We start from the raw sequence: 144,179 nt of genomic DNA, 5'->3' as shown, positions 1-144,179 counted from the left end.
GATATCTGTTGTAATCTCTTCCTTTTCATCTAGAATCTTATCAATTTGATCTTTTCTCTGTATTTTCTGGTGCATTTGATTAACAGTTTGTCGATTTTGTTTATATTTCCAAAGAGCCATTTTCTTCATTTCATCAATTCTTGTTATTTATTTTGCCATTGTTTGTTTCTATTTCACTGGATTCTGCCATAATTTTAATTATTTTGATCTACTAGTTTAGGTATTGGTTTGGCTTTGTTTGTTCAATTTTTAAAGATGTATAATTAAGTATTCTGTAGCATATGCATTTAGAGCTATAAAATTCCCTCTTGTGTCTGCCTTCAATGGAATCCAATTGATTTAGGTGTTCTCTTCTAGGAATTTATTTCCTTCTTGATTTGTTCAGTGGTTCCATCCATTATTTTCATTGCATCATGACAGTATCACTGTTATTATTATGCCACACTCTGTATGTACACACACACACACACACACACACACACACACTGCGATAAATATGTGGAAGTCAGAAACTTTTAGAAGTTCGTTCTCTCCTTCCATTATGAGCTCAGAAGATCAAACTCATGTTTTCTGGCTTCCTGAGGAAGTGGTTTTATCTGCTTAGTTATCTTGCCAGAGAAGGAATTGCTCCCACACATTATCCAAGTGAGTTGCTTAATCTTCATGGGTTTGGGTATTCCTGTTGTTTCACTTCCTGTTAACTTCTATCTTTAATCCAGTGAGGTCAGACAGAACACAAGCAATTATTTCTGTTTTCCTGTATTTTTGAAACTTGCTTTGCTTCCTACTATTTGATCTATTTTAGCATATATAACCTATGGATGCTCAGATGAATGTATATTCTCGAGTGTTTGGATGGAATGTTCTGTAGATATCTGTTATGTGCATTGCTTTATGATGTCATTTAACTCAGGTGTTTCTCTATTTTTATGTCTGGATGGTGAGGGTGGCATATTGGAGTCACCTACAATCTGCTGAGATTAATCAGTGGTTTAGTATCTAGTAATGTTTGTTTTAGAAAATTGAGTCTTCAGTGTATATACACTTAAAATTGTAAGAACCCACTGATTCCAATTAGTGCTTCCCATGCAGAGCACCATTTACTGGAGCATGAGTAACCTACCATGATCCACACTGTGGAAGAAAACTGACTCTCCTTCCCCCCAGCACCCACCACCTGCCAAAAGCACCCCACATTTTCTTAAAATTATCACCGACTTTGTCTGAATGATTCAGCTCCTTTACCTTGTCTTCAAGCCCTGATATTCTGTCCTTCACACGTTCCAGCAAGGCTTTCCCCTGGGTTTTTAAAATTTTGATTTGATACCTTTTTCCATCTATAGATTTGTTTCAGTCTAGGTTTTCTTCAGTATTTCTCATTATTGAATACTATTTTTGTATCCTGAATTTACTTTCAAATTTTATGCAGCTATTTGTGTTCTCCTAGAATTCATTCAAGAGATTATTGGTGTGCTCTTTGAATTCATTCTTGAGTTTATGTCTGACTTCTTTGAGTTCTCTGAACATATTTGTAATCATTTTACTTTGAATTATTTTTCTGAAAATTTCTCTGAGTCCCTCTCATTGGTGGCCATTACTATGGTTCTGTTTTTTGTTGTTTTGGTGATTTTTGTTTAGGTTTCTATTTTCTACTTTTTATTTTTTTGACACGAGCACTGGTTGGGGGATGTTCAAGACAGGGTTTCTCTGTGTAGCTCTGGCTCTCCTAGAACTTGCTCTGTAAACCAGGCTGGTCTTGAACTTAGAGATCCACCTGTCTCTGCCTCCTGAGTGCTGGGATTAAATGTGTGCACCACCACAGCCCAGCTGGTACTGGTAATTTTGAAGGAGACAAGTTATTTTGGATTTTCATGGAACTTGTGGGTTTGCACTGGGACATGCATATCTGGAATACATTTGTTGGTTAACTGTTTCTGTTGCTCCTATGTTGATCAGGCATTTTGATTGGTGTTTCCCCAGTTTGGTTCTTGTTGGCTCAGCTTGGTGATACTTGAACTTAAATTGTGGGGTCACTTGTTGCTGATATCTGGATGGGATAGCTAAGATTATCCCCACATGGCTAGGGGTGGCGTGACCGCTGACTATATACAGTGCAGTGAGGAAGTGTGCAGGAGGTGGAGTTGAGGCATTGCTCATCCTCTGGTCTCATGAGCCAGGGTGCTTGTAAAGTGACAGAGGCTCCACTGATAGCTGAAAGTCATATATATTCTGACCGCCTAGACCGCTATGCACACAGGGCTGGAGTGTAGGCCATGGACAGCAATTGAGAGCTGTGCATTCTCATGAACTAGGGCTCATAGCAAATCAGAGTATATGCTGGGATGGGGAGCATGATCTTGGTTCTCATAAGCCAGAGTGCATGCTGGAGGCAGGAGGGGGTTGTGTATCCATACAGCAGGAGTATGTTGGTATATGTGAAATTAAGTGGTGGAAACTGGAGATTACTGATGTTAATTTATAGTTAGGGTGGCTGAGGTACTCCAGCCTTGGTTAGGTAACAGCAGAATGGTGGGTGGGGTTAAAGCCTCTTGTCTTACTGACATCTGGGGAAATAGCCTGGGATGTACTGACCTCTGGGGCAACAGGAAGGGGCCAAACTCTGTGTTAAAGGCTTATTGAGCTCTCCAGCAATGGGTAGGGGGTGGGTAGGTGATGGTGCAGACATGCTAGCTTCTGGGATGACAGGAGAGTCCAAAAAGCTCTGCTGCTCAGCACACTAGCCTCTGAGACAATGGGTGAAGACCATTTGTTGTTTTTAAAATATTACTCCTCTCAAGTAACAACTATTATCTTGTTTGTTGTTGTTGTTGTTGTTGTTTTTGCATTCTGTTACAGTACTTTCTATTTACATCTTCAATTTTAATCTTAAACTCATTTTATTCTCTCTCCTTTCTGGTACTCTCTTCCCTTAGATCTTCTTATGGCTGCCAGCTTCACAGCTTAACTCAAATACTGCTTTCTCAGAGTCATGTTCTGGTCACCACAATTAGCACCCTCACACTGCTCTACGATGTACTATAGTTCATTACTCAGATTTATTTCCATCAAAGATAATCTCTCTGAGTTTACTTTAGGGAATTTAGTATTAGTATGGTTTGAGTGTGAAATGTTCCCTAAAGCCTTGTTTGCCAAGTGGTGGGCTTCCAGTTCATGAGGATATTAACAAAATCCGTGGATCACTCCACTGATTTATTATGTAGAACTGGAGGCTTTGTTGGATGGTCATGGATATTAGGAGATAGGAAAGGGATAGGAGATAGGAAGTAAGTCATTGAATGTGTACCTCATTCATCAAGTATCATATTCCTGGCTCCTGGCTCTCTTGCTTCCCGGCTATTATGACACAAGCAGCTTTATTTTACTAAATGCTCTCCAACATGATTTTCAATCAAAGACCTAAAAGTGACCAACTGACCATGCAGTGAAACCTATGAATCATGAGCCAAGATGAATCTTTCTTTTAAGTTTTTTATGTCAAATATTTTGTTATAGCAATGAAAGTCTAATACAAATATGGTACAGGGATGTAACTATTTTTGTCTGAAAGAATAGCTAGTTGTCTTAGCATCAGCATTTCCTTCTCCAAAGAATTGTTTCAGTTAATATGGTTTTCTACAGTTTTTAAGAAAGGATTGAAGGGATCTGGAGAGATGGCTCAGTGGTTAATAGCACTGACTGCACTTCCAGAGGTCTTGAGTTCAATTTCCAGTAACCACATGGTGGCTCACAACCATCTGTAGTGGGATCTGATGCCCCCTTCTGGGGTGCAGGTGTACATGCAGATAGAATGCTCACACACTAAATAAATACATCTCAAAAAAAGAAAGAAAGAAATAAAGAAAGAAAAGAAAAGATGATGTACTGCTAGTTTTATGTCAACTTGGCACAAGCCAAAGTTATTTTGGAAGAGGATACCTCAACTGAGAAAAGGCACCTACTAAATTGGCTTGTGGGTAAGTCTGTGGTGCATTTCCGTGATTACTGATGTAGGAGAGCCCAGCCCACTACAGGTGATGCCATCCCAGGGGTAGTGGTCCTTGGTGGCCCTAAGAAAGCTAGCCGAGCAGGTCATGGAGAACAAGTGAGTTAGCAGCACTCCTCCATGGCCTCTGCATCAGCTCCTGCCCTGACTTCCCTAGATGATGGACTCCAAGCTATAATATGAAAATAAACCATTTCTTCCTCAGGTTGTTTATTGTCACGACAGAGTGTTAAAATTATTATTTGTATACCAAAATCACATTTAGAATTTTTAAAGATTTTTTTTCCAGATAGGGTTTCTCTGTGTAGCCCTGGCTGTCCTGGAACTCACTCGGTAGGTTGGCCTCGAACTCAGAAATCCTCCTGCCTCTGCCTCCCAAGTGCTGGGATTAAAAGTGTGCACCACCACTGCCTGGATAAAGATTTACTTTTAATTTTGTGTATGTGCCCAATAACTGTAAGTGCCAACAGAGGTCAGAGGGGTTGGAGCCCTCTGGAGTTGCAGTTACTGTGATGGTTAACTACCTGACATGCATGTTGAGAATCAAACTCTGGTCCTCTAGAAGAAGTCTCTCTCTCTCTCTCTCTCTCTCTCTCTCTCTCTCTCTCTCTCTCTCTCTCTCTCTCTCTCTCTCTCTCTTTCTCTCTCTCTCTCTCTTTCCTGAGCCATCACTTCAGTGTCTCAAGCATGCTAAGCACACATTGTAACACGGGCATAACCTTCACACACCACACAGAGGTTAAAAAAATCAGATATAGAGTATGTAGAGGATGTATTAACTTCCTCTGAGTACTTTAACAAAATATTATAAACTAGGGGTTGGAGAGATAGGTTAGCAGTGAAGAGCATTGATCATTCTTCCTGAGGACCCAGCAACCACAGGGAGACTCACATCTCTCTGCAACTCTATTTCCAGGGGCTCAACACTCACACAGACATACATTCAGGCAAAATGCTAGTGTACATAAAAAGGTAATAAATAAATAAATTATTAAAAATATTATAAACTAGGGGGTTTAATGTAACTGAAATGTATTGTCTCACAATTCTTCAGCCAAGAAGCCTAGAATCAAATTGTTGACAGGTCTGCTTTCTTGTCTCTTATTTTGGTGGTTGCCATTCTTGACTTGTTGTGTTAAGGCAGAGTCTCATGTAGCTGATTCTGGCCTCAAACTCCCTGTGTAGGCAAGGATGACCTACAACTTCTAATTCTCCTAATTCCACTTCCTGAGTGTTGGGAGTATAGGCGTGCACCACCACACCCAGTATATGTGTGCTAAGGATGAAACCCAGGGCTTCATGTATGCTAAGAAATAACTCTAGTAAATGAGCTCTACCGGAGCAAGACATTTCTTGCCTTTGTAGACTTAAGACTTCTTCTGTAGTGTACTCTCTTCATGTGTCTGAATTGCTTTCTGTTCCGTTTTGCCATCGTTTGTTTTTGAGATGTGGTCTAAGCTCGCCTTGCCTCACCCTCATGAGTCATGGGAATTCAGGCATGTGCAACAGTGCCTAGCTTTAATTTATTCTTGTCCAGTCATTGGATTGGACCTATCCTGACATACTATGACCTTATTTTGATGTGGTAATATCTGCAAAGACACTTTCCAATAATGACACAAGTCTCATGAAATTTGAAGGAATGTTATTTAAAACAGTGGAGAGCATTATGTTTTTCTGAGATAGGGTTTTACACTGTATCTCAGTATGCCCTGGGCTAACTAGACCATCTTGTGGAACCCCAGGTTAGAAACCCAGGCTGACCTTTAGCTCATATTGATTTATCTGACTCTCCTGAATGTTAATATTGCAAGCATGAGAGCATAATATATTAAATTTTGTATTTAAATCATGTCTAGAAGAGAGTCCCAAGTTTTTAATTTTCAGAAGCTTCACTGGGTCTGGAAGTATGTCTCAGTGGTAGGATGTTTGCTTAGCTCACACAAGGCCTGGGGGGGTGTCTATCCTTAGCTACAAAAATTATTAAAAAAATACTGACTTGATAAATCATACTAATACACACCTGGAAAAGTACACATGGGAGTAAACTAGAACATTTCTGGAAAATGAGTGTTAGAAAACTCATTCTGTCATGGGCAGGTAAGATGGTGCAGTAAATAAAGGCCCTTTTTACCAAATCTGATGACCTGAGTCAGTCTGGCAAGTTGTTCTCCACACATACACACACACACACACACACACACACACCTGAAAAAAAAAGAAAAAAGAAAACTAGTTCTGTCATATATTAAAAATACTACAGTTAGTGGGGGGCTGGAGAGGTGGTTCAGTGGTTAAGAGCACTGACTGCTCTTCCAGAGGTCCTGATTTCAATTCCCAGGAACCACCTGGTGGCTCACAACCATCTGTAATGGGATCTGATGCCTTCTTCTGGTGTGTTTGAAGACAGCTACAGTGTACTCACATTAAATAAATAAATAAATAAATAAATAAATATTAAAAATACTACAGTTAAAATTAGTAAAGTAATTTAGTATAAGAAAATAATTAGATCAATGGAATAAAGAGGTTCCATAAGAAAACCAAAATACATGGGCAATTTAATTTATGATAAAGATAACAACCAAAGTGGGTGAGGAGAAGGGGGGGTCTATACTGCCAATAGCACTTAGATAACTGTTTGGTAGTAAGGAGAAAGTATCTTTAGCTCACTCCGTACTCCAAAGTATGATTCTAGGTGGTTCAGAATTGCTAACAGGGAAAAACCCAAAATTCAATAATTCTTGAAAAAAATAAGATAGTTCTTTGTACTCTAGGAAATAGAAAGGTTCTTTATATTTTATAGCAGAACCCCATATTCAGATTCCATAAAGAAAATTATTGATGAATTTGACTTCACAAAAATTAAATGCTCTATGAGGCAAAAATATCATAAAGCAAATTCAAAACGGGCAACAAAACTGGGAACATGCATTGACTACATATATGACAAGGGCTTTCAATTTATAAATTGGTATGGAAAAATGTGCTTGGGGGTTGAGAGATGGCTCACTAGTTAAAACACTGGCTGCTCTTCCAGAGGATCTGGATTCAATTTCAAGTACCCACATGGCAGCTCACAGTTAACTCTAGTTTCAGAGGCTCCGATGCCCTCTCCTGGCCTCTGTGGGTACCAGTCATTTGGTGCACCAGTATATATGCAGACAAAACACCCATACACATAAAATAAATGTATTAGAGAAGAAAAGTTCAAAACCCAATAGTAAATCAAAGAATTACTTTAGAGAAAAATAAATGCATATCACCAGAGACTTGATATTCAAATCTATTCATGGTTAATGGAATATAACTCCAAACAATAAAATGTTTGTGTATCAGATTGGGAAACATTTTAAAATCTGATTATATGTATGGCTAGTGATAGTATAGGGAAATACACTTTCACGAACTGCTGGTGAGGCACTGTGAGATACTCCTTTGAGGTTTAAGTTTAAATATTTAAATACAGTATTATAGTAGCATGCATTTGTGCCCTCAGTGCATAGTATCAGTTTTGGTAGTCCTTCTTCAGCAACCATTCCCCATGTTTTTCTTCCTAATTATTTGTAGTGCTAAAAATGAAGAAATAGTTTACATTTGCACTGCTGTGTGTGGTTTGTGCGTGGCCCTGAAAACTTTGTGCTTGAGAACTTTCATTTCTCTATGGGGCAGTGTTGAGAGATAGGACCTTGTAAGAGATACTTGGGTAATGAGGATGTGTCTTAGGTTTTTACTGCTGTGAACAGACACCATGACCAAGGCAACTCTTTTTCTTTGTCTTGTTTTGTTTTCCTGTATAAAAAAGATCCCAATATAAATCAGGGAAGGAAGAAGATAGATATGCCTACCCTTTAGTGTAGAGGAATGGGAGGGTAAGGGGGGTAAACCTTGTAAGGAGAGGTTGTCATTTAAGGCTTAAAATATTCTCTGTAAGAAATCTGGAGGAGTGTCCACAGCCTCAGGGGAAGGCAGAAGCTGCCACTTCAGTGAGGTTCTCTCCACCAAAACTGGGAAATGTGGCCCCTCTCCTCAGTCTGGGTCACTTTCCTCCTTGGGCAGGTTAGAGTGCTGCAGGGCTTTGAAGGCAGAGATTCCCTGGGTTAAAGGTCAGCATTTCCAGCAGCAGCTGTGTTCCTGATTTGTCCATCTCTGGCACCACTGACTGCACTGGCGGAGGCCCTCTGGGGGGCAAAGGCTCCTGGAGGTAGAGATATCTCTTGAGGCCAGTCGTCTTCTGGAGGCAATCTAATGAAATCAAAGCTTTTTCCCAACTGGTCAGCTTCAGAGTTTCCACAGAAGCAAGGTATCCAATGAAGCATCTCCGTGAAGATATGGCCAAATGCTCCACGTGTCCACAGGTGTTGTTTAGGTAGACTTCTGCACCGGTACCAGAGTGTAACAACCACAGGCGTGAGGGCCATCTGGGAGCTGTAGATTCTGGCTAGGCCAAAGTCAGGCATCTTGATCATCCCAATACTTGTCACTAGAATGTTCTCTGGCTTCAGGTCCTGGTGAACAATGCAGTTTGCATGAAGAAAATCTAGGCTGCTTAGAAACTGATGCATCAGATCCTTAATGGTCTCAACTGGCAAGCCTGGCAGTGGTATTTTGTCCAGGTATATCCTTAGGTCCTGGTCTATATGCTCAAACACTACGGTGATCTTGATGTCCTGATCAGTTCGGGAAGTAGCACAGACATCCATCAATGTACAAGATTAGGATGTTCAAAGGCTCCCAGCCTCCTTAACAAGGCCACCTCATGAACTGTGCTGACTAAAAGGCTCCCTCCAGATGCTCCTCCTTTAGGAACTCTCATACTCTTGAGGGCCACAAAGTGACCACTGTGGGGATCTCAGGTTTTTTACACTGTCCCATAGGCACCAACACCAATTTCAGCCACAGATTCATATCAAGTGGTAGCCATTCTCGCAGCAGGGGATCTTATGCCTGGCCAAGAGCTGAGGAGGTGGCTATTTACCTGTGTTTGGGAGTAGGTTCCTGTGGTGCCATACACCAGGGATTGATCTTGGGCAGCTGGATGTTTTGGGACAGACCATAGACAGAGGCCACGAGCTAGAAAGGCTCCTTCACCCCCATCCTCACCATGTCCCAAGGCAAGTCTTATAAAGGACAACATTTAATTGGGGCTGGCTTACAGGTTCAGAGGTTCAGTCCATTATCATCAAGTGGGAACATGGCAGCATCCAGGCAGGCATGGTGCAGGAGGAGCTGAGAGATCTCCATCTTCATCTGAAGGCTGCTAGCAGAAAACTGACTTCCAGGCAGCTAGGATGAGGGTCTTAAAGCCCACACCCACAGTGACATGCCTACTCCAACAGGGCCACACTTCTAATAGTGCCAGTCCCTGGACTGATCATACAGAAACCATCACAGAAGGGGATACCTGCCTAGCCAGCTAGATGAGCTAAATCAACCCTGGTGATCATTGGGGTGACAGATGTCACAGGCAGATCATCCTTATATTCTATGTGAACTTTCTTGAAGAACCTGATTACTGAAAAAATAGATTGCTTTAAAGTGAGAACATCCCTTATGGTGTTTTGTTTTTGTTTTGTTTGATTGCCTATTTGGTTTTTTTTTTTTTTTGAGACAGGGTATCTTTGTGTAACAGCCTTGGCCATCCTGGAACTCACTATGTAGACCAGGCTAGCCTTGAACTCACAGACATCTACCTGTTTGTGCTGGGATTAAAAGCATGTACCACCACACCAGCAATCTCTCAAGTTTTGCCATTTTTCTTTCTGCCATGACTTGAACCAGTGTAAAGCCATTGCTGGTGCCATGCCTTAGACTACTACTTAATTTCCAGACTATAAGCCAAAATAAACTACTCTTTTTAGAATTAAAGATAGAAATCAGGGTTCCATCATGCAGCTAAATCTTGACCCCTAAGCCTCTTATTATTTATAAATCATCAATTCTCAGATAATTTGTTATCACATTAGAAAATAGGCTAAAACATTTTGCTAGAGAAGTGCATCTAAGACATATTAAGTATTAAGATATAATGATGAAGATGGGCATGGAGTGGATTACTATAATCCTATCATTTAGAAGGCTGAGGCACAGGACAGTGAGTTGAAGACCCGCTTGGGATACATACCAAATTCCAGGCCACCTGGAGATATATTGTGAGATCCTGACTCACAATTAAAAAAAAAGTCAAAGGTAGTAGTGTAGCATTTCTTAATATGTACAAAACCTTGGTTCTATCCCCAGCACTGAAAATAAAACATGATGATTAAAGTTTATTTTTAAACAGATAAATGTATGCAGACACATGCCTAAGTATTTTCTAGAGTGGAACGATGATTAAGAATGCATCTGCCAGAGGGTCAAAGAGGTTTTGTTGTGAAATTGTGTCTCCTAATCAAGGCAGAAGCTATACTCGGAAAATATCACTAACATGGCGTCTTAAATATGAGCTGAACAAGGACAACATAGACAATCAGAAGTGGACAGAGGAAAGCCACAAGGCCTCACAATCTTACACAAACAACTACAGGCAACTAAGGAATGCTGAAAGTGGAGGAAATCATCTTTCTTGGAGACAAATAGTTATGATTTTTCAGTACCAAACCATCAGTCCTGAATATATTATACATATATTATATATGTATACTATATAACTGAACTCTGTTCAGTCTATATAACATTATATAGACTGAACAGAGTATATTTATATATTTAAGTATATATATATATATATATATATAAAACAATAGTTAATGTAAAAAGAGGTTATGAATTAGAAAGAGCAATGAGGGGGTACATGGGAAAGTTTAGAGGAAATGTTAAAGAAATGGCATAATTATATTTAAAAATCTCAAAAAATGACTGGGTGGTGGAGCCACATGCCTTTGTTGCTAGTTCTAAGGAGGCAGAGGCAGGTGGATCTCTGAGTTTCAGTTCAAGACTAGCCTGGTCTACACAGAGAAATCCTATCTTGAAAAGCCAACCCTCTCTCAAATAAAAAAAAAAAAAGAAAATATCATGTGGAGTAAGGAAAGTGAAAAGAAAACCTGTGGGTAGAAGGCGCTCTAGAGAGGAGACTAGCAGGATGCAGGTTGTATGAAGGTGTGTATATGGGGAGAACAAGGGGCTGTAATTGAGATTTGGGAGGGAGGAGAATGCAGAAGAGGGCAGGAGGAAGGATGCACAACACTAAAACTGTTTGAAATAGGGGAGTCATACTATTTTACATTCAACTAAATATAAAAAATAAAATCACTTGGGATAATAATGCGTATTTTAAGAGGTACAGAATAACCAAAACTCCAGTACCAGGCATGAACACCTTCTGTAGTTGTTGGTCAAGTTTGTCCAAGAAACTCACCAAACAATATAAGCTATTGCTGTTGCATTTAGTTGCCTCCCAGAAGTTGAAGGTAAATGCCTACTGCTGGAGACATGCACTTTGGATCCAGGACTTGGACAGCACTTTGGACACTATTCATCTGGAGGGAGGCATGCCTGGGACTGTGAACTCAGCTAACTAGCCCTGGCTAGTTAGGCCATGGATCTTGGTATGAACCTTTCTTCCCCCCTAAGATTTATTATGTTTTTAAAAGATTGTATTTATTTATATATATGAGTACACTGTAGCTGTCTTCAGACACGCCAGATCCTATTATAGATGGTTGTGAGCCACTATGTGGTTGCTAAGACTGAACTCAGGACCTCTGGAAGAGCAATGCTCTTACCTGCTGAGCCATTTCTCCAGCCCCCTACAGTTTTTTTTGGATTTTTTTTTTTTGAGACAGGGTTTCTCTGTATAGCCCTGGCTGTTCTGGAACTCACTCTGTAGATCAGGCTGGCCTCGAATTCAGAAATCCACCTGCCTCTGCCTCCCAAGTGCTGGGATTACAGGCGTGCGCCACCACCGCCCGGCTCAGTTTGTGTTTTAAAGCAATACATTTTACCACTCACCAAAGAGACTTATTTTTGTTTTGTTTTGTTTGAGATAGGATCTCATTATGTGGATCAGGCTTGCCTCAAATTCACAGGGTCCTACCTACCTCTACCTCAAGAATATTGATGTTAAAGTTGTAGGCTACCATACTGGCATAGAAGCTTCTCTTTACAGCAGAAAGAGACTGTTACAGAAAGCCATAACTATTTTTTTTTCTTTTCTGGTTTTTTTTTTTTTTTTTTTTTTTTTTTTTGGATTTTGGTTTTCTTGAGACAGGGTTTCTCTGTGTAGCCCTGGCTGTCCTGGAGCTCACTCTGTAGACTAGGCTGGCCTCGAACTCAGAAATCCACCTGCCTCTGCTTCCCAGAGTGCTGGGATTACAGGCGTGTGACACCACCGCCCGGCCACAACTGTAGAAAATACTGCGAACCACTGACTGGGAGCCAATCCCCAACTGATACATCCACAACAAAAGCCTTACCCTTAAGACTCAGAGAACACTGTAGAGATGGGACAGAAAGATTGCAAGCACAAGACCAGGAAGTCTGCTCTGAGATATGATTTTAAAGATATGATAGTGAAACTACTCCCATGAAATCTCATCAGTATGACTACCTTAATGAGATTTGATCAATTATAACGTGAGTTGATATGCCAAGGTGCATAGGGGAATTTCAGGGGACCCCAGCCCTGAATGAAGAGCTATGGACAACCAATAGGTGATAAGAAAGAGAGAATTAATCTTTTCCAGGGGTGGTTTCCCTAGCTTGTTATCCAATACCAGGTGGTAAAACCTAGAAACATATATACAAGCAACACTAAACAGAGTCATATTATAATTAAAGTAAAAAGAGGCCATGGGTTTGAGAGGGAGCAGGGCAGTGGGACATGAGAAGGGTCTGAGGGAAAATTAAGTATTTATATTTTGATTATAAATAAATAGATAGATGGATGGATGGATGGATAATAGATAGATAATAGATAGATTGATAATAGGTAGATAGATAATAGATTGATAATAGGTAGATAGATAATAGATTGATAATAGATAGATAGATAGATAGATAGATAGATAGATAGATAGATAGAATGGCCCTATATATGGAGAGGGGTCAGTATATATATGGTGCTATAAGTTTTTCAGTCTTTGTACACTTCTATTCTGTTTGAATTGTTTCACCTTGGGCAATTTCTTTTACTCATTTGTGTTTAAAGAAAGTATAGTTCAGGGGTACTTAAGCAAGGCATAAGCCTATTTAAATTTCTTTCTGTTCTAAAACATTTTCTATATTGAAAAACATGATTAATAAATGCTATAAACATGAGAAGATGGTACAGTAAAGGCTTATGAGGTTTTCTAATGTACAGAGTTAAGTGCCACTGTCATGGAGTGTATGCTGTAAATTGGTAAGGATTTACAACTTTGCAGATTAATATTCAACTACTGTACTGCTTATTTAATGTGCTTATTAATCACTCAGGTGTGCTGCTAAAACACAGATTCTGATGGAGTACATCTGAGCAATGGTCCAATAGTCTGCAGATTCTGAGGTGTTGCTAATAATCCTGAGTCACTGACTACAGAATTACAGTGGGCCATGGTCCTGTACTCTCAGCTTCATAGGCAGCTGAGAGGGGAGGATCACTCAAGTTCATTAGTTTGAGACTCTCTGGGAAACATGGTGAGACTCTGCTTCATATAAAAAAGAAAAAAATGAAAGGGGAAAGAAGAGGAGGACAGGAGGAGGTCACTGGAGTAAAGAAAGGCAGAAAGATGGGAGACATACAGAAGTAGTATGGTTGGACATGCAGGATGGGGGGAGTCTAGAATAACTGGCTTTTACCCTCAGTGACTATGAAGGTGCTAATAACACCAGTCACAGAGAAGAATTGAGCTACAAGGGGAGAAGGTATGGGAACTGATGGAGGAGTCAGAGTAAAACTTCCCATTCTAAATTTGATTGTTCCTTTTTTTCCCCTAGGAGACTAGTAGGTAAATTTGTCCACCAGAATCTGAACACTATCTAAAGCTCAGTGAAGTTCAGTTAGAGGGGGATCTGGAGTCCTCCACATAAAGGTAACAACAGGTAAGGCAAGGAAATTGGATGAGTTTTAAATGACCCAAGAGAATTTATATGCTTGCTAAGAACAGAAACCTTGTATTGACAAATGCTAAATGTAAAGGTTTGTATGTTAAGTAAGGAGATGAAAAAGTCATGGAGACAGTACAAAAGACTAGACATTCTGAAGGTCTTCCAACTAAAGAACAGATTCTATAGAAATATATAATTTTCATTGTACTGCTTGGTAGGTGAGTTATCAATTGCTGTGTAACAAACCACCCCTAGTGGCTTAAAGCACAACCACTTACCATTGCTTATGAGCTGTTCCATATCTCTACTGATCTGGGCTAGCTGGTGGTGACTATGCTTATTTGTGTAAGGGTGGCCTTTTGGTGGGTCAACTAGAGGATAAGTTGGGCTTTTCATAGTCTAGAAAAAAATATGTGATGGTTTCAGGGTCTAAGAGAGTGATTAAAATATATAAGGAATGTTGAGGCCCAGAATTGGACTTCTGCTATAGTCTATTGATAAGAGCAAAACAGATGATAGAATTAGACATTACTTATCTACCTACCAATCTAACCATCTATTGATTTGAGCTACAGTCTTTCTTTGTTGCTCAAGCTAGCCTAGAATTTCCTATATAGTCCAGGCTGTCCTTAAACTCATGAGCCCCTTGCCCCTGCCACCTGAAAGCTTGGATTACAAAGTGTGCATCAGCATCCCTGGCTGAAATGTTTAAATAATTTTTATAAGTAAGTAAACGTCAAAGAACTCAAGAAGTTAGACCTCAGAAAACCAAACAACCCTATTAAAAATGGGGTACAGAGTTAAACAAAGAATTCTCACCCGAAGAACTTTGTATGGCGGAGAAGCATCTTAAAAAATGCTCAACTTCATTAGTCATTAGGGAAATGCAAATCAAAACAACCCTAAGATTTCATCTTACACCAGTCAGAATGGCTAAGATTAAAAATTCAGGAGACAGCAGATGTTGGCGAGGATGTGGAGAAAGAGGAACACTCCTCCACTGCTGGTGAGGTTGCAAACTGGTATAACCACTCTGGAAACCAGTCTGGCAGTTCCTCAGAAAACTGGGCACCTCACTTCCAGAAGATCCTGCTATACCACTCCTGGGCATATACCCAGAGGATTCCCCACCATGTAATAAGGATACATGTTCTACTATGTTCATAGCAGCCCTATTTATAATTGCCAGAAGCTGGAAAGAACCCAGGTATCCCTCAACAGAAGAGTGGATGCAAAAAATGTGGTATATCTACACAATGGAGTACTAATCAGACATTAGAAACAATGAATTCATGAAATTCTTAGGCAAATGGATGGAGCTAGAGAACATCATACTCAGTGAGGTAACCCAGACTCAAAAGATCAATCATGGTATGCACTCACTAATAAGTGGATATTAACCTAGAAAACTGGAATACCCAAAACATAATCCACACATCAAATGAGATACAAGAAGAAAGGAGTGGTCCCTGGTTCTGGAAAGACTCAATGTAGCAGTATAGGGCAAAACCAGAACAGGGAAGTGGGAAGGGTGGATGGGAGACCAGGGGGAGGGAAGGGGGCTTATGTGACTTTCGGGGAGTGGAGGGCCTGAAAAGGGGAAATCATTTGAAATGTAAATAAAAAAATAAAAAAAATACTCAAAAGGAAAAAAAAGTAAGTAAACGTGTTTTACCTCAAGTATATGTGTGTACAACATGTATGCCTGGTATCTGCAGAAGCCAGAAGAGGGTGTCAGATCCCTTGGAGCAGGAGTTAAAGATGGTTGTGAGTCATCATGTTAGTGACTGGGAATTGAACTCAGATCCTCTGGATAAAACAGAAAGTGCTCTTAACCACTGAGCCATTTCTCTGGCCCATCAGATGTTAACTTTTTTGGAGGGGTGTCTTTCAAGACGGGGTGTCTCTGTGTAGCCTTGTTTGTCCTGGAACTCACTCTGTAGATCAGGCTGGCCTTGAACTTAGAGATCTGCCTGCCTCTGCCTCCTGAGCGCTGGGACTAAAGGCATGTGCCACCTGATGGTGGTGCCCTAGATGGTACCTCTTAATGGGAGGAACTTCAAAAGATGTACATAACAGAGATATGATCATTATGTGTATCTATATAACTAATATACTATACAATATTTACATATATCAAAGGGAGTCTCTAAGGTATAAATAACAAAACAAACAAATGAAATCCATGGAAACAACACTAAAATACTCAAGTTAGTTGCCTGAGGAGAACAGGACACGTAAGGACATTTGTGAAATGAGATTAGGGGTATCTTTTTGGGAAATGAAGGTTGTGTTATTAGAAGGAATGAGAATAGGTTGGGGGTGAAAACAGAAACACATAGAACGTAAGCATCTGCCTCAAAATGAAAAAGTCTAGGCATCTTCTTAGAAAAGTTTATAAACACTTTTTAATTAAGGCTGAAATGTTTTAGTCTGTTTGTTCCTAAAACCAAAATGAGTTTTACTTTGGGCCTAAATACCAGTTTGTCACCTGCATCTTAATATATTGAGAGTGTTTTCAAATCCACTCATTTATACTATTCTGAAAACTATCTGTAAAAAACCCTTTTGAAACAAAATTATTATTACTTTATAAAGGTTTATATTTACATGCTATTTTTTTGTGGGAGACATGTTTAAAAAGATTTATAATGTTCATGAAAATACCACATATTTTACTGGACAAAACAATGGGTAAATTATGACATAGTCACATACTATAGAGAAATGAAAACTAGCTATAGCTACATGGAAGAACACATCTGAGTGTTAGAGAAAGGAGGTTGAGTTTTAAAAGAACATTTCAAAAGGTGACATAAAAATCACACTTAAACTTGAGAATAAAGTGAAATAAAACCTTATTACGATATAATTACATGTGTCTCAATACTATTTTAAAAGCAAACAAGAAGTAAGCCTAAGTCTGTAGTCTCAGCACTAAGGAGAAGAAGGTAGTAAGACCACGCATGTGCCTCTAGCCAGCCTGCATAGATATAAGACTCAGTCTCAAAACAATTATTCAGCCAAACAAACCAACAACCAACACTAAAAAGAAAATGAAGGAATAAAAATAAAGTTCAAAGCCAGCCATGCTGGTACATATCTGTAATCCCAGCACTTGGAGGCCAAGGCACACTGATGAGTACAAATTTGAGGCTAGCTTTATCTATCATAAATTCCAGGCTACATTGTCCTATAGAATAAGACCCTGCCTCAAAAACAAAACAGAACACACACACACACACACACTCACACACAAAAAAAAATAAAACAAAAAAATTAACAACCAACTGAACCAACTAGAAAGAGAAGGTGAGCCATCAAGGAAGCTAGCGTTTGAGGAAATGGATTGTGATTAAATTAAATGAGGCCTGTCTGGAAACCTTGGGCTTGATGACTAAAATACACTGGTCACTTCCGGGCACTGTTTAAGTACATTCAAACAGAGAGGACTGATGCTTGACTATTGGAACAGAAGGATTCTGGGAATACAGAGTCTTTCATCAAAACCATACCACCAGCTACATTTATTGAGGCACTACATTTATTATATGTCAGGCACTATTAGAATGTATTGGTTAAAATAGGATTGGAAACCCTGAGCACATGAAGATCTTTTACCACTCAGCTGGGGAAGAAGGGGTCATTAGTGTATTCTTTTTTAGCCTTATTTTATCTTTTTCTACTACTACTACTATTATTAAATCTTTTTTACAGTCCAGTTGTTGTTGTTGTTGTTGTTATTATTATTATTAAATCTTTTTTTACAGTCCAGTTGTTATTCCCACTCCCGATTCATCCTATGACAATTTTTCATCCCATTCCTCCTCCCCCTCTGTTTCCAAGATGATGTCCCCACCCCACCCCACCAGTCTTTCCCACTCCCTGGGGCCTCAAGTCTCTTGAGGGTTAGATGAATCTTCTCTTACTGAGGCCAGACCAGGCAGTCCTCTGCTGTATATGTGTCAGGGGCCTCAGACCAGCTGGTGTATACTGTCTGGTTGGTGGCTCAGACTGATGATTAAGTCACTTCTTTTATTATTTTTACCACATTGCTTATTTTTATTAGGTTTCTTACAAGCATGTGTTCTTTTATGCATTAGGAGGTACCTTTGACATGTAATGAAGCAGGTGCCCAATGGAACAATCTGGACTTAATTCCAAGGAGAGGAAAGAATACCAAATAAGCAGACATATATTAGTCAAATACACTAGGTACCTTTGGCCAGATAATTCATATTACCTTATTTTTTTGTTTTTTTTTTTTCAAGACAGGGTTTCTCTGTGTAGCTCTAGCTGTCCTGGAACTCACTCTGTAGACCAGGCTGGCCTCAAACTCAGAAATCCATCTGCCTCTGCCTCCCAAGTGCTGGGATTAAAGGTGTGCGCCACCACTGCCTGGCTCATATTACCTTATAATGGTAATGATTAGACTATAACTTCATTCAGAAATATTAAGTCAAAACAGAGTTAAATTTACAAGCCTGCTTTTATTACATATTAGCTGGGTCTGAAGTAGGGTATAATTGAACATTTTTGCTCATGTATAAAGTAGCAATGGACTTACTCTGTAGGGTTGTGTGAAGATTAGAGATAATTTTCAAGGGGCCAGCCCTATGCTTAGTATATAACAGGTACTAAATAAATAGTAACTTTTAAAAGCCAAATGCCAAAGATTTCTTACTGTGAAATTCTGAGTCTTAACATCCGAAAATGAAGGACTAGGAAAAGATAGCTATATAGCTATTATAAAGAACCTACACAAAACAAAGTATGTTAGAAACAATAATTTTCATTTAAAGATAGTGTTCACAAGCCTTAGCAGGCCTCTGAAGGCCCTTAGGTTCAGCTATATCCTTTTTATAATTTGTACATGCAGGGTATAGAGTGGCTGGGGAGAACAACCCTGTTATCATTCAGCAGTAGTCATAAGGATGCCTTAGAGTCTTGGCTTCAGGCTCTAAGACCTCTCTATTGTTCAAAGAGATGACATAGAGCTCCCCTCTCCACCAATCCCAATTTTAAAAATGATTTTTTTTTTATGTATTAAGTAGTTTGCCTGCACACATGTCTGGTGCCCACAGAGGTCAGAAGGTGGCACTAAATCTCTGAAACTTTAGTTAATGATTATGAGCAGTGCCATGTAGGTGCTGGGAACCAAGCCTGTGTCCTTTGCAAAGCAGTAAGTACTCTTGATTGCTGACCCATCCATCGAATGCCCTAAAGCTTAATTGGTGTTTTAAGAATTCATTTTAAATTATGTGTGTATGTGTATCTGGGTATGTGCAAGTGGATGCGTGCTGGCAACCAAATCCTGGGTCCTCTGAAAGAGCAGCAAGTGCTGTGACCTGCTGAGTCATCTCTCTCCATCCTCAAAAAATAATTAATTTTTTTTATATGTATGGGTCTTTTGAGTACAATAAAGACAGCAAGTGTCACTCTCAGATAAGACAAGCTACAAAGAAAACTGAGACCACACCGGCTGCCTGGAAGAGGTTTAGACAAGAGCTACCTTGAAAGGTCACTCTCCAACCTGCTGAGCTGCCTGCAGGCTGTGCAGTGAGTTCCAGGTTCCAGCTTTTGTGAGCTGTCCCCCGATGCTGAAGTCAGCTTTGGTGATACAGTTGTCGTTGAGTCATTCCTGTTCCTGTAAGTAACCAGTCACTTATATTTCTGTAAGTAACCCAAAGAAAACTCTTGATTCACTGAGTTGGATTTTGGTGATATCCATACTATGGTCTGTTGTGGACTCCCTATCTGGGGTATGTATGTGTTGTATCTTCCCAGGAAAATTCTTGTGATTCAACAGGTAGGTATTTCAACTTAATTGATGGGGAATAAACTTTATTATCACCAGTGTGGAATAGGGAAGAAAGGAAAGTGGGCTAGAAAAGTAGTCAAGGGTCAGCCAGATAATGAAAGAGCCATGGAAGTTTTTGTGCCACGTGTTAGAACGATTTTTTGTTTTTATTGTTTTTTTTTTTTTTTGGTTTATTTTATTCGGTGTTTTGCCTGCTTGTATATCTGTGCACCACATGGATGCTTTGTGGTGCCTTAGGAGGTCAGAAGTTTTCTGATCCCCTAGTACTGGAGTCACAGATGGTTATGAACCAACATGTGGTTGCTGAGAACAGAACCCAGGTCCTCTGCAAGAGCAAAGCGTGCTCTTATCCATTGAGCCACCTCTCCAGTCCCAGGATATATTAATCTGGAATATTCCTAGCATGGTAGAGTAAAGCAATGGTCCTCAACTTTCTATTGCCATACAACCCTTTACAAATTTAAAAAATATATAGACCCTTTAAAGCAGAGAGGGTACATTTGCTTAGATACAAAATATTGCTTACAATGATCTGGTTAGGAGGAAGGAGGACCAGCTGCAACTGTGCAGATGATGTGTGATGGACATTGGACTAAGTCACAGGACTGAGGACAGGAATGATGAGTGATCTAGCTGAGTGTGACCAATAGATTTTGTCACAAATTAAAATTGAAAACTAAGGGAGTCAGGAGTCTAGGTTAACATCCCACAGTCTAGTTTGGGATGTTAGTAAATAGACTTCAGAAGTAAGGATGGGTTTAGTTTGAAAAAATGCTGAGTCAAAGGTACTTTGGGGACATCAAATAAAGAAGTCAGTTAGGAAGCCAAATATGCTCTTCACACACAGGGGCTCTTGCCCTGACACTCTACAGACTCCCAAATCTCTGTGTAATGCTTCTATATTGAGAAAATAAAATTCTCCATTTGCAGAAAGGGACCAGAGATGGGAGAAGAAATCAAACTTCACACACTCAAAATCATTTTGCATTTTTTAAACTAAAAGAATAGACTTTTATTAAGCGCTGTAAGTTTCTTTCCATCAGCATTAACAGAACAACAGATCAAATTCCATCACAGAACTCCTGAGACGTTCTCATTCCTTTCTGAGACATTTCCATTAAGTCCTGCAGTTTCCCCCAAGAAGCATCCACTCAAACTTACATTAATAAACTATGGAGCTTTTGTGGTGAGGTGGGCCAAAAGGCAGGGAACTTGGAATCTGGGAGTGGCAAAGAGAAAATACGTATTATCCATCCACTAAACACACTGTCAAGAGCACAGAAAAAAAAAAAAAACAACAACAAAAGAATTTCTTACTTTTGTCAATAACATCATTTATCAGGGAGCACTAAAAACCACTGACTTTTTGCAGTTAAAGTTTTTTTTGTTGTTTTTTTTTTTGTTTTTTGTTTTTTTTTTTTAATCTAGTACGTTAGTCTAAAAATAGAATAAAATAAAAGGCAGGAGGAAAATCCCTTCTGGGAAGTAATTAAAATGAATTCATCAGATCCGGCAGGGTTATGAGAGATTAACAAAATCGGAAATATTTAACTTGCTTCATTTACATGAAAATTCACTAGCCATTATTTACTACCAACACGGACAAAAAGTCATCTATAAAAGTACAGGGACGATGTCAAAAGCTGAAATGGGCACCCCAGCATAGGGGATGTTTTTGTTTGCTTTCAACTTAGAAAAGATGATTTTTGTAAAAAGTGACATTTTCTTTGAACATCAAAATATCCTCAGACAATATTGAAGATAATAAGCAATAAAAGGGCAATAGGCGCACTGAGCTATCTGTACCAGCAGACTACAGCGATACGAAAGAGAACGTTAAAAAAGAAGCCAGAGAGATGGGAAGGAGAAAACTGAGGGGATACACAATGGAAGAGTGAAAACTTATCTCCCCAAACCCTAAGAGTATTTAGGAAATATGCATCTGAAAGTGAACAGGAAGAATGGTTAAACCTTTAGTAGAATTAGACTAACTACTTTAAACTGTGGTCTACTTGTACTGTCATTTCAATGGGTGGGGGTGGTTAGAGGCTCAAAGGGTGACACTGTATACCCATAGGGGCCTTCTAAGGTTTCAAACGACTGAATTATCATATCGAAAGGGCTACTCTTATTCTTTCTATCCTACATAAGCATTTTTTTTGCATCTCCTCCCCCCCAATACTTGTCTGTTTTCTCTCTCAGTAATGAAAGTATTAGGGTAATTTGGCCAACAATGTCAGAAAATCCAGATGGAGACAAAAATCAAATGTTCCTAGCCAAAGAATGTGCCATTTTGGGGGCTTCAATATGCCTAAAGTCCTACCTATGTACAGTGAAAATAATTAAAATGAATAGAAGTCTGTCAGGATCAGTCACTTAAAAAGGTAGGAGTTACAGGCTGACCCAAAGACACAAAGGCAGAAGAACTGCAAGACCTTAGCAATCAGTGGCTGCACAAAACCGGTTTAGGGTTCTGTTTTTGTTTTTGCAGTGTCCTATAAGGTAAAGCAGTCATTTCTGGGTATTCCAAGATGACTTTGTCCAAGAGCAGCCAGTGAGAATCAGAAGTAGACCCTCAAGTAGGTACAGCAACGGCCCCCAATTTGTCTACCAATTAGAATAAGTTCATTTCTCAGTAACAAACCTGGCTTGTAAATTGTGTGTTTTGGTAGGTACACTGAAATATAGGTACATAATCCTTTATAGTTCTTTCTTGTAACTTCCCAAACCCCAAACGCTCAATGAAAACAAAATTCAAAGTTGGAAGGACGCCTCCTATTTCATCCTGGGCTGGGCTAGGGAGAAGCAGAGGTTTGTGGAAGGGAGAAACACACATCTTTTGGCAAACTGGAATCATTTCTGTCAAAGCAGCAATTTTACCTCTCACAGTAAATGGCTACAAAATAAATCTTCCTGTTGTGAGAAGGATGTTAAGAGTTAACAATACTGTCATCTGAGTGTGTCAGATAGACTCACAATGCACAGAAACAGCAACTGAAGATACTCTAACATTTAACTTGAAGTACTTCCTATTCAATATTTGTCCATATATCTAACCATTCACTCACTCAGTGATTCTGGTTACTTTTAGAGCTCCAAAGGATTAATCCTTCTGTGGTTCAGAAGGTGATTCTAAGCCATCTATATTTTCTATGAATTCCTTCCTTTACTGGATTTAAAGGTATTGCAAAAGGATTGGGTAGGTCCAAGATCAGAAAGGGAACCAAATTAGGGGATCTCGTTTCAAAGAGGAACTGTTGTATACCTTTCTCTTCTTCTTATATATGGCATGGACCATATGACACATTTATTAGGCTTATTTAAGAAATGTCTGGGCATGGGGCAAGGTATACCAGGGCTCCTGTCCCCTGAAAATTGTGAGTTCTCTTAAACTGGGTCTGACTTGGGTTAAACAGCCCAACACATTTTAGTTTCTTGAGACGAATGGGCAAACAGCAAACATAGCTTTCTGGTTGTTAGGAAAAAAATCACCAAGGATCTACTGTAAGTTAAGATGCATGGTTTTTTTTCCCCCAAAGATAGAGGTCCCTGCTAGGAGTCTAGTCAGTTATATTCTTGTAGAAATGATATTTCTTGGGCAAGAATATCAAAGTCCAAAAGGAGATGTGTGTGGCTAGAAGCCTCAGTTCCTGAATGAAGATACACTACTAGTTTGTTATAAGCCTTGTTTCCATTTCTTTTATTTTGGTTGCCCAAAATGAGGGAAACTGGAAATCAAGGTTTTCGTAAGATTATCTCCAGCAAGGAGGAAGAGCCTTTTTATCCTGGGCAGATCTTGGCCCTACAGGGACTGAGATTCTTTTATAGAATGCCTCTCAAATCCCTGGCCAAGTTTTCTGACATCTTCCTTGCAAAGCAAATGAAAAGATCCTGTAGTCAAAATGTCAATGAATAAATGAAACAATCTAAGCATGTAAAATCAAATTGTCAAATTTCCTCACATCTCCCCACCCCGTCATTCCAATGCTAGTTTTCCCTCTTTGGATTCATGTCGGTTAGTTCTTGCCGGAAGCCAATTTGATCCTGGAGTTCCAAAAGACATTTCTTCCAAATTGGCTGAAAGCCTTTTCAAATGGAAATTACCTCCTATCCCTTTTCTATCTCCAGACCTTCATAAAAAATGTGCAACTCTTCCCAATCCCATCTCAACCTCCTGTTTTCACCATATGGGATGTGAGGGCTCTGTTCAAAGTGAAGTATTTGTTGATCTGAACAGGCAATCTCTGGAAAGTACTTTGTGTCTGATTTAAAGTAGCCCATCTTCTCATAATTGTGATAGGCTGTGACTTAGTAAGGATTTCAGATTTAAAGTATGGTCTTTTGAAACCCACCATTCCATAGCAGTGGAAGCATTTCTGGGAAATTCAGTAAGTCATCTGGAACTTTACCATGTATGTATGTGTATATATATCTGTATACACACATTTATATATATAAAATATGTATAGATAAATAGATCTGTCTCTTATATAAAGGGTATGTGTATGCATATAGATACACATGTTCATATATACACCCACACACACACCTATACACATGTACACACACATAAAGACTTTGAGTCCCTTTTGTACTCAGTTTCATAACATTAATTCCCACCCTTTTAGAGTGTGGGCAGCAGAGAGTGAACTGCACCATAGCTTCTATTTTATAAACAATGCACTGGTTGGGAGGCAGGAAAAATCTGCCCAGTACTTTTCGGACTCACTTGAATCTCCCAGTACAAAGGCCATTGTAGTTTTTTTAAAGTGTATAAAATAAAAAATAAAATAAAATAACCCAAACCAACACTGTCTACTTCCCTGAAAACAGCTACCTATCTGATTGTCAGGCCAGAGCTAGAGGTGGTACACAAAATCCTGGGGAAGGTGAGTTAGGGGAGAGAGTAATGAGGATATTGATTAGGCATCAAGGTTCCATTATCTTAAAGACAAAACCATAGGCAGCTTATCTTTCAACCCCATATTTTTCATATACGTTTATAAATAAGCTATTACATTAAATACTCAGAAAACCAAAGCCAGAACTTTCCCACAGGACTTCCATAATAATATCTCCTTTCTGACAGTTACTGCCTCACTAGACTTCCAGTAGGTACAAAGAAAATATTGGTGCCGTGTATTTGAAAATTGGACCTTAGTCATCATTAACTAGAAACCTTCCAGGTTCTAAGTCTGGAGTCAAAGAAGATGGGGATGACAAGGTGGATACAATACATAAACATCTCCTGAAAATCCAGGATAGATCTGGGGTAAAGATTTCTCTCCTCCTCTAACTTGGGCCTAGAATCAGAAAAGTATTGTTTTCTCCTCCCCCTGACAAGTGCAACCATCGTCAGCTTATCATTCCTCTTTCTGTTGGGCCACGGCTTCTAGCTCTTGCTCTTGCTCTTGCTCTTGCTCTTGCTCTTGCACATGGTTCTTCTCTCCATTCTTCACAGGGAGGCAGTGGTCATCGCTATTATTACACACATTGCTGTCTCTGGATAAGGCGCATGGGGATGGAGCTGGAAGGGGATCGCTCTTCTCCTCCACAATCACTGCGCCATTGTTTCCATTCACCTGTGGGCGGGCCCGAGCCTGATGAAGCTCCACAGATTTGGAAGTTCCATCTGAAGAGCCCTGTCAAAAACAGGAGATCCTTGATGGAAATGGTTAAACCCAAGCTGGCCGGGCTTCTCCAAGCATGCTCACAAGGTAGCTTGAGAAAGCCTTCAGAAATAGCAGAAAGCAAGTCAGGCCTTCTGATACTGTCCTAAGACCTGCAATCCAGCAGCAATGAAGATATAATGATGACATAACTCACATAGCTTTAAAACGTATTTTTGTTTTGTTTTGAGACAAGGTATCCCTGGCTGTCCTGGAACTCATTCTGTAGACCAGGCTGGCCTCAAACTCACAAAGATGTGCCTGTCTCTGTCTGTCTCCCAAGTGCTGGGATTAAAGGTGTAGGCCACCAAAGCCAGGCAACTTGCTGAAATTTTTATTACATTTAACTAAAAATTAAACTCCTTTCATGAAACAACAAAAGTAAGAAATAGCAAATGTTCAAATGTCTCTTCTGGCCTTTTTATTCAAGTGACTCGTTGAAGAAAGAACTTGAATCTAAGCATTATGAGACAATTATAACATTAGATAAGAACATGTATTTGGAGTTGAAATTCTATTTTAAAAGTTATTCACTTAACTTTGCAAACAAATCCAAATGGCCTTGTGAGTAGCAGTTATTTCAATATGTCAAGCTTTCAGCTCCTTAGTTATAACAGTGAAATTTTCTCCTCACTCTCACATTAATAAAAATGATTAAAAATAACACAAAAAGAACATTAAATAGTTGGATTTATTTATTTATTGTTTCTGTTTCAAGAGAGGGTCTTGATATCTCTGGCTATCCTAGCACTCACAGAGATCTACCTGCCTCTGCCAACTGAGTGCTGGAATTAAAGGTATGCATAACTATTCCTGGCTAATAGTTGGACTTCCTGTTGATTGAGTGAAGCATGGCTGTAAATAGGAGAGTGGATTTTGGATTGGTATCTGATAACAGCTTGGCATACACCTTTAATACCAGCAGGTGGGAGGCAGAGGCTGGTGGATCTCTGTGAGGCCAGCCTTGTCTACATAGATAGTTCTAAGCCAGCTAGGGTTTTATAGTGAGATCCTGTTTCAAAGGAATAAAGAGAAAGGGAGAGAGGAGAGGAGAAAAGGTGGAAAGCAAAAAAGAAAGACAATATCTACCTCTGAACACCACATACATATGCATTCACACCCGCACATATGTGCACATACACACAAATAGGTGAAACCTGGCAATGTAACTCAGTGATAAAGCATTTGCCTAGCATGTGCAAGGCCCTGGGTTCAAGGTCTAGGAACATACACACGGAGGGAGGGAGGGAAGGAGGGAGGGAGGGAGGGAAGGAGGGAGGGAGGGAGGGAGGGAGGGAGGGAGGGAGGGAGGGAGGGAGAGAAGAATAGCAATACTTCCATCTCCCATAAGGCAAGGCAAGTTTTTTAAGTATCTCTGCTGGGCTCTCAAAGCTCAGACAAGCTTTAGACAATGTAGCTGTCGGTGTCACTGTGCTTCCTTCTGGCTGCATGCAGCACAACTATACTAGGTACAGGTCTTCAGGACACTATACTTGGTTTCTATTGTGTGACCTTTCATTCAGATAAAAAGAGCTTCTGCAGCCCTGTGGGAACAATCCAGGGTGACAAATGTTCGCTGAGCACCACAGCAGAGAAGTGGGCACTGAATCGAAAGGCATGAGAACTGCCCCAGGCAGCCAGCTTTCCTGTTTGCCACAATCTCTTATAACTTAGCTAGAAGGGGCAAAAGATGTCAAAGCAGCAGGGTAATGTCAAGAAAGATACTTACTTGTTTATTTCCTTTTTTGTGACCTTTGGATCCTCTACCAGCCTGTTCTTTTCCGTGTCTTTAGCAAGAGGGAGAAAAGGGACCATGAGAACACACGAAGCCCGATTTCCATTTTCACTTGGTTAACTGCTCATCCTGTCTTGTTAATTTAGATGACTTTCTTCAGTATCACCACTGCAAACATCTACTTCTACCATTTCTATGTTGTACTGAATTATTCTGCATTCCTTGTCCTCACCACAAAACCTCTTTTTATCAAGCAGAGCATTTGCTACACATTTGATGAGCTAAAGTTAAAGCTTATTTCAAGTATGAGAGTTGATTAATACATCTTACCTTAACAGAAGGATTCAATAGCTGGGTATTTTCCTAAAGGTACACTAGCTCATAGCAACCCATTCAAGTACATACCCCTTTCCTGGCCCACCGACAGAAACCACTTGCATGCCAAAGGATCCTCGACTTCTGGAAGATCTGCTGCCAGCCCACTGGCCCACCACCATGCCAGCAATTTCCAGTTTTCCTCCTTGGGGTGGGATTGGATGGAGACCTGGTAATTGAAGAATAGCAGGGTGGACAGCAAGTGCAAGATAGAGCAAGAGGTGAAGCGAAAGATCTACACAATCTACCTATTCTTCTTGTCCCCACTTCTCTGTGATCAGACTGTGATAATAACAAAGGAAGTTAATGCAAGGAAGAGGATTGAAGATCTCTCTTTAAATATACTTTAATAACTGGAGTAAAAGTGAATGATTTCTTTCAACTATATATATAGTTGAAAGGCCACATAATAGGAATTTGTATAGAATTTTTTTTCTAGTGCCAAATATATTTTTCCTTTTTTAAAGAATTCAAAATTTTCATCCATGCATATGTGTTTTGATCAAATCCATGTGTTCCTCTCCATTCTAAATCTTCACTCATTCTTCTCATCATTTCACCCTCCCAGGCCCACCTTCTTTAACACACAGATAATCAGACATCAGATAACTCAGGTTAAAGGGATGGAATGGCTGGCTCCTTGGTCTATCAGATTTGACTATACAGAGGGCTGACTCTTATACTGCTCATGTAAGCCCACCCTTGAGCTAAATATAAATGCTGCATTTTGCGACCCTAAAAGACTAAGTTTAACTGCCAGCTTTACTATTTTTAAATAGAGGAGAAACATATATAGAGGAGATGGCACAAGTTCAACAGCAAAGATACACTCACCTGATGACAGGATCTTGCTAGTTCATGTTAAAATATCCCCATTGTTTATCATGTTTCAGAGCTGGGGATGCATAGAGCTAGAGTGCCAGTCTAAAATTTTTAAATTTCTAGGATTGACACCAACCCCAACCACCATATACACACAAACTGTTTCACCAGGAGCAGATTGATTAATATATCAAGATTTGAGTGGCCTAAATCATGCTTTTCTATTCCTTATTAAGCAGAAGCTTGGATATCACCATAATTTATACATGTATCCATGTTCTTGTTTTCTTTACTAAGATGTAATCCTGGGGCTGGAAAGATGGCTCAGCAGTTAAGAGCACTGACTGCTCTTCCGAAGGTACTGAGTTCAATTCCCAGCAACTGCATGGTGGCTCACAACCATATGTAATGGGATCTGATGCCCTCTTCTGGGGTGTCTGAAGACAGCTACAGTGCACTCATAAAAAACGATGTAATCCTTTGATCAAATTTCTTTCCCTGATTTTAGAGCTGAAGGTAGGCAATATATCAGGTCTACCCCCAGAGTGAATGTAGCTACAACAAGCTACTGTCATCTTCTAATACTGATATATACTTCCAATTCTTTTCCTAAAAAGGTTTCCTGCAACTGCTTAAAAGGAATGAATGAACTAGCAGTAAGCATGTTCCAGTTCATATGAATTATAACTATCAAAATAAACAACTGACAAGTGGGAGAATAGGGGGAGGGAAGGGGGCTTGTGTGACTTTCGGGGAGTGGGGGGTCAGAAAAGGGGAAATCATTTGAAATGTAAATAAAAAATATATCTAATGAAATAAAAAAGAAAAAACAAAACAAAACAAACAAACAAACAAACAAAAAACAAGTGACAAGTGATTCTTGGTTTTCCATCAGTCTAGACTGCATGAGTTTAAATGATGAGGATCAAGTCACCGAGAAACAACCCCCTCTATTGAGAATGGACATAGATTTCACTGGGCTTTCTTCTGTAGGATACAACACTTATAGTTACATGTCAAACTATTATACTGTAGTGTGGAATTCAAAGTGATATATACATGAAACTCTTGACTCTGCAACTGGCCGTAAGCTGGAGTGCTGATTATGAGATACGTTCGATGACACCTCATTCTTAGATACTGACCTGCAAACCCTCGACTCCTTGCTTGATGGGGAGGTGGAAATGAGCCCATGGCTCTGGAGTAAAGAGAAACAGGGTAGAGAGAGGGCACCATGGGAGGCATGAACGTAGGTGAGGGAAGCAGAGCAGAAGGTGGCGGATGATTCATGTTGACGCCTTCAAGGATGCTCTGCCTCATCTTTTCCACTTTGCTTGCCAGGTCAGCCTTCAAATGAGGACAGGAATTAGTAATGATTTGAACTTTCCCCATGTTCCACGTACAGTGCTGAGCACTCTAGGCACACTCTCACAATTCTCTTCCCATTGTGGGCATTGAGCCCAGGGGGAAATGCTTCTATATTATAGCCTCAGAAAGCCTGTTTGGCATTGAAGTTCCCACTCTTCACAAGAAACCTACAATACCATAAGATTATAAGCTGACCAGCAGCTTATAAGGAAAACAAATATAACAATAGGGACATCATAAAAGGGTTGACTGCATGACAACAATAGGTTAGATCACTCTTTTAAGAGAAAGGTAACAAAATTAGGTAATAGAGAAAAGAAAAAGAATCCTAGACACTTACACCTTTTAACCTTTTAACCTCTCTCACGCTCAGAACTGGAGACCCTTAGCTCTGATGAGGCTATGTGCATATACCTAGTTCTAGAGGTTGGTAACTTTCTGGAACTTTGTGGGCCACACTGTGTCTGCCACAACTCCTCTTCTCTGCCATCCTAGCATGAATGAAGTCATAGATATGTAAATGAATGAATGTGGCCATGTTGCAATACAATGCTATTTATAAAGAAGAGGGGGCAGGATGGGAGTGATTTTCTGACCCTTCAGTCCCTCAGCTCACTCCCCACTAGATACACTACCAGTAAGGCTCCCTTTCTCCTGCTGTTTTTTTCCTTTCCCAAGGTTATACTGTTAAACCTACCCTATCATCTCCTTATCATTTGCTTCTATTTCTAATCCACCTTAAACCTCCCCCAGAAATATCACTTAGAAAAGTGACTTACAGTGTTTGTCAATAAGGAGAAATGATATTCCAAGAATTCCAGGAAGGGCATATAATACAATGTATGTGGGAATTCCATGGAGAAGAAATACTCTCAGTAAGGAAAAAGTTATAAAAACTTTAAGTGGGGAAAAAAAAACATGACTCTCTAACATATGCTTTTGTAATAGACATATATTAGATTATAGGTATTGGGGGCCATGTTGATTACATTTAGCTTAAGTCAGACACTCTGTCTCACTCCTGTTCCCTACTGAACAAGTGTTTTAGCTCTAGCCCCACTTCCATGCCTACAAATTTGTTCCCATACCAGATCAGGGTGTGTACTGGTACCTGGCCATCACAGAGTTCAACCAGTGATACTCGCTCTCGGCCTGCTTTAATGAGTTTGCTCTGGAACAGCTTGCCATCAAAGTAAATCCAGGGGCAGCAGTGCTCCCAAGGGACTGGCTGGCCACATGCATCATTAGCAAACAGAGCTGTGTCGACCCCACTCATGAACAGGGCAGCAAGCTGGATCCCTCGAGCATCCAGTTTCTCAATCTAAAACCATTACAGAGAAAAATATTAAGAAACTACAAGGAAAAAAAGAAAGAAATGAAAAACTTTATGTCTAAAACAACCTAAAATCTGTGGCCTCATATGTTTGGTTGTAGTTAAGATGCAGATGCCCTAAAATATTGTATAAAGTGAGCTTTAGGAAATGTTTGTAAGGTATCTATGGAACATAAATGCAGTCATAATTAGATTTGGCTCCTATCCCAAGATACCTCATTGTGTATATGTAAATATTAAAAAGCCTGAAAAAAATCTAAAATCTGAAATATGTCTGGTCAATTCTGTACATTTCAGATAAGGGGTACCTAACCTAGATTGTCATTGGTTAACACTTATTATTTCTGTCATGTTGACTATTCCAGTTAAATTAGAACATGCTGGGATGGCAGGATGGTTCTGTGGGTTCGATCCCCAGGTCATCCACATGGTAGAAGGAAAGAACCATCTCATACAAGTTGTCCTCTGACCTCCACATGGACTTCGTGGCACAATACACCCCCTGCACTGCACCCACAAATAAATAAATAATAAATGTACAATAGTTTTTTTTTTAATGGTCTTACTCTATAACTTCGGCTTGTCTCACAGTCGTCGTAATACTCATGCCTCAGTTCCCTGAGTATTGGGATTACAGTCATGAGCTGCCATACATATAGCTTTTCAACACTTGAGTGCATAAGTAGCTTTTATGTACACCTTTCCCTGAGATGATTTAGAGGATACTCATTTTGTCCACCAAATTTGAAAATTTCAAAAAATGAAAACCAAAAGAATACTCAATACTGATGATAGTATAATGAGATAAATGGGAAATCTTAGTCTATTGCAACTAAGTAATATATATCAAGAACTCCGAAAATATTTACATTTGTCAACTCAGAAAGTTTACTTTTAAGAATCAGTTCTAGAAAGTGATGGTGCATGGACTGAGGAGGCTAAGGCGGGAGTTCAAGGCCAGCCTGATCCAAGATAATATATCTTATCTCAAATCATCCAAGTCAGCAAACAAGCTTTCTTCTTCCAAGTATGATAGAGTACAGCTACAGTCCCACTCAAAAGTCCTACTCTGAGGTGACAGGATCACCTGAGGCCTAGGAGTTTAAGCTTAGCCTGGGTAATGTAGCACACTACATTTGTCTTAGGGTGTTGGATTTTTCTTTGTTGCTTTAACTTAAATTATGATGCTGCAAATCTTTTTCTCCTTTTTGTCTGGTGTTTCTGATTGAAGCCCCCATCAAAATTTGGTCATTAACATGCTCAACCATCAAAGAAAGATAGCATAAAAAAACTTATTATTGTATGGTGCTGGACAGATGTCTCTGCAGTTAAGAGCACTTGCTGTTTTGTAGATGACAAATGTAATGGTTCTTTTGATAGGAAATATATTTCTGAATCCTAGACCAGCTCTTCATGCCAAATTACACCCAGAAGAGGACTTGAAACTGTATCAGCGTTTCTGTTGAGCCATCTGATATGACAGCCTTAAATAACACTACCACCAGTTTTAACTTGTTTTTATGTGTGTTAATATTTTACCCCTGTGAATATTTATACACTGTGTGACTGTCTAGTGCCTCCAGAAGTCAGAAGAGATAACTGGATCCCCTAGAACCAGAGTTATAGATAATAAGCTACCCCGTGGGTGCTGAAAATTATGATGTTGTAAATCTTTCTCTCTTTTTTTCTGGTGTTTCTGATTGAACCAAAGTCTCTTGCATAATAGCCAGGTACTCTACCACTGGGCTGCGGCCCAACTTCAAGTCTATTCTATTATTTTGTTTGACATCACCAGATACTACAGGCTGGTCTCAAATTATTTTCCTTGCTGCCTCAGGTTTTAAACACATGTCACCCCGCTTAGCTTGTCCTCTCCATCTCAGAATTGTCCCTCTGACAATTCTAGTATCAAAGTACTAAACTATCTGTGCTGATTAGTTTTTTTTTCCCCCATCAACTTGACACATACTAGAATCATATGAGATGAAGGAATGTCAATTAAGAAATTGCCTTCATCAGACTGGTCTGTGGATGAGCCTTAGGGCATTCTCTTGATTAATGATTGTTGTGTGAGCAAGCTATGAGGGAGAAGCCAGTAAGCAGCACTCTTCCAGTGCCTGTGCTTTGGTTCCTGCCCCCAGGTTCCTGCCTTGAGTTCCAGCTCTGGCTCCCCTCAGTGATGAACTATAAAGTATGAGCTGAAATAAAACTTTTCCTGCCCCAAGTTGGCATTTATCAGTGTTTTGTCACAGCACATTAAATTCTGCAAACTATTATACTACTTTCCATCTTCAGCTTCAGGTGCCTGCTATCACATCTGGCTTGATTTTATAAGCCTTACTGGATTTTTTCAACCCTAGGGCTGGGATACTAGAGAGATTAAACAAGAGAAAGCAAGCTCACTGTGGAGGCAAGGTGACCAACTCTTCAGGCTCCTGCTACTATGACTTTATGGCCATGACAGATTGCATCTTCAAACTGAGCTAGAATAAATAATTTTGTCATAGCAATGAAAAAATTAATAAAAACAGGCCTCAAACTTGCATATCTACTAAAACCAGGGAAGGGATGTCTTGCATTAATGGCTAGTATTTAGAGAGTAGGATATATTTAAAATATACAAGAGACTGTTCTGTTTTATGCACATTACTTTATTATCTTTACAGTGCCATTAGTAATGACATGGAAGGTAAAAAAGCCAAGTAACCTGGACAGTATCATTTGGATAGGAGGCAATGACACCAAGACTGAGACACAAGGCAATCTATGTTTACAGTCCACTACTATCTTCTATTGTTTTCAGTTCAGGGTGTATCTATTTTCTTTATGCTTTTCTATTTTTCTCCCAGTTTTTACTATTGTAGAGGGATTTTAATCCATCAATTTGACTAGTCTTGCTGGAATAGAGACATGCCCTCTGGTGGTCTGAATATGTTTGGCCCAGGGAGTGGCACTATGAGGAGGTGTGGCCTTGTTGGAGGAAGTGTGTCACTGTGGAGGTGGGCTCTAAGACCCTCGTCCTAACTACCTGGAAGCCAGTCTGCTCTTGTTAGTTTTCATAATAAGAGGAAGAATTCTCAGCTCCTCCTGTACCATGCCTACCTGGAAGCTGCCAGGCTTCTGCCTTCATAATAATGGTCAAAAACTCTGAACCTGTAAGCCAGCCCCAATTAAATGCTGTCCTTTATAAAGAGTAGCCTTAGTCATGATGTCTGTTCACAGCAGTAAAATCCAAACTAAGATATACCCTTACCATATGCCTTTAATCCCAAACAATGAAGGTAAAATTAGTTTGTAGAAGGAAGTACCCATGTTTGAAACTGATGTATACGGTTCCTCCGAAAACTGGGCACCTCGCTTCCAGAAGATCCTACTATACCACTCCTGGGCATATACCCAGAAGATTCCCCACCATGTAATAAGGATACATGCTCTACTATGGTCATAGCAGCCCTATTTATAATTGCCAGATGCTGGAAAGAACCCAGGTATCCCTCAACAGAAGAGTGGATGCAAAAAATGTGGTATATCTACACAATGGAGTACTATTCAGCCATTAGAAACAATGAATTCATGAAATTCTTAGGCAAATGGATAGAGCTGGAGAACATCATACTAAGTGAGGTAACCCAGTCTCAAAAGATCAATCATGGTATGCACTCACTGATAAGTGGATATTAACCTAGAAACTTTGAATACCCAGGACATAATCCACACATCAAATGAGGTACAAGAAGAAAGGAGGAGTGGCCCCTTGTTCTGGAAAGACTCAGTGAAGAAGTAGAGGGCAAAACCAGAACGGGGAAGTGGGAAGGGTTGGGTAGGAAAACAGGGGGAGGGAAGGGGGCTGATGGGACTTTCGGGGAGTGGGGGTCTAGAAAAAGGGGAAATCATTTGAAATGTAAATAAAAATATATCGAATAAAAAATAAATAAAAAATAAAACAAAACAAAAAAAGAAAGAAAGTGATGTATAATTGATTGGCAGACAAAGTGATGAATCAGAGAAAGATTTGACAGAACAGAATATGCTCCACTCTCACAAAAATAGAGGAAAAAGCAATGCAGTGAGAGGGAGGGAGAGAGAGGGAGAGAGAAGGCAGTTCTCCTGGGACAGTTGTACAAAGACAGGTTGCAGAGTGAGAACAAGCTAGACACAGGTATAGACAGAATGAGCCAGAGAATGAGAAGGAGCTAGAAGATTAGAACGGATTGCTAGCATTAGTTTGTGGCTAAAGAGAGCCATTCAGGAGAAGCTCAGAAAAGGCAGATTGAATCAGGACTTTTGCATCTGAACAGCTGAGTTGAACCAGCCAGAAATCTGAAAGTGCTGGTAATGGTAAGCTTATTCAGTAGCAAGTCTCAGAAGCTGAAAACATTTTAGGTCTGGATTAGATTGTACAGAGGCTGGAAGCTTCCAGGACTAGGTCTAGGTTGGCAGATAGGAGGCAGTGAACCTCAGAGTGTACCAGAGATTACATCAGGAGAATAAAGATACTATTACACACTACCATTTATTAAGTGTATGTGTTGGGAGCACAAGCAGTGATGAAATGGCTTGGCAGATAAAGGCCCTTGTACACAAGACTCATCACCCGAATTTGATCACTGTCTCTTCCAAGGTAGCAGGAGAGAAGTGACTGCTGAGAGGTGTCATCTGACCTCCACATGTATACTGTAATTCACACACACCTACAATCACACACTAACTAACTAACTAAATAATAGGAAATAGATATTTACACAGATAAGTAGGGACACTAAGGTCCCTGCAACCTATCTTATAAGTGCCAATCTTACCATGGTTTACAAGCCTTGTAAAATATCTATCTTTTCTGAGTATTATGATTCATCATTATGGGGGTGGGAGGATATAGTAGGCATCCCTTGATTTTATTAACAGAATGATCTATTTGGCTAAGGTAAATAAAACACTTACCTATAGCATTATTCTTTCCCTAGCTCCAAAAGGAAAAGGACTTAAATTAGCTCTATGAGCTTGGAAGAATGTGAGCATGATCGGATACACCTATAATCTCAGCACTTGGGAAGTAGAAGCTAAAGGATCAGGAGTTCAAGGTCACTAGACAGTGGTGGCGCACACCTGTAATCCCTGAACTCTATAAAGCAGAGGCAGGCAGATTTCTAAGTTCGAGGCCAGCCTGGTCTACAGAGTGAGTTCCAGGACAGCCAGGGCTATACAGAGAAACCCTGTCTCCAAAAAACCAAATTCAAAAAAAAAAAAAAAAAGAAAGAAAGAAAGAAAGAAAGAAAGAAAGAAAGAAAGAAAAGAAAGAAAGAAAAGAAAAGAAAAGAAAAAGAGTTCGAGGTCCTCTTTCCTTATACAGAGAGTTTAGGCCCAGCCTGAGACTCTGTCTCAAAACAAAACAAAACAAAACAACAAAACACATAAATCAAATCAAAAATAAAAACGGAGGGAAAATAATTTAAATGAAGGTAGAACCAATCACCTTGAGTTCTTGGAGCTGATCTGGTTCATAAAGCTGGGTAGACACTGCCTGTGCAAGGAAGGTGTCAAGTTCGTGGCGATGCAGGATTCGGCCACCAGGCCACTGAACCATGTATCTAGAAACAAAAACATCATTATTTGATCACAGTTCCCATGATTCATGTCCCACACACTAAGAACCTAAAGTGGTGCCAAGCATTATAGCACACACCTGTAATTCTATTATTTAGGAGAAAAAGAGGAGGATAGAGAGTTCCAGGCTAGCCTGGGCATTATAGCAAGACACTATCAGAAATAATAACAAGAATGAGGGCTGGAGATGTACCTCGGAAAAGAGAACTTTCCTAGAATGCACACACACACACACACACACACACACACACACACACACACACACACAAACCTCCATAAACTTGCCAGGAATCAAACTCTGGGTTAATTTATAGTGATTCCAAATCTGAGTGGCAGAGGAGATAGACATGAACAACATTGACAATGTAGTGTGGTATGCAAAGAAAAAATGCACAGAGTTCTATGAGAACACAGAAGAGTCCAATGGACAAGGAAGTCACCTGAAAAAACTCATCAGGAGCAGAGTTTCAAGGGGATTGTATAATTTAATGAGACACAAGGCAGGAATAAAGCATCCTATTTTATTCTAGGGAAGAATAATATGGAGGCATGATTTGGCAAAGATGCACCTGACTTGATATTGCTGAATGATAGTGGGTAAAATTATAAAGTCAGCCACTATATCATAGTCTCCAAATAAGATTATGTAAATCTTTGTCCCTGAATTGTAGGACGACATTTAAGGACTATCAGCAGGAGAGTGATACTGGTATACATATCAGTTGAGGTGACTGAATCTGTGGCCAAAAATGGACTAAATGAAGGTATAACAGTGAGGATGAAGACGTTTGGGGATAAGATTAAGAGCTGTCAGCATATAAACCCACAAGTCTTGGTCATAGGAATTTCTTTTCCCACAGTGCTAGGGACAGAATCCAGGACTACATGCATGCTAGGCAAATGCCTTGCCACTCCCAACCCTTAGCCACAGGTTTTATAGGACAGTGAAGAGAAGGGGAGAACCCAAGACCCCAAGAATTTTGGCTTGTGAAGATGGCTGGAAGACATGGCGCCATTTTTAAAGATAAGACATCTAATTAAGTACCTATTCATGAGTATTTGAACTGACTGTCCATGAACTGAATATGTCTTACTATTATAGATACTGTGAATGAAGAGACAAATGGAAAAAAACCCTACAAATATATTAGTATAAAATACGTACTTAGCTCCTTTAAGGTACATAAGACAATGGACATGGACAACTTCTAGTCTAGAGTTGTTCTAGACATTGGGAATTTGGCATTTAAAGCAAGGGATGGCTGGAGCAACATATGGGATCAATTCCTGGAGACTCTAGCTTAATTACTGCAGCCACTTGGAATCCAGAAAGCTCTCTGAACTTCTGTCCTCCATTGTGGAAAGAAACAGTATAATCATCCCTACCACCAATACTTTTTCTTCAAACTCAAATTCCTTTGAATTTTACAATGATTCTGGAATGGCAGGAATGAACAAGTCCCGTGACTTGTTTAGCAATTATATTCTAAATAACTAGGATATGTAGGTAGGAACTCTGTAACCAACAAACTTCTCTTTGCCTAGAACATTCTGTACAGTTTTTTTCTGCTCATTGTTCACTTGGGAAATTTATTCATACTTTATAACCTATTTTATACTTTCTGGTACTATGTTATTTAGCACATAATTCATAGTTCATATCTTTGCCAAAGTGTTTTTTAACCAATACTTTTTTGTCTTGAAGACTATTTTTTATAATTTCTTAATTTAGCTTTACTTGAGCGTTTATTTCAAGCCTTTTATCTTAGTTTCTTAGCAAAGGTGAAGAAAATACATCAAAAATGTTGCCATCAAGCTATGACATAGAAAGTATAAATAAAAGATATTTAAAATTATAGACTGTGTGAGTAACAGAATAAAGTTTAAATGTTTTACTAATTATCCACAATGAAAATTTATTCAAGTGTCTATGTGAATTACCAGGAAGTCTAGGACCTTGTGTGTTCTTGATGATCTTTGTTTATTATTTCTCCTTTATCATGAACCTTGGTATAGAGTACGTATTGGTAAATATTTATTGGAAGAGTATCAATCAGGTCATGCTAAAACAAATGAAGAAAACAACAACACTTAACCAAAACAGAGCTTCCAAAGCAAAATTATTTGAATTATATACATCTTGAATATTATAAAAGAAAAAATGACCTAAAGGAGTCAACTGTGAGAGAGAGGCAAGCTCACAGAAAGTCTAATACAATTCGCAGGGCATGATCATGCAAGTTGTTCTGAATGCTCACTAAATGTATCTAGAGAATCAAAGACAGTTCTATAGAGGAGGAATTAACTTACTTTATTAGGGATTAGACATTTTTGCTTGGTTTGATTTATACTCCAAAGTTAATCTGAATTCTTAGCATAAAGTATAGCACAGTAGATGCTCAATAAATATTTGCTGAATAAGTCACTGTCAGCATACAGTATACAGCATATGCTAAGCTCCATTCCTGAATCAGTCTGCTATTCAACGAGTGTTGAATAAATTATGAGATGCAGTGTAGGGCCTAATAAGTCAATGGGGTGCAAGGATAGAAGAAATAATAATTATTATTAAATCCATCAATATTTAGGGTTGTTAATCATGCACTATTTTCTAAACTATATTATTCTACTGAGGATGATTATCTCTGCCAAAACTGAATCATGGAGGCTGGTGAGTTGGTTCAGTGGTAAAGATGGCTTGCTGTTCTTGTGGAGGACTTGGGCTTGGTTCCTAGCACTCACAACGTGTCTAACGACTGTCTGCAAAATCAGTTCCAGAGGATTCAATGCCCTCTTTTGGCCTCCATGGGTACCTCATGCACATGATGCATAGACATATATGCTGGCAAAACACCCATACACATAAACTAAAAATATATAAATATAAAAATAATAAAAAAACTATACCATGAAAACTTATCATTTTCAGCAATAAGATAGCAAGCATTTTTACTATTACATAATTATATATAATACATGCAACTATTGTATATTCTATTACAATTTTAGTAAGCTATAGTTTACATATATATAGTAAATGCCTGTGATATCGTAGGCACATTGATAGAGCTGTTATTTTTATAGAATATAATGGCAAAGATTACATACTTTGGAGGCTGACTTCCTTGGTATTGAGATTCTAATACTTGGTGACTCTAGGCAACTGCCTTAACCTCTGGAAGATTTAGTTTTCTCATCTCTAGAATTGGGCTAGTACTGTCTACCTGTGAAAAGGTTCTTTTTATTTGGTGAAACTCTTATTTAGATACTAAATTTTTATACACACAATCACTTGTTACTAGCCTATTAATTTTGTGTTTATTTGTGTCAAGCTAATACCACACTGACTTAAATTTAACAAATGATTTAATAATTGGAAAGTTTTTCCTTTTATACCACTTCTACTTTTAATTTTATGTAATATTAACAATTTTGTTCTGATTCTAAACTTTAATGTTCTTTCTGAGTCAGAAAAATGTAAAAGTCTGGGACCAAATGGTAGAATACTTGGGAAGGAGGAGGTTTGATCCCTAACACTGCAAAACAGAAAAATGTAAAGAGGTATAGCCTTAGTTGTACAGACCAATACAGCACAAAAAAACTTAAGTGGCCTTTCAAGGGATAATACTTTTAATGCTGATAAAGTCCATATTTTCTCTTCTGAATCATTTTTAATGCAAGTCTAAGAACTCTTTACCTAGCACCAGATCCCAGATGCGCCCTGCTCCCCTTTCCTTCTGTAGTTAGATAATGTTGAGTTTATGAGGCTTTAAGTCACAGTCCATTTTTTCTGACTACAGAGTTATCTAATTGCTCTAGCACGAATTGTTGAAAAAACTTCAGTCTAGTGAACTGCTTCTTTTTTTGTCCATATCAATTGAGTATATTAGTGTGAACACATATTCTTGAGTTCTTTGTTCCACAAAGTAATCCTTAGCAAATAGCTCTGTGTCTTAGACACTTATAAAAAACCTCCAGTTTGTATTTCCCTCCTTTTTTCAAAATTGTTTTAGTAATTAAACGTCAGTGTCTTTTTTTCCAAGATAGGGTTGGACTATGTGCTCAAGCTAGCCTTGAACAGGCATAGGTTCCTTCTACTTTTGTTGAGTAGCTAGGAATAAGGATCTGTGCCAACATATCCATTCAACTTTAACTTTTAATATAAATCTTAGAATAAGTTCATTGAATCTAATAAACAATTCATGAAAGCTATGGATTGAGGAGATGACATCTTTATAATAGTAAGACTTCCATTACATGAAGTTTCCATCTACTTAATATCTCTGACTTTTTTCATGAACATATAGCATAATAATTATTTGAAGTGCTGGGGGTTGAACTCAGGTCCTCATATGCATGCACCCACTCTACAATTGACCATCCCTAAGCATAAAGATTTTAAGGCTGATTCATGATCTGGCCTGTTAGCAGTAGTTTGACTTAATTGCTACATATTTTTTCATTGATGGACATACCTCAGTACGTTTATCCACTTACCAGTTGATAGATAATTAGGTTCTTTGAGCATTTTGGCTATTATGATTAATACTTCCATTAATATTCAAGTCTTTCTGTGGGCATATCTTTTCAGTGCTCTTGGAGCGATAGCTAGGAGTGAAATGAATGAGTCATCTGATACATACATATTTAATTTTTTAAGAAAATAATAAATTTGGGGCTGAAGAGATGCTTCTGAGGGTAAGGTGTTTGTGGTTCTTCCAGAGGACCCAAGTTCAGTTCCTAGCCCCCACATTAGGTAGGTTAGAACTACCTGTAACTCCAGCTCCAGGAAATGATGCCCTCTTCTGGCCTCCACAGGCATCTGTACATACATGGCACATACTCATAAATATATAGACAGACAGACAGACACACACACACATATACACACACAACAAAACTCTGAAAAAAATCTTAAGGAAAAAGAAAATGGCAAACCAAATGGAGATGTACCTCACTGTTAAAGCTTAACTGTAGGTCAATCTGTGTTTTTGTTTGTTTGTTTTTAAAAAATAACATTTAATTTAAAATAAGAAAATGATAAACTGTCTCAAAAGTAGCTATACTTCCTATACTTTTTCAACGTTTAAAATTTTTGCTATGATCTCTTTAATTATAATTATTCTGACTGAGTGAAGTAGTATCTGCTATTATCAATTTTCCCCCACAAACTTCTGGAAATCTTAGAGTAATATGCAAAAACAAAAGAACGATAAATAGGGAAAGAAGAATCAAGCTGTCTATGTTTTCAGGGGTATTATCTCATATTTAAAAGATCCTAGAGAATCCATCAGATCTGATAAGCAATTTAAGGAATACAAAAATAAAAAACAAAAAAACAATAGCCTACACACCGGTGAAAAACAAACTTGCTGAGAAAAAAAATCACAAAAATAAACTAATATCAAAAACAAAACAGAAGAAAACCACATCACATGGAAAATGTAACTGATCAGTGATTTTCAATCTTCCTAACACTGCGACCCTTTAATATGGTTCCTCATGTTGTGGTAAGCTCCAATTATAAAATTATTTCATTGGTACTTTGAAACTGTAATTTTGCTACTATTATGAATTGCAATGCAAGTATATGAAATGCAGGATTCCTAATATGTGACTTCTGTGAAAGGGTCATTTGATCCCCAAAGAGGTCATGACCCACAAGTTGAGAACCAGCGGAATAGATGAAAGGATTCTACAATAATAATTATAACACTCTGAAGAAAGATGACAGACTATGAAAGGGTCCTCCTATGTCCATACATAAGATGAGTTAATATTGTTAAACCTAAATACTAATGAAATTCACCTGTAGATTCAACACAATCCCCCCCCCATTAAAATACCAACACCTTTCTTTCTCACAGAACTAGAAAAATAATCCTCAAAATCATATGGAAGCAGAAAAGACCCAGAATACGAAGAAAAAAAGCACATCCAAAATTATCATAACACCCAATTTCAAATTATACTACAGATCCATAGAAACAACGAAAATCATGGCATTGACACAAAATAGGCATGTGTAGTAATGGAACAGAAATAGAGGGCCATGCATATACCCAAACTGTCAGGAATAAGAATCTTGGCAAAAGTGACAAAAGCATATACCAGAAGCCAGAATCAACAAATGGTAGTTAGAAAACTAGATGATCCCATGTAGAAGACTAAAACTGTGTCACTCTCTTGTTCTATGTAAACCTCTAACCAAACCCTAACACATAACATAAAACTGCAACTTCCAAACTACAAGTGGAAAACAGAAGAAATACTTTAAGATGTTGGCACAGGTGACAATTTTCTGAATAGGATGCCCATAGCTCAGTGAAAGAGCAAATATAGACAATAGGATTGCATCAAATTCAAAATGTCTGCATAACAAAGGAGAGGATATAATGTACATGTTCATATTCACAGCAACAATGTTTACAAATCAAGTTGTAGGGTGGGTTTAGGTACCCATCAGTGCATGAGTAAATAAAATGTGCTGTTTATACGGCAAAGTATGATTCAGCCTCAAAGAATGAAATTATATCATTTGTAGGGAAATTAATGAAACTGGGAGTTATAATATTATTTGTAGAGTTTAGTTATTTGAGTACTTGTTATATATTTGCTCAGATCTATTTGTTCTAGAGTTAATTTTAGTAATTTGTGACTTTCTACTAATTGCCAATTTTATCTATCACAATTTGTTTGCATATTATTCCTCATACTTAATTTTTTCAAAGCTGTAAGTAGTGTCCCTTTATCATTCTTAATTTCAGGTTTTTTCTAAGTCAGGGCAGGGGGATTACAAGAGACAGTATTAGGGGTATGATCCAAATACATTATATTTGAAAATGACAATGAGGCCCCTTATGTATAATTAATATATCCAGTAAAACAAACTTAGCAAAATTGTGTTTCATTTAACTTTAATCTTTTGGTATTCTTATTTCATTTATAGATGATCCAGGTTTAGTAGTTTCCTGCTTTCTGATTCTTTGGGTTTACTTAGTTTGTGGTGCTGGGGAGATTCAGGACCTCACACTACATGTCAGGCATTACCGTTGCTTCTGATGCCCTTTAACTACCCCCTTAACTACTGGGCTCATGCAGCAATGCTCCCTCAGCTTCCTAAACAGCTGGGACCAGCAATGTGTAAAGCTCCAATTTTAGGTATTTTTCTACTTTAATATACAAAATTAGGTCATTGGTTTGAGGATTCTCTTCTTTTATATGAAAAGAGTACAGGTATATATTTATCAGCATTATTTTAGATGTGCCTCATAAATTATCATGTTGCCATTTTGTTCTTATTCATCTCTATTCTCTAATTTCCTTTGTGGTTTCTCCTATGACTCATTATGTACGACCCTCAAGTTCAATTTTCATATATTTGTGCCATTTTTTCAGATTTACTTTCATGAATTACCCCTAATTTGCAGTTGCCATAGACCATATTTTGAATAACTCTAGCCTTTCTACATTCATCATGTCTTGTTCTGCAAGCTAACATATTGTCTGTTAAACACAATGTTCCAGGTACACATAAAAATGTATACTATGATAGTGCTGGGTAGGGTATTCTATACATAACTGGTAGCCTGGTTCATTGTATAGTTCAGGACTTTTACGTTTGTTAGTTTTTCTTCAACCACTTTTTGAAAATAACACACTGCACCCTGTATTTAATTATCTTGTGTGTGAACTTGGGGACTGAACTGAGTGAGCCATCTCAATTGTTATTCTTAAAATTGTCCGTTTATATTTTTTTCTTTCTTCCTTTTGTTTTTGTTTGTTTGTTTGTTATGAGATAGAAGTTTTCTATGTACAGCCCTGGCTGTCCTGGAACTCACTCTGTAGACCAGGCTGGCCTTGAACTCACAGAGATCCACCTGCCTCTCTGCCTCCAGAGTGCTGGGACGAAAGACACACACTACCATTGAACGGATCCAACAGTGTACTAAACCATTCTCTAGGTCAGAGCCTTCATGATCTATTTGTCTCTGGCCATGTCCTCAGTTAGACTTAGAGGTATGCCTTACTAATCTCCTGGGTGTTTCTCAATTTTATCAAGTTGATGATCAGGATTAAATATCACAATAAGATAGGTTATCATGTCTTCATTTAATTTTGCATGCTTGGCTTTATTCAGCTGAGCTTTTTTTCTTTTAGTGCTGGAGTTTAAATTTAGGTCTTTGTGTATCTGGAGCAAGTATTCCACTAAAGAACTATATCCCCAATTCTTTGTTTAGTTCTTTGAAAATATTTATACTGTTTTTTAAGTGTTTAGTCTTCTTTGAAAGTCTGAATTATTTACCATTTGTCACATTTGGAGATCTGTAGATTGATAAGGAATGGTCAATATTATTAGTCAATTTTTCTCTTGTTTAGTTAGTGAAGTCTTTTTCCTATACATAATGCAGCAAATGATGTCTTTGTTGAAATTTTTCTCCGTTGTATTTACACTAATTCAATTATCTGTCACTCACAATAACTAAAAGCCACTAGTTTGTTAAAGAATATGTTATGTCTCCTCAGCCAGCTAGATGTTTACCTTTTACCACTGAATAATCTAAGAGTATTAGGAGATTACAAATGTCAGCCCCACACTCAGCAAAGGACAAGTAGCTTGCAGGTCATGTCTAAGAAGGCATGACCTTGAAAAGTCACACAGAATAAAAAGATACATTTGATTTTAGTTTAAAATTTAGCTTCTTGATAGTTATTCTCAGGCCCTGTTTAATCAGGGGTGCTATTTCACGCTTTTGTGCCATACAGGCATATACCCTTCACTGATGGGGCTGAATGAATGGGCCTTTAGTGAATGGCTTGATGTTTGTTCTATGTCTAGCGCATATTCAGGAACACAAGAAAGAGGCTGATTCTATGATTCTTGCTATAAAATGTCTGGATCTTATGCCATGTTACTATGTCAGTTAGCCACCAGCCTAACTGGCATGCTTATTATTAAGCTCTTCTCTGCTTTCCATATACTAGTAGACACAGAGTTTTATATATCAGCCTCCTTTCTTAGTCAGGGTTACTATTCCTGTGATAAAACACCATAACCAAAAACCATGCTGGAAAGGGAAGGAACTCAGGCCAGGAACTCACACAGGGCAGGAACCTGGTACTGATGCAGAGGCCATGGAGGGGTGCGGCTTACTGGCTTGCTACCCATGGCTTGCTCAGCCTGCTTTCTTATAGAATCCAGGAGAACCTGGATGTCCCTCAACTGAACAATGGATAAAGATAATGTGGTTCATTTACACGATGGAATACCACTCAGCTATTAAAAAGGACACCATGAATTTTGTAGGCAAATGGATGGAACTAGAAAATATCATCCCGAGGAAGGTAACCCAGACCCAAAAGGACTTGCATGGTACACACTCACTTTTATGTTGATATTAGTTATAAAGTATACCAAGTTATAATCCATGTACCCAAAGAAGCCAAATATCAAGGAGTGCCCAAATGAGGCTGGTTAAATTTTTCTCAGAAGGGAAAATAAAATAAATATTATAGATGGATGGGGGAAGGAAACTGGGTTGGAAAGAGAAGGAGAGTAAGGCAGGGGGAGGATCAAGTATAGGGGGAGTAGGGGAAAGAACAAAATCAGCAGTGGGGAGGGGTCATTTGTAGGACATGACAAAGACCTGGGATGGGGGAAGCCTCAGGGTGGCTATGTGGGTCACTTTAACTGAAACACCTATCAGCAGGGGATATGAAGCTAAAAGTGGTCACTTTCTGTATCCAGGCAGGACTCCCATTAGAGGGATAAGGACAGACACTCACCCACAAAACCTTCAACCTAAAATGTGCCCTATGAGATGTGCAGGGACAAAGATAGAGCACAGACGGAGTGAATAGTCAACCAATAACTGGCCCAACTTGAGACCCATCCCATGAGCAAGAACCAATCCCTGATACTATTAATGATACTCTGTTATGCCTGCAGACAGTAACCTAGCATAACTCCTCTGAGAGGCTCCATCCAACAGCTAACATAAACAGAGGCAGAGACCCACAACCAAACATTAGATGGAGCTCTGAGAGTCTTGTAGAAGAGTTGGGGTAAGAATTGGGGGACCTGAAGAGGATAGGGATTCCATAGGAAGACTGACAGTCAACTAACCTGAACCTTGGAGGCTTTCAATGACTGAATCAGCAACCAAAGAGTGAGCATGGGCTAGACCTAGCCCTCCCCCAACACACATATGTAGTAGGTGTGCAGCTTGGTCTTCATGCAAGTTCCCCAACAACTGGAGTGGAGGCTGATCCTAAATTTGTTGCCTGGCTGTGGATCCCATTTCCCTAACTAAGCTGCCTCATCTACTCTCAGTGAGGGAAGATGTGCCTAGTTCTGCAGTGACTAATGTGTTGGTGTGTGTGTGTGTGTGTGTGTGTGTGTGTGTGTGTGAGAGAGAGAGAGAGAGAGAGAGAGAGAGACAGAGACAGAGACAGAGACAGAGACAGAGACAGACACACAGAGAGAGACAGAGAGAGAAAGTAGTTATGGGGTAGCTCCCTTTCTCAGAGAAGAGAAGGGAAGGGTAAAATGGGAGAGGAGCTGTGTGGGGGACTAGGCAGCAGCAGGGTGTTCTGATATTGGGATGTGAAGTGAATAAGTAAATTAATTTCAAAAAAGCCAAAATACCTTACAGCCAAAACTTATGAGTTTTCTCAGTTGAGGGTCCCTCCTTTCAGGTAACTCTAGCTTGTGTCCAGTTGACATAAAACTAGCCAGCAAGCACCCACTTTATGGCTTGCTTGCCCCAGCAAAGATCTTCTGACTGTTTACTAGATGTAGGGATCTTTTTCCCAGTATGGTATGTAATACTTCTGCTCTACATATGGGAACTGAAGATGGGATACAATCCTGTTGGTAGCCCTGATCTTTGTAGCTTACCCCTCCTGCTGTGAAATCTCCTTCCAATGCTTGTGCTGCAAGGAGGCAATTAGAGCCTGGATTAGAGCAGTGGTTTTTCAAGCTGTAGGTCATAAGTGCTGTGAGGGTCAGATGACCATTCACAGGGCTCACACATCAGATGTCCTGCATAGCAGGTATCTACATTACCATTCAAAACAATATCAAAACAACAGTTACAGAGGAGCAACAAAAATAATTTTATGGTTGGTGGTCACCACAACACAAGGAACTGTATTAAAGGGTCGCAGCATTAAGAACATTGAGAACCACTGGATTAGAGTCTCTGCCCTTTATGAGTGGAGTTGGGGTCAATAATCCTCTTGGCCACACTTACCTGGACTCGGGGATGGGATTGATGAGAAATGGCAGCCTTCCCTTTCCAGGGTAAAATAACAGCCCAAGAATAGGAGCTGGGAGAAGGAATCCCTGTCTTCTTGGCTATTCCTGCTTGAAATAGACCCACTTTAATATAGGTGAGGGTAAGGGAGTGATCTTGACTGAAAATTATAGACGTATTTATACCTCAAGCAGATTTAGACTGTCTTTCTTTTTGAAAACTACATGTCTACTTCCATTAGAAAACTATTGTCTATATAGAATTCTGTTCTACTTCCATTGTCTTTAATAACACTATTCAAATTTACATATTTTAATTTTTACTTAAGCAAAACAAGAATCTTTTATCTTGTTTGACAACTAAGTATTTACATTATTAACAGCATTTAAGTGGGTTTAGCTATGCTTTTCACTGTGTCTCAAAACAATAGCTTAACTTTCCTGCTTGTTATTTCCCTCTACTTTTATGCATTTGAGTAACTATGTAATAAGTCTCTTTCCCCACATTTAGCAACATAAATGTCTATGAATGTAATTTATAATATATCAGTAACTAGATTTACTGTCTCTATTTCATCCTCAACTATCCCTGTTATATAGCATTTCAATAACAACTTCAGATATTTTAGTCCCATGGACACTTACCAGCCTCCATTTTACAATTCGGATGTTTTAAAAACAAAATGAAAATGCTAGCTGAAACAGTAAGCAACACTGGGCCCAGTTACAGAGAGTTCCTTGCACTGGTCTCTGCTTCAGTCAACACAGCTTCCACTGGGCAAAGCCACAACCTGAAAGGCAGCAGTAGCAGGCAAAGCATTTCTAAAGTACGTTTGTAGGTTTCACCAATAGGACCAAGGCCATTCATGCCAGCCCGTTGGTCATTGTGTCAAACTGGTGAAGCCGCAGTCTAAAGCTTTCACAGTATTCCACATGTCTATAAATTTGCTTGGTTTCTTCTACTGTCCTTCTTTTATCCCGCTTCCACCCCCTGGCAGAAACTATTCACCTCAAGAGTGCACGTCTAGCTATTCCCAAGCGTACTAACACAGCTTGACTGTTGGAATAAATGGCTTCTGGGGCCTTCTATGGTGTTAATCAGTTTTCTAATCAGGTGAAAAGCAACTAAACCTTTGCCTTTACAAGCCCCTCTAAGAGAGGAAATCCCCACACTAGCCACTAAAATCTTCCTTTAGTAGATTTTATTTTTAAAAAAAGTTTAAAATGTTCTGAATTTATAGTGTATGCATGCACATGTGTGGGGGCATATATGTGTTCCGCAGTGCGTGTGCAGAAGTCAGAGAACGTCAGCTTATGGGAGTCAACTCTTTCTTTCCACCATATGGGTGTGGAATTAAAAGGGATTATCAGGCTTTCAGGCATATGCCTTTAACTGCTGAGCCTTCCAGCTGGCCCTAGTAGATTTTATGTTTTCCAATCTGTGATATGTCATTAAGAAATACAGCAGAAACATTAAATGCTGTTCTATTTTCTAGTTTTACTAGGTAAGCTGAAATGCAGAGTTATTAATCTTGTGAGTATTCTGCACATATGTCTGGGTACCACCACACACCTACTGCCTATGGAGGTCAGAAGAGGGTGTTAAATTCCCTGGAACTGAAGTTTTAAATGGTTGTGGGCCAACATGTGGACTCTGAGAAACTGTTTAGATTTGGATAAAATTTTGATAGAAAGAATAGGGATGCATGTATCTCCATATCCAACAGGGCTATATTCTACCTCAAAAGTCAGAGTTTTTCAGTATGCCTCCCTCCTCAGTGATGACTATTGTATATACAAAAGTATACCTTTGAATTAGATCAGTCTTTCCTAAAAGGCTATTTTTCTAGGACTGCTAAAAATTTTATGAACACATATTTTAGCCACAATTTCTCCAGTATTACCATATTTCCATGGGAGGCAACTTTTAACTATAATTAGATGAAGTAATTGAGAAGGATTGGCTCCTGGTATTCAACTAGGCTAGAGTCCAATGTTGACACACTGAGTTCATTTGATATTGGTGGGCAATTTCAGGTTTAAGCTTATTGTTCACTTAAAGCTAATTTTAAAAAATTCAACCACTTTTTATATTAATTGTTGTAAGTACATTTCTGATTTTTAAAAAGTGTGCGTGTACACGTGCATGCATCTGCATTTGCCCATGTGTGATAAAGAACTTTTATCCACTGAGCCATCTCACTGGCCCAAAACTGTACTGAAAATATTTTATCTTCTTTAAAAACAGGAAATGGTAGTCAGAAAAATGGGGGTTTAAACTAACTACTGTGTCTTCCTATATGACTACTGTCGGGTGCTGCTCTATGAGCTTGTTTCCTTATGCTATCTGGCACTATTATTATAAGGATTAGAAACATCAACCACAAGGCACATGGTAAGAAAGAGAAGAGTACCTGCTTGTGATGATTTAATAAAAATTGGAGTACTGAATAATAATAGGCAAGTTTTACCTTCAGATACTGTCTCTTAATTTTGAATCTTTAAGAAATGTAATCTTTTTTTCTTTGAGTTTGTGGCAGTGTGCTATCATTTGTCATTGCCATTAGCAGACCTGTCAACGTACCTGTCTTGCTTACTGTGACAATTAACCTTAATTGTCAACTTGATGAGATCTACAATCACCATGCAGATGGGATTGTCTTAATTAGGTTAACTGAGGTAGAAAGAACCACTCACTATGGCTGTCACCATGTCTACAACATGACTGCTTCGAGATTCAGCTGCTTTAAATTCCCTACTATGATGGACTGTATGCTTGAACTGAGATTCAAAATGAACTCTTTTACCCTTAAGTTGCTTTTACCAGAGTATTTTAACATAAAAAAATTGGAAAAGAAATTACATTTAGTATATGGTAAATATTATTACCAAATAATATTTGGTAAATATTACTACTATTTGGTGCTTCGTGATCTGTGATACACACTAGAAAATCAGATGATTAAATCGTCAGAAATGTGTTTAAAAATTCAGGATCCTGAGAGTTTCCCTTAAGGACGTTCACAGGCCTTATTAAAATGATACAGTATTTGTTTTTGATACTATAGCTCCTGAACACATTCTACACAAACAAGACAACCAAGTAAATAGGAAAATGTGCTATTACTAAAAAAATGAGAACAAAGATTAAAATGGGCTGGTTCCAAAGACAAAGGCAGTTGACATCAAACCTCACAAACCTGAGTTCCATGCCCAGGGCCCACATGAAGGAAGGAGAGAATCAACTTCCACAAGTTGTCCTGACCTCTGTATGTGAGTTATGGCAAATTCATACCCCATACACACACATATACATATATAATAAAATAAATAAATGTAATAAAAGAAGGAAACAAAATACCTAATTACAGAATAAATATAGGACAAGTTTTTAAATGATTTATTTTTATGTGCATTAGTGTTTGACCTGCATGTATGTCTGTGTGAGGGTGTCAGGTCCCCCGCAAATGGAATTACAGACAGTTGTGAACTGCTATGTTGATGCTGGGAATTGAACCCAGGTCCTCTGGAAATACAGCCAGTGGTCTTAACTGCTAAGCTATATCTCATTTGTGGCCCAGGAATATGTTAGTGATGAGATAGATAAAAATCTGTATCTATTATTCATTTGAGGGAAAATCTCATAGGTCATCAATCTGATTGTCAAGATAGAGAACCAATACATTATATTGAGCATCTATTATGTAGGAGGTACCTTACATGCATTATTTAAATGCTCAAATGGCTCTGTGAAGAATTATTATGCCACTTATAGTGAAAAAACAAATGTTCAGAAAAGCTAAAGTGAGTTACCAAGATAAAAAGGGCCAAAGCAAAAATCTAAACTGAGGCTGAGTGTGGTGGTCCATATCTGTAATCCCAACATTCAGGATTATCCTCACCCAAGATAAGGCTAACTTGGCTTTCACAGTAAAATTATGTACCAAAAACCAATGCAAGGCCATCAGGATTGCTCAGCCTGTAAAGGTGCTTGCTGTGCAACCCTGGCAAACTTAGTTCAATACTGGGATACATGCAAAGTTGGAAGAAGAGAACCAACTCTGTAAACTTGTTCTCTGAATTCTACATGCACATTGTAGCATGTGCATCTCCTCACCCACATAATGCACACACATGTATGATGATAATAAAAACACAATTCAAACTAAGATCTTCCCAGTTTCAAAGTTCAGTTTTCTATAACTTACAGAAACTAGAATCTGAACTACCCACTATAAAAAGAATACTTTCAGTGCATCAGCAAATAAACAATCAGAAAGCTTAAAAGGGAAATACCGTCCCTAATTACAGTAATATATCAAGTACTTAGGAATTAAATTGAAGGTATCTGTAATAAAATTAATTTATGAAGGCACGAAGAAGACCTAATCAATGGGAGAGGTAAACTATGATCTTTGGACACAAAAACATAACATTATAAAGATGCCAATGCCCCTAAAATAATCAATTCAATGTCAAATTAAACTGCAATAATACTGTTGTAGAAATTAAACTAATTAAATATTATATATTTTAAGAGTTCATGAAATGTAAAAATGGTATAATTTTGAAATAAGACATGCAGTGTAATTTGCCCTGCCTAATATTAAAGAAAAATTTTAGCCCTTAATAATTAGCTAATGGAACAAAACACAATCAATGAAATGGAGTGAGTGAGTGTGTGTGTGTGTGTGTGTGTGTGTGTGCATGTGCATGTGTGTGTTTTGTGTTTGTACTGCATGTGTGCATGTGTACAGAGGAAGGTGGTTATGATAGGTCAGCAAATCAGAGGGAAAGAAATTATTTAATACATGCAAATGGGTATCTAGCTCAGTATATGGAGAAAAGAAAGTTAAGACCCTTTTCTTCTTCATATCTAAGAGAAATATATACTATATTAAAAACCTTAAAAACCTTACCTGAAAAGTGTTACAGAAAAATATTTTTATGACTCAGGTACATGGAGAATTTATTAAATAATCTGTCAAACCAAGTTACTGGGTTTGACAAACCAAAATATGTGCTTCTCAATAAGGAGAAACATTTATTGATATCTACAGTTCTCTTAGTAATCTATCAAGAAGGATACCTAGAAACTAGAGGTAGACAGGTGAATAGTTTATGGATAAAATTTCTATATTAATAGACAAATGGTAGTGTTCATACTGATATATGTTATATTATTCCAACTTTTCTTCATGTAAAAATTATAATAATGAAAGATTTGGAAAAAAATGAAGTAATTCTGTCAGATATAAGGATGTTGTACATAAAATTTGAACTGTCACAGACCAAAAATACGCATGCATAAGAATACAAGTATACAAAAGATTCTGTTATGCATCTCACAAAGAACTTGTGCAATCGGCAAGTAAAAGAGACATAGTCTAATAGAGAGTTTGCAGAATAAATAGATGCACAAGAAAGTTCAATTGGATGCTGGAGAGATAGCTCAGCAGTTAGCAGCACTTGTTGGTCTTGCAGAGGACTCAGGTTCAGTTCCCAGCATCTATTATCAGGTGGCTCACAACCATCTGTAATCCCAATTCCAGGGGATCTGATACCCTCTGGCTTCCACGAGCACCTTCCCACACATGGAGAATATACATACATTCAGGCACACACATATATACATAAAATAGAAACAGATGCTAGAACTTTAAATTTTATATTTAAAAGTTTGAGAAAGATATTCTCAAGACAGCATCTCTCTATGTAACCTTGACTATCCTGGAGCTTTCTATATAGACCAGGCTGGCCTCAAAGTCAGAGATCCACCTGCTCCTGCCTTTCTAGTAGTGGGACTAAACGTGTGGGCCACCACAGTGGCATATTAAAAGTTAGTACAAGGGGCTGGAGTGATGGCTCAGCAGTTAAGAGAGCATTGGCTGCTCATCTAGAGAACCCAGTTTCAACTCCCAGCACTGATATGACATCTCAGAACCATCTGATTTCTTGAGGCTTCTGAAGACACTCGGCATGTTTGTGGTACACAGACATACATGCAGTCAAAATACTCATAGACATAAAATTAATTAAAAAACTGGAAAGTTAAAAAACCTCAAGTTGCTAATAGGCACAAAAACAGAAAAATGGGACTGTTGTGTAGTTCAAGGTTAGAGCAACTTCTTTGCACATAATCTTTAGCACTGAAAGAGGGCACGAAAAAACAAAGGTCATCTTCATCAGCAGTCAAAAAAACAAACAAACAAGCAAACAAAAAACAAATGTCAAGATATTGTGTAAAATCTACTGGATTTTGATGACAATTAGTACTGGAAATTTGAAGAAATAGGAGAATCTAAGTGTTATTCTAGGTATATAAATTAGTAAGGCTATAATCTATTGTAATTTGGAAATATTTAGTAAAAAAAATATAGGTATATTTTACGGCAGTGGTTCTCAACTTATGGGTTGCATGTGACCCCTTTGGCAAATATCCTTCTCAAAAAATGTTTACATCATGATTAATAGCACATTATGAGTCATAGCAGTAGCAGTTATGAAATAGCAATGAAGATAATTTTATGGGCTGGTGTCATCACAACCTGAGAAACTGGACTAAAGGGTCACGGAGTTGGGAAGGTTGAGAACCACAGTGAAGTTCTATTTCTGGTTATTTACTCCAGATACATTGACAAAGGAATACTAAATAAACATTTCATGAAAATATTTTCTGGAAACTGTATAGATAGCTCCATGGTTTGATTCATAGCACCCACATGGAGGCTCACAAGCATCTCTAATGCCATTTTTGGAGAATCTGACAGCTTCGTCTGATCTTTGTGAACAGTGCATGCACATGGTGTACCAACATACATGCAAACAAATACATATATACATAAAATCAATAAACCCAGGGTTTTTTTTTTAGAAAAAAATCATTTTTGAACCCACTGACTGAAATCCCAAAGAACTGGGAATAAGTATCTATCAATTAATCAGTAAACTCTTGTGATAATAGTATAATAGTTGAAATATAACCCAACAATCAAGAAGAGCATATATCATTGTGGGTAGATTAAAAACAGCTGAATGGATGCAAGCATCTATGCCTACAGTCCAATCCACTAGGGATGCTAAGTAGAGAGGGTGGTTTGAGCACAGAAGTTCAGACAAGCTTAGTAACACAGTAAGAGTCCATTTGTCCTGGCTAGCTTTATTTCTACTTGACACAAGCTAGAGTTATCTGAAAGGAGGGAACCTCAGTCAAGGAAATGCCTCCATAAGATCCAAATGTAAGGCATTTTCTTAATTAGTGGTCAATGGGGAAAGCCCAGCCCATTGTGGGTGGTGTCATCCCTGGGCTGGTGGTCCTGGGTTCTATAAGAAAGCAGACTGAACAAGCCATGGTGAGCAAGCCAGTAAGCAGCACCCCTCCATGGTGTTTGTATCAGCTCCTGCCTCCAGGTTCCTGCCTTGTTTGAGTTCCTGTCCTAACTTCCTTTGATGGTGAACACTGATATGGAAGTATAAGCTAAATAAAGCCTTTATTCCCTAACTTGGTTTGGTCATTGTATTTCATCACAGCAACAGTACATCAATGCATGTTCTAATGAAGACATGGGATCATAAACTGAGAGTATCCATATAACGATCATTCCTAAGACAATAATATGATAAATAAGATCAAACAAATTAAAATTAAAGAAAGAAAGAAAGGAAGGAAGAAAGAAAGAAAGAAAGAAAGAAAGAAAGAAAGAAAGAAAGAAAGAAAGAAAGAAAGAAAAAAGGTAAGCAACAGAAAGATATATAAAATAACCCAAGGTCAGAAAAAGAGATACCACATGATGTCTCTAATATCCTATCCTAACTGGTCAGAAAAAGAGATACCACATGCTGTCTCTAATATCCTATCCTAACTGGTAAGTTTTGTATACGTGTATTTAGGTGGAAGTGAATGTGTGTACAGTCAAGATACCAGAAATGGGTCCATGAAGGGAGAAAAAGAGGCTTTAAGAGGAAGAGGATAGTAGAACACGTGTGAAATGAAAATGGAGAAGGGGATATGGGAGGTTAACTAGGAAGGAGAAGCAGAGAGATGCAGGAGAGGAGGGGTAAGGGAGAGAATCAACCAAACCAAAGGATGCATAAAAAGAGGAGGAATCTTGATAATAGGTAAGATAATAAGTATAACAATAATAATAACAACAACAAACAATGAATGAGGACTGCTGTTAATGAATAACAACAAAACATAAAGTAAGATCTAACAAATCAGGGCTGTAGAGATGGTTTAAATGTTTAGCGGGACTCTGCTTTCCTAGAGAACCTGGGGTTTGATTCCCAGCACCCACATGGTGACTCACAAATATCTGTCACTCAGGTTCCAGGGGATGCAAAGCCTCTCTGGCCTCTGGGGGAACTGCATGCACATGGTGCACAAACGTACCTGCAGACAAACACTCATCCACATAAAAATAAATGACTCTAAAATATTTTTAAATAAAAAATTGAATTCATGTATGTCCAAATGATGACATGGGATCACAAACTGGGACTATAGATATAACAATCATCCCTAATATTTCTTAAGGCTAAAGCTTAGAAAAGCATAAACCAAAAATCTCTTCACCTTGAAATGTTATAAGAAAACACTTAAGGAAGATGTCAAAAAGTAAAGTAGGAAAGTCTGTTTGTTGTACAACTTACCGGAGTACACAGCACATGAGCAGCAGGTGGGTGGGGACATTAGCTGGATTGAGCATACTGGGCGTGTCTGACTTCATACAGGCCAGGAAAGCCCGCATCCTCCTGTTCTTGTCCTCAACTGCTTTGCCTAACCAGAGCTTCTTGAGATTTGGGCAAGTCCATTCTCGAAAAGTGAGTGCAGATACCAGTTCGGGGGTCTGAGGTGACTTCCCTTTATATGCAGACCACTCTTTAAGGATCACAGAAGGAACTGAAAACAGAAATTCAGGAGAAATGGGTTCCAGAGAAGCTGAACATTACTGTAACTGCCTACAACTGACGATCTACTGCACTTCAATATCTTTTGATTTTGGTCACTGTAATTGTTATTGTTAGCACTAGTAAATCCTAGGAGCCACATCCATTTATTAGGCAGCTGACACCTAATCATCACATTGATTCTCATAAAGGTCAAGAAAATGGAACAGTCATGATAAAACTTTTGTAGAACACAGTGCTTACTTTGCAGAAAAAAAGTCAAGATTCCATCTCACATAGCTTTGAAAATACTCTGAAACTAATTTTAAAGTAGAAGTACCAGACTAGACAAAGAAAAGTCACCCAACGAAGAATTACGTGAATACTTCATTTCATAACAGATTGTGGAATATTTCCAAAGATTTTGAGTTCTCAAACAAAAACACCCCCAAACTTAGCAATGTTAGAAGTTTGGTACATGTTGGGGGCCAGCCGAGGTAACAGACTGTCTCTAAAACCAAAAACCCCAAGTCCTTCAAATGCAACATCAATTAGATTTACAAAGGTAAAAACACAGTAGATACACCTCAGATTCCTAATTTGTCGTCTGTTATGTGAGATGTGTGGTTTCCACTCAGTCCTCCAGTTGAGGTATTTCCTCTTATTTTCCTTTTTTTTTGGGGGGGGGAGAGATTTTTTTTTATCATGAATATATGTTAAATTATGCCCAATGCTTTTTCCTATATCTATTGATAAAACCATATGATTCTTTTCTTTATTTAGACAGTAGGTTAATTTTAAATAAAAAGTTTAAATATTATATTAACCTTGCCACAACAGAATAAACCCTACTTAGCAACACAAACAAAAAGTACAACTCACTTTGGTTTAGTTTGAAAATTTAAAACCTCAGTGTATGTATATATAGTCTGTGTTGTTAGATTCTACTCATATTTTTGCTTCTTTTTTTTAAAGACAGCACCATGGCATGTAGCCCATGCTGACCATGAACACTCTATACATATGATATAGGATACTATTTAAAGAATTTTCATATCTATATTGTCTTAATCTGTTTGGGTTGCTATTTAAAAAAAAGCAGCAGCAACAGAGGTAGCAGTGCACACCTTTAATCCAAGCACTGGGAGGTAGAGACAGGTGAATTTCTATGAGTTCAAGTTCATTCTGGTCCAAATAGTGAGTTCCGGGCTGGTGAGAACTACACAGTGCGACCCTGTCTCAAAACCCCATAGGCTAGATAGATAGCTTATAAACCGCAGATATCTATTTCACAACATTCTAGAAGCAGGAAAACAAGTGCAAAGAGATACATCTGGTGAGGGCTTGCTTTCGAGTTTACAGATAGATATCTTATTATATTTCCACACAGCAGCCTCTGGGGTTCCTTTCACAAAAACATAAGTGCTGTTCATGAATGTTGTCTCATAAGCAACCAATGAGGGGTTAGGATTTCAACTCATCAATGTGGCAGGTATGAGAAAGCACTGAGTCGCCAGCACACACTGACAGTCTAGGATGTACTCAATACGGATGACTCTTCTACATTAGAGAGGAAGGCTGTCATTTCAGTTATGGTACTCTTTGCTTTGTTTGCCATTGCTCAGCTTTATGGTTATTCCCTTCCTATTAATTTCCTGAATTAATTTAAAAATCCTATATTAATTTATTTATAATAGTGATTTAGAGTGTTATTCCTGTCTTTTTTGCTGTTTTGAGACAGGGTATTACTCTATGGAGCATGCTGGCCTCAAACTCAGAGATCTTCCTGTCTCTGCCTCTCAAGTGCTGGGATTAGATGTGTGTGCCACTGTGCATGGCACATGCTGTCTCTTTTTTTCTTGATCTATCTATCTATCTATCTATCTATCTATCTATCTATCTATCTATCTATCTATGTTGGCAGGTGCAAGAAGTTGAAACCACAATTTTAGGCATACTAAGCACATGGTCAACCATAATTATATCCCCAGCTGAATTATCTATATAATTTAATATCAACAATGTACATTAAAAAGATTACAAAGAGGAAGAATAGATATAATATGTGGAAGAATACATGTTTGGTATCCATGAGACCCTGGTGAGCCTTTAGCATTAAAACTAGATAAGGGAATAAATAAATTATATTAGTAGATATTGATATTTTGTCAGTTCAAATGAACTCCACTTATAACTGTCTAAAAAAAAGAATATTCTCTTTTTAAAATGTTTATTTGTTCATTTAGTTTGTGTTTGGGGTGGGTACTCTCATGCCACAGCCTGCACACAGAAGTGCTTCTCTGCTTCCAAAATGTGGGTTCTGGGACTCAAATTTAGATTGCCAGCTAAATTTAGCAGGCCTTTAGCTGCTAAGTCATCTCCCTGGCCCCAAATAGCTTCTGTACATACACTGAAACAGTGCTATAATTTTCATTCCAGTAAATACAATTTAGAAACTCCAAAAATTATTATTTTGATCTTTTTATTGTCTTTTTCTTCTTTCCTGGTATTCTAAGACTCACTCTTTTACCATTCTCTTTCTGTATCACTTGCCTTAAGCCATAGAGTTGTAAAAAATTAACCTAGTTCTTCTTCATTACTAAAGTATCTTATTTGAAAAATAATCATATGTTGCTGTGGTGGTGTGAATGAGAATGCTTCTACAGGCTCATATGTTCAAATGTTTGGTCCCCAGTTAGTGGAACTGTTTTGGGAGGATGAAGGGATATGGCCTTGTTGGAGAAGGTATCTCAATAGGGATGGGCTTAAAAGTTTCCAAAGACTCTTGCCATTCTCAGTGGGCTCTCTCTTTGCCTCCTGCATGAGGATAAACATGTTCCAGCCACCATGCCTTTGCTCAACCAACACCATCGTGAACTCTAATTCTTTGAAACTATAAGGCCATTTGTTTTGAAGGTTACCTTGGTCATGATGTTTCTTTTTTTTTAAGTTTTAGGCATACAGAAACAGTATAAGATAATAGAATGAATACAATTTATTGAATTTCCCATATCCTAGTGATAGGAAAGGGGCAACATTGGGAAGGCATGACAGCACTTAAGGAGAAGCATGTACTTTGTCTCTGACAGGGACAAGATAAAGATTTAGGGAGATAATGTCACATTGACTGCAAGTTGCTTTCACATGACATTTTAAAGATATATTTATATTAGGCTTGTAAAATGGCTTATTAGGTATAACCATTTATCACCAACCCTAGACCTGAGTTCAATCCCAGGACATACATGGTGAGAGGAGAGAAACAACTCCTAGAAACTGTCCTCCGACTTCTTTTTTCTAATTTATTTGATTTATTTTATTTACATTTCAAATGATTTCCCCTTTTCTGGTCCCCCACTCCCAGAAAGTCCAATAAGCCCCCTTACCTCCCTCTGTTCTCCTACCCACCCCTTCCCACTTCCCTGTTCTGATTTTGTTCTATACTGCTACACTGAGTCTTTCCAGAACCAGGGGCCACTCCTCCTTTCTTCTTGTACCTCATTTGATGTGTGGATTATGTTTTGGGTATTCCAGTTTTCTAGGTTAATATCCACTTATTAGTGAGTGCATACCATGATTCACCTTTTGAGACTGGGTTACCTCACTTAGTATGATGTTCTCCAGCTCCATCCATTTGCCTAAGAATTTCATGAATTCATTGTTTCTAATGGCTACATAATACTCCATTGTGTAGATATATCACATTTTTTGCATCCACTAATCTGTTGAGGGATACCTGGGTTCTTTCCAGCTTCTGGCAATTATAAATAGGGCTGCTATGAACATAGTAGAACATGTATCCTTATTACATGCTGGGGAATCCTCTGGGTATATGCCCAGGAGTGGTATAGCAGGATCTTCCAGAAGTGACATGCCCAGTATTCTGAGGAACCGCCAGACTGATTTCCAGAGTGGTTGTACCAATTTGCAACCCCACCAGCAGTGGAGGAGTGTTCCTCTTTCTCCACATCCTCGCCAACACCTGCTGTTTCCTGAATTTTTAATCTTAGCCATTCTGATTGGTGTAAGGTGAAATCTCAGGGTTGTTTTGATTTGCATTTCCCTAATGACTAATGAAGTTGAGCATTTTTTAAGATGCTTCTCCGCCATCCGAAGTTCTTCAGGTGAAAATTCTTTGTTTAACTCTGTACCCCATTTTTAATAGGGTTGTTTGGTTTTCTGGGGTCTAACTTCTTGAGTTCTTTGTATATATTGGATATTAGCCCTCTATCTGATGTACGGTTGGTGAAGATCTTTTCCCAATTTGTTGGTTGCCGATTTGTCCTTTTGATGGTGTCCTTTGCCTTACAGAAACTTTGTAATTTTATGAGGTCCCATTTGTCAATTCTTGATCTTAGAGCATATGCTATTGGTATTCTGTTCAGAAACTTTCCCCCTGTACTGATGTCCTCAAGGGTCTTCCCTAGTTTCTTTTCTATTAGCTTCACAGTGTCTGGCTTTATGTGTAGGTCCTTGATCCATTTGGAGTTGAGCTTAGTACAAGGAGACAAGGAGGGATCAATTCTCATTCTTCTGCATGCTGACCTCCAGTTGAACTAGCACCATTTGTTGAAAAGGCTATTTTTTTTCCATTGCATGTTTTCAGTCCCTTTGTCGAGGATCAAGTGGCCATAGGTGTGTGGGTTCATTTCTGGATCTTCAATCCTGTTCCATTGATCCACCTGCCTGTCACTGTACCAATACCATGCAGTTTTTAATGCTATTGCTCTGTAGTATTGCTTGAGGTCAGGGATACTGATTCCCCCAGAATTTCTTTTGTTGTTGAGAATAGTTTTAGCTATCCTGGGTTTTTTGTTATTCCAGATGAATTTGAGAATTGCTCTTTCTAACTCTATGAAGAATTGAGTTGGGATTTTGATGGGTATTGCGTTGAATTTGTATATTGCTTTTGGCAAGGTGGCCATTTTAACTATATTAATCCTGCTGATCCATGAACATGGGAGGTTTTCCCATTTTTTGAGGTCTTCTTCCATTTCCTTCTTCAGAGTTCTTGTCATACAGAACTTTCACATGTTTGGTAAGAGTCACCCCAAGGTACTTTATACTGTTTGTGGCTATTGTGAAGGGTGTTATTTCCCTAATTTCTTTCTCAGCCTGCTTGTCCTTTGAATCTCTTAAAGAAATACAAGGGAACATAAATAAGCTAGAAACCCGTATAATGGAAACACAAAAATCACTTAAAGAAATTCAGGAGAATAAGGCTCAAGAGATAGAAGCCAATAAAGAAGAAATGCAAAAAAAAAAAAAAAAACTTAAAGAAATGCAGGAGAACTTGAGTCAACAGGCAGAAGTCATGAAAGAGGAAACACAAAAATCTCTTGAAGAATTAAAGGAAAACACAAACAAACAAATGAAGGAACTGAGCAAAACCATCCTGGATCTAAAAACAGAAGTAGAAACAACTAAGAAATCACAAAGGGAGACAACTTTGGAGATAGAAAGCCTTGAGAAGAAATCAGGAGCCATAGATGCAAATATCAACAACAGAATACAAGAGATGGAAGAAAGAATCTCAGATGCCGAAGATACCATAGAAACCATTGACTCAACAGTCAAAGAACATGCAAAATGCAAAAAGCTTGTATCCCAGAACATCCAGGAAATCCAGGACACAATGAGAAGACCAAACCTAAGGATTATAGGTATAGATGAGAGTGAAGATTTACAACTGAAAGGGCCAGCAAATATCTTCAACAAAATTATGGAAGAAAACTTTCCCAACTTAGAGAGATGTCCATGAATATACAAGAAGCCTACAGAACTCCAAACAGACTGGACCTGAGCAGAAATACCTCCCGTCACATAATAATCAAAACCCAAAATGTACTAAACAAAGAAAGAATATTAAAGGCAGCAAGAGAAAAAGGCCAAGTAACATATAAAGGAAGACCTATCAGAATCACACCAAACTTCTCACCAGAGACCATGAAAGCTAGAAGATCCTGGGCAGATCTCATGCAGACTCTAAGAGAACACAAATGTCAGCCAAGACTACTATACCAAGCAAAACTCTCAATCACCATAGATGGAGAAACCAAGATATTCCATGACAAAACCAAATTTACACAATCTCTTTCCACAAATCTAGCTCTACAAAGAATAATAGGAGGAAAACTCCAATACAAGGAGGGAAACTACACTCTGGAAAAAGCACGGTAGTTACCTTCTTCCATCAAACCCAAAAGAAGATAACCACTCAAATATAAAAATAACATCAAAAATGACAGGAAGTAATAATCACTATTCCTTAATATCTCTTAACATCAATGGACTCAATTCCCCAATAAAAAAGACACAGACTAACAGACTGGATAAGGAAACAGGACCCTACATTTTGCTGCATACAGGAGACACACCTCAGTGTCAAAGATAAAAACTACCTTAGAGTAAAAGGCTGGAAGACAATCTTACAAGCCAATGGTCACAGGAAACGAGCAGGAGTAGCCATTCTAATATCAGATAAAATTGACTTTCAACCTAAAGTCATCAAAAGAGACATAGAAGGACACTTCTTGCTGGTCAAAGGAAAAATCCACCAAGAAGAATTTTCAATTCTGAACATCTATGCGCCAAATGCAAGAGCACCCTCATTCATAAAAGAAACTTTACTAAAGCTCAAAGCACACATTGCACCTAACACAATAATTGTGGGGGACTTCGACACTCCACTCTCCTCAATGGACTGATCAGGAAAACAGAAACTAAACAGGGACACAGTAAAACTAATTGAAGCTTTGGACCAATTGGATTTGACTGATATTTATAGATCATTTCACCCTAAAGAAAAAGAATATACCTTTTTCTCAGCACCTCATGGTACCCTCTCCAAAATCGACCATATAATTGGACACAAGGCAGACCTCAACAAATATAAGAAGATCGAACTAATCCCATGCCTCCTATCAGATCACTATGGTGTAAGAGTGGTTTTCAATAGCAACAAAAACAACAGAAAGCCCACATACACATGGAGGCTGAACAATACTCTACTCAATGACACCTTGGCCAAAGAAGAAATAAAGAAAGAAATCAGAGACTTTTTAGAATTTAATGAAAATGAAGGCACAACATACCCAAATCTTTGGGACACAATGAAAGCAGTGCTAAGAGGAAAACTCACAGCCCTGAGTGCCTCCAAAAAGAAAATGGAGAGAACATACACTAGCAGCTTAACCAGACAACTGAAAGCCCTGGAACAAAAAGAAGCCAATTCACCAAGGAGGAGTAGAAGACAGGAAATCATCAAACTCAGGGCTGAAATCAATCAAGTGGAAACAAAGAGAACCATACAAAGAATCAAAGAATCCAGGAGCTGGTTCTTTGAGAAAATCAACAAAATAGATAAACCCTTAGCGAGACTGACCAAAGGGCACAGAGAAAGTATCCAAATTAACAAAATTAGAAATGAAAAGGGGGATATAACAACAGAAACTGAGGAAATCCAAAAAATCATCAGATCCTACTACAAGAGCCTGTACTCAACACAACTGGAGAATCTGGAGGAAGTGGACAATTTCCTTGACAGATACCAAATACCAAAATTAAATCAGGACCAAACAGATCATCTAAACAGTCCCATAACACCTAAAGAAATAGAAGGGGTCATAGAAAGTCTTCCAACCAAAAAATGCACAGGACCAGATGGTTTCAGTGCAGAATTCTATCAGAGCTTCAAAGTAGACCTAACACCAATACTCTTCAAACTATTCCACAAAATAGAAACAGAAGGAACACTACCCAATTCCTTCTACGAAGCCACAATTACGCTGATACCAAAACCACACAAAGATCCAACAAAGAAAGAGAACTTCAGACCAATTTCCCTTATGAATATCGATGCAAAAATACTCAATAAAATTCTTGCTAACCGAATCCAAGAACACATCAGAACGATCATCCACCATGATCAAGTAGGCTTTATTCCGGGAATGCAGGGTTGGTTTAATATACAGAAATCCATCAATGCAATCCACTACATAAACAAACTCAAAGAAAAAACCACATGGTCATTTCATTGGATGCTGAAACAGCATTTGACAAACTTCAGCATCCTTTCATGCTTAAAGTCTTGGAAAGAACAGGAATTCAAGGTATGGACCTAAACATAGTAAAAGCAATATACAGCAAACCAGTAGCCAGCATCAAACTAAATGGAGAGAAACTTGAAGCAATCCCACTGAAATCAGGGACCAGACAAGGCTGCCCCCTTTCTCCTTATCTTTTCAATATTGTATTTGAGGTACTAGCTCGGGCAATTCGACAACATAAGGAGGTCAAAGGGATACAAATTGGAAAGGAAGAAGTCAAACTATCATTATTTGCAGATGATATGATCTAAGTGACCCAAAAAACTGCACTAGAGAGCTCCTACAGCTGATAAACAACTTCAGCAAAGTGGCAGGTTATAAAATCAACTCAAGCAAATCAGTGGCCTTCCTATACTCAAAGGATAAGCAGGCTGAGAAAGAAATTATGGAAATGACCCCCTTTACAATAGCCACAAACAGTATAAAGTATCTTGGGGTGACTCTTACCAAACATGTGAAAGATCTGTATGACAAGAACTTCAAGACTCTGAAGAAGGAAATGGAAGAAGACCTCAAAAAATGGGAAAACCTCCCATGCTCATGGATTGGCAGGATTAATATGGTCATGATGTTTCATCACATCATATACCCAAAAGATGCTCTACCACACCACAAGGACACTTGCTCAACTATGTTCATAGCAACTTTATTAATAATAGCCAGAAACTGGAAGCAATCCATATGTCCCTCAACCAAAGAATGAATACAGGTAATGTGGTTCATTTACACAACGGAATACTACTCAGCTGTCAAAAACAAGGACATTATTATTTTTCCAGGCAAATGGGTGGAACTAGAAAATATCATCCTAAGTGAGGTAATCCAGAAACAAAATGATTTGCCTAGTAAGTACTCACTTATAAGTGGATATGAGCCATAGAGTACAGGATACCTACGATACATTTCATGGACTCAAAGAAACCAAATAACAAGGAAGGCCCAAGGGAGGATGATCAAATATTTCTCACAAGTGGAAATAAAATAGATATTGGAGGTGGATGGAGAGAGTAAAGTGGGTGATAGGGTGGAGGAGAGATCAGGACATGGGGGCAGGGAGGGATCAGGTATAGGGAGAGCATGGGAGACAGAACTGAAAGCAAGGTAGGTGGAGCAATCTCTAGTACATGCCAGAGACCTGGGATGGTTAGAAGCCCCAGGGTGGCTATGGGGGCAATTCTAGCTGAGATTCCTAGTACTGGGGGATATGAATCCTGAAGTAGCCACTTGCTATAGCTAGGCAGGACTCCCAGTGGAGGGATAAGGACAGCATCTTACAAAACCTTCAACCTAGAATGTGTCCTGCCTACAACATGTGCAGGGACAAAGATAGAACCGAGATGGAGGGACTGGCCAACAGATGACTGCCTAAATTGAGACCCATCCCATGGGCAAGACCAATTCCTAATACTATTAGTGATACTCTGTTATGTCTGCAAACAGGAGCCTAGCATAACTGTCCTCTGAGAGGTTCCCCACAACAGCCAATGGAAAGAGATGCAGAGACTCACAGCCAAACATTGGATGAAACTTGGGGAGTCTTGTAGAAGTGTTGCAGGAAGGACTAAGGGACCCAAATAGGATAGGGACTCTACATAAAGACCAACAGAGTCAACTAACCAGGACCCTTGGGGGCTCCCAGAGACTGAAACATCAATCAAAGAGTGAGTATGGGCTGGGCCTAAGTCCCCTGCACATATGTAGATGTGTAGAGGTTCCCCACAACAGCCAATGGAAAGAGATGCAGAGACTCACAGCCAAACATTGGATGAAACTTGGGGAGTCTTGTAGAAGTGTTGCAGGAAGGACTAAGGGACCCAAATAGGATAGGGACTCTACATAAAGACCAACAGAGTCAACTAACCAGGACCCTTGGGGGCTCCCAGAGACTGAAACATCAATCAAAGAGTGAGTATGGGCTGGGCCTAAGTCCCCTGAACATATGTAGATGTGCAGCTTGGTCTCCATGTGGGTCCTCCAACAACTGGAGCGGGTGCTATCCCTGACTCTGTTGCCTGGATCCTCTTCCCTAACTGGAGCCTTGTCTGCTCTCAGTGGGAGAGGATTTGTCCCAGTCTTGCAGTGATTTGATGTATAGCTGGAAAGGGTTTTAATTTGGTTATCATGTAGTAAATTTTTTAGTTCTAAATTTCCATTTAATCTTTTAAATATTGTTTTTTTAATTTTAAAGATTTTATGTAGTGTGTGTGTGTGTGTGTGTGTGTATGTGTGTGTGCATGTGTGTTATGTGTGCATGTGTGTGAAGATCAGAGGACAATATTCAGGAGTTGTTCTGTCTTTTCACCATGGGTTCCAAGGATCTGACCTCATATTCGCTGAGCTATCTTGCTGGATTTCTATGTTCAATTTGTTTTGAGAATGTTTGTAATTATTTGTTAAAAACTGTTTTTAATGAAAGTTGCTTTGAAATTCTTCTCTAATTAGCTTTGTGGTGTTTCTTTTCTTTCCAATCTGTCTGAGATCTGCATTTGAAACCTTCATATTTCTTGGTATGAAAAGGAATTTTCAGTTTGAGTCCAAACATGTGAGTTTTAATTTATGATTCTGGACCTTATTCACATCTTACATTTGGCCAGGCATTTTATGACTACTATAGTATGTGAAGGTCTGCATGCATTGCTGACTGGTAGAAGAATATGCTTTGATTCATTTGACCATTCCTGACACCTCCCCAGCCATATCTGGTAAAGCAACACGCTTCATTACAGCCTGCTAATAGAAGATAGTTGTAAGGTTTTTGCTGGTGAGGGTAAGAGTGAGGGTGAACCATGGTTTCTTTTGTGGTGCTTGCCTCAAGTAGAGCAGTTTTATGTAAAAAAAAAAAAAATCTGTTACGAGGTTAGTCCTTTACAGGCTTCCAGGCAGAGAGTATTGGTTTGCAGGGGTTGATACTTCCAGCTTCCCAGTCAAGTTTTGTAATGTCCATTCTGTGACATATGAGACTAAAAGCAAACCCAGAGCACTCACTGTTCTAGCATTCCTAGGGTCCCAAGGTCATCAAACATTCTCTACTTTCTGGAGTATCTTGTGGTGCTTTTCCCCCACATACAATGATATGGAATATTAGTTGTACTTAACAAGAAGTGTAAGGGAAGTATATCTAATCTAATTTACCTTCACAGAATTAGAAACCCACGTAATTCTTTTGGACTAATTTGACTAAGTCATTCTATAGTTTAAAACAACCTAATTATTTCCACTACTATCAGCATCATATTCTAAAACAAAAACCTTACTGAGGAAGAGAGACTATGAGATAAAGTCCTACATTTTCAGAGTCCACAATCGTTCTTAAAAGCAATACACATTCTGAATGTTTCATGATTTCAGGATCAGGGCTTGTATTTGTATATTTCTTATTTCAATGTGTAATCTTGTAAATGATACATTTTTCTTAAAGGTTGCTTTACAGCCCAGAGTGTGGTATGCTAGCACAGGCTTTGTGTGTGTGTGTGTGTGTGTGTGTGCGCGCGTGTGTGTGTGCGCGTGTGCGCAGGAATGCACACAGACACACAAGTCCTGTGCCAAGTGAAGAAAGAGCTATCATGATTACAATAGCTAGAATAGTACTTACCTTCCATAGGTAACCGTCGCCGCATGGCCAGACGCTCCATTTTCCGCTGTGTCTCTGCTAGGCTAAAAAGAACTCCATATACATATTGGCGAGCTGACCGAAACAGGAGAGCAGCTGGAGGCAGATCCATGTTACATTCATCCTCAATACATACAGGGATTTTAATCTCACCCTAATAAGAAAATGGTCCAGGAAAAAGAAAAAAATTAATTCTTCAATGTTTAGAATAAAGAAACTGTAGCTTCTGGAGTCAAGTGAATTTAGTACTTGCATTCAGAGAGATTTTCAGATTAGAAGGAAGAAGCCCTGTTGACTACAGCCAACTTTCATTTGTAAAGTTCATATCTGATGGACTGTAGTTGACTATCAGGAAAAATCTACCTTAGACACTTTGTTTTGTTTTGCTTTGTTTTAAGGTATGGTCTTACTATATAACTCTGGATGGACTGGAACTTACTCTGTGGACCAAGTTGGCCTGGAACTCAGAGCTCTACCTACCTTTGCTTCCATATTGGTGGGATTAAAACTTGTGCTACCATGCCTGGCTTAGACATTTGGTTGATAATTTGTGTGTTAAGACCAGTAAGTATTTATTTGTAGCAGAAGAGATAAGGGACAAGTGGAAAAGACTACTCCTTAGATGTTGCCTCCAGAACCAGTCTATCAACTTAGTACATTCCTTAAGAGTTTACAATTTATACTTCTCTCTTAGCATCTTTATTTACTGCTCAGTCCCAATTCCTACTAATTTCTCCTTTTCTTAGTCTCTTAGCACAATGAAGGGCACATACATGCAGACATGCACATGCTTTCCTTGCACCTCTTGAGATACACTGATCAGTGGGCTCAGATACAGCTTAATGCTACAGTACTTGTCTAGAATATGCAAGACCCTGGGCCCAATCTCCAGGACTATTTCCCCTGAAGAAAAATAACAATTATCAGACTTTTATCTGGTAGACTTTCTAACATACTCTCAGTAACTATGAAATACTGCAGAGAACAAGAAGGTAGATATGGATAGGTTCTCTTACCTTAGTAAGGATGTGGTAAATATATGGATACATAAGACCCCTTCGGTGTCTGTGTTCAGCAACCCTCAAGACCTCTGGAGCTACTGGAGGTAAGGGTGGAATGGTGATATCCATGTGGTTCCTTGTAGACATAGATAGCAGAGATGGGATGGGAGGTTCACTTTCAGCTACGCTGGTTTCTGAAACTCCAGCATCAACAGGCTGGACCCAAGCCCCTCTGTCACCACTGGAATCTTCCCATCCAGGCTGTTGTTGAACGGCTTCTGTGACTTGTCTAAAATAAAAAAAAAAAAAAGAAATAACATAAGACAGAAACGGGAAATTAATGAAGATATTTCCACTCAAGTCCTAATCACAAGGACTTGTAAAATTTTTGGATGGTCAAGATGCTGGATTAGGACTGGACTTGAGACCTTTCCCTTTTTTTTTTTTTTCTTGGTTGTTGTAGAATTTATTCTCAGAGGGAGCTGATTTTTCTACACAGTTTTGTTTCCTACCTACTGTTTATATTGTGCTTTTGGAAGTGGCCCCTGGAGAGAATCTTCCATGATTGTTTCTGATCTGGGAGGACCAGCTCCCTCCTGTATACTTTTGTCCCCTAGCACCTAAGCAAGGAAGCCTGTTGGGCTGTCTCTATTGCTGTGATCAGGACCATGTGAAGGCATAGTGCCACCCAATCCTTGCCAGGCATGGCTGTCACTGCTACCCATTGAAGCGGCACAGGACCTACTGCTGAGCACCAGGACATGACTGCACAAACCATTGCCTGGCTGGGATTATTTTGTCAATCAGAACAGATTTCTCCCATACCCAAGTGTTTGCACATCCATTGTCACCTTCCTGGCCTGAATGACAGCATTCATTTGGCTGAAGGAAGAGGAACATAACTAATTTAAGCAACTCAAAGAGAGTAGTTTACTGAAAGGGTCTCAGAGATTAGATGCAGGAGGCAGAAACATCATCATCATCAGGAGCCAATCTGTTACTTTCCTTGTAATCTTTTCCTCTCCTCTCCTCTCCTCTCCTCTCCTCTCCTCTCCTCTCCTCTCCTCTCCTCTCCTCTCCTCTCCTCTCCTCTCCCTTTCCGTTCCGTTCCTTTCCTTTCCTTTCCTTTTCTTTCCTTTCCTGACACCTTTCCTTTCCTTTCCTGACACCTTTCCTTTCCTTTCCTTTCCTTTCCTGACACCTTTCCTTTCCTTTCCTGACACCTTTCCTTTCAATGATCATCACTGTCTCGTCCTTCTTTACCTGTCACAAACCATAGAATAAAAAGTCGTGGAAGTCACTCTGCATTGTTTATACTTTTAAGATGTCATGTTTAGTCTACTCATACATAGCCTAAGAAAATAATTAAGATTTTAATCTCAAAGTAGCTCTATCTCTTTAGAGTAATACTCTAAATACAATTAAGACAGTATATGAGACCTATATTTGTTACTAAGGAACTGTTTCGATATTTTAACTATATAAATTCTTTCACTCTTTTAACTTTCAGTCTATGTTCCTCACAAACTGAAAAATGAAGGATTGTTATGTAGCACATCCATGTTAGGATTTCCTAAGCAACTGCCTTTCTTATATGTACTGGTTATCTGAAACTGAGCACCTTCAGAAGGATGAAGGGCAAAGAGTAACAAAAGGAAGTCAAGAACATCCACTTCTCTGCATTTCTTCTGAATGTGTTTCTTATGGTTGTTTACATAGACACTTACTCAGAACCAGCTCCATTTGCCTCATCAGCATCTGAGGAAGAGGAATGGGAAGAATCTGGTTCCAAAGGAGGTGAAGTTTTGGAAGTCAGGCAGTTAGGAAACTGGGATGTATTAGAGTCATAAGGAACAGCCCAATTGGCAAAGGAACTGTCCTGCAGCATGGCATCCTCAGAGAAAGCATGGGATTCCCCCACACTATGGGAGAAGAGAAGAGACGAGTTGGGTCCCATTGGAAATGGTGGTGGATATTTCATTTTCTGGGGCACCTGGCGAGAAAACTAAAGAATAAAACAGACAGAAAAGCTATTCAACATTTTACCAGGATACATGATGGTTTCCTCAGAAGTTGTGATGTAGTAGATGATACCAATAGTAGGAACTGTTGAGGTATGAAGTACCTACTGAAAATATTAAGAAATAATTCTGACTGTGATATCTGAATAGAATTTATCAGATCCAGGAAAATTAATGAAACTAGATCTCTTAAAAATATTTTGTGATATCCAACACACACACACACACACACACACACACACACACACACACACACACACACGTATATATAATGTCCTGGTGATTACTAATTTGGATGCTCTCTTTCAATAGTCTTCCAGCCTCAATGTACAAAACAGTAAGATCTGCATAGTCTAATTAATACCAAATCATCCTAACTCCTCAATTCAGATTATAAAAATCAGGAATGAGTCTGAGTCTAACATAAACAAGTGATCCTAATCCCCTTAATGAACATATAATCAACAAATGCTTACCATTGGCTTCCCAGGGGAAATAGGGCCCATCTGATTCCGTGGAAGGGGAGGATTTCCAAGCCGATTATTTCGAAAGCCTGAAGCCAAGAAAAGTGCTATGCTTCAGCAATCCTAATAATTTTACCATATTTATTACATCCTGTTAAAACATCACTACATTAAAAAACCTGGTATAAAGTTTATGATCTGAGGATGTGGAACGATGGTAGGTCAGTTGCCTTGTATGCATGGAGCCACTGGTTAGATCCCTAGCATTGCAAAAGGTTATAATTCACTGGACTATTCCACAAATCTGGCTTTTTGTACTTTGTGGGATGTTCTTACACTGTCTTTGACACCCTCAAGATATCTAAATTGGGCACATGAGACTGAGATTATGTACAGGTGTGTTCACAAGTTGTTCTTTGGATGATATATTCAATATTAATTCCTTTGAACTGAGCTCCCACTTTACTTTAATAAACCTGTCAAATTTACAGTGGCAACAATTAATCAAAGTCTTTCTATCAAGAAAGTAAGCTACATGAAGTTTCTGTGGCGAGATAGCATCTGTCTTGTGTAATATGGTAGAATTAGTAAGTGGCATACTAGAGATCTTATACAACGTATTTAATCTGGTAACAACCCTACATACAAATGTAAAGTGAAGAGATCATACAGCTAGCAAGGATCAGAAGAATTTAAAATTGAGCTTGCTGCCAAAGATAGAGCTATTTTTACATGCACCAGGTCACAATGAGGGTTAGTATTAGAAATTCAAGCTAAGGAAGTGACATTATCCTTCAACCTATAAATGTAAAAAGGCAGGGCACAGGCAGAAACAAGGGGTTCCATTCTGGTCCTAAGGAATAAACTTAATTTAACAGCAGCTGGAAGCCTTACCTAGAAAGGAAGGACCCACTGGCAGTGAAGAGAGTTTGGTTGTGACTGAATAGTACTCAACTGCTTTCTTGAATCGTTCTATTTTGTCTTCTGTCCTAGACTGGATATTGGAACATCAGATTTTCAGAAAAAGAAACAACACGAGAGTGTCTTTTTCATACAATATATACATTGAAAGTAAACATGATAACAGAAACAAAATATTTAAAGAAACCCAAGAAAGCATAAGATTAGGTAGAAAAAAAAAAACATTAACCCCAGCACTCAAGAGGCAGACGCAGGCAGATCTCTGTGAGTTTGAGGCCAGTTTAATTTACATAGTCAGTTACAGGCCATCCAGGGCTACACAGTGAGATGCTGTCTCAAAAACAAAATATAAACAAACGCTATGCCCTTCTTCCAATGCACTGCACCTCCAAACCTATAAGCCTAGTTCCTGTGGCTTTCAACAATCTTTATATGTAAATCCCTAACATGCCAGTCATTTCTTCTCTTTCCCGTCCCTTTCTCCCTTTCCTCTCATCTGCAAATCTCAAGCCTAATTCTAGACCATTGCCATGAACTCTCTTTGCTTCTGAGACACTTTGCCTGGATAAGTCCCTTCCTCCCTTGCCCATCACCCCTTTACCCAAAACTCCAATTCTCTTCCCCCTGCTGTAACCACCTCCACACCTAGAGACATAGCTCTAGATCTGTGGCCTTAGAACTTGCTTTGATCAAGACTCATCTTTGACTGGCTCTTTCCTTTCCCATCCTTCTCTCTGTTGGCTGCCATCTGTGCATCCACAGGCTTAATTCAAGACCCATTGTTTGGGACCTGTAGGGTTTCTATTGCTAAAATAAAACATTATGATCAAAACAATGTGGGGAGGAGAGGGTTTAGTTTCTTACAACTCTCAGGTCACACTCGATCACTGAGGGGAATCAGAGCAGAACTGAAGGCAAGAGGAACCTGAAGGCAGCAGCTGGTGCAGAGGCCACGGAGGAGTGCTGCTTACTGGCTTGCTCCACTTGTATTACTCAGCCTGCTTTCTTATAGAACCCAGGACCACCAGTCAAGAGGATGGAACTGCCCACGGTAATCTGGAACCTCTCAAATCAATCATCAATCAAAGAAGGTGCCATAGGCTTACCCACAGGCCAATCTGCTGGGGACATTTTTTTTAACTTAATGATTCCAGCTTGTGCCAATCTGACATAAAACTAATCATGACAATTAACCCTTTGTCAACTTGACACATACATGTATTATTGTTAAACCATAACCTTTGTTTTATTGTTCATCCCCAAGATCTCATAATAATATTAATATCACAATATAAAACATACTTAACTTTTAAAGTCCCTTAAAACATCCAAGATCTCTTTCACCATTTGAGCCCTCTCCAAAATACTCAAAGCCTCTCTAAATATCTAGAGTCTCTTAACTATGGGCTCCTTTTAAATTTTTTAAACATATACTTTTCTTTAAAATTTTAGTTATTTTTTTTATATACACATGTGCATGAGCACAACACAGCATGCATGTGGAGGACAACCTTTGAGAGGACAACTCTTCTTCCACTGTGGGTTCTGGGTATCACAAGCAGGCCATCAGACTTTCACAGCAAGCAGTATTCCCAGCTAAACCATTTGGCCTGCCCTTGCTAATCTTTTCAAAGAACCAAATTTTTGTCTGATAATTCTCTTTATTTTTAAAAGGTTCGTTGTTTTTATTTTCTATGTATGGGTGTTTTACCTGTATACATGTCATGTGTACTGCCAATGAAAGCCAGAATGAGGTGTTGGATCCTGTGAAATTGGAGTAACAGAGAGTTCTTACTTGCCATGTGAGTACTGGGAACTGAACCCAGGTATTCGGCAAAATAAATAAATAAATAAATAAATAAATAAATAAATAACCCAAACAAACAAAAACAAATAAAGCCACCAAGTGTTGTTATCCACTGAGCCATCACTCCAGCCCCTGTACTGTTCTTTTACTGTCTATTTTACTAATGTCTACCTTCACTTTTATTATTTCTTGCTATCTGGGATATTTGGGTTTCGTGTCTTCTTTTTCCATTATCTCAGGGTACATCCTTAGGTTCTTTGTTCAAGATAACTGGTTTTTTTTTAAATCATATATTTATTTATTTAGTGTGTATACACATGTGAAGTCAGAAGAAAATTTGTAGTCCATTCTCTCCTTCATTTCATGAGTTTCAGTGATTGAACTAAGTCCACTATATTGACACCAAGCGCCTTTACACACTGAGCCATATTGACAGGTCTCTGATTTTTGTTTCATTTTGTTTTTTGAAATATGGTTTCTCTGTGTGGCTCTGGCTGTCCTGTAACTAGCTTGGTAATCCAGGCTGACCTCAAACTCAAGAGATCTGCCTGCCTCTGCCTCCCAAGTGTTGGGACTAAAGGCCTGTGCTACCACCACCTAGCTGTTGTCTGATTTTTAAAATGCATGCCATGTATAACTTTACGTTTTACTCTTAGGATTGAATGGATGGAATCCCAGATATGCTGTGCTATTTTTATTTGATTCTAAAAATTTAAAATTTTCTTTCTCATTTATCTTATGATACAAATGTATATTGTTTTTTAGCCAAGTACTGTGTATTTTCTGAGGTTAGATTTTATGTTGATTTCTAGTTTTATTCCACTGTTGCCTAATGGTTTCCATTGCTGTAAAGAGGTGCCATGACCAAGGCAAACATTTAATTGGAGCTGGCTTACAGTTTCAGTGGTTTAACTATTATCAGCATGGCAGGAAACCTACAGCATACAGGCAAACATCGTGCTGGAGAGAGGTCTGCATCTTGATCCAAAGACAGCCAGAAGACTGGATTTTTCTTCACAATGAATGTATCTTAAGCATTTAAAACCTCACTATTCTGATGTTTCTGCTTCCAGATACTACTTTGTGAGTTTTGCTTATGGCATTTAGTACTCTAACTTAGATTTGATTATCTGATACCTGTATCACTATGCCATGCAGAGGTACTCATTTATTTGTATATATTTGGGGTTCTGCACACTTCTTGTGTTTGGATGTATATTTCTTTCTGTATGTTTGTGAAATTCTTTCCTATAATTTAATATAGTATGCTGTGTAAGTCATTTGATTTTTATCTCAGTATCCTCTTCTCTGCAACAGAGTCTTCTTTGGTTTCTTGAGTACATTCCAGTCTTACTGGAATTTTTGGTCAGATTCGTTGATTTGTTGTTTTCCTTTATGCAAGGGTGTATATATCACTGCCCTGACCTTGTTTTCATCCCTAAGATTAGTGTTTCTTCTTTGTCTTATCTGTTGTTACTTGATATGTTGTTTTTAATACAAATGATTGATTGCTTCTTTCTATTTCCAAAATTTCTGTTTGGTTCTTTATCTGCATCTTGATTTCCTTGGTGAATTTGTTCCCCATGATTTAAATTTTTCATCTAAGTTGCTAATTCTTTCATCTACTTTGGTTCCTGGTTTTGTAAAAAATTTTTTGTCTGTGTCTTGAATTAAATATTTTTATCCAAGTTCTCTATTTGGTTGCTGTTCCTCTCAAAATGTAGGACTGTCAAAACCTTTTCTGGGATTCAGCTAGCTTATCTTTTTTCCATGCTTTTGAGGATGCTTGTGGAGATGCTGTACTGAAGTACTGTCTCATGTTTCTGGAGTTTCTTTATTGCATTCTACATATCTGTTGGGGTGGGTATTCTCTCCAGTTTGTGGCCTTTTCACTTGCACTGTTTTTACTTGTCTCTGTGTGTAGTACATGAATCTGAGTGTGCAGGTGTGCACACTCATGTACTCAAATGTGAAATCCATAGGAGTATATCTGGTATCTTTATCACTGTCTTATTGCCTTGAGAAAGTATCTTCCAGTAAATCGAAAGCTGGTAGTTTGGCCTAGGTTGAGTGGCCAATGAGCTACCAGGGGTGTACCTGTCTCTGCTCCTCTCCCCACCCAGTGCTGTGGCTTTAAGAACATGCAGCCATTCTTAGCTTTATTATGTGGATGCTAGGGATTGGAACTATGATCCCCGTGCTTATCCAGCAAGTGTTCTACTCCAGGCCACCTTCTCGGCCCTTGTTTGTTTTATTTTATATCAGTCTTCCTGGTAGGTTGGAGAACATGCTTAGGTTCATGAAAATCCACTGCAGTAAAAATCAGGATACTTTGACAAAAGATTTAGTTAGCTGCAGGAAAACATACTGTCCTCCTGACTTACTTTCCTAATAAGGTTTAGAGATAAGAATACTTAGGCCCCCAGTTGTGGAACACATAGTATATTTAAATAGCATTGTAGGGAACTAATGAGGTAGAGGGTAAGAGAAGAAAGTGTTGCAAGAAGATTGTATAGGTTAGAGGTAGAAAAACCACAGTAGAACAAGCATACAAGTTACGCACAATATACAACTTACCCTAGTATACATGTTAAGGGTCTAAAAGAATACATATACATATGTATATATGTATTAGAAATAAATGATTAAAAATAAAGTGTATAAAAACAGAAGCAATAAGATGACATAGAAGGTATTAAATTCTAAGTCAAAGCTTCCTTCTGGTTTGGAGAAAACCTGTTCTCTGTCTTTACCCTAGATCTATCAGGTGGTCAACTTCCTGTGAAGAACACTATTGCTCCTGCTCCATCCACCAAGGTGATAGCTATCAAGTTGAGAAAGAAACTCTCAGCCTTCCCCTCTCAGCACATGTGCATTGCTCTCTGCAGAGGCTGCTCACTTGGTGCCTTTTGCTCTGATTCTGATGCACAGCACTTTTCACACGTTGTCTTCCCATTCCCTGAGGTTGCTAATGGTTGCTGGGGACAACTTTGGAGTGGCTCTTGTTAGCCTTCAGGTCTTTTTCCCCCCTGATACAGGGTTTCTCTGTGTAGCCCTGGCTCACTCTGTAGACCAGGCTGGCCTCGAACTCAGAAATCCGCCTGCCTCTGCCTCCCAAGTGCTGGGATTAAAGGCGTGTGCAACCACCGCCCAGCTCCTTGTGGTCTTTCTTGCCTGTCTCTCATCCATTCAGCTTCTGCAGGGCTCTGGTCTCCTTTTCTGCATTTGCATGGCTTTGTCAGTGCCAAGGCATGCACTGTATTCTGTCTCCTGCATAGGATCCATTTCTCTGTATCTTCCAGGGTATCTTCTGGGCTCGACTCTGCCCTGCGTCTTTGCTGGGATCAAAGGTATGTACTACCATTCCTGGAAGGCTAAGACAATTTTCTTTGCCATTGAAGCACTTCTTTTCCTCTGCTTTTTATCTATTTTGGATTTAGGCAATCTTGCATTTCCTTTATGGATTTCTTTTTATATATTGGTTATTTTATTTATTTATATTTGAAAGGTAATCCCTCTTCCCAGTTTCCCCTCCTCAACCGCCCATCCCATCCCCCTCCCCCTGCTTCTACAAGAATGCTCCCTCATCCTCCCACCCACCCACTCCCGCCTCACGGCCCTAGCATCCCCTTACGCTGGGTCATCAAGCCTTCACAGGACCAAGGGCCTCCCCTCCCATTGATACTAGACAAGGTCATCCTCTGCTACATATTCAGCTGGAGCCATGGATCCCTCCATGTGTACTCTTGTTGATGGCTTAGTCCCTGGGTGCTCTGCGGGTCTGGTTGGTTGGTACTGTTGTTCCTCCTATGGGGTTGCAAACCCCTTCAGCTCCTTGGGTCCTTCCTCTAACTCCTCCATTATGGTCCTGGTGCTCAGTCAGATGGATGACTGCGAGCATCCACATCTATATTTGTCAGGCACTGGCAGGGCCTCTCAGGAGACAGCTGTATCAGGATCCTGTTAGTAAGCACTTCTTAGCATCAGCAATAGTGTCTGGGTTTGGTGACTACAGATGGGATAGATCCCTAGGTGGGGCAGTCTCTGCATGACCTTTCCATCAGTCTGGATTTCTGAATCTCTTCTCTATTTCTCTCTTTGAGATAAAGGCTATGATTTTTTTCTTACTTTGGCATTCTCCTTAACTGGTTCATTCTGATGCAGCCATCTTGTTCAAGCACAGTCATTAAAAAAAACTGTGTCCCTTCCCCTTCTCTTGATTTGTATTACGGGAATAGAATTTCATTCCATTGTTCATCCTAGCTTGGGATTTATTATGTAGCCTAAGTTGGCATCAGACTCATGGCCCTCTTTCCTCAGCCTCTAGATTGCTGGAATTCTAGGCAGATACTACCATGCCCTACTAAGTATATCCAGTCTGTTTTCTATAGTGGGTACTATATATGTAACTTTCTACCCTGATGCTGACTCTACTAATCTATTGATATCTGAATGGTTCCATATTTTATTTTTGTGAATATATCATACTCGTAATCACTTATAATCTGACATTTAGATTATTTTTCAGATTTAGCTATTATAAGTTATACAATGAACAGATACAATATCCATTTGTTTTTTGGCTAAATTGTAGATTATACCCTTAGAAAATACAATAAAAATGAAATTCTTATTTCAAAAGGCATGAACATTAAAACCAAAATCACTTAAACACATAAATATGTTGTAACATAGGTAACATATGATGTAACATAATTACATATTTACCAGAAAGGCTAAAATTAAAGACAATTAATATTAAACAATGGAAAGGATATGGAATAACTGAAATTCTGTCACACTAGTAGTAGGACTGTGCATTGGTGCAGTTTGGAATATAGTGTAGCAGTCTCTTACAAAATCAAATACATTTACCATATGGTATTGCAATCCTACCCAAGAGAAAAGAGTGTGTATATCTTCTAAAATACACAAACGGTTGATAACAGTTTTATTCATAATTTTCTCAAACTAGAAACTCAAAAGTATTTCTATAGAAAATGGGTAACTTGAGGCACCATCAAAAAATGGAATATGATAAGGTGATTAAAAAGAAATCATCTTTATCCATCATGGAAATGTAAATCAAAACTACTTTCAGACTCCATCTTACACCTGTTAGAATGGCTAAGATCAATAACACAAGTGACAGCTCATGCTGGTGAGGATGTGGAGTAAGGGGAACATTCCCTTATTGCTGGTGGGACTGCAAACTTGAACAGATACTTTGGAAATCACTATGTCAGTTCCTTGGGAAACTTGGGCCTCAAAATGCAGTTATAATAGTCTTGAACATATACCCAAAACTGTACCTTACTACAGAGACACTTGCTCGTCCATGTTCATTGTTGCTCTAGTCATAATAGTCAGAAATTGGAAACAACCCAGATGCCCATAAACAGAAGAACAGATAGAGAAAATAAGGTACATTTATATAAGAGAATATTAATTAGCTGTTAAGAAAAATGAAATTATGAAATGTGTAAGTAAATGGATGGAACTAAAAAAAGAAAAAAAAAAAAACTCCCCAAGTGAGGTAATACAGACATGGCTTCCCAACCCTAACCAAGAAGCAAGTATCTCAGGCTATATTCCCATTGTGTTTTATCTTATATGTGGATGTTAGCTTCTAAGCTGTCAATACATGTTCTACAATCTGAATAACTACAGAGGTTAGGTTCATAGTAAAGGAGCATGGGGAAAGAACGAACCTCACAAGAAAGGGAAAATAGTATATACTGTTATGGAGAGAAAAGGGAAAACCAAAATAAGGGGATTGAATAGGGGAGAGCTTAGGAGAGAAGGGTAAAAGGAATATGGTGAGAGGCAACGAATACTAAAGGAATTTTTGAAAAACCATATGGAAGCCTACTACTATAGAAGCTTCCATATATATATATGTATATATATATACATATATATATACATATATATATATTAATATTATCCATGCACGCATACGTACACACACACACACACACACACACATATGAGAAAGGAATCTAAATGTAGCCACCAAATAGTAGAGGAGTTGATGTCCCAGTTAGACATCTTATGCAGTCATGAAAAATCTCCAGTGCCAATAATGGGTTAAATAATGTTGAGATGTTTACCAAAGGGATTCCCAAACATCCCAGGCTATTGCCAAACCTACTGGTTGCTCTCCACAACCTGATAGTAAGCCCTATTGGTGAAGAAAGAACTTACATATGTAATAGAACACAAAGAAGTCAAGCTGGAACCTAACTAGAAGCTTCACGCATACTGACTACTGTTCATGGTGTTGGGAGATACTCTGCTTGCTACTGGAGGAGAAAGGTAATCATCAGTATTACCCAGCAATAAATCCTGTGACCTACAATAGTGCCTGCCTGAGACAATGCTACAGCAATAGCATTAAACTATGAGAATAACTAACCACTTGCTAAAAAAAAATGGATTCAAGGGCCACTCCATGAGATGGAACCAATATTTGATATTGCTAAAATGGCCAAGAACCTGATATTAGACAAGTCGTGGTCTAGGGGAAAGCTATTACTGTTATTCTGTTAAAGAAATGGGACAATAAAATGACTCCTATGATATACTGCTATATCTATAGATCAGTCCCTTGTTCAGTCATTATCAGAGAAACTTCTTATTACAGTAGATGATTGAGAAGCATACAGGCGTTCAAGCTAAACAGGGTAGGGTCTCAGTGCCGAGAGGAAGGAGTGACCATGGGCTCCCACTCCTAACCAAGAGGCAAGTATCTCAGGCTATATTCCTATCATCAATATAAGAGAATACATTGTTCACCATACAGCTAATTCTAAAAGGTAAACAGTAGCAGGCAGATGGATGAAGTCTAGGTCCTAAAGTATACTGACCCAGTACTAAGATGAGCATTTTTATTCTTCGGATATTTCCCAGTAAGAACACAATGCAAAATATAAATAACCCAAAACTATTCACTTGCAGGGAGAAGGAAAATTCCAAGAGAAACGCCAGTCTAGTTCTGGCTGGAGAAATGACAAAAGACTTTCAGAAACTAAGAGAGTATTCAAAAATCTTATTTTTCTAGTCTTTTTTGTTTTCCTGTTCCTTTTAAAGCTAGCCTGAATCAAACATTTGGCAGTAGAAACAATGGGGAAACAGCAGGAAACTAAGATGGAATGACAAACCCCTTCCTCTTTGATCAGAGGAGCAATGCTTTATTTGGTGTAATTTCCATTCTATCCTGCTATAGTCACAAAATGTTTGGATAATTAATGGCCTGCCTTCATGGCAGGAAGACTAAGAAGGGAGGGGCTCAAAAAACAAAACACTAAGTTGTTTCTAAACAGTTGAATTTATCACTGAACTGCAAGTGCACACAGGTAGCAAAAACAACAAACCCAGTAGACCACAGGCCCTATAAATTGAATTACAAACAAGACCAAAATCAGACAATACAATAACTACAATCGACACATACCTTTAGTAATAACACTAGCTATTAGGAGCCTCAGTTCTTCAATCAAAAGACACAAAATTAAAAAAAAATGAGCAAAAGTACACCAATCAAACAGGACCAAGAAGCAAGTAGGCATGGCTATCCTACTAGCTGACAAAATAGACTTCAAACTAAGACTAATCAGAAGAGATAAAGAGGAAGGCTTCATTCTAATCAAGGTAACAGTTAACCAAGAGGACACTAATATCTTAAAAATATATGCACCAAACTGGTATGATTAATTTCATAAATGATACACTACTGGAATAAAGTCACAGTAGGTGATTTCAATATATCAGCTGGGCCGTGGTGGCACATGCCTTTATTCTCACCACTCAGGAGGCAAAGGCAGGCAGATCTTTGTGAGTTCAAGGCCAGCTTGGACTACAGAGCTAATTCCAGGGCAGCCAGGACTACAAAAACAAATCCTGTTTAAAAACAAAGCAAAACAAAACAAAACCCAAATAAATAGCCCACTTTCTCCAACAGACAGATCATCAAGATAAAAATAAAAGAAACATAAGAATTAATAGCCAGGCTGGAGAGATGGCTCAGAGGTTAGGAGCACAGCTGCTCCTCCAGAGGCCTTGAGTTCAATTCCCAGCAACCACATGGTGGCTCACAACCATCTGTAATGGGATCTGATGCCCTGTTTTGGCCTGCAGACATACATGGCAGGCAGAATGCTGTATACATAATAAATAAATAAATCTTTTTTGGTTTTTGGTTTTTTGGATTTGGTTTTTTCCAAGACAGGGTTTCTCTGTGTAGCCCTGGCTGGCCTGGAACTTACTCTGTAGACCAGGCTGGCCTCAAACTCAGAAATCCATGTGCCTCTGCCTCCCAGAGTGCTGGGATTAAAGGCATGCACCACCACCACAGAGACTTTCTTTTCTGGTTTATTTTTAAAAAAAAGAATTAATTGACATGATATGTTAAATGGTATAGTGATTTGATTAGGTTTGGCCCTCATAGACTCATGTGTTCAGATGCTTGGCCCACAGGAGTGATATTATTAGGAGGCGTGACCTTCTTGGAATAGGGGTGGCCTTGTTGGAAGAAGTCTGTCACTGTGGGGGTAGGTTTCACAGGGTGGTTGCTTTTGGAGCAAGATATAGAACTTTCAGCTCCTCCAGCACCATGCCTAGATATTGCCAGGCTTGAAGCCACAATAATAGACTGAAACTCTGAACCTATAAGACAGCCCCAATTAAATGTTGTCCTTTATAAGAGCTATCCTAATCATTGTCTCTTCACAGCAATGGAAACTGTAACTAAGACAGAAGTTGGTACCAGGGAGTGGGGAATTGCTGTGATAAGCCTGACCATGTTTTTGTTAGAGGAATGTGGATTGTTTAGACTTTGGATTTGGAAAGCCATGGAATGCTTCAAGTGGGGCTTAATGGGCCAGCCTAGTAGGAATATGGAAGACAGTGGTGCTGAGGGTCATTTGAACTGTGGGAGCCTTGCTCAAGAGGTTCAGGGGAAAAGAATGTTAGTTTGGGTCTAGGACTGTATGTGAAATTTTGGAGAATATGGCTGCTTTTTGCATGACTGCCTGAGGCTAAGGTGAAGAGAATCAGATTAATTACATTGACAAAAGAAGTCTCAGAAAAGCCCAGCAGAGACTTTCTTTTCTGGTTTATTTTCATGAAGAGCATTTTGATCAACTATAGCAGGCTTAGGAAGGAAAAAGTCAAAATGTATGGTTGAAGTATTAAAGAGGCACCAAGATATTCAATGGAGCCAAACCATGTTTGAGGAGATGAGCAGATTAAGGGAGTGGTGACATCAGGGAAACATCCCACTCGGTTATTATTTGTGTGTTTGCAGTTGAACAATGGATAGTTATTTTATATGACCTGATTATTGCTTTCATTTGGACATAAGGAGATATGATTGTGTGCCAAATTGACATGGGATGACACAAGCTTTTGATCTGGATTTTGAGGCACAATCACCATAAAAAACTTAGGTCCAGGCATGTTGGCACATACCTTTCATCTCTGAGTTCAAGACCAGCCTGATACAGAACAAGTTCTGGGTTTTTTGTTTTTTTTTTAAAAATCCAGGTGTGGTGGTACATGCCTTTAAAGCCAGCATGCACAAGACAGCCATTCAAATTTCTGAGCTCAAGGTCAATCTACAGAGCAAATTCCAGCACAGCTGAGTTTAGGCAGTGAAGGAGTTGGAAAATAGAAATCTAGTGATAATGTAGTAGAACGTAAACAACAACAACAACAACAACAAAACTCAGTAGCATTGGACATGTGGCTCTGGTTTAAGAGTTAAGAATAGAAGGGACTGGCCAGGCGGTGATGGCACACGCCTTTAATCCCAGCACTTGGGAGGCAGAGGCAGGCAGATTTCTGAGTTCGAGGCCAGCCTGCCTGGTCTACAGAGTGAGTTCCAGGACAGCCAGGTCTACACAGAGAAACCTTGTCTCGAAAAACAAAAAAACAAACAAGAATAGAGGGACTATTGGGACAATTGATGCTGGTTATCTGGAGCTAAGAATTTAGGATTGATTTAGAAGAGACCAGCATCAATGAGGTGAAATCTTCTGGGAGGTGTTTTCTGAGTGCACAAAAAAGTTCTGTTCCAGAAATAGTCAAAGTTGAACCTTGTGCTGTAACTGGACTTGGTAATGTATAAGAATCACCCAAGTGGTATTGACTTTGTAGGCATGAAGGGGTCATGGAGAGCAGCTGAGGCTCTGCACTGTGAGAGGCCATAGAAGGCCATCGTTAAAGTACAGCCTCAGTTGCAGTTGATGGCCCAGAACTGAAAGGGTCATGCAAAGAAGTTGAGGCTTGGCACCATGAAGAGACCCAATGAGAGGCTATTGGTGAAGCTTAGTTGCAGTGGAAGACTCCACAAATTTAGAGGTGCCAGTACCATGGGATGATCACTTAGAACAGCAGCAGCATTGGAGTGGAGTCAACCAGAGTGATACAGAGGGCAGAGCTGGAGATGTGACCCAAGCTCTTTGGGGGAGCCTAAAAGATCATATGTAGAGCCCAGACATTAGAACAAGAAGCTGTGAAGTTGAAGTTGCCTTGGAGACTCCAAGATGTTAAAGTAAAGATACCAGGGCCTTTGGATACCTGACAAAGAAAGCTACTAACAGAAGTAGAACCATCCCAAGAGAAAAGTTGCAGTCTACAAAGCAGAAAGTTGGACATTAGACATGGGGATGTAGAGTTTGGAGTTTGCCCAGATGGCTTTTAGTCTTGCTTTGGTCCAGGATTTCCTCAGTATGTTGTTTTGGAATGGTAATGTATATTCTGTGATCTTAGAGGTAGGTGGTCTGCTTTTTGATTTTGACTTTATAGGGGATTACAGTTAAGCCATTGAATGAATTTCATAAGAGATTTTGAACTTTTAAACATTGTTGAGACTGATAGACTATGAATACTTCAGAAGATGGATCGACTAAATGCATTATGCTATGGTTAGGTATGGCCCCCATAGACTCATGTGTTTGAGCAAGTCTGTGGGGGCCAGGGAGTGGAATGGAGTGGTTTGAATAGGTTTGCCCCCATAAACTTATCTGTTTGAATGCTTGGCCCACAGGGAATGATACTATTATGAGGTGTGACCTTGTTGGAATAGATGTGGCCTTGTTGGAGGAAGTGTGTCACTGTGAGGGTAAGCTTTGACAGTCTTCTCCTGTTTGCTTTCAGAACAAGACGTAGAACTGGCAGCTTGGCCGGGCACTGGTGGTGCATGCCTGTAATCCCAGCACTCTGGGAGGCAGAGGCAGGCAGATTTCTGAGTTCAAGGCCAGCCTGGTCTACAGAGTGAGCTCCAGGACAGCCAGGGCTATACAGAGAAACCCTGTCTTGAAAAAACCAAAATCCAACCTCCCCCAAAAGAACTATTATATCCTCTACCACCATGCCTGGCTGGATATTGCTATGCTTGATAATAGACCTGAACCTCAGAACCTGTAAGCTAGCCCCAATTAAATGTCCTTTATAGGAGATGCCTTAGTCATGGTGAGTCTTCACAGGATAAAACCTTAACTAAGACAAATGGACTTAACAAATATCCACAGAATATTCTACCCAAAACACTAAAGAATACACATTCTACTCAGCAGCACACAGATTACTTAAAATAGACCACATCTTTGTGCAACATGCAAAGCTTTACAAATTCAGAAAATTAAAGAAACGCCATTCTATTCTATCTGAGAATAATGCATTAAACTTAAAATTAAAACTTAAAATCCACATCAAACAAATTTCTTCTAAATATAGAAACTCATAGAGGTTAAACAACTCTTTAAAGAATGGTGAAGGATCAAAGAAGAAATCAAGAAATAAAGAAAAAAATCCTGGAACAAAATGAAAACATAACAAAACCTCTGAGACACGTCAGAAGCAGTTCTATAAGGGAAATTTACAGCTCGAAGCACATGCATTACTACATCAGAAGGAACAGGGCATGTTGGTGCACATCTTTAATCTCAGAACTTAGGAGGCAGAGGCAGGCCAATCCTTGTACGTTCAAGCCTGGCCTACATACCTAGTTTCAGGATAGTCAGGGCTACCCAGAGATACCTTGTTTCTAGACAATCACAACTAATCAAAATGAGCACAAGTAAATGACTTGATAACGCAACTCAAATATTTTGATGAACAAGAATACAATAAATTAAAAGCCAATTTATTCTAGGAAATAAAAAATAATCAGAGTAGAACCCTAAGAAATAAGAGACACAAAGATTGTAAGAAACAGGGGATAGAGGACACCAAGACCCTTTAAATCAACTGAGCAAGGCTTATATGAACTTAGAGACACTGAAGTACTATGCTAGTACCTACATGAGGGTTCACCAAGTCCTCTGTGTATATAGTATAGCTTCCAATTTAGTGTTTTTATGAGATTACTGGGTGGGCAAATGAGTGGGTCTCTGATTTTTGTGCCTTATCTTGGCCCTTTTCCTTCTGTTAGTTTGTGTTATGTAATTCCAATATATTAGTTTCTGTTTTATCTTATATTTGATTATTATCTCATAGAAGCCTGTTTGTTTTCTGATGAGAGAGAGAAATGGAGCAGATCAGATGGGAGGGGAGGTGGGGAAGAATTGGGAGGAGTAGAGGGAAGGGAAACCATAATCAGAATATATTATATGAGAAAAAACCATTTTCAATAAAAGGAGGAAAAAGAAACAAATGAAACAATATAAAGAACCAATGAGTCTAAGATCTAGTTTGAGAAAATAATAAAGATTGACAAACTTGGCTTAACTAACAAAAAGAAAGAGAGGACCCAAATTAACAGAATCATTAATGAACAAGGACACATTATGATACTATTATAAGGGAATCTTTTTTAAACCTGTACTCTATTAAGTTGAAAAACCTAAAAGCAATGAACATATTTATAGCCAAACTACCAACCAGCCAATGCACTGAACAGATCCACAGCAAATTAGAAAATTGAAATAGTAATAAAAATCCTTCCAACTACGCAGTCTGACGGTTCCTCAGAAAACTGGACATGACACTTCCGGAGGGCCCTGCTATACCTCTCCTGGGCATATACCCAAAGGATTCCCCGGCATGCAATAAAGACACATGCTCCATTATGTTCATAGCAGCCTTATTTATAATAGCCAAAAGCTGGAAAGAATCCAGATGTCCCTCAACAGAGGAATGGATACAGAAAATGTGGTATATTTACACAATGGAATACTACTCAGCAATTAGAAACAATGAATTCACAAAATTTTTAGGCAAATGGTTTGATCTGGAAAATATCATCCTAAGTGAGGTAACCCAGTCACAAAAGAATACACATGGAATGCAATCTCTGATAAGTGGATATTAATTAGCCCAGAAGCTCTGAATACCCAAGACACAATTAGCATAACAAATGACTCCCATGAAGAAGTAAAGAGAGGGTCCTGATCCTGGAAAGGCTTGATCTAGCATTGGGGGGAGGGGGTATCAGGACAGAGAAAAAGGAGGGAGGTGATTGGAGAATGGGTGGAGAGAAGAAGGTTTATGGGACATGGGGAGGGGGGAACTGGGAAAGGGGAAATCATTAGGAATGTAAACAAAGAATATAGAAAATTAAAAAAAAAAACAACCTTCCAACTAAATCCAGGTCCAGATGCATTTACATAGAAATCTACCAGACTTTCAAAGATAATCTACAGATAATCTTTCTTAAACTATTTAAAAAATGGAAGAAGGAAGAAAGAAAAGAAGCAGGTACCCCTAAGTCCTTCTATGAAGCCAGTAATATTCCAATACCAAAACTAGATAAAGACATAACAAAGAAGAAAACAAAACAACAGGTCAATATCTCTGATGAGCACAGATTTTAAAATGTTCAATAAAATACATGCAAACAAAAAGCAAAACAATTATACACCATGACTACATTGGCTTTATCCCAGAGATGCAGGGATGGATCAACATACACAAATCAACAAATGTAATATACAATCAAATAAACTGACATAAAGACAAAAACACATGATCATCTCAATAAATGCCTAAAAAGCATTTGGGGAATAAAAGTGCCTTCATGATAAATGTCCTAGAAAGAGTAGGACTAGAGGAAACATACCTTGGCATAATACTGTATATGAGAAAGTCACAACAAACATAATCCTAAATGAAGAAATACTTGAAATAAGCCTACTGAAATTAGGAAGACCCACACTCCTTTTCAATATACTGATCAAAGCACTAGCTAGAATAATAAGGCAAGAGAAGGAAATTGAATACAAAAAGAAGTCAAACTATCCTTATTTGTCAAAGACATGATATTAAACAGAAGAGATCCCAAAGATTCTACCAGAAAACTTCTAAAAACAATAAATAATTTCAGCAACATGGAACGATACAGAATCGACTTGAAAAAAATCAAGTCTTTCTATATACCAACAAGAAACATTGGTAAAAAGAGATCATGGACACACACTCATTCATAACAGCCTCACAGATACCTATAAACAAACCTAAACAAGGAGATGAAGGAGCCCTACAATGAAACAAAACATGTGAAGAAAGAGATAAAGGCACTACTATAACTATAAGGACATCCCATGCCTATGGGTTAATGATAGACTACTAAGAAAATGACCATTATAAGAGGCAGAGGCAGGCAGATATCTGTGAGTTTGAGGCCAGCCTGGTCTATAAAGTGAGTCTAGGACAGCCAGGGCTTGTTCCACAGAGAAACTCTGTCTCAAAAAATTAAACCAACCAACCAACCAAACAAACAAACAAACAAAATTATGTATAAATTCAATGCAATCCTAATCAAAACCCCAATCTCATTCTTTACAGAAATAGGAACAAAAACTATGCTAAAATTTGTATGGAACCACAAAATTCCCAGTCAAAATAATACTGAGCTAAAAGAACATTACCAGTGAACTTACTATTCCATATCTCAAGATATATCACAGAGCCATAGTAATAAAAACAATATGGTACTGGCACAAAAACAAGACATAAAGGTGGACAACTCTTGAAGATTGACACAGTTGACCTCTGACATTCATTCATATGTGTGCAAACACACATATTTGGTACCTTTGAGGTCAAAGACTAAAGAACAAAAGTATGAAAACAAAAAATCTACTTGAAGAAACAACCAAAAACTTTTCTAAATTTAGTAAAAGACAAAGTTAGAGATTCAAGAAGCTGAACAAAATCTAAACATAATAAATTCAAGGAAGTCCACACCAGAAACGTTACTGGAAAATTCTATGAAACAAATAAAGAACTAATTTTACACTAAATCTATGCAATCATTTTTTAAACTACATTTACTGTGTCTATGTGTCCATGTCACTTTACACACGCCGAGATCAGAAGACAACCTTCAGAAATGGGGACTTTCCTACAAAATGGGTCTCAGGGAACATACTCCAGTTATAGGATTGACAACTCAAGTTATATTGCTTGCTGGGCTACCACCTTACTGATCTCTATAGAAGAAGGAACACTTGCTGAATTAGTTACTTTTCTCAATACTATAACAAATACCTGACAAAAGCAACTCGACAAGAAATAAGGGAGGATTTATTTCATCTCAGAGTTTGAGAATGTAGTTCTTCGTGGCAGGATGGCGTAGTAGCAGGAACATGAGGGGGTTGTCACATTGCATCTACATTCAGGGAACAAAGAGAGATTAATTATAGCATGAGTTTACCTCATCCTTTTCAATCATTCTAAGGCCCCAGTCCATAGGAATGATGCATTCTTATCCATGGTGAGTGCATATTCCTCAGCCCTTACAGAACTATCTAGGAACATGTTTTCTAAGTGAATCTAAATCTACTCAAGCTGGGGCAAGTGAAATGTCTGGGATCAAGACACTTGCTCCACCATACTGATGCTAGGAGTTTGGATCCACATGATATAAAAAAAAGAATCAACTCCTGAGAGTTGTCTAGACCTCTACATGAATGCCATGCTGCACCACACATGCATACAAATAAGCAAATGTTTCTTTAAAAAAAACTTAGTTGGGCAGTGGTGGCACACAGCTTTAATCCCAATATTCAGGAGGCAGAGGTAGGTGTATCTTTGAGTTCATGGCCAGCCAGTCTATAGCAAGTTCCAGGACAATCAGTTTCATGGTTAGACAATGTCTCAACAACCAACCAGCCAAATGAACAAACACCAAAAATCCAGTCAAACTGACAATGAAGATTAACTACCAGACTTGCCAACTCATTTTTGAAAAAGTTCAACATAGCACAAAAAACTACAACTGTTATCCATGAAATAAAATATAAACATACTCTGTGAAATACCAATAGTTCAATTACAGAAACACAAAATATTTCAGAGAGGTTTGATATAAGATATATTAATCCTAAATAATGATAACTTAAAAGAAGAAAAAATAATTCTATTGTAGATGTGTAAAATACACGTGTATGACTGACTAGAGAGATGACTTGGTAAATAAAATGTGTTTCCTATCCAAGTATAAGTTCAGCTCCTTAGCATCCACATAGAGGTGGGTATGGAGGCATACAATTGCAATTCCAGTGTGGAAGAAGCAGATAGGTAGATTCCTGGAGCTCAGTGGCTAGCCAGCCTAGCCAAATTGGTAAGTTCTAGGTTACGTGAAGCACCCTGTCTCACAAAATAAGATAGAGAGGTTATATAATGATGGTGGTTAACAGTTAACTGCTATAAGCTGGAGATAATGGCTTAGGGGTTAACAGAAATGACTGTTCTTCCAGAGAACCTGAGTTCAGTTCCCAACACCCACATTGAGCCTCTTCAAATTGCCTCTAATTTCCATATCCAGGAGATCCAATGGCTCTTGTCTCCAAGGGCAACTGCACTTGTGTGTGTATATGCCCACATGCACACAGACACATAATTAATACAAATCTTTTCAAAATAGGACATATTGCTCCCCCAGAGGGCCCAGGTTCCAGGGGATCCAGGATATCTGTCCTTGTAGGACACCTACTCACGTGTGCACACTCATATCCACATATAATTAAAATAAAATAAATCTTTAAAAGAAATAAAATAAAGAGTGACTGAAGAACACACTTAACATTGACCTCTGGCCTCCATGTGCATGTACAAAACCATCCAAGTGCACTGTCACAATGCAGGTATGCACACACACACACACACACACACACAGAGAGAGAGAGAGAGAGAGACAGAGAGACAGAAAGAGACAGAGAGACAGAGAGACAGAATATACTATGCAGTCATGATAATGAATCATCTTACCAAACTAAGACTAGAAGAACACATGTGTGTCCTAGTAATGTGTGTCTACAAAAACCAACTACTCTTATTGTATTTAATAATGACTGAATAACTTCTCTAAAGAACTGGAATAAGAAAAAGAATTCTAGTCTTGGCATTCCTAGAAATCCTAAAAAGTACAATAACTCAGGACTGGGAGGGATATCCACAAATTGGAAAAGAAAAATAAAGCATCTCCATTCAGAAACATGGCCACCTACAACAAAAATGCCAGAAAGTCTACCAAAAACTAATAAGTGAGCACAGAATGGTCCAAGTCAAGACTCAGCACACAAAAATTAATCTATGTCTATGCATAATTATAAATAAAATGAATAAGATAGTAGTCTTTACAATAAATGAAATAGTAAATAGTACATAAAATAGTAAGTATAAATACTAAAAACCATGTACAGAGCCTGAGAGCACAGCTCTGTGCATTATGGAATACTTGTTTAACATGTATAAGGCCATGAGGTCAATATCTAATACCATAAGAAAAAAAGGAAAAGCATTAAAGATAAAACTAAATTTAAAAATATGCAGAAGTTGTATGCTAAAACTATAAAACATTGAAGAGATTTTTTTAAAAAAAAAATCAAAGAAGGCATAAATAAGATGGATATTACTGAATTCAAATATTCACAACTGAGCTCAGCTGCACAGACCTGTAATCCTAGCTAGTTGGAAAACGGAGACAGAAAAAAACATAAGTTCAAGACTTGACTGAACTACAAATTTAATTAAAGACAATATAATAAAATCTTATCTAAAAATAAAAAAGTTAAAAAAAAATAGGCTAGGGATGGAATCCCATGGTAGATGTCTGGCATATCATGTACGTGGTCCTAGGTTTAATCAGTAGGATTTGGGGGGAAGATTTCTTCTGCATATTTAACACAATTCCAACTGAAATCCAAGCAAGAATTCTTTCTTCCTTTCTCTTCCTTTCTTCCTTCCTTCCCTCCTTCCTTCCTTCCAATAGATACAAACAATACCATTCTAAAATTTATATGGAAAGGCAAAAGAGCTTACAAAGACAAATTAAGAATGAATTTTGGGGGCTAAAGAGATGGTTCAGTGGTAAAGAGCACTGACTTTTCTTCCAGAGGTCGTGAGTTCAGTTCCCAGCAAGCACATGGTGGCTCACAACCATTTGTAATGAGATCTGATGCCCTCTTCTGGTGTGTCTGAAGACAGCTTCAGTGTACTCATATACATAAAATAAATACAATCTTTTTAAAAAATGAAATTCAGAGAATCACTACTCAGCTTCAAGACTTAATATTGAGCTATTAGTAATTAAGTTGATGCACTTCTGATAAAACAGTGTACATATATTTATCAGAAAGTACAGAAATACACTGATATGAATATAGTCAACTGAAATTTTTAATATAAAAACACAAAGGCAATTTAAAGAAGAAAAAAATAGTCCTTTCTACCAACTATATTCAGATACTTGGATACCCATATGCAAAACCAAAAGACAAATGACCTCATATTTTATACACAAATTAACTAAAGATATAAATGTGAAACATATGATTATTTGACTTATTAAAAAGAAAGGTTGAAGAGTTAGCTCAATCAGTAAGGCCTTGTAAGCATGAGGACCCAGTTTGATCCCTAGAACCTACATAAAAATGTTGGATAAACCAGGTGGTGGTGGCACACGCCTGTAATCCCAGCACTCTGGGAGGCAGAGGCAGGCGAATTTCTGAGTTCGAGGCCAGCCTGGTCTACAAAGTGAGCTCCAGGAAAGCCAGAGCTATAGCTATACAGAGAAACACTGTCTCAAAAAAAAAAAAAAAAACCAAATCCAAAAAAAAAATGTTGGATAAATGGATGATGGTAAGTGCAAGAAAAAAAAAGTTCATTGTGTATGATGGAGCATGCTGCAATCTTAGCACTCAGAAGGCAGAGACAAGGAGATCAGTGCAAGTTTAAGGACGGTGTGGTCAATATAGCCAGTTTGAAGACAGTCAGAGCTACCTAGTGAGTCTCAAAAAAACAAACAAAAGTTCACTATGAGCCATTTATAAATACAAATTAAATAAGATTAGCACTGTAGGTATAGCTGAGACATAGAGTACTTGCCTGGCAGGACAAGGTACTTTATAAATAAATCAGGACTAGCAAGAAAATGCTTGCCACTAAGCCTGACCATGTGAGTTGAACCACATGGTAAGGGAGAGAACAGACCCTTGCAGACTGTCTTCTGACCTCCACATAAGCATGCACCACACACACACACACACACACACACACACACACACACACACACATACACACACACATTTGCATGCACAGAAATTTTATTTAAAATATTGTTCAAGCATAGGTAAAGAGATATCTACTGTGAAAAATGGTTTGGCATTGTTATAAATTTAAATATACACTTACCATATGTTCTAGAAATCTTAATTCTAGATATTTATACTGTGAAAATGAAATGCTATATTCATACAAAACCTTGTGTGCAAATGTTTACAGTAGCTCTATTTATAGCAACCTAAATACATATCCAATCTAAATATTCTTTAAGGCATGTGTGGATGAATGAGCTGTTTATACATCCATAAAATTGAATTACACACACACACACACACACACACACACACACACACACACACACACACAGCACAAAACATCCAAGAACTTGAAAACTCTCTTTTTTTCTTTAAGATTTTTCTTTTCATATGTGTGTGTAGAGGGTGGTCAGTGTATGTATATGCTATATACATGGAAAAGAGTGTTGGATTCCCCTGGAGCTAGAAGTATACACAGTTATGAGCTCCCAACATAGATGCTGTCAATGAATCCCAGTCCTCTACACAAAAAGTACATGTTCTTAACCACTGATCCGACTCTATAGCCCAACTTGAAAGAATCATGAAATTATTATGTTGAATGACAAAAAATATACTCAAACTATTATATTTTATGATTCTGCCCATGTAATATTATCTAGAAGACGTAACTATAGTTAGAGAGGATGCCCAGGTATTAGGAATGGGTTTCAGTGGTATTACAAAGGGACAGCCTGAGGATCATGGGGGAATTGGGATACTGGAACTTTTCTGAATTCTGATTTTAATGATGATTATATAAATTAATAACTCAAAAGTTCATAGTCCTATACAAAAAATTCAAACTAACCAATGTTAATTTAAAAACACTCTAAGTTTAAAATATATTGCACATATTAATCAAATTGCTAAAAAAAAAACTAACTTATTTTTTGTAACTTTCACTTTATAGTATAAAATCCTAGTTGGGGGCCTTTCTTCCAATATTAACAATTATTTTGATTCTTATTTTATGGGGACTCATTTGAAATAGTCTTTTTTAATTATCCACCCAATCTTCCAGAAAGACACCCTTTATATTAAAATATACATTAAGAACAATGAAATGTCTCAGTGGACAAAGGTACTTGCCACCAATCCCCAGAACCTACATGGTACAAGAAGAGGACCAACTCCCCAAAGTTGTCCCCTAGCCACCATATGTATACTGTGGATTACACACAATAATAAACAAAAAAATATTTTAAAAATATGTAACTATCAAGATTAGCTGAGGGTATAGTTTAGTCGTATTCTACAGTGTGGGTTTGATACCCAGCATAAAATGTTGAAAGAAGCCACACAGCAGCATTACCTAGAATATTTTGTTTCTGGGGAATGAGATTTTAGGCAGCTTATTTATTTTCTAATTTTTCAGACTATGTTTGTATGCATTAATCATCAGTAGGAAGACAACAAGAACAAAGGACTCTTTCTATTCAGATCTTAAAACATTTTTAAAGGAAATTTTAGAATTTCAGCCAGTAAGTAGGGGAAATCAAGTAGGAAGGAGAAAACTGGGGACCACCGAAAAGAACAGAGGACTTAGTACTGTGACAGGGAAATGTAAGAAGGCTGGTGAAGGCCAGCAAGATGGGTCAGAAAGTAAAGACACTTGCCATTAAGCTTGACAACATGAGTTTGATTCCCATAAGTCACATGGTGGAAGGAGAGAACCAACTCCAACAGGTTGTCCTCTGACCTCCACACGTAGGGGAGAGCATGCATCTGCAAACATGTGCACCCAAAATAATTTTTTTTAATTTAAACTAAAGAAAGCTGGTGATTCTTGGGAAGGGGAAGACAAACTCACCTGAGATTGTTTGAAAACATCCTTGCCAACCACATCCAGGTTTGAGGGGTCTTTGATGGAACTAACATACTCAGAAACAGCCTTGATCACGACATCACAAGGAGGAAGAACCAGCTGATGAGCTCGGACCTAGGAAAGGCAAAATCAGTAAGGGTTACCAATGTCAAAGTTGAATCACTAAGAGAAATTCCAAAAATGCATGACAGCTTGGCATAGTCTACCAGAGTCTTCAGGAAATAAAAGAGGAAAGAACTAGAAAACAATTATTGGAGGAGGTAGTTGACACCCAAACATTTCCAGCTTAAATAACAAAAGAGGGAACTTTACAAAGCAGGAAAGTCCAGCTTATTTCCAGAGGGAGTGGCTAGGTTTGGGAGGCCACCTGTTCCTAGTGAGAGGGAACACCAACAGTAGCTGGGCACAATCCAGAGAAGCTTAGACAATCTCTAACTGTCTCCATTAACAGACATTTTAATGTATTGTATTACATTAATGTATTTGTTTGTGTGTGCTTGTGCCACAATATACAAGTGGAGGTCTGAGGACAACATTTAGAAGTCACTTCTTTCCTTCCACCATGTGAGTCCCAAGGATTAAACTCAGGTTGTGCATCAAGCCATCTTAACCACTCCTTAACAGATATTTTAAATATCAGAAAAACAGGGCAGATCCTGCACAGCAACAAGAATGATGTAAGGAGATGCTGGAAAAACTGTTGTCAGTGCTGGGTGGATGGTACTTCGAATTCAGCAGAACAGCAGTGAGATGTCATGCTATGTAGGTAGGTAGGCTGTGCAAAACACACTCTTGAGGCATACTCTTGGGGAAACTCAGGAAGAGGCACAGGACTATACACTGAAGGCTATCTAGGAGAATACTGCTAGATTGGAGCAAAAGAACTTAAAATGAAAACTACAGTGTTAAATAAGCAGAAAACTTCCTGGGAGCCAGAATTTGTAGGGGAAGTCCACATCAGCTCAAAGTTGTACTCTAGACAACTGGAAGGACTGTACAGGGGTGAAGCCAGCATTTATAATCAGCCCTATTATGGAACACCGAGATGTGTAAGTGATGTCTGAGAATCCATCTTTGAAGCCCTGTACCTGAACTGGATCCCCATGTGTAAGCTGGCTTCCCAAAGAAAGACCTGGAAACAAAAACACAGCTACCTAGGACATGGTTGGCATCTGCCACCTGACATCTCAAGAAAATTCTGAAAGCAGGCCAGTCTTCCTGGATCCTAGAAATGAATGCCCAGACACTCCAAACCAAACTAGCAATCAAGCTGGTTAGTGTTTCTTCACTTTATCCCCAAACCCAGCGAGAACTCTCCCCTTCACATTTATTCAACCTTTACTCAATACCAAGTGTCAACTTAGCAAGCAGATTGGGTCCTGCTCTGTTCTTCCCACATCTGTTCTATTCCTTTCTCCTTACAACTGTAAAAGCATAGGCTTGCCTGGTGTGCATAGTCTCTGTGTCTTCTGAGGTGTGGGACTGGTCTGTTCCCTGATCTCATGTCTTTACCTTTTCCCTTTCAGTCTACTGTTAATGAAACTGTCTCATGTCCTCCACTTTTGTTTGCTGACATTCCTTTTCCTATCCATGTTCTCTCTCTTTTCTATCAATCCAATACCACTGTGCTTTCTCCTCAGATCCACAATAGCTACTATATTAGCACACACATACTAACAGTGCCTCTTCTCAAAATGATCAATGTTTAAGTGATGATGGTTTTGTATTTCACTACTACTGCACAGTATCCTAATGGGCCTGAGCCTGGATAGTGACTACTGCTGCGACAGCATTGTACTCTTGGGGGATACTGGAGATCAAGTCTGGTGCTCTGAGCACAAGTATAAGAGAGGAAAATGATAACTCAACCCATCAAAAATGATTTCCTCTTGAACACTGCAAATATTTGTGCATAAAATCCTAAGAAACAGGAAAGATGCAATGTTGCATGTCTCTTGTCAGTAATGCCCCCTATGAGAGTGACTTAAAATTCCAAAGAATTTGAGAGAATAATTATAAATATGTTCAAAGAAATCAAGGAAGTTACAAGATCCCATCTGAATTCTGAAAGAGGGGAAAGCAGCTGAATGAAAGAAGTCGGTGCAAAATACTGAAATGGAATTCAATACTACCACAGAAAGACTGAAGAAACCCCAAACTGAATTATTGGAAATTAAAAATTCAATAAGTCAAATTAAAAGGTCAGTGGCAAGCCCCAGCAATAGAATGAATCCTGGGAAAGACACAGTACCAGGCTCAAGGACAAAAAAGAAATATCAACACTCAATCAATAGTAAAGGTAGGATAATTCAAAAGAACAGAACATACTGGGCGGTGGTGGCACATGCCTGTAATCCCAGCACTCTGGGAGGCAGAGGCAGGCGGATTTCTGAGTTTGAGGCCAGCCTGGTCTACAGAGTGAGTTCCAGGACAGCCAGAGCTACATAGAGAAACCCTGTCTCAGAAAAACAAAACAAAACAAAATAAAACTTGCAGCCAGGTGGTGGTGGCGTACACCTGTAATCCCAGCACTCTGGGAGGCAGAGGCAGGTGGATTTCTGAGTTCAAGGCCAGCCTGGTCTACAGAGTGAGCTCCAGGACAGCCACGGCTATACAGAGAAACCCTGTCTCGGGAAAAAAAAAAACCAAATCAAAAAAAATCAAAATCAAAAACAAAAACAAACCCCAAAAGAACAGAACATGCAAGACGAACAGTACAGTATGAAAAAAAAGCAACAAATTGATAAGCCATGTGACACTGAAAGCCCCGACCAAGGGCTGGAGAGATGGCTTAGCAGTTAAGAATATTTGCTTCTCATGCAGGATACCTGAGTTCTATTCTAAGAACCACAGTTGCAGCTCACAACTGCTTTTAACTCTAGTTCTAGATGATCCATTGTACTCTTCTGGACTTTTCGGGTACCAGGTACACACATGGCATACACATATACATGCAAGCACACATACATATATATATAAAAATAATAAATCTTAAGAAAAGAAAAACAACTACCCATTCTCCTGCAAGCAGCTCTAACTGAGCACAATGGAACACAAAAAAGACAATTAGTAGATGTGTTTGAAAAAAGAAGTGTCCTATCAGGGGCCAGAGTAGGGATGAGGAAGGGTAATAGGGGATAAAAATGACTAGATTCATTACTTAATGAATGAAAAACTGTTAAAGAATTTAGAGATTGTTGAAAGAAATCACACAATACTCCATTGATATGTAGAAATTCATGTTCTCATGCATCAGTCAATAATAAAATTAAGAATGAGAGACTAGAGAGATGGCTTAGTGCTTACAAGCACTTGCTGCTCTTCTAGAAGACTAGAATTCAGTTCCTAGCGCCCATGTCAGGTAGTTCACAAGCATCTGTAACTCCACTTCCAAGGTATTAAATGCTTCTGGCCTCTGTGGGAACCTGAATTCATATGTACCTGTACTTATATGCACATACACACACACAGATACATGTATTATACATGGTTAAAGATCATAAAAAACTTCAAAAATAAATTAAAATTTTTATATTTATTTATTTTATGTGCATGAACACTTTGCTGGTACATATAGAGGTCAGTATAGGGCTTTAGATTGCCTGGCTCTAGAGTTATAGATGGTTGTGGACTGTCATGGGAGTGCTGGGAATCAAACCTGGCTCCCCTTCTAGAACAAGTACTCCTAATCACTGAACCATCTCTCTAGCTCCAAAACAAATACATTTAATAGTGAAAAAAATCATAATTCTGGGGTCTCGGGAGATGGCTCAGTATTGCTGCACAACATGAAGACTCGAGTATGAATCATGAGACCCACATAAAAAGCTGAGCATGGTTACACATGTTTGTTATCCCAGTGCAGGGGGTGAGTGTAGATAAGAGCATTGCTAGGGCTTAAGGACTGCAAAGCTCATTCAATGGTAGACCTTATCTTAAGAGAATAAGGTGTGATACACAATGGAGTACTATTCAGCCATTAGAAACAATGAATTCATGAAATTTTTAGGCAAATGGATGGAGCTGGAGAACATCATACTAAGTGAGGTAACCCAGACTCAAAAGGTGAATCATGGTATGCATTCACTAATAAGTGGATATTAACCTAGAAAACTGAAATACCCAAAACATAATCCACACATCAAATGAGGTACAAGAAGAACGGAGGAGTGGCCCCTTGTTCTGGAAAGACCCAGTGTAGCAGTATAGGGCAAAACCAGAACAGGGAAGTGGGAAGGGTTGGGTGGGTGAACATGGGGAGGGAAGGGGGCTTATGTGACTTTCGGGGAGTGGGGGACCAGAAAAGGAGAAATCATTTGAAATGTAAATAAAAAATATATCGAATAAAAAAAAGAACAGCGAAGAAAATCAGAAAAGAGAGAGAGAGAGAGAGAGAGAATAAGGTGTGGAAAGACTTGATACAGTAGCGTAGAGGAATACCAGGACAGGGAAGCGGGGGTGGATTGATTGGGGAAGGGGAAATGGCTTGTGGGATTTTTGGGGGAGAGGGGAATCAGGAAAAGGGACAACATTTGAAGTATAAAGAAAACATATAGCTAATAAAAAAGGTAAATTAAAAAAGGAGAATAAGGTTTTAAGTTATACCGCATGACACTTGTTATTCTCACCTGGTCTTGGATCGCACCCACATGCTTGTGCACATATACCATATATGGATATACTCTGCACACATTCATACTAACAACATTTTTAAATAAAAATAATTCTGCAATACATGGAAGCTCTTTATATCCTGACTTGAAGTAACCACAAAAAGACCTCTTTGAAACAACCAGGAAAGTTGTAAAATGTATTAGATATTTAAATGATAACAGCCAGCAAGAAGGCTTAGTAGACAAAGGCATTTACAGCCAGTCCTAATGACCTGCACTAGATCCTCAGAACCCACATAGGAGAGGGAAACAATGCACACTGTCTTCTGACCTCTACACAATCATCATGGCATGCACACACACACACACACATACACACACACACACACACACACACACACACACTATCCACTGGAGATATTCTCATATGTAAACTCCAAGATGATGCTTAATCAGCCAGCTAGGTATCACCTGATACGAACAACTTGACATGTAATATTAGCCATCATCCTAGCTAAGAATATAATAACCTTATATGGGCCATAACATGGTTACAGTATGGATCATAAAATGGGTGATTATCCAATGTGATTATCCAAGATGAGTCCAATAAGTCTTAAATGGGATCAGTAGCTCCTCTTAGGAGAGATACAGAGAAGGATTTTACATTCATAGAAAAGAAGATGGTGTAAAAATGAAAGATACTTAGGTATGCTCATAGCTATTGGAAATATCTTATCTCTTTTTTGTTGTTGTTGTTGTTTGGATTTGGTTTTTTTGAGACAGGGTTTCTCTGTGTAGCTCTGGCTGTCCTGGAACTCACTCTGTAGACCAGGCTGGCCTCAAACTCAGAAATCCGCCTGCCTCTGCCTCCCAGAGTGCTGGGATTACAGGCGTGGGCCGGCCGCTACCTCCACCACCCGGCTCTTATCTATTATTACCTTTCCCTCAAAGGTCATTGGGTTTACTGGTAACTTTATTAAAGGCAATTTCAGCTAATCATACCACAGAGGCAGGAGGATAGAGGCTCAAGTATAGTCTGTCTGTCTGCCTCTCTCTCTCTCTCTCTCCCTCTCTCACTCGCTTGCTCTCACTCTCTGTTTCTCTCTCTTGTGTATGATGTGCTGGGGATGGGGGCGAGTCAAATTTGTTCTTCATCCACTTTGCATTTTGCAATAAGGGGTCTGATTAGGACCTGGGGCTGGATAGTTAAGCTCGGTTGGCTTGCCTGAGAGCACCAGGAATCTGCCCGTCTCTACCTCCACAAGGTCAGGATTAGAAGCATGTGCTATCATCCCTGTTTTTTTATTTCCGTTTGTTTGTTTGTTTGCCTTGCTTTTTCATGTCTGGAGATCAAAGTCTCAACCTTATGTTTATGCAGTAGGTCCTTTATCAATGGACCCATCTTCCATGCCTAGCCCCTAGATGATTCTTTACTATAAGAAAGGAAACTAGTGAGCAGCCAAGAGTGCGTTTGGGGCTAGACAGATGTTTACTTGGCAAATGTTTGCTGTACAAACATAAAACCTGGGCTCAGATCCCTGGTACTTATCTATATAAAAAGTCAGATATGGCAGCATACATCTTTTACCCCAGTGCTAGGAACACACACACACACACACACACACACACAATCACACAATTTTTATTTTATTTGTAAACCTGAATCATGCACAGTCATCCATAGTAACATGTGCTTATAACTTAGCACTCAGGAGGCAGAAGAGGGATTGATTTTGAGTTGTAGGCTAGTTGGTATCAGGCACTATCTCCAACTTTAAAAAAAGGAAGATTGGAGCTAGAGCAATAACTCATGGAGAGAGGGCTCAGGGTTTAAGAGCACTGGCTGCTCTTCTGGTCCAATGGAAGCTCAAAACATATATAACTCCAGTCCCAAGCGATCCGATGCTGTCTTCTGGCTCCTACAGGCACTATGCACTCATGCAGTACACACAGACAGACATGCAGACAAAACACTCATGCATAGATAAATAAATTTCAATTGAAAAATAGACAAAAACTTTTTAAAGGTTCATGCTTATATATCAAGTAGGAAACAGCCGACGAAGAGTGAGGGAAAATGAACTGATGCCAGAGAAAGGCAAACTGCTGAACTGATCCCCTTAAGCTGGCAAGAGCGAATAGGACCTTTATAAATAGAAGAGCTTGCCCTAGATGGGGTATGGACAAGTCATGGTCATCAGATACTAGCAGAACCCAGAAACACAGATTAAAGTGGGGCAGGTGAAGAGGAAATGGAAGTTCCCAGAAATTCTCTCCCTGTCGCTTCCATTTGCTCAGTGAAATAAGAAGTAAGATCAAGAAAAGTGGGTGAACCAATAAGGAGAGTGTAGTAGAGGCTAATGGAAGGAGAAGGTAGAAAATGATTTTCTAAACACTGGAAAACAGGAGATTGATAGTATCAGCAGATGACCAGTGCCAACTGGTGTCAGTTCTTCACGCTTCATAGCAGTAAACTTATTTTTTAATATTTACTAAACAAATAGCAAAAATGATCACATCATTCATTTGAAATATGTGTCTGATCTTTAGTCAGCTGGGGCATCTAGTCAGATGATTAGCAACTGTATTTCTACTTTTGTCAATTTTCTGATTCTATATGCATTTTTTTGCTACTGAGGTATTAGTATTTTTCTTTGCCAGTTTGTATAATTTCTTAAGTTATGGGTATTATCAGAACTAATTTTTATCTGCACGTAAAATATAGTTTTACTTTATTTTAAGGGGAAAGTATGAGCATAGTCCCATACTACCATGAATTATGCAGTCAAGTTTCCCACATTTTGGGATATCACAGGAGTCACCACATCCCAAGTGCAAACTTGCCCTGTGAAAATCACCCTCTTGATTGTGGTATCTCCACTGCCAGCTAAGTATTGTGTGTAAAATATTTAAAATCTAATGGAAGAGGGCACCAATGAACATGCTAAACTGCATGGAGAGAATTGCATGAGGCCTCAATCCTACACAAAGAACTACAGGCAAGTCCTTCCGAAAGCCGGGGAATGGAGAGGTGGCTCTCTCCAGGGAAAAGTATACCAATTGGTCGTCCTGTGCCCAACCATCAGCCCTGGAAACATATATACAAGCAACATTTATGGACTCATCAGGTTATATATAGGAAAATATATGTATATACAAATACATGTATGCATCCAATAACAACTGATTTTTAAAGGGGGAACATGAGAGAGAGCAGGAAGGATATATAGGAGGGTTCAGAGGGATGAAAGGAAGGGGCAAAGTGCTGTAATTAAAATGTGACCTTGGAAACAAACACAAAAGTCTTCTATTCTACCCCATCAAAGTTCAATCAAAACTCATGTTTCCTAGTTGTACAGGAATAAAATAAGGAACATTACCTTAAGTGATGCAAGAGGATGTTCTGGTCCCAAAAGGCTCCAGTGAAAAGCAGCCAAGTCTTCATCTGGTAGAATGTGGTTACCTATAAAATACATTTCATTTATTTACTATACAAATGTGTGCATAAGTCTTTTAGGTCATAAAGGAGATCCACGTGGGAGAGGAAGTAGCTGAACGAGACATGGGCCTGTGTTCTTTTTATTTTATTTTTGAGAAAGGATCTCACTAAGTAGCCTCTGGCTAGCATGAAACTCACTCTGTAGACTGCTCTGGACACAAACTCATAGAGATCCACCTGCCTGATTGCCAAGTGCTGGGATAAAAGGCATACACCAAAATATCCAGTAGGCCTATATTGTTTTTTGTTTGTTTGTTTTTTGTTTGTTTGTTTGTTTTATGGATTTGGTTTTTTTGAGACAGGTTTTCTCTGTGTAGCCCTGGGTGTCCTGGAGCTCACTCTGTAGACCAGGCAGGCCTCGAACTCAGAAATCCGCCTGCCTCTGCCTCCCAAGTGCTGGGAGTACAGGCGTGTGCCACTACTGCCTGGCTAGGCCTATATTCTTAATGTAATAATTAATTATAGTAACTTTTTATGTGCTGATCTCCCACTCTGCATCCTGTGTGTTACATGTATCTCCTTTACAATGATCAAGCCTCAGAGTTTTCTCCCTATTTTATAGACAAGGAAACTGAGATTCAAACAATTTTAGTGACTTGGCCTAAGTTAAGTCTATAGAAGAAAAAAAAGTCAGGACTGTCTGACTCCCAAACACATGGTATGACCTATTACCATAAGTAAATGATAACTATTGCATAGTTATACTGCCTTTATTTTGTAATAGTAAATTACGGAAAAGTGCAAGGCACTTTACATGTCTCACGTCACTTCACCACATGAGTAACACCATGGGATAGTACCATTTCCATTTCTGAGATGATAAAACTGAATCCAGGGAAGCATGACTTCAGTGATTTGCACAAAATCTAATTCTAAAACTTGGGCTGATTCAATTAGATTACCTAAAGTGATGTTCTTCGGGCTTTCAGGGCAGAGGCCACAAGGCTAGCCTATTTATGTTCCTGCTGTCAACACTTGGAAAACCAATTCAAAATGTCATCAATTCTATAATTTACTTTGAAATGCATTTTTAACAGAAAGCCTGAAAGTTGGGTGTAATGATGTATGTCTGCAAGCCCAGAACTAGGAAGGTTAACACAAGAGGATCTTAGGAATGAAGCCAGCTTAAACAATACAGTGAATCCCTGCTCAAAAACAAGAAAAAAAGAAAAGGAAAAAGGTAGGTGGGTGGGTGGTAGAAGAATGGATGGGTACATGTGAGAGCAAGTGCTGTCTCAAGTTTTCCCTGAAAATGCAATTTCAAAGATATTATTCAGAAAGTTTCCTAATAAATAACAAAAAAACAGAGAAAAACATAGTCCACATTATCTTCTTGGTCTAAATCTAGATTTTTAGAAAGAAATGCTAGCAGCCCAAGTGGAGAAGCAATGCGATCTAGGACTAGTGAAACATAAGACTCTGCATCTAAGTTCCGGAATATAACTAAAGGGAAGTAATAAGAATTAATATAATGTTCTGGAATATCACAACAGTTCATAAGACACTCTTATGTTCCTAACTTACACTGTTATGTTCTTATTTTCATCACAAATTAATATGTTTATAACATACTGAGTTTTTCAGAGGGCATCAAGTTCCTACTGCTTTTGCCACAGCCTTTTATGGCGTGAGAGCATTTGTTTTTGTTTTTGTGTTTTGAGATAGAGTCTTTCTCACATAGCTCAGGCTGGCCTTGATTATGTGGCCAAGGGTGGTCTCAAACTCCTGATCCTTCTTTTGCTACCCTCTGAGTGCTAGAAATATAGACATGTTACACCACACCCACGTATGCAGTTCTAGGATTGAACACAGGGCCACATGCATGATAAATAAACACACTACCCACAGAGCAACATCGCAAACCAGCATGAGGACTCTAAAAAGGCAAACCCAGCACTGCCAGGCTAGATCTCTCCAGTACACCTATCTTATCAATACAAGAAGAAACTTCACCAACCACCGGAGCTCTGTTCTTGATTACCTACCAAGCAGTGCAGCAAATATAGGAAAATTCATTCGCTTCAACCCCAGCTGCTTGGCCACTTCCTGCATCAGAAACTGGTTGGTTGTAAGGTTCTTGCCGTTCCAGCTCAGCTTCAGTGCATGGGAACTGTAGTAAGATGGAATATTGTAGAGCGCATACTCAGAGTCATGAGCGAGAAGGCCATGAAAGCCATTCTCCCTGAAAAAGGCCACCACTTCCAAATGGTGGTCTTCAAGGCTCTGAAAGACCTAGGAGAAAGAAAAAGAGAATCTGTCATGATGCAGAAATTGACCTATATATAGCTAATAAAATTGGAAATCAGGAAGATCAGCACCTAATTTATAAAGATAAAATTTAAGATTATCTGTGGCTAAAGAGAACAAAACAAGCCAGCCATATATCAGCTTAGAACATGATTATGTCTATACATGTGGTTACTGACTGCCCAACCTTGAAGTCATGAAATAAATACACTATACATTACTTAAGTGTTTATTTGAAACCATAACAGAGATTTTCATAAGAAAAACACTAAAATCATTTATTGCTCAATAGCTACGAACTGTGCACATTCTACCTTTATAACTTTTTTGTTTTTTTTTCCCCGAGATAGGGTTTCTCTGTATACCTCTGAGCTGTCCTGGAATTATAATCTTACCAGAACTATCATGGCAAGGTATATATGAAAGAAGGTACTCAGAGGTAGAAATCTTAGTGCATCTATCTATTTTTACAACATTTATTTATTTTACATGTATGCTAAATGTGTATGTACCAGTTCATTGAGGTACCCATGGAAGTCAGAAGTCACTGGATGCCCTAGAACTGGAGTTATAGTTAACTGCTCAAAATACATGAAAGAAGCTGAACCCAGGCCCAACATATGACCACCTCCCTTTCACAATTTTTGGTGTTCCACCCCCATCTTTTAGAAAGGAGAGGATATTTCCAAAAGGGAAGTTTCTAACAGGGATTCCCAGATGGAACCCACAGATGAGGGTCAAAAACTTTACCCCGTTTTAAAAAGAGCAAAGCTAAGTTGTAAAAGGCTGGCTAACCTCAAAGTCCCATGAGTGACACAAGATAAAACTTAAGCTGAACTAATTCCAGAATATGTACCTCTACTGTACCAACCACCCTCCTAACAGCACTATTTTTTTTATGGAAATAGAAACAAGACTATTAAGTACCCTTGCTACATATGTTCTATTTGGTGTATTTGGAGCACAGAAACGTCATTTGTATACTTACTGGATCCACCAGACTAAGTCCTTTGACTACAGATATTTTATCTCAGCGTTTCTGGCTCTACCATTACACCTGGTGCATAGTAATATTAATGACAGTGACTAACAGATCCTGACTCTGTACTATGCACAAAGCAACGTATCTTTATACTTTATATGCATTAATTCATTTAGACTTAAAAATATTGAGGCTATTTATCTCCAAAAAAAGAAAAATGCCCAGACTGGTTCTGCAGTCTATAGATCTTGATGTTTTTTAACTCAATCGACCTATATGCTCATTATTGTAGTTGCTGCTCATGTTTTGACACAGGATCTTGCTATATAGTCCTGGCTGTCCTAGAACTCATTATGTAGAACAGGTTGGCCTTAACCTCATAGAGATCTGCCTTTCTCTGCCTCCTCAGTCCTCACATTAAAGACATGCCTAGCTCAAATGATCTATATTTCATTTAAGTTCTAAAGTAACAATAATTTTCTAAAGTCTAATGAGAGAGTCAACACATTATACTTTTGGTAGGGTGTAGAAAGAATTTAATCGCTGTTGATACTCATATCACAGATGAGGTCACATAAGGGAAAAAACACTAATAAGCAGAAAGCAAAGCAAAGTTAGCAAATAGTATTATAACATATTTATACCTACAGATACAATTAACTCCAGATGTGCCAGAGTAAGAGAATTGTTTTCTATTGTCCTCTTATGATAGCTCTTCCAGCATACCTATTATACAAGTTGCTAGTTCATCCATCATTCTTGTGCCAGGTGAGCAAAAAATATGATCTAACCTCTTGTATCATCACAACCTGATTAGGTAGGCATCATAAGTTCAATCATACAGATAAGGAAATTCAGACTTGGAAGATAGAGGTGTCAGGCTCAGGGCCACAGACCTAGAAAACAGCAACCTAGGCCAGACTCTCACAAACATCCGTGCTCTATGACATAACTTTCAGCCTGGCTGAAGCTGATTATACCATAGTTCAAGTGATTTCAACCCCAGAAAGCCAGGGACTTGTGATTATTGGGGGGAAGGACAGGGAGAAAAAATATATAGCTACATTTCCAAGGCTGGTCTCAGAGTCATTGGCTCAACTGATCTTCCTATCTCTGTTTCCTGAGTGAGTAGGGCTGTAGTTGCACGTCACCTTACCGGGTGAATAACTAAAGACTTTGGTGTGTGGATTGAATGCAGAGCTTTGTGAATGACAGAACTTTTAAAATTTTTGAGACAGGGTCTTACTAGTTGTCCAAGTAGGCGTCAAAGTTGGGATTTTCTGCACAATCAGATATAGCAGTACTAATGATCTTTAATCTGGTGGATCTTCGAACTCTAGGAATATAAATGACAATCACTTAAGAGAATCAAAAACAAAACTAGAAACATTAAGCCCAGTGGTGATGGCAGTGGTAGTGGAGGTGGGGGCAGCGGCTGCAAGAGCAGCAGCAATGGTGGCATACACCTGTAATACCAACACTCAGAAGGGAGGCAGAGGCAGGCCAGCCTGGGCTACAAAGTGAGTTCCAAGATAGCCAGCACTACTCAGAGAAACCCTGTCTCCAAAGAAGCAACCAACCAACCAACCTCTCTTAATATCCTTCAACTCTGGTGTATTATAACAATTCCTATGATCCAAACACTTGTATTTTCAATATACTTTCCTCCTTAAGAACTACTAAATTAATCCACTTACTCACTTTACTTCATAGGCAACTAAGATCTAGAGAGGGTACATGCTGAGACATGACTACCTAACTAGCAACAGAACCAGGATTACAACAACAACAACAAAAACCCTCAAACTTCCAAGCACAGGACATTTTCACTACATATTCTGGAGTAGAATAAAGGAAAACATCAGAATAAAAAAAAATCTCACAAGTCTTTCTTGCAATACCCTATGACTCTCTGCCAACCTGTTTCCAAGATGAAAACAGGTTGCACCCCTGAGCTTGAACACTTAGTTTCTCTGCCTAAAATACCTTAGTGCCTTTTGTAATGTTCCAGATATTTCCATAGGCCCATTTCTTCTTAGACAAATTCCTTGGTGATTCTCCCATCGCCATCCTACATTTTCTACTTTTCCTTTCATTAATGTATTTCTTTGGGGTAGACATCCTTCACATGTGTGTGGAGGTTCTATGATGACTTACAGGAGTTGCTTTTCTCTTTTTACTTACTGGTTTAAGAGACTACAGAGATCATCAGGTTTAGTGGCAAGCATCTTTCTTTACCCACCCCCATACCCACAGACACACAGTGTCTTCAGTCTTACACGATCAAGAAAGATCGGATAGGAACAGAATCAAATTGAAAACACCATCATCTCCAATTTTCAAAAACCACAGGCTCTAACATTTTTTATTCTTTTTTTTTTTTTTTTTTTGGTTTTTTGGATTTGGTTTTTTAGAGACAGGGTTTCCCTGTGTAGCCCTGGCTGTCCTGGAACTCACTCTGTAGACCAGGCTGGCCTCGAACTCAGAAATCCGCCTGCCTCTGCCTCCCAGAGTGCTGGGATTACAGGCGTGTGCCACCACCGCCTGGCATTTTTATTCTTATTTTATGTGCATGAGTGTTTTGCTTGCCATGTCTATCTATTCACCAATTGTGTTTATAACAGTTGGAGGCCAAAAGGCAGTAGGGGTTATGGGACTCAAAGCAGGGTTTTCTGAAAAAGCAGACAGTGCTCACTATTGAGGTATTTCTCTAACCCATTACAGGTTATATCTTACTTCTATTTCTAAGGTCTTACCACAAGAAACAAGTGGCATAGAATACTTAACAAAGGCCTACCAAGGTTATAAATAAAAGAAAGCAGTACTGACCACCAAGCACCATTCGTTCAGTATCTGACTTCTAAAGCAGATGCATGCCCAGATTACATCTCAGGCACATAAGCAATACTAATTATTAATTAGTATGTACTATGCTCTAGGCCCTGTTTCAAACCTATGTCCTACATATTAAACTTTGAATAACATCATGAGACATTATTGTAGCAAACTTTTATTTCAAAATAATTTTTATATTTTACAATGAAGCATATTTTTATATCATAAAATTCACATAATTTATTCCTTTTGTATTATGTTCCCAAACCTCTACAAATACTTCAAGCAAAATTTTTTATGATAAAATTAAAGATTTACATGGAAATATTTCAGATAAACACATTAAAATTGACAATTTTCATGGAAAATTAAAGAGTAAAGTGGTGGACATGTAAAACATTGCTAAATTAATTGAAATATGGGATAGAAACATTTTATGATAGAATTGAAGATTTACATGGAAAATATTTCTGATAAAATTGTAGAAAAATGTAGAAAAACATATTAGAATTGAAGATTATCATGGAAATTTTTATATAGATATAATAATGATAGGCATAAAAGTATTCCTAAATTGATTGAAAACTGAATTATAGAGGACCCTACTATATCTCTCCTGGGCATATACCCAGAGAATTCCCCAGCATGCAATAAGGACACATGCTCCACTATGTTCATAGCAGCCTTATTTATAATAGCTAGAAGCTGGAAAGAACCCAGATATCCCTCAATGGAGGAATGGATACAGAAAATGTGGTATATATACACAATGGAGTACTACTCAGCAATTAAAAACAATGAATTCATGAATTTTTTTAGATAAATGGTTGGAACTGGAAAATATCCTAAGTGAGGTAACCCAATCACAAAAGAATACACATGGAATGCAATCATTGATAAGTGGATATTAATTAGCCCTGAAGCTCTGAATACTGAAGAAACAATTAGCATTATCAAATGATTCCCAGGAAGAAGGAAGAAGAGGGCCCGAATCCTGGAAAGGCTTGATCCAGCATTGTAGGGGAGTACTAGGACAGAGAAAAGGGAGGGGGAAAGATAGGAGAATGAATGGAGAGAAGAGGACTTATGGGACATATAGGGAGGGGGGACTGGGAAAGGGGAAAGCTTTTGGATTGTAAACAAAGAATATAGAAAATAAAAATATATATAAAAAAGAAAAAGAAAATTGAAGTATAAACATTTTCTGATAAACTTGAAGATTTACATGGAAAATATTTCTGATAAAATTGAAGAAATATATAGAAAAAAACATGTTAAAATTAAAGATCATGGAAATTATATAGATAAAATGATAGACATAAAGATAATTCTAAGTTGATTGAAGGTGGAATTATAAACATTTTCAGATAACACTGAAGATTTACATGGAAGATATTCCTGGTAAAATTCAAGAAATAAATAGACAAACACGTTAAAATTGATTATTTCATGGAAAATTTTACATATAAAATGGTAGATATAAAAAAATCTTTCTAAATTAATTGAAGGTGAAATTACATTTGTGACAAAATCAAAAATTTACATTGAAAACATATGTGATAAGATAGAGGAAGTATATAGAAAGACATTAAAATTGAAGATTATCATGAAAAATAATGCAGATAAAATGGCAGACATAAAAAACATTACTAAATTAATTAAAAGGGAATTATAAACATTTTCTGATAAAATTGAAGATTTACATGACAAATATTTCGTTAGTCTATGTCTTTTTATTGAGGAGTTGAGTTCATTGTTGTTAAGTGATATTAGGGAATAGTGATTGTTGCTTCCTGTTATTTTTGATGTTATTTTTATGTTTGTGTAGGTATTTTCTTTTGGGTTTGTTGGAAGATTACTTTCTTGCTTTTTCTAGGGTGTAGTTTCCCTCCTTGTGTTGGAATTTTCCATCAGTTATCCTTTGTAGGGCTGGATTTGTGGACAGATATTGTGTAAATTTGGTTTTATCTTAGAATATCTTGGTTTCTCCATCTATGATGATTGAGAGTTTTGCTGGGTATAGTAGCCTGGGCTGGCATTTGTGTTCTCTTAGGGTCTGTACGAGATCTGACCAGGGTCTTCTAGCTTTCATCGTCTCTGGTGAGAAGACTGGTGTAATTCTGATAGGTCTGCCTTTATAAGTTACTTGCCCTTTTTCCCTTACTGCTTTTAATATTCTTTCTTTGTTTAGTGAATTTGGTGTTTTGATTATTATGTGCTGGGAGGAGCTTCTGTTCTGGTTCAGTCTGTTTGGAGTTCTGAAAGCTTCTTGTATGTTCGTGGGCATCTCTTTCTCTACGTTAGGGAAGTTTTCTTCTACAATTTTGTTGAAAATATTTACTGGGCCTTTAAGATGTAAGTCCTTGCTCTTGTCTATACCTATAATCCTTAGGTTTGGTCTTCTCATTGTGTCCTGGATTTCCTGGATGTTTTGGGTTACCAGCTTTATGCATTTTGCATTTTCTTTGACTGTTGAGTCAATGTTTTCTATAGTATCTTGAGCGCCTGAGGTTCTTTCTTCTATCTCTTGTATTCTGTTGTTGATGCTTGCATCTATGACGCCTGAATTCTTACCAAGGTTTTCTATCTCCAGAGATGTCTCACTTTGTGATTTCTTTGTTTCTACTTCCACTTTTAGATCCTGGATGGTTTTATTCAGTTCTTTCACTTGACTGTTTGTATTTTCCTGTAATTCTTTAAGGGATTTTTGTGTTTCTTCTTTAAGGACTTCTGCCTGTTGACCCATGATTTTCTGTATTTCTTTAAGGGATTTTTGTGTTTCCTCTTTAAGGGCTTTTACCTGTTAATCGATATTCTCCTGTATTTCTTTAAGGGAGTTACTTAAGTCTTTCTTGAAGCCCTCTACCAGCACCATGAGATAATGATTTTAAATCCAACTCTTGTTTTTCCAGTGTGTTGGGGTATCTGGGACTTGCTGTGGTGGGAGAACTGAGTTCTGATGTTGCCCTGTGGCCTTGGTTTCTGTTGGTAGGGTTCTTGTACTTGCTTTTCGCCATCTGGTTATCTCTAGTGCTAGTTGGTATTGTTGTCTCTGGCTGGAGTTTGTTCCTCCCGTGGGCCTGTAAGCCTGTGTCCTTACTCCTCTGAGCTCAAAAGTGAAAGCACTGCTGGGAGATCTCTCTCTCCCATGCACAGGCAAGTAAAATTTCTATTTTACTTAGTCACCTTTATGAATGTAAACTTTTTATCCTTCTCTCATATATTACATCCCAGCTATAATTTTCCATCCACCCTTCCCCCTAGTCTCTTCTACCTCCATCTCCTCTTTCTCTAGAGGTCCAACTCTCCTTCAACTCCCCTTGGAAAAGAGCAGGCCTCCCAGAGACATCAACTAAATACAACATAACAAGCTACAATAAGGCCAGGTACATATTCTCATGACAAGGCTGAAGGAGGCAACCCAGTAGGAGGAAAAGGATCCTACAAGCAGGCAAAAGATTCAGAGACAGCTCTGGATTCCACTGTTAGGATTCTCTTAAGAACACCGAGCTACACAACCATAATGTATATGCAGAGGACCTAAGTAAGACCCATGATATCTGTGATCCCACTTTATTCCCAGGGTCAGGTTGATTCTGTGCTCTTGTTCTTGTGGTGTCCCTGATCTCTCTAGTTCCTCTGATCCTTCTTTCCCCTCCTCCACAGGACACCCTGAGTTCCTCCTAAAGTTTGGTTGTGGGACTCTGCATCTGCTCCCATCAGTTGCTGGATGAAGTCTCTGATGAAAATTATGCTAGGCTCCTGTCGAAGAACACTGTACAGGCAGGAAACATTGTAGCCCAAAGGTTTTATGGCTGGGTTAGTGTTCCAATCTCTCTACTTAAGGCCTTGCCAAACATTTTTTCCAAGACAGGGATTTTCTGTGAGCCCTGGGTGTCCTGGAACTTACTTTGTAGACTAGGCTGGCTTCAAACTGAGAGATCCACCTGCGTCTAAAGGCAGTGCACTGACTCCAGTGTATTATAGTAATCTTTACTCATTTGTCAGAGATGGAGAACTTGAAATAGTTGATAGTCTCAATTTCTCTACTATACCCCACCTCCCTCTTTCCCACTCCCTCTTTCTGTCTCTCACATCTTTTAAGAACATTTAGTATTAACCGTCTGTGTATGTGTTTATGGCAGACTTCTTGGGATTAGAAAAACTAAAATTCATCTCTGGAGAAGTCTGAGTTTCCTTTCTCAGTACCTATTAATTACTTGCTGCTCTTCATCTAATGCAGGGCCCTGTGAAACTTTACCCGTACACATTGACATGTTGACTGGTGTTGCCATTATTCGTGTCCTGTTTAAAAAAAAAAAAAAACACAGTGTCGAGGTCTCACAAGTGCAACTTCTCTGTCGTGTTGAGAAAGATACTCTAATAGCAGGTCTCCTGGGCATCTGGATCTTACCATCTTTCTGCCCCCTTTTCTATGGTGTTCCCTGAGCCTTAGCTGTAAAGGCTGTGCTGCAGATGATCCAACTGGAGTTGGGAACCCACAGAAACCTACTTTCTGCCAATCAAAATTATAGTTTGAGTTAGCTCCCACTAGATAACCGTAATTTGAAAAATGAGTGTTGGCAAAAAAGTAGACAAACTGGAATCCTCAAGCTGGGTGTGGTAGCACATACTTGTAATACTAGTACTCAAGAGGCTAGAGCAGCAGCATCATGAGTTCAAGGCCAACCTAGACTATGTAGTAAGACAAAAAAGAAGTCAACCATAAACACCTATAATCTAGGTATTTGGTGATAAGATAATCTGGAGTTAAAGGACATCCTCAGCTACATACTAAGTTTGTGGCCAGTCTGGGCTACATTATACCTTATTTCAAAAGAAAATAAAGGTAAACAGAAGAAACAAACAATAACAACAGACAGACAACAAATTCAAGCTGGTCCAGCCACTATGGAAAAGAGGTTTTCAAATGACTAAACAATTATCTCATGATCTAGTAAATTTATTGCAAGACATAACTCAAAAGAATTAAAATAGGACATGGAAAGATTCTCAGCTTCCCTTCTCTAAGAAGATGAGGGGATAATGGGGGGATTGTAAGGGCAGAACTGGGAGGAGAGGAGGGAGGGGCTGCAAATGGGATGTAATGTGAATAAAAATAAATTATGAAAAAAAGATTTGAAAATCTATGATTGTATCAGAAAAGATATATGAATAGTCATAATAGAATTATTCAGAATAGTCATAAAGAACAAACACCTTAAATGTCCAACAATGAATAAATAATAAAATGTGGTGTAAAAATTATACAAGGGACTATCATTCAGCCACAAAATGGAATAAAGTGTGGATGCATGCTACAATGTAAAGGTATCTTGAAACATGCTAAGGCAAGTGTGGCAGTACACACCAGCAATCCTATTGTCAGGAAGATGTAGCAGGGTCATGAGCTTAAGGTGAGCCTGTGCAAGGTAGTAGGAAGCTGTCTCCAAATATCAAAACAACAACCCCCACAAAAAGGAATAAAACATTGTACAAGGGAAACAATCCAGACACAAAAGCCAAATAGTATATGAAATTCCCTGAATAGATAAGCCTGTTGAGCTGTAAAAAAATTGACTGGAACTAGGGAAAAGGGTTAATAGTGGCTACAAGTGGGCGCTGGGTTTCCTTTAGAGGTTATAAAAGTTACCTAGAATTAGACAATAGTAATAGTTGTACAACTGTGAGTGTACCAACTTACACATTTCAAAATTTTTGATATATGAATGATAATTTATTTTTTAAAGTAGAACCTGGCTTCAAATTAAGCTGTATTCACAGAGGGCAAGAAGCTCCTTAAACCTCACTTCAAGAAATTCTTTTACCTGGCCTGGTGGCACAGACCTATAATACCATTGTGATAGGGGCTGAGGCAGGAGGATCATAAGTTCTAGACCTACTTGGGCAGGCTGTAGAGCAAGTTTATGGTTAACATGGGCAGCATAACGAGACCATCAAAAATCCACATTATGACAAGGGCTTGGGCTAGAATTTATGCTACTTGCCTACCACAGGGGAGAATATTTTTCAAGCCAGGTATGGAGGGCTTTAGTCTTTAATTTAGCATATGGACATAGGGGCAAGAACATCACAGATCTGAGGGCACCAAAGGCCACAGAGCTACATCCAGAATACAGAGTAGAGTGATAGTGGCTAATTTCTCGTTATAGAAAAAAAAAGTTATTTATATGTGTGGGTGTTTTGTCTACATGCATGCCTGTGCACCATGTGCAGGGACTCACCACAGATACCAGAAGAGGGGTTGGATCCTCTGAGTCTGGAGTTATAGATGGTTGCACGAGCTGCCATGTGCATGCTGGGAATCAAACCCAGGCCATTAGCAACTTAATTATCAATATTAAATCAAACACGTCCCATCTACTTACCCTCCATTTTTTATATTATATTTTACTTGTGATAAAAGGAACATCATTTTCCATCTTAGCAATTTTCAAGTATATCCTTTAGATGTGTTAATGATGATCACATTGTTGTACAAAAGATCTCCACAACATTATTTGTTTTTGATTTTTTGAGACAGGGTTTCTCTGTATAGCCCTGGCTGTCCTGAAACTTAACTCTGTAGACCTCGAACTTAGAAATCTGCCTGCCTCTGCCTCCCAAGTACTGGGATTAAAGGCGTGCACCACCACCGCCCAGCTCTCCACACCATTTTATCATGAAAAGCTAAAACTCCAGAGCCAAACAACTCCCCTTTTCTCCCCTCAGCTTTATTTTCCAGTTCTATTCATTTGCCGACTTTACATATAATATATCTGGAATTGTACAGTATTTGTCCCTTTGTGTCTAGCCTATTTCACTTAGCATGCTGTCCTCTAGGCTTATCTGTGTTATAGCATGTGATGGGATTTCTTTCCTTTTTTTAACTTGTAGAACATTCCCACTGCAAACATACACCACATTTATTTAACTATTCACCCATTGATGAGACACTTGTGGATAGTTTCAATCTCTTTGCTACCATTAATAATGCTGCTTCGGTCATAGGTTTGGTATAAAAAGTATTTGAGCTCTTGCTTTCAATTTTTATGATACATGCTAGAAGTAGAACTACTGGACTAAGGCAGCTTCATTTTTAATTTCTGAGGAATCTCCACAGTGTTTTCCATAGTTGCCATATTATTTGATAATCTTATGAATACTGCACTGAAGTTCCAATTTTCTACTTATTTGAACATTTATTTCCATCTGGGAAATATAAATCAAAACTATATGAAGAATCCATATCACCCCAGTTAGAATAATTATCATTAAGAAAATAAACTGTAAGTAAGGAATATATCGAAGAAAAAAAGAAAATAAATAAGAACTGTTGGTAAGGATATGAGAAAAAAAGCAATCCTTATACAGAGTAAGCAGGCATGTAAATTAGTGCAGGCATTTTGAATAACAGTATAGAGGTCCTTCAAAAAACTAAAAATAGGACTATCATAGCACCCAGCTATATCAGAAGCAATCAAAGTTGCCAGAGTTGAAATACAGGCAGAGCCATTTTTCCTAGCATTGTTGGTAACTAGCAAGCTATGGAATTAGCCAAGATGACCATCAAAGAATGAATGGGTAAAGAAAATACAACACAGATGCACACACACACACACACACATACACACACACTACACACACACACATACACACACACACACAAGCAGTGGAGAATTATCTACCCATAAAGAAAAATCATGTCATTTGTAGGAATTGGGTGAAAATAGAGGATCATATCAAATGAAATAAGCTACATTAAGAAAAACACGAAGACATAAAAGTAGAAGAGGGATTATTTGGAGGAAGGGGACAGTGGGAGGAAAGGGGAGGCAGAGAAAACAGAGGGAGTGTGGAGATTATTAAAGCATGTTATATAAGATGTATGTATAGAAATTGCATGACAATGTTTCTCTCTCCCTCCTTCTATCCCTCTCTCCCTCCCTCCCTCCCTCCCCCCCTTCTCTCTCCTGTACTTGCTAGTGAGGGCCTATAGCCCTAATTACTGTGGAGGTTGAAGCTTGAGGTTGTTAAGTTCAAAGTTCCCCTTAGGCTACAGTGTAAATTCAAAGACAGCCTGGACAACTTTGCAAGAATTTTCAAAATAAAGTAAAGTAAAATAAAATAAAATAAGCCAGTTGGTGATGGCCCATACCTTTAATCCCAGCACTTGGGAGGTAGAGGCAGGCGGATTTCTGAGTTCGAGGCCAGCCTGGTCTACAAAGGAGTGAGTTCCAGGACAGCCAGGGCTACACAGAGAAACCTTGTCTTGGAAAAAACAAAAAACAAACAAACAACCCCCCCCCAAAAAAAAGAAAGAGGAAGAAAGGAAGAACGGGAAGGAGTGGGGGAGAGAAAGAGATGAAAGCACACTAATATTGTGTCACAGATGATTCCGCAGATGTTAGCAATGATGGTTGATCTGGAAGACGAGGACTGGGCAAATGATGAATGATACTGCGATAGCAACACAGTAGCTGGTAGCAGTGCTTTAGACTGAATGCATGTTTTCTGGGTTTAGTAGACAAGTTGCTCTGCCCATGATCATGGGACACACCATGAAAATGTTTTGAAACAGTGACAAAAATACTGGCATGCTAGATTAATGGCCTTACCTGCTATTATGAAGGATTTCACTGTCAGTGAGAAGGCATTCTAAGATAGGAGATTGTTTTGTGTTGGGCATGAAGGTTTATGCTTTTAAAATAGTTTTTGTTTTGCCTTTCCTCCAGGATCCTTATCTAGTCAAGAGTAAGGGAGGTAGCACACAATGCTACAGGATAGATGGCTAAAGATTTTGTATGTTGTTTCCAAAAGGAACTTCAGAGGTGTCTGTATTTCTTCTCTAACCCATGGGAAAGCCAAGAAACCAACAGGTATGTGCCCATGAGTCTGCTGCTCTCATTAACTTCACTAAAGACTTTCTCAAGTGAATACTTTAAATTTTGATAATCTAGTGAAATGTGTGTTCCATTATTGTACTTAAGCTTCAAGAGCTTGAGTCAACAACCAGGTACTACATCCAGAATAGATCTACATCTGGTAGATACAGCATTGAACCAAAATCTCTGCTCTTATAGAGCTGATACTGTTGAGATTGATTTAAGAGGGACTCTAGGCTTCAAAATTTAAGACATATTTTAACTGGGCACAGTAGCATGTGCCTATAAGCGCAGCACTCAGGAGGCTAAGGAATGAGCTCAAGGCTAGCCTGGGCTACATAGTGAAAGGGTCATCTTGTTTATCCTTCTAATCCTGTTGAAATGAGTGTTATGTTATTAATTCCCTTCCTTCCCTTAAACAGGGACAAATGAAGCGTGAAACGTTTTATTAACTTGACCCAAATCACATAGCTTGTTATAGGGCAGAACTTGAATTCTTATTTTAAGGCTATTTTCTTCCATATCAAGTATATTGTCTCTCTAACACAAGCAACTGGGAAACATTCATTTTTTTTGATCAACATAATAAACACCAGGCCATAAAGTATAACTAGGCTGTGAGCCTGTCCATGGCATAATTATTACAGCCATTTGTATCTTCAGACAGGACTATGAAAACAGTGTAATAAATTATTTAAAGCAACACCAAAGATAATACTATTTTCTGACCTTGTTGTGTACCACTTTCTCCAATATTAAAACCATCCATCTTAGAGTAAAGATTTAAGACACATAATGGGAAAGGAGAGTTGAAATAAGATATTCTAAGGCACTGGTTCTCAACCTGTAGGTCATGATCCCTTTGGGTGTTAAATAACCCTTTCATAGGGGACACATATCAGATATCCTGCATATTAGATATTTACCTGATGATTCAGAACAGTAGCAAAATTATAGTTATGAAGTAGCAATGAAAACAATTTTATGGTTGGGGGTCAGTATAACACGAGGGTCACAGCATTAGGAAGGTTGAGAACCACTGGTCTAAAGGTTCTTGAACTAGGGGCTTATAAATGCTTACAGAAGGCAGTCAGCTAACATGAATGAAGTTGAGTTTTTAAAAAAGTCAATTTCCAGAAATATAATTTGTAAATTGTGTTTTCTGTGTTTTCTGTATTTCTAGCAATACATAGAGCAACAAACATACTAGGGTTTACAGGTTAAACTGGGGTCCATGGGTTAAATATTTGAGTTTAAAAACAGACAGGTGAGGATAAGGGAGACTGCTCAGTGGTTTGGGGGCAACTGTTAGTCTTGCAGAGGACTTGGGTTTGATTGACAGCACCCACATGGTAGCTTATAGCTTTCCATAATTTCAGTTCCAGGGGGTCCAATGACCTCTTTTGGCCTACTTAAACAGAAGGAACATATGTAGCATATACATGCAGACAAAACATACATACACATAATCAAAAGTGAAAATTTGTTAAAAATAAAAGACAACTGGGGCTGTAGAGATGGCTCGATAGCTAACATGCTTGCTGCTCAGCCTTGAGTAACAGAGTTCAAATCCCTGCACCCATGTCAGTGGCTCACACATGCTTGTAACTCCAGCTCCAAGGGTTCAATGTCTTCTTTTGCCTTCCATAGGCACCTGCACACACACACACACACACACACACACACACACAGCGATAATAATGTTTAAAAAAAAAAACAACAACAGACAATTGCCAGGCTTGGTGGCACATGGATTTAATCAGAGCATTCAGGAAGCGGGCAGGTGGATCTGTGAGTTCAAGGCCAACCTGGTCTACGGTGTCACTTTGTCTCAGAAAAAAACAAAACAAACAAAAACCTAGAAAAGCTGATGTAGTGGCACACACTTGTAATTTGGAAAGCGAAGCAGGCTGGTGGATCTCTAGGAGTTCAAACCTAGCCTGGTCTAGAGTGAGTCCCAGGAGAGTCAGAGCTACATAGTGAGACCCTATCTCAGAACAAAAACCTCAAACAATTTCAATCATTACATTTAAAAAACAAAAACACTCTTGTTAGAATGAGAAGCCTGTTGCTCTTAACTGCTAAAGTCTTCAGGTCCCAATTTCTTATAACCTGAGTTACAAGGGCTAGAAATGGCTCAACAGTTAAGACCACTGGCTGCTCTTCTAGAGGACCTAGGTTTCAGTCCTGGATCTCTCCAGATAGCTCACAAACATCAGTAAACTCCAGTCCCACGGAAGCAGGTGTTTTTTTCTGCCTGCTCCCCTCTCCTTAGTGCCAGGATTAAAGGTATGCAACACCACACTTGGCAGTTTTTTCCAACACACAAAATTTGGGTACTTCTTCAGGTATTTCTAGATTTAACTACAGGCTTCAATTTTTGTGCTTCCTTTCCTTCCCCCTTTCCTTTCTTCTTTTTGATTTTATGACACAAGCTTTGCTATGTAGTCCTGAATGTCTCAGTACTTGCTGTTTAGCCTAGGCTACCCTCAAATTGCCAACAATCCTCCTGCCTTCATCTATCAATGCTGAGATTACAAGCACATGCCACCACAGCAGATTTTACATTGAAATTCTTTTTTGGGGGGAGGGGCTTCGAGACAGGGTTTCTCTGTGTAGCCCTGGCTGTCCTAGAACTCACTCTGTAGACCAGGCTGGCCTCAAATTCAGAAATCCACCTGCCTCTGCCTCCCAAGTGCTGGGGTTACAGGAGTGTGCCACTACTGCCCGGCTACATCAAAATTCATTATTGTTCTTTTTGGGTTTTTTTGTTTGTTTGTTTTTGAGACAGGGTTTCTCTGTATAGCTTTGGCTGTCATGGAATTCACTGTTGACCAGGCTGGCCTCGAACTCACAGAGATTAACCTGCCTCTCCAGAGTGCTGGGATTAAAGGAGTGCACCATGATGACCTGGTACACTAAAATTCTTAACACATTGGTTGTATCTAAATACAACTCAAAAGTAGCATGAATCTTCATCAGCTGGATGCCCTGCTGAAACAGAATGAATGAATTATGGCCCTCCCCTTTCTTTTCTGGCCCCAGCCACACTCTTGAGGTCCTTGGTAGGATTCAGTTCCTTACAGTATATTGGGCAGAGGGCCTCAGGTCTTCACTAGCTGCTGGTTTAGAAGCTGCCCTCAGTCTCAGAGCCTGAAATTTTGCCTAACAAGATTCCAGATGGTACACTGCTGTAGGTCCAGACCACAATTCATGATTCATTAGCTAAAATGAGACTACGTGTACAGCTCTGTGGGTAGTATTTATTATCTCTTTGGCTGCTTTTGTAAAGCTTCACTAATAACTGAACATCTGGGCACTATTGGTCCCATAAATGTTTAACCACCATCTTTAACATACTCAACAACAGTAGTTTTCTATCTTCACAAATGCTTGTTTATGGTGTAATTTCTACTGTACTCAACAGAAATTATTTAATAAAACTACTGCTAACTAGAGCTCCTAGGTATTTTCACTTAAATCACTGCATGTTGTGGATGTGTCACTTAATCCTGTCTGTATTAAAACACAGATATTTGAATTCCAAGCCAGTTTTTGAAGTGTTTTGCAGCACTGATTGTACCTCATACAGTGGTTTATTTTTAAATGGTATCTTAAATTGTAGTCTTTCAGCAGCCACATTTTATTTGCATACATGGGGAAATTGATCAGTTTCACACACACACACACACACACACACACACAAATCAGTTTTCTTAAGTATGATCTTTTTGTGCTGTACTGAGCTTTACTATTTATTTGTTTGTTTATTTATTTATTTATTTTGGCTTATTGAGACAGGGTGCCACACCATAGCCCAGGTTGGCCTTGAATTCACAGCAATCCTCTTTTTCAGTGTCCCAAGTGGAGAGAATGCAGATGTAAGCCACCATGCCCAGTTCTACTTGTTTAATTTTGTAATCCTGGAGACAGAACCAAGGGCTTTGCACAAGGTAAAAAATACTATACCATGGAGATATGTCAACATATCATAAGTATGTGACTCTTCTTGCATAATCTTGTTTTACTTTATATTGATATAAGTATACTATTTCAGTCATCAACACTATTTTTTAAAAGTATAAACACAACAACTAACAATGGAATTATCCATTTCCATGTGACAAATTAACCCCAAAACTCATTGGCTTCAAATTACATTTATTATTTCAATAGCATCTGCATTGTCAAGCTACAATCAAGTCACATTGGCTTAATGGGAAGTATCCACTTCTAAGACCATACCCAAAGTGTTGGCAGGATCCAGATTCTTGCACTGTTGGGCTGAAGGCTGCTGTTCCTCCCTTGGTGATGCTGCAGGCTGCCTCATATTTGTTAACATGTGAGCCTCACCACAGGGCACTCGTGCTCACATGGCAGCTTGCTTCATCAGAGTACTCAAACCATGAGGGGAGGCGGTAGGGAGGAAGGGGAAGAAGATGGGGGTCGTAGCATTTTATAATCAAATTTTATTATGACTTGGAAACATTTCATGGCTTTTTTGTAATCTGCTCATTAGAAACAAGTAACTAGATCCAGCCAACATCAGAGATGGGAAGAGATACATGGTTATAAAGTTATAAATATCAGAAGGTAATCACTGAGAGTCAATAAACTATTTCAATAATGTTAAGTATCAAGCCCTTTGTGTCACTATACCAAGAAGATACCATGGAGTAATAGAGATGCAAATAAATGAATGCCTTATGGCTGGCCAAAAGAATATTGCTTTAAACTGTGAGTTACAACCCCTTTGAGGGTCACATGTCAGACATCTGCATTATGAATCATAACAGTAGCAAAATTACCATTATAAAGTAGAATGAAATAATTTTATGGTTGGGGGCCACCACACTATGAGGACCTCTATTAAAGGGTCACAGTGTTAGAAAGGTTGAGAACCAATGTGCTAGAAGGTCTGATATGTTGACAATAGTTGGAATGTCTAACTTTTTTGGGCATCTCATAACTATTAGATGTTGACAATAAATTCCAATTTCCTGAAAAACTAATGTGTTCATATAAATGACGATACAAAATCAGAATCATTCAAGTAGATTCCTTACTATTTAGTCTAAACACATTTCTTGACTTCAAACCCTAAGGAATACTTGATCGGACAAAACAATGTTCATTCTCCCCCCACCCCTCCAAAAAGGAAGACTTGATAATGGTAATTTTGCTACTGTTATGAATCATAATGTATATGGGATGATAGCCAAACAAAGATATGAATAATGCAAAACTATATGCACAGGTGACCTATGTGCTACCAGTTAGCAAGCTCTGCCTTAACCTTTGTTAATAGGCTTTAGGTATCTGGTATGCATACCTTGGTTCTGCCACTTCTGCTGACCATGGCCCTATGCTTGTGAAAAGGGCCAGAAAAGTGTCCTCAGGAATCATACTGTTTTGGGGTTTTGTTTTTGTATTATCAACTAGACTAAGACCCCCCAATGAATATTGGTGGAATTAATGAATTCCACTGTTCACATTATTTAGCACAAGCAAGCTGTCTGGCATAAAGTATGTACTCAAAAATGCTAACTGAAATGAAAAGGAATTAGAATCCTAATAAGAAAAATAGATTATGATGTTAGAGACTAAATATCAGACATATCATGAAGACCCTGCATACCAAACCATACTAAAATTAAAGCCTAAGAGTAAGGCGATTGTGAGATGGCTCAGCAGGAAAAATCACTTCCCATACAAGGTTGGTAGCTTCAGTTTGGTTCCTGGATCCCATGGTGGAAGGATAGAACCAATTCCCAAGAGTTGTCCCCTGACCTCCACATGCAAGCCATGGAACATGAGTACCCCATCATACATACACAATTAATAACTTATAATCACAGTCAGCCAGGAAGGTGGTGCATGTCTTTAATCCCAGCATTCAGTAGGCAGAGGCAGATTGATCTCTGTAAGCTCAAGGTCAGCCTGACCTACAGAGTGAGTTCCAGGACAGCCAGGGCTCCATTGTAAGAACCTGTCTCAAGAAAAAATAATAACAAAATAACAAAAATATACTAATCATAATAAAATCTAAGTATGAGGTGATATATGTTCCATCAACTTGGCACACAAGTTATTTTGCTTAAAGTAACAGTAGATGGTTTTTATATGTATGTACCTTATAACAATCTAGTACATTATTATATTAAATAGTTGAACACTTAAAAGTCTGTGGTATGGTTTTTATTGCTATCCTCATCTTCCAGACATGGCTAGAAGAAAAAAAGAACAAATTGTGTGGTTCAAAAATCAATGCTGATAGACATTATTTTACATAAACTAAATATAAGAAAAAGTATTATAAAGTAAGTAAAACAAAGCCATAATATTTAACTACACTTTTGAAATAAAGACTTTGATGTCAAGAAGGTCCACATCTTAGCCCATTTGTGTTATACCAGTACAATAAGGCCAATAACTATGCCAAGACTATTTTTAATCTTACCTATAAACATGGGAATTCTGAGAACTAAATGATCTATATGTATGGTACCCAGCCCATACAATAACTATTATTATTTTTATCAAATAGGATTATAGACTATAAATATATTGCTTTATTCAGCTACAAAACTTCAGTGTCACAAACAAGAATTTGGTAATAAAGTACGGAATCTGAGTTGATTAACCTAGAATTAACACATAACACTGGTTCTAAATTCTTATATATAATATGTTAAGTTCTAAAACAAATTCCTCCTCTCCTAGAACCAATTTAAAAGAGATTTCAGCACTCAGGAGGTAAAGGAAGGCAGATCTATGTGAGTTCAGGGCCACTATGGCCTACATAGTAAGTTCCAGGACAGCCAGGACTATATAAGAGACCTTGTCTCAAAAAAAAAGAGAGAATTATAATTTGACACATAAATACTAGAAAAACAGAAAAAATATTAAAGAAAAAAGAGTACTTAGGTAGTATATGAGAAGGTATCATTCATCTTAGCTGGATGAGAAAGTTCATATGGACTTTAGATAGTATTTTTTATTTGTAAATATGGCTGTTTTGCCTGCATATATGTGTATGCCAGGTATGTGCTTGGTGCCCTTCAGAGGCCAGAAGAGTGTAGGGGGTGGCTCTGATGCTAAGGTCCTATTCCCCAATTGGTTGTTGATCCATCAATAAACATGCTGGAGGCCAATTAGCTGTGCAAAATAGATAGGGACTTCTGGTCCCTGCAGGCAAGCTAGCAGACACAGTGAAATGGAGGAGGATTTCCACCATGCTTCGGAAGAAGAGGTGACCAGCCATGTGAGATCTTGGGTGGAACAGCCACAGGCCATTTCCCCAGGCAGGCGGTTAGAAACACAACTAAAGCTGAGGGCAGTTTTGGGTTGCTGAACAAGGTTGAGGGCAGATTTAGGGTGCTTAGCTAAGATTATTGGGAAGGGCATGCCAGCCATAGGAGATTAGGAGCCCCAGCAACTGAACCATAAGGCAGGTTGAAAATTGTATGTGTGTGTGTGTGTGTGTGTGTGTGTGTGTGTGTGTGTGTGTGTGTGAACCTGGGAGGGGCTGGTTGCACGGTCACACAGTCTACCCAGAGTGCAGTAGTAAAAACTATATGCTACAGAAGAGTGCATTAGAACCCCTGAAATTGGAGTTATAAGTGGTTGCAAATCTGTGTCCTTTGGAGGAACAGCCAAATTGCTGAGCCACCTCTCTAGTACTTGATATTCACACTTGTCAAGCAAGAAGAATTTTAGAACTAGGAAATATACAGAGCTGAGACCATGCATGAAGGGACATGCCTATAATCCTAGCAATCAGGATGTTGTAGCAGGAAAATCACAAGTTTGAGACCAGCCTAGCTGGACTGGCTTACTAGTCATTTTTTCCAAAGAAATCCTTGTGGAAAAAAATACAGATTAAACAGTTTCCATGTGACATTCTAAATGAGAATTGGGGTAACAAAGGACAGACTATTCCAATGACAGAAAGATTGGAAGGCTAACATAAATCACATAAAAGAAATAGTAATAGCCCTGGAAACAGAGTCTAAGAAGAGGGAAACCATATACAGGACATGACTCAAGGTCTAGGTCCAAAGCCAAGGGAGAGGAATTGGAAGCCTCACCCAAGGGCTATCCCAGATATCCCAGGAGAAAAAGAAACTAGCAATCAAGCTATAGGACAAGACCACTGTTATCATAAGCCTCAAATCCAGTTGGAGAATTTGGTATGGCTTTTCTTTGGGGGGGGGGGGGAGGAAACACCATTTTGTCACTGACTGCAAAGGCCAGAGTCAGTACCATCTTGGAAGAGAACCTGTTGTTTTGAGACTAAACTATTCTAGAAGCCTGAACACAAATAGTTACAAGTAAGGGAGCCAGGGGATGCTCTGACACAGCCAGAGTGGGATACTGCCACAGGAGACAATACAAGCGGGGTTGGGGGTGCAACTGAGATAGACAAGCTAGATTGTTCGGGTGACTGGAGGCGTATGGTGTGAAAGGCACATTGTATGTTGGCCCTGCCCTCTGTGGAAAGACACAAACCTGATCATCTAAGAAAAACAGCAGAGACCATGCCTTCAATAGAAGACTGCTGAGCTTCTAGAGACAACTCTGTTTCCTGTTGTATTGCTGGTGACACTGAGAGGTCTGAAGGTCAGGTCCACCTTCACCCTATATCTCAGCACTCTCGGTAGCTTCCCCAATTCTATAAAATACTCAGAAGAGAACTTTTGGCTTCAATGTTAGCCAGCCAAGAGTATAGAAATGGGCAAGTCTCTGGAGCAAGTGAGAACCTGCATGGATCATAGGCTGTAAAGTTAAGTGTGGCCAGCAGAGGATCCAGAAGGCTGGCTCTTCTCTGTGGAACGTCAAAACCTTTATCTGTCCTGGATCACTAGCACCCTGAAGGTAAGATGAAAGATTCCAACTTGACCATGTCCTCCAATGAGCAGATTCTAACACAACTGTACCTGTAGTCAGAAACATATTGTTCCAGTATTATTTTCATCTTAAAAACATGTTTTCTCAATGTTTTGCCTGTTTTCTCCCTTTCTCTTCTTACATTAGTATTACTTTATTCCATTTTAAATGTTTTTATTTCTATTATTAATTTCCTTATTTTGAAATGAGATTGTTTTAATTGCTTGCCCTTTTTTCTACCTAATATTCTTCTGTCTCACTTTTCCTTTATTGTGTTTAACCTTGCTTTGTCTTTTGAGTGTCCTATTCCTTATCCATTACTGGTTTTTGTTTTGTTTTTTTTGTTTTTTTTTACTTTGATGCTATTAATTTTTTATAAACACTTATTTATTTAATGTATATGAGCACACCGTTGCTGCCTTCAGACTCACCAGAAGAGGGTATCGGACCCCATTACAGATGGTTGTGAGCCACCATGTGGTTGCTGGGAATTGGTCTCAGGTCTCTGAGCCATCTCTATTATAAATTTTCAACTTCATACCAAATTATACATTATTTCTGGACTTTTGTTCTATGGTCACTGCTTATGTTCTTATGGTATATAAGATGGCTTTAATCAACCTTAACTGTATTTTAAATAATTACTTTATTCATTTATTAGTGTATGTATGTATGTAAAGGTCTGTGCATGTATGTTTGTGTATACATGCATTCTATATGTGTGTGGCGGTCAGAGGACAGTCTGTGGGAGTACTGGAGTCAGTTCTCTCTTCCACCACATGGGTCCTGGGATTGAGCTCATGCTGTGAGGCTGGTGAGCTTGGAGGTGTATTTTTAAATCTGAGTTTGCCTGGCATTGTTACTATTATAGTAGTTTCTTTTCTCCTTTCCGAGTGGTACTGAAGACAGAGCATGCAAGGGACAACTGCTCCTTAAAAAGGTATTCAAATAAAACCATAAGTGACTGGGTGGTGGTGGAGCATGACCTTTTTAAGGAGGCAGAGACAGGCGGATCTTTGTGAATTCAAGGCCGGCCTGGCCTACAGAGAGAGTTCCAGGACAGCCAGCGCTACACAGAGAAACCCTGTGTCATGAAGCAAGTCTTTAACAAATACAAAAGAATAATAATAATAACAGATTAAGATAACTCTGGCTTAACAACACACTTTTGGATGATAACTGGATCATGGAAGAAATCACCAGGGAAATATTTTTTAAACCCTAGAATCAAATAAAAATTAAATATAACCTTGGAAACCAAAGGAAGGTCAGGTCTCTGACCTCTCCATGTGCAGTATGGCACATATGCATCCACACAATAATCATATCAATAAATGTATCCATCTTAAAAATAAAAAGCTAAATTAAACTCCTAAGTTATGTGTATGAGGTATCAAAATTAAATGGAGAAGATGTGATCTTAACAGATCTATAAAAAGCAACAGAACTGAAGCAGTAACAAAGTCTCCTATCCTAAAACATTATGACTAGACAGGTTTACAGACCAATTCTGTCAAGACTTTTTTTAAAAGATTTATTTATTTATTTATTTATTTATTTATTTATTTATTTATTTATTTATTATGTACACAGTATTCTGCCTGCATATATGCCTGTATGCCAGAAGAGGGCACCAGACCTCATTATAGATGGTTGTGATTGCAGGGAATTGAACTCAGGACCTCTGGAAGAACAGTCAGTACTCTCAACCTCTGAGCCATCTCTCCAGCCCCTCTGCCAGACTTTTAAGAAAAAATTAACACCAAAGATCTCCAAACTAAAATTTAAAGAATCAGTAAGAAATTCATTCGATGAAGGCAGTATTTCTGATGTTAAAACCATATAAAGACAACAAAAAAGAAACTATAGACCCAAGTCATTCATAAACATAGATGCAAAATATTTTCTTCTTTTTTTTTGTTATGTCTGCTTGTTTTGTTTTTCAAGACAAAGATGTAACAGCTGTGGCTGTCCTGAAACTTGCTCTGTAGGCAAGGCTGGTCATGGACTCACATAGATCCACTTGCCTCTGCTGGAATTAAAGTCATGCACTACCACAACACCAATGCAAAATTTCTCAACAAAATACTTGCAGTCTGAATTCAACAACACATTAAAAAGGATACCACTGTAAGCTGAGCATAGTGGTACACACCTTTAATCCCAGCACTTGGGAGGCAGAGGCAGAGGCAGAGGCAGGTGGATCTCTGTGAAGTTGAGTCCAGTCTAGTCTACATAGTGAGTTCCAGGGAAACTAGGGATACACATTAAGATCCTGTCTTCACCCCTACACCTCCCACAAAAAAGAGGTACCACTGTCAACTTGGTTTTCTTCCAGGAACGCAAGAATGGTATATCATATACAAATCAATAAATGTAATATAGCACATAAACAGACTCAAGGGTAGAAGTCACATGGTCATCACAGATATACAGAAAAGGCAACATCATTTCATGATAAAAAAACAAACAAACAAACAAACCCTGAACAAACTAGAAAACGAAAGAAACTAAAGCTCTACACAAAAATGCCAAGATGTACTTGTAGACAAGAGCCTGGTATGGCTGTCCTCTGAGAGGCTCTGTCAGCACCTGCACTGAGCCTCGGGGACTCCAATGGAAGAGTGAGGAGAGGGACTAAAGGAGCTGAGGGGGATTGCAATCCCATAGGAAGAACAACTATATCAACTAACCGGACCCCTCAGGGCTCCCAGGGGCTAAACCACCAACCAAAAAGTATACATGGGCTGGTCCGTGGCTCTCGCTATGTATGTAGCAGAGGACTGCCTTAACTGGGATCAGTGAGGGTAGGCCCTTGATCCTGTGGAGACCTGATGCCCCAGAGAAGGGAAATACTAGAACAGTGAGGCAGGAATGGGTAGGAGGGTGAGTACCCTCTTAGAAGCAAAGGGGAGACAAAATAATTTTTAAAATGAAAATAAAAAAATCTAGACCAAAATTATAACAAATGGGATTTTTTTTGGTTTTTGTTTGTTTTTAGGTTTTTGGAGACAGAGTTTCTCTGTGTAGCCCTGGCTGTCCTGGAACTCACTCTGTAGACCACACTAGCCTCCAACTCAGAAATACACGTGCCTCTGCCTCCCAAGTGCTGGGATTAAAAGTGTGCGCCACACTGCCTGGCCAAATGGGAAAGTTTTAAAGTATTCATTTTAAGTTCAGGAACTAGATAATGGTGTTCCCACTATCTCTTCCCTTATCCAGAACATTTCAAGTCTTAGCCACGGCAATAAGGCAAAAGAAAAAAAAACAAGTACAAAAGGAAGAAGTTAAATTATCCCTATTTGAAAGCATTAAAGACACCATCATAAAACTCTTATATCTAATAAGCTTTCACTAAAGTAGGAAGATACAAAAAAATCAACATACAAGAATCAGTGCTGTTTCTGTGTATTAGTGAACACTGAGATAGAACTCCAGACAAAAACAGAAATAAAAAAAATCTTATTCTCAATAGCCCTTAAAACCACCTAGGAATAAATATAACCAAGGAGGTGAAAGATCTCTTTAATAAAAAGTTTAGAATGCTGAAGAAATTGAAGACACTAGAAGATGGACAGACCACTCATACTCATGGATTGAGACAGCATCAAGACTATGACAACTGGGCCTACAAAGTGACTCACATGGTAGAAATAAATGTGTGCCACCAAGCTGTGGACTAGAATGTCCTACCCAGCTTGTAGACTTCAGTTCCATCCCTATGGCCCAAATGGTAGAAGACAACTGACTCCTACAATTTGTTGTCTGGCGTGTGTGTGTGCGTGTGTGTGTGTGTGTGTGTGTGTGTGTGTGTGTGTATGTGTGTGTGTGTATGAGATGTGAAAATGGCCTACTTCTGAAAGCAATCTACAGATCTGATTTAATGTAGTCCCTATAAAAATTCCAAAGGCATTCTTCATAGACATAGAAAAAAATTTCTAAAATGAATATAGACCCATGAAGACCAGGAATAGTCAAAGCAATCCCGATCAGTAAGAGTAATGCTGGAGGTATCATATTAGCTGACTTCATGTTATACTACAGAGACAGAATAACAAATATAGCATACTTTGGGCACAAAAACAGATACACGGACTAGCTGGGTGGGATAAAAGTCAAGCAGCTACAGGCTCTTGATTCTTAACAAGGTATTAGAAACATTTACCCAAGAAAATGGTGGGAAAGCTGCATAGCCACAAATAGAAGAATGAAACTAGATCCCCATCTTTCACCCTGCACAAAACTTAGGTCAAAATGATCAAAGAACTCAAGACCTAATACTCAAAAACTGCTACTGGGGAGGGGGAACAGAAGGAAAACACTTCAAGAGATAACTGTATGCAAGGACTTTCTCAAAGGCTCCAATATTTATGAAGGGATTGAAAGTGCTGCCAAAGCTGGGCAGTGATGGCACATGCCTGTAATCCCAGCACTCTGGGAGGCAGAGGCAGGCGGATTTCTGAGTTCGTGGCCATGCCCTCAACCCCAGCACTTTAAGAACTCGGAAGGGGGATCTCTACAAGTTCAAGGTCATCCTGGTCTAAAATACATAGTGAGTTACAAACCAGCAAAGGCTATGTAGCAAGACCTGTCTCAAACAGAAAACAAATGTAACCTTGACCACCACCATCACCACCAAGGAACTTGGTAGAAATATATATTGTCTGGGCATGGTGGTACATGCCTTTAATTCCTGTCCCATGGAGGTGGGTAAGGATGTAGTGGGAAGGGGAAGAAGCCTAGGCTGAGTGTGGAGCTCAGCTGGTAGAGTACTTGCCTAGCATACACAAGGTCTTCAATTTGATCCCCAGCACCAAAAAACAAAACAAAACCTAGTGCGGTGGTGCACACACTTGGATTTCCAGTACTGGGGAGGCAGAGTTGGTGAGTTTAGGTCAGGCAGAGCTAGATAGTAAGATCCTGTCTTAAAAAAAAAGTTGGGGGGAGGGAGTTCAAGGATATCCTCGGTAAGCAGGGTGGTGGTGGTGGTGGTGCACGCCTTTAATCCCAGCACTCTGGGAGGCAGAGGCAGACAGATTTCTGAGTTCAAGGCCAGCCTGGTCTACAGAGTGAGTTCCATGACAGCCAGGGCTATGCAGAGTAAACCCTGTCTCAAAAAACCAAAAAAAAAAAAAAAAAAAAAAAAAAGGGAAAACAACAAAAAAGGATATCCTTGGTTATGTAAGAGTATGAGGCCAGCCTGCGCTACAATACACACACACACACACACACTGAATTATCGTATACTTCTAGCAGGAATGTAAATTAGCCCAGTCAGTACTGAAATCAATATGTAGGTTCATCAACTAACTAAAATAGAACTACTATATGATGCAGTTATACCACTTCTGGGCATAGATTCCTAAGTAATCTAAGTCTGCATACCACAGACACAGGTTCATCCATGTTTATTGAAGCAGTATCAAAGAATCCAAGATATGCTGTCATCTTAAACGTTCATCAACAAATGAAAGGATAACAAACATGGTAGGTGAGTGTGTTTGCATGTGTGTGGTGCATACACGCATGACCATACAATGTAGTTTTACTCAGAGACAAGAACAAAATTATGTCATTTTCAGGAAAATGTATGTAACACAAGATCATATTAAATGAAATAAGCCAGACTCAAAATACAAACATGTATTCTATCACATATTTTATATTTTAATATGTCGTAAATATAAAAATATTTAATATATTTAATATTATATTTAATATCTATAGGTATGTATGAGGCATAGAAGTAGAAAGGGGAATGTTTGGAGGAGGAAGAGGACTAATGGGAAATGGGAAACAAAAGTAGGGAATGAACAAGAGAAAAGAAAATCAAGTACCACACATTTTCTTACATATGTAGGACAAAAATTTATAAAATTTATGACAAGAAAGCTGTATGTATGCATGTATGTATTTGCACATATAAATACAAACGACATGAAAACAATATTTGGGAAGTGTCAGGGCAACAGCAGGGGGACAAAGAGGATAACGGTGCAGGTGAATATGACAAAAGTACAATGGTTTTTACATATGAACAGATTATAATGAAACCCAGTACTGTGTATGCTAACTAAAAAAGTCATTCAGAACCATCATGACAGTGCAGCTAGTAAATGCCTAACAAACTGAGTTCCACTCCCAGATCCCACATGATGGAGGGAACTGACTCCCATAAGTTGTCCTCTGACGTCCACACATGAACACTTGTGTCCATATATATACACATACATACACATATACAGGTGTAACACAAATAAATGTAAGAAAATGCTGTAATGTTTTTAAAAGTAACAATAGGAGGCAAGGGAGAGGGCTTAGCAGGTTAATGCACTTGCTAAGTCCGCTGACCTGAATTTGATCCCCGGTACACCTGTGGTAGATGAGAACTGATTTATCCTCTGACCTCCACACTCAAGAGTGGTGAACATGCACCCATTCTATATGCACCCACATACATCCATAGTCCCCAGCCCCTTATAACAAAACCTTTTAAGTAGCAACAGATTAAGGAAGAATAGTCTTTTTCAAGAATAATGGTGGAAAGGAGCTAAGGATAATAGCTTAAGGGAAATGCTTAATACTGGTTTATATTTTAAAGGTTATTATGAGCTTGAGGGAAGTGTGCTCACCTACATGTGTGATTTTTGGGTTCCACCAGTAGACAGACAGACAGACAGACAGACAGACACACACACACACCTCAATTATTTTGCATAGAAACAGGATTGCTACTTCTGAATTCCTCAACATCGCTGTATGACTCACTTGGCAATTAGCTAACACATTTGTCTTGTACTGGCAGGACTATGGATTTCAGCACTGCTGGCACAAATGCAATGTTCAACAGTTCTTACTGTTTCTTTGCACTGAGTCAAGAAAAGTACACAATCTTACACAAAAAATATTTAAAAAGAAGGAAATGTCATGGGATCCTTCAGAAGGACTAAGCAATAGAGATCTAAAAGCAATGGTTTTCATCTCTCACTTACCAGAGCCCACTCTGCCTCCAAAGAAAATTCCTGGACCTGGGTTTTGGTTCAGTGATACAATATGTACCTACCGTGAATATGTACTAATCCACAGCACCAAAATAATTTTTAAATCACTTCTTGTTTTTGGTTTGTTCAGTTGGTTTGGTTTGGTTTGGTTTGGCTTTGGTCCTGGGGAGTAAACTTAATCTTCCTTGTTCAACACTGAGTCGTATCCCCAACCACCATTTTACCCCTTTGCCCTTCAGTTCTTTTACTGTAAAATGGAGAGGAAATTTGTGAGGATTAAACAAGACACTGTGCTTAAACCACATTTTATACCCAACTTGGCACTCAAGAAGTGACAGTGATTATTACTCTTATGATCACGTCCCGTCTAGAAGAGCCTTGGACTTTTCAGGGTCTGGATGGCAGGATTAGTAAAGACTCAGGAAGCACACGAGCCATTTCCTTCCTGAAGGAGGAGAGCACAAAATGATAGCTGCATCTGGTCAGACGTCTCAGTCTGGTTAGTCATGTACCACCAATATGACTTCTGATACAACCAAGCTTGCTTTCTTTTCACCAATCCATTTAGCCTTTGAAAACCTAGAGCTGAGGAGGTAGAGCACTTGACATGCTGGTTATCTTTTAGCTGTTACAATAACTATCCAATAAAGCTTCCATTCCTCTGCATCACACCACATTATCTCTGCAGTCACAGTCTAAACCTATTTTAAGTTGCTTTCTTTCTGAGACCCTTTGGAACTTGAGGGGTAGTAAAATGTCTTGCTACTGGTTATTTTCACGTACGAAAGTGTACTGAGCAAATACCTATAACAAATGAAATTACAAAATCATGTCAAAACTAGATATCAAACATTTTATGAAGTCTAAACTTGTCTAAAGCTAAACAGACAAGCCAGCACTTTATTAAGTATTTAATCCTGCCCCTTCTGTATCCTCTATTAGAAATGAAAATGAGGCTAGAAATAATGGCTCATCTTGCCTTCTTAAACTAGAAAGAACAAAACCAAGGGATAATGGAGATCCAGTTTTTGTTCTGAAGCACTAATATTCAAACAAAAGAAATGCTACGCATGCAAATCACCCATGTGAAAAATTACCACCTTCAAGACAGACCGCAGCCCTGAAAAGGCAAGGAACAGTTATTGCCCCCCCCCCCTTGCATGCCTGTGCCAAAATCCAAAACATTCTTCATTACTCCAATAACAAAAGTCACAGATCACAGCCAAGAGAACTCACTCAGAATATCAACACTATTTATATATTTCTGGAGTCAGTTTTAAGTCACAGTTTACATTATTTTTTGCTTTATTTTGTGTGTGTGCTCACAGAATCCAGAATAGAGTGTCAACTCTCCAGAACTGGAGTTACAGATAGTTGTTGGGAACTGAACTCAGGTTCTCTGCTCTTCACTTTTGATTTTTGAGACATGTCTCAGTATGGAGTTCAGAACTGCCTCAGGCTCCATAAACACTGGGACAAGATGTGTCATACACAATAAACCTTTTTGGAAGTCATTCCTACAGTCTCTTTTCTTAGGACCTATCTGAGCCATGATCTTTTACAGATTGCTGGGATATTTATTGACAGATGGTATCTATATTACCAGGTTGACCAGTTTCAAACTCCAAGGCTCAAGCCAGCCATCCTCCTGCCTCAGCCTCCTGAGTAGGTGGAATTACACAGGCAAACAGGAATGCCCATAACCACTGTTGAGGTCTTTTTAAAATAAGACTGCACCATGTAGGATGGTGAACTCTTGTGATCTCAGCACTTGAGGGATGGGAGGCAGGAAAATGAGGAAGAAATGAAGCCTTGGCTATAGATCAAATTCAAGGATAGCCTGGAAGACATGAGAATTTGCTTCAAAAAAAACTGTGCTAAATGTGACAAAATATATTTACGTTGGTTCTCATTTTTTTTTTTTTTTTTGAGACAAGGTTTCTCTGTGTAGCCCTCGCTGTCCTGGAACTCACTCTATAGACCAGGCTGGCCTTGAACTCAGTAATCTGCCTGCCTTTGCCTGCTAGGATTTAAGGCATGCGCCACCACTGCCCTGCGGTTCTCAGATTTCTTGACTGGTAGAGAATATGAATAAACCACAAACCTACAGTGTTCCTCTCTCCTGCCAACCAGCAATCAAAACCTATTCAGAAAAAATTGTAAATATGGTATAAATAAACAATAACCTACTCAGAGCACACAAACAGGGTACTTTAGGTCCCCATGCCCTTATCCAGTATGTAGTAGTCTCATACCTCTTCGTGGCAAATCTGAAAAGGCGCTCCAGAATTTTACTCGCTCACTAATAAATTACCATACCCCTGTAAACAGGCACATTTTTTTCATCATGAGAAATTTTGTTTCAGTCTTTACTAAACCCTGACCTACCGGAGAGCTTTTCCTTATGAATTTTCTGCTAGCAGCCCAGTACTTACCCTACTGCCAGCACCCAGTAAAGGAATAACACAAATGAATAAACCAAACCTGTTTATATTCAGGTGCCAATGAGATATTTCTTCCAGTGTGGAAATAATCTGATCCCAGTGCCTCTTTAGAAAGATTCATCTTTGAACACAGCTGTTAAAAGCACGAGCTGTGGAGTCAGATTGCATGGACATCAAGCCCAGAATCTCAGCTCTATCATTTATTACTACATCATCTCTGGGCAAGGGTGTAAAAGCTCTGAGTTTCCCCATTCGGAAAACAGGGGTCATACTGCTTCATGAGTTACTGTAAAGATCCAACGGGAATTTTAGAGCACTTAAGAGCTGCAGATGTAAAAACAATTAGTACCACCCTTCCCCAGAACCACCCTCAGCCCCCTCAAAAAAAAAAAAAAAAAGGAAAACCCTGCTCCACTAACATAGTCATCACTAGTGCCAACAGTCAAGCTGCCAGTAATAGCAGGATAAAAAAAATAACAGGGTAAAAAAAATGTCCTTAAAGCCTGGGTGGTGCCATTCCAAACAACTTGGAAGGAAAGACTATAAGTGAATCTGCTTTAAAATGTTCAGTCAGGAGAACAGGCAAGTGGGGTTTTGTTACAGTTATATTTTAAGTTAGCTCACGATTAGATTTTTTGCATGCATTGTGTCAGGAGATTGAAGCAAGGGCCTCCTGGTTAGTAATGACACTCTACCACTGGGCTATGCCCCCAGCCCATTACTGGCTTGTCAAATTAAAAAAGCTATAATCTATCCAGCCAAGGCAGATTTGGTGCTGAGCCCCGTATGTAGGATTCTAGTCACATTCTATAACCATCGCAAACTTCTCTATGTAGCAGATCTCTCCGTTTCTGTTCCCTCCTTACTCCACCAGCTGCCACCTGTTTTGTTTCAGAATTCCCAAATCCCCAATCCTGAGAGGCCATGCCCCAAAACTCTGGTCAGAAAATGTGTTTGCAGTTTCTTCCCACCTAAGCCTGTAGCGCTTTTCTTTCCCTTCTTCCTGCCCACCTCCTTACTTCTCAAGCCTTGCTATTCTCTACACGTAGGGACTTGAAACCTAAGAGTATGGGAAAGCAACAGCGTAATAGCAGTGGTGCCAAGGCCCGGGGATGCTGCCAAGCTTTTCCCCAAGGCTCCATATGCAGTGGCTCAACTACTGATTTAAACCCATGGAGCCTGGTGAACTTGGCATTTCTTTTTGCCTCTGTCCGATTTCGTCAACCACTTTAATTAAACAACCTCCTCCAAAACCCGTGAACCATTCCAATTTAGCCCATTTTCCCAGTCTTAGGTAAAGTCTTATCTTTTTCAGGAAGTTTCCCTGAACCATTTTAGCCCACAGACTATCACCCCACCCACATACCCAAACTGGTACTGTACTTACTGACCAGAAAACAGAATCGCCATGCATATTTACACCATTAAGTAAATGTTGCGCATTTGATCTTTCAAGGCCAAGAATGGCGTCTCCAGGCTTTGAGAGCCCCCTCCCCCGTCCCCCCACCGTCTTTGAAATCCCCACTGAGCGTGTTCATCTTCCTGAATAGTGACTCAATCCGTGAATTGTTTGGGCTAAGGCGTGCCAAGATAAAAGCATGTTGAAATGAAAAGGACTCAATGGATGGGTAAAAAAGAAGTACTAGGTGTCAAATCGGGGAAAATATAGAACAAAGGTGTTCGACTGACATCTGTTTTATTTGCCATGGGGTTGAAAACAGATATAGGGGAGGAAATGTCAACTGGAAAATGAAGAAAAAACATATTTCAGTTTGAGGGGGATGATAGCAAGAGAAACATGAAACCCTGAAGAAATTGAGTCAATTCTGGTAGAACCAACAGGTAGGCCAATTGCGTAGTAAAGGGGGTTACCTGGATGGCATGGATAGAGATACAATCATGTAGGTTAGGGGATTGGTAGGCCATATGACAGGGGCACAAGTGGATAAAATGGTCGCCAGTAAGTTAGCTGACTGAGTGGGTGGCAGGTAAGTCGCTGAATGGTTAGGTGTTTAGTCTGGAAGGAACAGGTGTGGGGCATTTCATTTAAAATCTAACCCCTCCCTCACCTTGACCCGGAAGCGGATGAGTGCTAGCCTCACGCAGTGGCTCAGACAGGCAGGTGGCAGGAACCAGGCCCGCGGTGGAGGGGTGCCCTTGTTGCCCACGTGTCCCACGATCAGTTGCGCAGTCTGCCGCTCCGCCTGGCACCGACGGCCCCACTCAGCTAGTCGGTCCTTCCCCAGGCCCCCAGGGAACATGACCACCAGCTCCAGGCCGTCTCCGCCCGGATAGGCACAAGCCTGGCACAGCGCTGACAAGTAGCCCAGCATGGCATTCCACTGGCCGCCACAAACCCAATCCGTCTGGTAGCCACCATAGAGCCGCGGCAGCGCCGAGCCCGCGTCTACCAATACCCGAGCACCAGGCAGCGGAGGGGGCGGCGGCGGATGCAGCCCTGGCGGAGCTTGACCATGGTGGTGGAAATGGTGAGCAGGGTGATGGTGCCGAGTCGGCCCCGCGCCCCCGGAGTAAGCACCAAAGGCAGCGGGCGGGAGCGGCGGCGGCAGAGGAGCAGAGCCCCTGGTGATGCGTGGAGCCCCCGGTGCTAGGGCTGCTGGCGGCAGCTGGCGGTGCAGGTGCTGCTGTTGCTGCTGGCGCGAGACGGTGCGCGCGAGTTTGAGGAGGTCCACAGGCACCACAGCCCCGGGACAGCGCTTCTCCAGGAACTCTTGGAAGCCCTGGACGCCCATGCTTCCTCCGTGGGCAGAAGGAACAGCGGCTGCGCAAGCGGGCCAGTCGGCGATCCCCGCGCGGAGCTGGAGGCGGGCGCGTGCGCACTCCGCGGGGGGTAGGGGCGAGGGGGGCGGGGAGAGGGTTTGAGAACGGGAGGGGCGAGGGAACGTGGGCGGGGAGGGGAGGAGACCACAGACTGGGTGCGGGTGGAGAGCAGAGGTGAGGCTGACCAGACTCAGAAGAGGCTGGGAAGATAAAAGCGATGACAAGTCGTAGTCACTTCTCTTTTCCCGTTCCCCTCCGCTGCTCTTCTTCACCGCTTCAAAGGGGTTGAAGCCTCTGCCTTCCACCTCCGGGAGCCATGTTGCCTCGTCTTCTCTGTGATACTCGCTTTCTAGCTGAGGGAGGGGCACAGGGGCGGGGCGGGGCGGGGCGGATGAGCATCCTGGGAGTTGTAGTCTTTTCCCCGGATGGCCTCAGGATGCAATCTTCCAATCAGAGGATCACCCCTGTCAGGCCTTGATGTTCCTAGTGTCAGAAGAAGCAGACCATGAAAATGTGTGTATATGATTTGCACCAGAACTCTTAGTATCCAACCGAGTTGCCTCAGGATATTGTACCACCATGCCCAGGGAAAGGAATGGAGATGATGCATCATGGGAAAGCAAGTACTGAGGATTGGTAGAATTTGGCTAAAGTGAGCTAAAGTTCCCTAACAGGGAGAAATTTCCCTTCCATTGAAAAAATGATATGCACAACTTTTAATGAATGGAAAAGAATACAGATGAAACATAGCAACCACTAACCATTTCTATATCAATCCACTTGTTTTTAGCTACCGTTATACTTTGAAGAGTTGTCCCCCTTACGAATGGTAAAACATTTACTTAAGACAATGAATGCATAGACAAATTGAAATTGACTATAATTTGCCTCAGGATCTCTGGTCAGGGAGATTAACCACCCCCTCGAACTCAACTACAACTTGGACGTCATTGGTACTCACTAAGCCATGCTATATGGTTAGGGGATTTGTTTTCCAACCTGGTAAATTTGCCCATGTGGGAGCAATTCAAAATAGCTGCTAAGGTTCTAATTTGATCACAATCTTTTGGAAAGTACGTTTCAGCATGCTTCTCCAATGAAATCCATGTAGAGTCTGTCTTCTGTCAAACTTTTAGGGTCCATTACTTCAGCCAGAATACAACAGAAAACAAGATCTGCAGTGCAGATCTGACTTGGAATTTACAGAACACGAAAGTGCAGAACCCCAGGAATGAAATCAGAATGGTCCGTTAGGATGAAAACGCAAACAGGTTGCAAATTCTAGAATAGGATTTGTCATAAGAGCAGTAGAGTAGATTCCAGAATGGTAGGGCTGGGGATAATGTGACAGGAAAGGCAGTAACTTGAAGGGATGAAAGCTGAAGAGAATAGATGCTTTTAGTAAAATGTGCTTACTAGAGAGTTTGTCCAGCATCCCTTCCCTAAAAATTAGCCCCCTTGTTGTTAACTTAATAAGGTTACTACAAAGCCCTCTTGTCTTAGGCATGGTAGTATATGCCTGCAAATTCTAGTACTTGGGAGGTTGAAATGGGACAATCACCTTAAATTCTAGACCAGTAGGCTACCCAGATGTGATTTCAAAGAACTAAGGAAGTAAATAAATCCTATCATGTTCACATTTGCTTATAATGCCATATTTTAACTGAGTGTGTTGGCTTACATCTATAAAGCCAGCATTTGGAAGGTCAAGGAAGGAGGATTGCCACAACGTTGAAATTAGTGTTTTCCAGGTCACCCTGAGATAAGAACTAAACAAAACAAACAGTAAAGAAAAAAATTAAATCCCAACAACAACAAAAGTAATTATATCATAAGCCACTTATGAAACTGTTGTCACAAGTGAGATACCTTTAGATGAAAACTCTGATATTATTCTACCTTCAAAGCATCCTTTCTGGGCTAGTGAGATGGCTCTCTGGTTACAGTGCTAGGTTGGACCTGGGTTCAATCCTCAGAGACCACATCAAAAAGCCAGACTCAATGCAGTACATTTGTAATCCCAGTGCCGGGGAACTAGAACAAATGGATTTCTGGGACCCATTAGCCAAGCAACCTAGTCTAGCCTGGTGAGTTCCAGGCCAATAAGAGACCCTGTCTCAAAAACTGGGGTGGAAAATTACTGAAAAATGATATGCAAGTTTTGCCCTCTGGCCTTCATATATGAACACACACCAAGACACACGAGTGTACCTGTGCACACTTACAAAATGTCCTTTCCATTATTTTCAACTATGATACAAGCTGAGAATTCTCAGATGTACTCTTCTTCCCCATTCTAACAGTCTGTGAACTTGAGCTAAGTATGTCTAAAATTTCTATCTTTCCCTCTTAAATGATGATCTTACAAATGGCATACTTGGGACTGTGCAAGGCCTATCCAATCCCAGCTTCTCAGTCCATTTGTCTGTCATTTCTCCATTGCCCTGGTCAAGGCAAACCCAAAGCTGTGCTGGTTGAGACACTCATGGATTCCTTATCTGCTTAAGTAATAAATCTTTCTCCACTCTTTCCTGTCTTGGCTGTGCTTGTTTGGCCTTTTGCACTCACCAAGATGTGAGCTCCTTACATTTGGTTACAAAGAGAAAAATCAATCCAGGAATGAGATGTTATAAATTGCAAGTCCAAAACTGATACAGATGGAATCTTCTAGCATCCATTCATGGGAAGGGAGTTGAAACATTTTGTAAGATATGGCTGTGAACCAGCTAATCACAGTTCTGGGACTCAAAAGAAAAGCCCTGGAGCTGGGCATGAAGTTCAGTGGTAGATTCCTGACCCAGCTTCAATTCCTCAGCAGCACAAAAAACAAACAAACAAACAAAAAAAAAACTGAGCTTTGATTGCTGCAGGCAGAAATGCCTGAGCCTGCTGACTTGCAGCAGAAGTGTCATACCCACTTCAAGGATTTCACTGATTAAGAAACTGGCACCTAGCCGGACAGTGGTGGGGCATGCCTGTAATTCCAGCACTTGGAAGGCAGAGGCAGGCAGATTTCTGAGTTCGAGGCCAGCCTGGTCTACACAGAGAAACCCTGTCTCAAAAAACAAAACAAAACAAAAAAACCAACCAAACAAAAAGAAACTGGCACCAGCAAATTGTTTACACATGTATAAGGAGGAGTAACTCCTCATGCTCCAACTCTGCCAAAAGTGCTGATTTCTCATAAATAAATCCAATTATATTTTAAGAAGCAAGTGAGTGTCCCCAAGGCAGATCCGGAGGAGGAAAGGGGTTTCGCAGTATTAAGCTCAGCTCAGCTTACCATCTCCTACTGCGTCTCTGATTGAGAGGATCTTGAGCAGAATAGCAGAGAGAATGAGCCAAATACTTAGAGTGCTAAGAAAGAGAAACTGCAACAGTAGTATTGCTTTGTATGTGCAGGATAAGGAGTTCAATCCCAGCATGGGGAAAAAAAGGAAGAGAACAGAGACCAACAACAAGATTTTTACTACCTGTTATTAATACTTGCTACTGGGAGATCTCCCAACGTGAAACCAATAGGCCTTCAATTGAAGATTTAGAAAAATGTCATCAGTAGAAAATCATGTCTAGTGAATCATGATCATAATGGACCAATTACGAGTAGCAATTTTGGAGCAGCACATCACAACACCTGTGCTGAACAGGATCATTTCAAGCCTCACCCTGTATTTTCAACATTGGAAACGTATGAGCAGAAATCTCTGATTTTAGTAGTGTTGAAGATAAAGCCAGACAAATGTTAAAGTACTATAAAC

General features: G+C 39.1%; 1 protein-coding gene, 1 non-coding gene and 1 pseudogene across 3 annotated transcripts; all 3 read right to left on the bottom strand.

The window, feature by feature from the left end:
* Window positions 1-8,032: 8,032 nt before the first annotated feature.
* LOC127675636 (cyclin-dependent kinase 4-like) lies at window positions 8,033-8,927 on the bottom strand (annotated as a pseudogene).
* A 14,104-nt stretch (window positions 8,928-23,031) lies between these two features.
* On the bottom strand, window positions 23,032-140,753 carry Fam120c (family with sequence similarity 120C). Of its 2 annotated transcripts, XM_052170955.1 has the most exons (16): window positions 139,710-140,753; window positions 106,343-106,589; window positions 104,239-104,321; window positions 96,228-96,356; window positions 72,998-73,097; window positions 72,116-72,192; window positions 71,346-71,623; window positions 69,634-69,907; window positions 68,600-68,771; window positions 56,663-56,912; window positions 36,623-36,737; window positions 30,931-31,140; window positions 29,597-29,798; window positions 27,660-27,798; window positions 27,249-27,306; window positions 23,032-25,492 (listed from the first exon to the last, which is right to left on the bottom strand). In XM_052170955.1, the coding sequence occupies exons 1-16, from the start codon at window positions 140,391-140,393 to the stop codon at window positions 25,214-25,216; spliced, it is 3,297 nt and encodes a 1,098-aa protein (XP_052026915.1). In that variant the 5' UTR covers window positions 140,394-140,753; the 3' UTR covers window positions 23,032-25,213. The 2 variants fall into 2 exon arrangements, with proteins under 2 accessions (XP_052026915.1, XP_052026916.1); XM_052170956.1 differs by lacking the exons at window positions 29,597-29,798; window positions 30,931-31,140 and having other exon boundaries at window positions 25,337-25,492.
* LOC127675963 (U1 spliceosomal RNA) lies at window positions 103,598-103,753 on the bottom strand. The gene has a single exon (XR_007975624.1). It is a non-coding gene; the product is annotated as a U1 spliceosomal RNA (small nuclear RNA).
* Window positions 140,754-144,179: the final 3,426 nt, after the last annotated feature.

This window comes from Apodemus sylvaticus, chromosome X, assembly GCF_947179515.1.
Source record: "Apodemus sylvaticus chromosome X, mApoSyl1.1, whole genome shotgun sequence".
In the NCBI taxonomy this organism is placed as follows: Eukaryota; Metazoa; Chordata; class Mammalia; order Rodentia; family Muridae; genus Apodemus; species Apodemus sylvaticus.
This window is presented reverse-complemented; position numbering and strand designations above follow the sequence as displayed.

Bases quoted from the DNA above. Each gene is read 5' to 3' on its own strand.
- Fam120c (XM_052170955.1), bottom strand. From the start codon at position 140,393: ATGGGCGTCCAGGGCTTCCAAGAGTTCCTGGAGAAGCGCTGTCCCGGG. The intron at 106,590-139,709 runs GTGAGGGAGGGG...TCTTTCTCCTAG, and splicing joins TCATCCGCTTCCGGGTCAAG to GTCTTTCAGAGCCTTGAAGA. The intron at 36,738-56,662 runs GTAAGTTGTACA...TTTTGTTTCTAG, and splicing joins CTCATGTGCTGTGTACTCCG to ATACATGGTTCAGTGGCCTG.